The sequence below is a fragment of the Sinohyriopsis cumingii genome, chromosome 9 (genome assembly GCF_028554795.1).
Source record: "Sinohyriopsis cumingii isolate HCF-2022 chromosome 9, ASM2855479v2, whole genome shotgun sequence".
In the NCBI taxonomy this organism is placed as follows: domain Eukaryota; kingdom Metazoa; phylum Mollusca; class Bivalvia; order Unionida; family Unionidae; genus Sinohyriopsis; species Sinohyriopsis cumingii.
This window is the reverse complement of record NC_142969.1, coordinates 112,882,647-113,026,825: the sequence shown is the minus strand read 5'-3', so window position 1 is coordinate 113,026,825 and position 144,179 is coordinate 112,882,647. Positions and strand designations below refer to the sequence as shown.

The following is a 144,179-nucleotide window of genomic DNA, read 5'->3' as shown; positions in this document are numbered from 1 at the left end:
TCGGAATGCACGAACATCAAATTCAGTCCTTGGTTCAGTTCTACCGGGGCACGAAATAACTTGCTAAAAGACTCGTTGTCGTAAACGATGGGTAATTCGTTTTTCTTGATCATGGTCTTTCTCATGTCCATGTCTCCGCCCAACATGTCATACAATTCAGGACAAAATAAAATGGACAGGATTTTACTCCGTTCAAATTTCATCAAGAAGCGACGAGCTGCTTTGTGGTACTCCATCGTGACATTTTTGTTGACATGCTCCAAAGCTTTCAGAAACACGACATTAAACCTGGAGGTTATGGTGCTGACCAAATGTTGACCACTAAAATAATATCCTGGGGGAATGAACAAGTGATAGGTGGTGTACTTTTGTGTACGGGTTTTCTTGTCATATTTGACATTGCTATCCATCCACTGTTGCATTTGCTCGTCATGAACTTCCACATCAAAAAAATTTTGATTGGGAAGGACATTGAGGACTTGGGTCGGGTGAATCATTTCTACTAAAGCCACTTCCCAATGGGCTTCGTGATCTAACTTGATGGCCTGAGGTAATTTGGCCGTGTAACAGCACAACGTGTTCTTGGGAAACACCTCCATTGAACTGTCACTGGGTAAAGTTAAGTAAAATTGGTTTTGGTGACTCATAATTCCAGAGTTCTGTGGCTGTCCGAGGGGTTACTGGACGTCAGAGGCGTGTCTCCGTCTAAAATGGAGTTCTGGTTGTGATTGAAGTGATGACTGGCACTGGCACTGGACACAAGGTTCCCGGGGTTCCCGTTCGAGGTGAATTTCAGGGAGGGATTAGGAAGCAGGTAACCGATGCAACTGCTCAATAAAATGGTCCACAATTGTTTGTCTCCTTGTTGCAAACTCAAATTGGCGATGGCTGCCCCGATGACACAATACACCACGAAGATTTGGCAGAAAAAGACGATTTGCGCTTTAGGCACACGTTCTCCACACCACACCCACAAGGGTTGTTTTTGTAAATCTTGCACAGAAGAACTAGGTGAAGGAGGAGTGGTCGACGTAGCTGCGTCTGCTGTGTGAAAGGGCATGATGGTCACTTCTTTTTATAGTCGATGACTTGCGAAGCGTCGATCCAAGAATCAAAACTGGGTGGATATCCTTTCCAACGTACTTTCACTTCTTTGACGCGTCGTTTCCCCACTTTACGGGTTCTGCGTTCGAGAATGCTTTCGATGTCGTACACGTCGTCTTCTTTTTTGGTGACACGTTGTAACTCGGGCAAATAAAACGTTCCTTTGAGCACTTCTCCGTTCATGTCTTCCAATTTATAGATGGCAGGATGACGGCCATGCACTCGTCCAGTGACGCGAAACAATTCGGTCGTCCAGTTAGGTAAGTAACCTTTGTCGAAAGTGCGTTTGGTTTTGCCAATGCGCACCCAATCTCCTACGGCCAACTCTCCACTTTTCTTGGGGACAGCCCTCGTCGGGGACGTACCAAACAGGCGCTCAAACACCAACACTTCGTTGTCGGGAGTCACGTCTTGCGGGGCACGTCCGATGCTTCGATGGTAAGATTGGTTGTACGCTTGCACCAGGTGCGGTAAGATGTCGATGTACTTCAGAGTGTGGTGATGCGTAAAATATTTCCACATGCGTTCTTTCAAAGTGCGTTGAAAACGTTCCACGATGCTGGCTTTGGTTTCGGGATTCTCGGTGGTAAAAAAATGAATGTCACGTTTCTTTAATTCTTTTTGGAAAGCTTGGTTCAGAAATTCGGTGCCTTTGTCCGTTTGCCATCGAAGAGGGTGACGACCGCTTTGTTTCAACACCCGTTGCAGGGCTCGCACTAACTCGCTGCTCGATTTGGAAGTCAAGGGCACGACCCAGGCAAATTTGGAAAAGACGTCGATGACAGAAAACAAATATTTGTAGCCACGATTGTAGCTGGCCAAATGAGAGACATCGGCTAAATCGGCTTGCCATTGATGATCGATGCCTTCCACTCGGGTGCGACTTCTGGCAAACTTGCGTCGAATGGGTTTGTGTAAAGTGTAGGTAGCTTGTTCTTGTAACCATCGTTGCACTTGAGGTAAACGGAGACTTTTCAGTCGCGTTTTGGCAGCACGATACAATTTTTGAACTCCTACGTAACCTGCAGGATGGGAGGGATCGTAGTAAATGCTGGCTAAGACTTTTTCCATTTTTTTATGTTGGTTGGTGTGTTAATAAGACACCCACTCTTGGAGGATGCTACTCTTTTTCTCTTGGGGTATTTTCTTGGATTGCAATGCTTTGCGTGTGCGGCCAGCAATAGGTGTCGAAGAGGAGAAGGATGTCTGAGCGGGGGATATCGGTTCTTGTTTCACTTCTGTCTTCACTTTCTTTTTCTCTTGTGAGGAAGAAGGGGTGGCCATCATCTTTTTAATCCATCCAATTCTGGAGGTAGGTGGTGTTGTTAACTTCTGTACTTTTTCTGGTGGAGTTTGAAACCCTTCCTCTTCTTCTCCTTTTTCTGTCTTGGTCACGGGTACTGGTGGTACTGGTACTGGTACTGGTGATGGTGCTGGACTTTTCATCAAGGTCTTAAAATCTTTCAGAGTGGGTAGAGCTATTTCGTCTAAAGCTGTCTGGTGAAAGAGTTGCAGTCGTTGCAAGAGTTGACCGTACTTTTGCGATTTTTCTGTTTCGGACAAATCTTGGCGATCCATCAAGGACTGCAATTCGTGTTGTAACTGGGACATCTCGCTCAAATGGGGATTGGGAGGTAAATGCGGGGTGTGTTGTTCTTGCCACCGATGGTATTCCATCCATCGTTTGTAAGGCACTAAAGCTAGTTTTCGTCCTTCCATGGGGTTGTCAGGGGTCGATTCTGAGATCTTGGAACTTCCGAGGCCTTTTTATCTTGCTCCCACCAGTCCTCCCAACATGGTTCCCAAGACTCCTTTCAGTATGGGGCCTAACAAGAGAGGTAAAATACCTCCACGTTGCACTAACATCTTCTTTTTTTGACGAATGGGAATTTTCTTTTGAACCATTTGGCGAAGAACGTGATGATGTTTGCCTAAGCATTGTTTCTGGTGTTTGGACAAAGGGATCGTGCCTTTCAAAACATTCAAACAACATTCGCACACGGTATCGATGACCTCTTTGGAGGCTGTTTGAATGAGTTTTTTTCGTAGGGGTGGAGAAGCTTTGGACAGGACAGATAACATGTCCCCATGTTTGGCTAAACGTGGTGGCAGTCCTTTCCTTTTCTTTCCTTGGGGTTTTCTGGAGGGTGACATCTTTGACTCTTCAGGAGCACCAAAAAACACTGATACCCGACTTGGTCACAGGCCTTTTTTATACTGGAACGCGTCGCCACTGATTGTCTTTACGTCGTATTAGTTTGAGGACAGGCATGACACGTCGTGCAGGGGTACGTAACGGACTAAATCGAGCCAGTTCTTGCTTGGACAAATCCAGTAAACTTTGTAACATGCCCGATCTTTCTTGAACTTTGATTTTGGGAGAAGGTACTTTGTGAGCAGCAGCCACTGCCACTAAATTGGAAGGTCCTGCCACTGGGGAAGTTCTTTTGGGGGTCATCAACGGAGAAGTTCTTGGTGTGATCAACGTCTCCAAGTACTCTTCAGTTCTGGGTGTCATTAACGGAGAAGTGGACAAACGTGAAGCTGCCGGAGACGCAGTCACCGCCGTGGCAGGTCGTGGTTTGCAGTGTAAGGTTGCGTCCTGGCCGAAGTGCCTCTCTTGCGACTAGTTTTCTGTGGACTTTTCTTTTTCTGGGGGCTTCTTTTCTTTTTCCGGGGTGGTGGTGGTGTCTGGTCAGAGGAGGGTCCTGCCACTGGAGAAGTTCTCCTTGGGGACCTGGTCTTTTTCTTCTTGGGGCTTCGTTGGACTTTTGTCTTGGGTATAACTTTGGGGGCATTAGGATCCCATCTTAAGAGTGAGCGAATGATGACCCCTCCTAGAGTACCGCTCCCTCCAGGTTTCAAAATGATTTGTTTTTTGGTTTGAGTGTCGATGCGGGGATCGGCCAGTTGGACCAAAGTGACTTTGTTTCGATCAAAAAAGCGTTTGGTTTGATGAGGAATCTGAATGATTCCTTGGAGTAATTGACGTGCCGTCACCGTGAACCATCGTAAGACTTCTTTGAGACTAGCTTCTAAGACACGAGCTCGTGTTTGTGGATTTTTTTCTCGACTGATGCCATACAAGGCACGAATCAATTTGACGGGAAGATGCAAATGAAGGGACGTCATGTTCGCACTGTGTTAGACAGACGAAAAAGGGTCTGAGGTTTTTATAGATTTTTTTATGGGGAGTGAAATGAAGTCGAGGACGGAGACGTGTACAGGACAGGCCCTCCGTCTTGGCACCAGTGGTGAAACAAGTGGGTACGAAATCGCAAATCCTCGGGAGTCGTAGGTTTCAAATCGACGAGTAAATAGGCGTGTGGCGTTTGAGTGGCATCGTCGTACGCCTGAGTCAGCCAAGGCGTTCCTAACTGTTTGGCTAAGACTTGCACTTGCGATTTATCTCGAGGGCTTTTAAACAAGACCACATAATGCGCATTGAGACTGATGGTGCGATGGGCTTTACTTTGTTGAAACAAATTTTGGGTGATGTAAACGACACTGGCATTACGGTGATGCTCTTTGCGCGTGAACCACAGTTTAATTTCTTCTTCGTCTTCTCCTAACATGTCGTCGAAAATGACCAAATGGGTTTGACGGGAGTCAGAGACGATGCCGTCGTCTTCTTTAGGAATGCCTTCCACAAACACGATGGAATCGCCTTGACTTTCTCGCAAGAGGCTGTACGCCGATTGCCACTCTTTGTAACACCACACGATCCGTTGAGGGGGTCGATCGATCAAATGATGTTTATGTTCGATCAAACGTTTGACGAATTCGGTTTTGCCAGAACCGCTAGGTCCAGCAATGAGCATGTTAAAGGGATGGCGAAGATACAAAGCCTCCCAACTGGCACGATCTAAGTGTTCGTCGATGACTTTGACAGTAGAGGAAGAGGGAGCAGAGACAGTAGAGGTAGCCATGGTGTGAGAAATGTCACTTGTGACACGAAAAAACAAACAAGACAAGAGTTTATATACTTTTTCAGAACACGTTTATTGAATGTTTTTTTCAAACATGAATACGAAAGACAAAAATACATAAAAGCCAAAGGCTTAAATACAAGAATAAAAGGCACATGAACGTGGAATAAAAAACAAGTGTCTGTACAACAACCACATGTTTTGGGTAAAGTTCTAACCAGTTCTAGTGTAGGGGGTAAGGTCAGACAAGTGTCCTCCCGAAAGGGTCTTTCAGGCCTGTCCACGACAGTCCTGTCCTGGGTGACGGGTTCTTCTGGCACCGTCACTAACACAGGTTGAAAAGTAACTTTTTTCCTTGAATAACTCTCGTGCATACTGGGCCACCTCTTGTGTCCAAGCCTCAAAACCCTGGTCTCGGTGATGTCCAACATTTGACTCCTAACCAATCTGGCATCTTCTTCGTCAACGACATGGTAAGTTACTTCAATGAACAATGAACTATTGGTCTTGGACGTTGTCCCTTTTTATATGCTGACCAATATCGATGTGACCGTTCGGCAACGTAAAGTGATTGGGAAGTCTCACTCGCTTCTGGTACACGATTTGATAGATTTTTTCCAGGGGCCGACTGACGATGTGGTGAGTGGGTAAACGTACAATCTTGTTCGGTTGATAAGTGGTCACTTTAAAGTTTCCATCCTCTCCCGATTGCAAGGCTTCTTTCAATACCCCAAAGTTGACCACTCGACTGGTACGATGATTCAGAGTCAGTCCTTTCACTTTGCACGTCGTGTGCACTTCTCCTTGTTTGTCCCGGTATTCGTAGCCGTAATTTTTGGGACCACCACTGACGAAACTTAGAATCTTGTCGTCGGGATGCTCGTCTGTCCAGGCTCCTAAACGGTCTCCTTCGATGTCAGGGTGCTGTTGAATCGGGTGATGGATGTAAATGCAACTGTCCGTGTCAAAGTACAGGACGCGTTCTTCTAACAGTTCTAAAGCTTCGTACAATTTTAAGCGAGCATGAGCTGTCACGTAAGCCGCAATGATGACATTTCCAAAAGGGTCGTCTTGTACAAAGTCCAGATCTTCTTCGTAATTGACCAAGATCAAATCCTCTCGAACGACGTCCACGTGTTTCATGTATTTGGTTTTGTCGTGAATCATCTGGAAGTAGCGGAAAGGTTCTGTCAAATATTCCGTCTTGGGTAAACACGGTCGTTGTGCCATTTTACCCCACAAGCAATTTAACATCACTTTGGCAAACGATCGCCTGCCTTCGTTTTTTTCGATGTGGTCTAAAGAGATGCCTTCTTGTGCGTAGTATTTCTCTTTGAATTGTATTTGGTCTTCGGGAGTGTGACACCAGGAAGGATAGCCGCTGGCTTCTTGTTTCAGTTTCAAAAAGGCATCCACGTAGTCGGCGAAAATGCCTTTCTGAGTAGGGTCACCCTTGTGGTACTGTTGTGTCTTGGGAAAGTGGCAAATTTCGTACACTTCTAACAGTTGGTATCCTATGTCCAGAGCTTTGAACAATTCCACGCTAACCCAGGTTCCCGTCAAGGCACGTTCTTCCTGGCTGTGATGGCAAGGTTGGTCCTGGTTGCACGTTTCGGCACAAGTACGGCACAAGGGAAACATCAGTTTGCCTTGACAATGGTGAGGTAAGACGGGATGGTATAGGTTCGTGGGAGGCAAAACTTTACACTTGATCAAGCCTTCGTATTGTCGAATGTTTTTCAGGTCGATGTGTTCCGTGAACAATTGCGGGTGCCCTACAGGAAAGCGACAATATTTGCACACGTAGGGATACAGCGAACACACGTCCAAGTATTTGATTTCTTCTCCTTTCTCTTCGTCGGCTTGGTACAGCAAACAGGTGGCATTGGTCCTTCCTCCGTACAAACTATCCCTCGGGTTCAGCGGGTCCATGAACTGGTAACTTTCCACGAGGCGTTTAAACTCGGGATCGGTTTTCAAACGGTGATCGTACTCGTGTTCCCACATTTCCACCACTTGGTATCCTTGCTGTTCTAACTTTAGGCGTCGCTGACAAGTGTCCTGGTACAAGTCTTCCATGGTTCGTTGCAAAAACTGATTTTTAGTGTCACGGTCAGGGTAACAGATGGGACATCCGTGAAATAAGCAACCGTTAAACTCGTACACGATCTTGGGGTTTTCTAAGTCCCAGCCATCGACCGAATACGTTCCGATGGTCTTTTCGCCTCCTCCGTTGCGGGCATGCTGAATCCATTTGTCTTCCTTGTCGCACAAGTAATGTAACCAACGTAGGGCTTTGACCGAGTATTGACGTTTGACATAGTGGGTCGTTTGAGGACTGATGACAGCCACGGTGTTTTCAGGCATGAATCGTTGGCGGTACACTAAGGAACACGCTTTGGCAATGGTGCAAGCTTCTTTCAAAGGATCGACCCCTCCGTGTTCCATGAACAGTTCTCGAAATTTTCCACAGCAACGCCGTAAAATGTCCACGTCGGAACGACAATACTTTAACATTTCTTCCTGAAAGTCGAAGGGGTCAGAGGCATGAGCCTGGTACCAAGCGTAGAAAGCTTCTCGTTGTTCGGTACGCATGTTGTCGGGGTCGTAATAGTGAGCCTCAGGTAAATGGGGTAGAACGGCATGTTGATTGGCTTCCGTATTGAAAAAGTGTGGAAAGTACCCTTTAGCCATTTCTGTCATTCCAAACGTTTTAGGCATTCGACTCAAAGGTATGGCCAAGTAACTCATCGAATCTTTAAACTGTACTTGTCCCACTTGCATGAAAATGATTTTGGCTCCGTTCAAAGTGACTTTAGGACGTTCGGTGCCTTGTTCCGTATAGTATCTGAGAAGAAACTGTCCATCGTATCCGGAGAAATTGTGAGCCATCACCGTGGCATGACGATGACAATCTCCGTAACGTTCGATGTCCTCTTTGCTCCATGTCTTGTCGATGGGGTCTAAGACCCATTGGGCAAAATCGGCTAACGTGTTTGGTCCTCGAAAGATTTCTTCACGTCCTCCAGGAATCTTGCTGCAGTGAGGGCAATGACTGAAGATAGGTTCTTGAATGCACTTCTCGCACGCTCGATGAGCCACGCAGAAATTAGGAATGTGAATGCCGGTCTCTTGCATGCATTCGAAATCGAAAAAGATGAAATTGCCTTTCTTCTTGTGACCGTCCTCTTCCTCTGGTGGGGGTTGGTATTTTTGCACGTAACATTCGTGTTCCAAGTCCACGATGTGGTGACAAATGTGACATTTTTTCTTTCCTCGACATACGTGTGCCTTGGTACTATTGGTACGTATGCCTTGTCCACACGTAGGGCACAATCTCAGGAGTTGACAAGCACATTTCTTCTGTGAACCTTGTGTTTTCAAATGTTGCTGGTAACAGGTAGGGCTGACAAACGTGCGCAGACAAGTTGAACAAGGCACTGGTTCTTCGCTCAGACAGGGTGGACAGGCCAAACATCCTGGGCATTTCCATCCACAAGACTTGTGTTGCTCTCGATTGTTATAACCATAATCACATTTCTCACAATAATAACTGTATCCCAGGAATCCAGTGATACTGGTAATGGTATCGAAATGTTCATCGTGATAATAGACATGAATGTATTTTCCGTCCTTAAAATCTTGGCCTCGAAACAACAGAGGTCCACGCATTTCTTGAGGGTGCACTTTCAAGGTGTAGCGTGGAGCTAGGGTATCTTGCAATTTTTGCATCTCAGGAATGCCACAGGGTGTGTCTTTGGACAGTCTGGCTTGTTGTAACAGGAGTTCTGCTTCTTTTCGTTGTTTGGCTCGATCGGATCGTTGAATAGTTTTCCAGGTTCTTTTCCATTCTACCGTGTCGTTCTTGTTGGCATAGGTTCGTCCCACCACGATGGCACGGGCTAAACACATCTGGTCTTGAGGGTTGTGAATTCGGACGAGACTTGTTTTGGTGTTGCGAAGGTTGTCCACCAATAACATCTTTTTGCGTCCTGTCCCTTGAGGAAGAGAGACGTGGGCCATTTTCAGTGTGGCTTTACCATCGGTGATGTCAAACTGGTCATTAGATTGTTGTACGTGTTGAATCTTGTCCATGATTTTGGAAGGGGTTAGTTCTGCGGGTCTGCTAAACTCGATCCAAACAGGGGATTTCAAACCGTCGTGATCTATGGATAGTGTCAAGCGATCGTCTTCTTTGGGTTGACATTGTCGCTTGAGTGCGGTGAGCAAAGAATCCCACATCTCGGTGATAAACCCTTCTGCTTTCTCCAAGGGTACGTCGGCCTTGAAATCTTTAAACTTCACCGCCCAAAAAAGAAACAAGAGGAGTCAGAAGAAAAGAAGGATTCTTCAGAAGAAGAGATGGATTCTTCGGAAGAAGAGAGGGATTCTTCGAAAGAAGAGAGGGATTCTTCAGAGGAAGAAAGAAGACAATTCTATTTAAAAGAAGCAAAGAAACAGGAGAAGAAAAGAAGAAGGGAAGAAAATGAGGAAAAAACGGTGAAGAAATTCAAAAAACAGAGAAACTAAACAAGGAGAAAGAAGAAGTCAATGAACTTTTAATTAAAATGTTGTGCTGTGAATTGGATTGTAAAAAATGGATAAAAGAATACATGAATGATATAAGGTAAGTGTCTTTGAGTTTTGATTTTAAAATAAGAAGCTACACTGACGCACTCATACACAGACACGTACTATAAGGGTAAAATGGGTGGGGTTTATTTTTGAGTTATTGGCAAATTGAAATTGTATTTCTTTTCGAGAAATGTGGGTGGCCCTGAAAAGGGCCTTTTTATTTTGGTGTAGGGGTGAGTTTAACCAATCAACTTTAACTGCCTTAAGCCTTTGCCACGGCCAAGGCCTACTTCTGATGATTGGGTTGAAATCACTAAGGGTGGTACGACAGGCTTAGTCACAGGGTTGGCGTGTTTAGCTCGGGAAGGTCGTATTCTCTTCGGTCGTGATAAAGAAGTCTGATACATTTGTTTCAGACTTCTTAACTCAGCTAAAATGTCCAACAGTACCGTAGCCGTTTGATTTTCACCCTCTTGTTTCTTTGCTGCTACTTCTTCTTGCTGTTGTTGCTGTTGTTTTTTTCTTACCTCTTCTTGTTGCTGTTGCTGTAGGAGAAAAGCTTGCTCCGCTTCCTTTTGTCGTTGCATAAATTTCTCCAATTCTTCTTTCTGTCTCTGTCTAAAATTCTCCACTTGCGGTAATGAAGAAGGTAACGAAGGTTCCGGAACAAATTCTTGCGAGATAAGAAAATCCACAAAATCCCAATGTACCTCTTCTGAAAGTAAGTCCGGGTTCCCTTGGGCGGTCTCCCCTGCTGGTGCACCCCAATGGATCGTTTTCTGAGTTTCCGTCATGTTGAATCACTGTCGCATAGATTGACTGCACACAAGCGCTAACGAATCTATATAGACCACGTGAAGTCACAGACTGCTCTCTTCGGATTGGATGCGAGCTGACTGAATTTTGTAACGCGTGTTCGGATTGGTGAATGAATTCAATCCGTTTCAATCCTTCCTGTACCTATAAATAAGCGCAGTTCACTGCATTGATTCACCTATTCTCGTCGCTTCAAGATGTGGACCACAGTTGAGTCATCCACCCTTGTGTCTTCCATGATGTTTAGGACGGACATGCTCATGTATGTCAGGTCCAAGTGGACTGTTGTTGATAGGACAGATACTAGTCAATGGATGAGGAGAGTTTACATAGAAAGACAAGGATGTCTCAAGAGGGTACTTGTGTATGGACCGGCAGTTAGAAGGAGTTTAAGAAGAAGAAGAAGAAGATGTGACAGATGCCATCTATGTTAATATTAATATTAACATAAACCCAAAGGCCCTTTTCAGGGCCAGCCATATTTCTCGAAAAGAGATAGCCTTTCCATTGCCTACCCCTTTTTTTAAATTTAAATTTAAATTTAAATTTAAAAAAAAAATCCCATATTCAATTCCCCTTGTCCCTAGACAAACCCAAACTCTATTCCCATGTTAATTTCCCCTTGTCGCTAGACAGACCCACACTATAGTTCCATGTTAAATTCCCCTTGTCGCTAGAGTGACCCACGATTTTTCTCCATGTTAATTTCCCTTGTCGCCAGATTGTCCCACGATTTTTCTCCATGTTAATTTTCCATTGTCGCTAGAGTTGCCCAAGGGGTCTTGTAATGCTAATTCCCATTGTCGCTAGGGTGCCCCCATTTACTACTGTTCTATCACAAGTCCAATGTATAGAATGTTCCGAATGAATTCGAATAGTCTTGAATGCCCTGATATACCAAAATGATATAATCCATAATGTCTTTGAATAAGTTCTCAATAATCCCCACGTAGTGTTTTAGTCCCAAATCTCAATGAACACTTTGTAATTCTAATGAAGATTTCAAATAAATAATTCGTCTTGAATTAGTTTTAAATACAACAATAAACTCTTATCACATATTCCCAAGAGAATTATATGAAATATGAATGAATGTTTTTTACCAATTCCCTAATTATATAGACTGTTACCTAACATTCTTTAAGACTGGCTATTTTTAATGGAAACAAATCACTAACTCGCAAGCAAGATCGGGTCTTGAACTTAAACATCTTGTGTACGTCTTAGAAACATAACACAAATCAGGTATGCACAACCACCATTCATAACAAAAGTCAGATACATAACATATCTATATATATGAAAATTGATATACGTAAAAATAATTCATGTTACTCTGTAAATGCCGTAAAAATATAACTAATAAGAAGATATTTATATTAGTTATTTACATCCGTGTGTAATTACTTGTACATGTAGGGTTTTTTTTTTCTCTCCTTTGATAAGCATTAAATGTTTAAAATCCAATGAAAACGGTTTCCATTCATCCAAAACCCGTATTATAGGAAATACATGTCTTGCTCTAAATTCCATTAGGCTGTTTTCGCTGTGGAATTACGAGTAATTGACAGCCTTCTTTCTATTTAAATGGGCCGTTTTGTAGCCAGATTGGAAATCAATTGGTAAGCGAGGAGCATCTATTGTATTTAAAGAGGCAAGCAAATCGAATCAAAATGTTTTCATCAGCCGCTGCGCACTGCACCAGAATTGACTTGATGAACAGTGATATTAAATCTTGGTCTTGAGTAAGCTAAAAACAACGTTTCCATTGATTAGTCTAAAAACCTTCGATAACCCATATTACGTTAGGAAACAAAATCTTTCAAATACGTTGGCCCTTTCTAGTATGTTATTATCTGTTTACTAGAAAGCAATCAGTTGCTGTTATTAAATCACTGTAAATAAATCAACTGACAATCAATCTGCCAGTGCTTCTTATTTGACGATGGATTTTTCTGCAAAGGTATTTAACTTTGAATCGAATCTGATCACTGTTGATAAAAAAAAAAATTATAATAAAACAACAACAAAAAACAAACGTGGAAGATGATGACACTGAAACTCAGAAGTATGGGAGAGCAGATGAATTTATAAGTCTTTATTTCGAAGCTATGACAGTAAATACCAACACAGTAAACACCAACACAGTAAACACCAACACAGCAAACATTACAGTCAAGCACCAAATTTGTACAGGAATTTAAACTTCCGATTTAAGAGATATGTTAACATTTCACTGGAACAATCGGTTAAAATGTGTGTGTTTTTTTTAAAAAGCAAATGATTTAAGCACTCAGACAAAAAAATAACATTCGTGACAAATAACACCATATTTATTGTCTTTCGAGCTCTACAGCATTGTCACGAAATGGTTTTGTACCAAAACCAGAGGCATGAGGTAAACAAAAATCTACGTAAATATAGTGTATTATGTATAGTATAAACATGGTAATTTCTTAATTTTTTAAAACAAACACAAGATACCACAGGCTAGGTCTGTTTCTACATGGTCAAACAGTGACAGCATCATTTTTGTTTATATTGTAGCATTTTATATACCCGTATGTCTCTGTTAGGAAGTGTCGTTTCAATGTATATCAATATAGTGTATGTATGTATGTATGTATGTATGTATGTGTTCATGTTTCTAAATATCTACCTATCTATGTTTCTACCTATCTATGTATCTTTCCTTGATCATTTTCTATAATAGGTCTGTAATAAGATCATATTCTTCGTATGAAAACCCCGAGCAAAATTTTATTACTGAAAGGTTTGACAAATAAACTATTGTGACATTTAAATAGCATTTAGCACCACTGTGAAGTTGAAACACTAACGAATGAAAATAATATTTCACGAATAAAGAAATTCATACAGCCTGCGACGAAGCACTTCAAGACAATTATGAATCTATATATCACTAAAAGTTTAGATGACAGAAAAAGCAACTTCAATACCTGACTTAGGTATAAATTAGTACCAGACTGATTGTATTTAGATGAATCAAAGACAGAGTAGGCTCACTAATTGTGAAATCTCAAGGGAATTGTGTATTCATATGACCATAAAATGCTTACATGACTCGTAATATAGTTGTGTAGTTCACCTACTTTCAGAACGAAAGTATTAGAAATAAAGTGCAGGTAAATTTAAACAAGTGTTTATAGATTCTAGAAGGTAGGGTTCAACGACTTAGCTTGTTTGTTGAAGATACGTTCATCGCAATATGGAGATACCTTCATGGATTTGATATATATGTCAACGTCTACGTCTATGGATAATCCTCGTAAAATCATATGTGTTAGGCTTGTGGGTCATGCGTAATAAAGTATGGGAATCGATGCGCTTCTGTCATTTTGGTTTCCATTTTAGAGAGAGACACGTCAAGGGCAGATGTGAGACGGAGGAGTTACGGATTTTCTTTTAGTGGCTCATTGTTGTCATTATTGTACTTTGCCTTGTACAGGTGTATTATTATTTATGGCCGAAAAATGAAAATATGGATATATGTAGTGGAACTAAAAAGCATACCATCTATCGTTGGGTATAGTGTGTTACTTTTACAAAACATTGTTTTTCGTGTAGGTTGTGTATTAGAGTACGCTCCTGATTTTTAAAAATGTGAAAAAGGCTGAAAGAGAAAAAATGACTTTTCGGAAGAAAAAAATTAAAATTTATTTATTTCATTATGCATGACGTGTATTCCTTAACTGTCTAAGTATGCGAGCAATTTGTAACCTTTTTATATTCTTCATAACTGTTTTAAAAAGTTGAATCGTTTAATTTCAATTGCCTGCTTTTAAAGAAAACTAAAGATGCCAATTAAGGCAGTGTTTGCTGGAACTAAAGATTCCAATTAAGGCAGTGTTTGCTGGAACTAAAGATGCCAATTAAGGCAGTGTTTGCTGGAACTAAAGATTCCAATGAAGGCAGTGTTTGCTGGAACTAAAGATGCCAATTAAGGCAGTGTTTGCTGGAACTAAAGATGCCAATTAAGGCAGTGTTTGCTGGAACTAAAGATTCCAATTAAGGCAACGTTTGCTGGAACTAAAGATTTCAATTAAGGCTGTGTTTGCTGGAACTAAAGATGCCAATTAAGGCAGTGTTTGCTGGAACTAAAGATACCAATTAAGGCAGTGTTTGCTGGAACTAAATTAAAATGAGAGCAAGAACAAGACAACAAAATATGTCACTAACCGAAAATCAAACTTTCATGACATTCTGTCTTAGCGTATCTACCATTTGAAACTGTTATTTAATGTTTGTGGTATTACATACCATCCAGTACTCCTTTGAAATTATTTTGAATTACATACGAAATGAATACCATTTAATTAGTTATACACAGTTCTTTCACTGCTACAAGCATAAGTGTTGGGGTAAAGGTAGTTGTATAGACTTTACGTTGTCATTATGTGTTCTTATTAATCTTTTCATTAGTACACGAAGTGCTGAATGTGGCGTACAAGGGGAGGTCACTTGTGTCATAAAATGAAAAAAGACGAATATTCTGCTCCACTTATATTAATTATCTTCAGTTTGTAAATCCTTCTAAGAAATTGTCAGTTTTGAGTTACTTCCCTTACACCGTTTTCTCGATTGCGTGCTTTTTACATGCAGTTTCATCTACATTTGCTTCAGTCACAAGTTCGCGTTATGTTGTAGCAATTTCATTTCATGGGCAAGCATGGAATCCTGAAATGAAAATAAATTTTCTGGCATAACAAAATGACGTTCATATTACATTACGTCACATATATTTTGGTGACACAGTGATGTAACGCAAACTAATCATCTTTAAGGTTGTGTATGTTAGGTGCTCGTATGCAGGTTGAGATGAATTATGTCGGACAAAAGAGGATGAACTCAACCACACGTTTTATGAATTTATTTATAATCAGAAAGACAGTTCCATAAAATGGTGTATGACACTTAGGCATATACTCAGATAATTTGGGAATGTAGCATTTATTCATTATTAATATTCGTAATAAAACAACGATTGTAAGTATTGTGCAAACTAAAGTGAAAGGTCACACAAAAAGAGCAAATAAATTATGGGATAATATGGGGAAAATATTCAATACTTAGCAAAGTTTTATTTTAACTTTGTGGACACACGACTAAATAAAGCTCTATGTACAGAACGTGGGGGGGGGGGAGGCGAAACTTATCTCCAGAGTGGAGTTAAACAGGATGAATTACCTATTCTCTATAAGGCTTGTATTCTATTGGTCAATTACACTTTGAAAATCCGTCCATACACTTTTATGTCAACAAATAATACAATTCACCATATCAATTACGTGAACTTTAGGCGCGAAAGATAGGCTGCTTCTCTCACTTGACTTACTTACCAAGAACACAAATGAAATAGTTATGCATCCTATGGTACTTCACTTTAAAACAATTAAGCAGTTAACATCCAGTTTAAACATGTTTTCGAACCTTTTCAACTGACACGCAGCCATTCGCCACGTTACGTTTTGAAAAAAGAAACACTCGACGACCCCTGTCCTATCATCCAAATATTTATTTGCAACCAGAGCTTACTGCCCTTAACGATTGAAGGAAAAAACCTAGACATTTGTCCTTCACCTATTCAAATTGCTTTCAACATGATATGAAATCTCTAGAGCACTGACCTTTATACAAGGTCACTTGTCTTCAAACATAAATTTTACCCCGACATCCTCTCTATTTTATCGAAACCATCTTATAACATTTCTTATAACTTTCTTTACCTAAGTTATGTAAATAATTATCCTATTTGTAGGTATAGTAACAGAACAGAAACAATATAGTTTGTGCCAAAATGATCCAAATTTATCTGGGAAATTTTGTAAAACTTTAAGACTTTCTTAATTTAATGCCATACAGTGACAATACTGCTGCTCCTGAACGGTCGGATGTATCGACATAAGATTACCACTAAAAGACTTTAGCAGTTTACAACTCGTTAAAATGCGAAGCATGCTTATCTGACCTTCAACATGGCACCACAGTGGCCATTTTGAGGGGAATGATATCACAATTCACCCAATCCCTACACTGTTAAAGCCTTCAAGGCTAAATTTGTTGGCACTGTTAAGGCTCTCAGCCGTTGACAACGTATGCTTTTTATTCTATACGGTATACGTTACATGCCTTTAAGGCTTAACATTGTTAACTGCCACTTGGACCGTTCTTACGAATCAACGACTCTTTGTAGGCTACGATGACCTAGTTTGTTCAGAATCACAGTCAATGAAGATGATAGTTATAGTTCAATGAGCAAATACTTCGTACGCATTTGGCATTCATTATACATGCTTTTTAAGGATTCCATTTTTTCAAAACATTGTGTCCAATTTTAACGAGATTCACTGCTCTTTACTTCATTAGACCACAACATTGCACACATGATGGTCGGAGCATATTATGGAAGCAAAAATGGAATAATTTATGAGCATAGATTTGTTCCTACAGCCTGTCGTCTGCTTTGTTGCCTGCAGTGGTAGGTACTGGAGCAGTGGAAGAACTATGGGATTGCAGCTTGAATTACTAATCGGGGATGTATCTGGGGTTGCAAACATTGTATCTGAAGTCGTGGTTGAGGCTTCGGGTGGGGTGGGTGTTATTGTGATTGTTATGGAACTGATAGGAAGATTGATCTTAGTCCTCTGCAAGAAGTCCCCGAGAATTTATGAAAGATTCCATAGCAGTATAACATGAACGTTTACAGCCAATCGCATGGCAGAAAAGCAGTCAATGAGCTACTGTGACATAGAGGTTTTTAGATTTATTAAAGGAATGAAATTAGTCATATCCGTCATTACAAAAACTAAAAATACTTTTCAATAACTTTCAAAGACGCAGAAATACATCCGACAAAATTTTGACAGAAAGCATTCTAGCGTGCAAGACTGTTTAACTCATGCAAATAAATGTCATTAGGCCACCCTAATAAATACGAAGACTATAATTGTTCTAAATATAACTTGTTTAGAAAGTTTATTGCATGTAAATATGGAGCTCTATCGCAAGAGTCTCATTCAGATTTCATAATTATGTTGATGATCTTACTACAGATCAGAGTGCAATTCTAGATACAACACTGCTATTTAGAGTATGTTTCTGTTATTGCGAGTTGGACACTAATTCATGATCAAGTTAGCTATGTTTTGTGACGAACAACATTGGTGTGAGGCCTTTAAACTGGTGGATTGTAGAAACCCCAAATCCACAAAACTGATACCGTATGAAAATAAGCTCCCGTTTAAAAAATAGTGACTTATTAGTATTTTAAAATGATCCAGGAGTTCAGTGATAACTAATTACTTCATAGCTGGAGAACGGAAACCACTGATTTCAGACTTCTATTATATATATATATATATATATATATATATATATATATATATATATATATATATATATATATATACCGCTCCTGTGATCTAGTTGTAAGAGCGTCCGCCTAATATGCGGAAGGTGGAGGTTTCGGACCCTGGCCGAGTTATACCAAAGAATTACAAACATGGTACTAACCGCTGCCTCGCTTGGCGCTTAGCATTAACAGGTTAGTGTTAGGACTGATCGGTCTAGTGTCAGGATGTGACTGGGTGGGACGTCATGCTACATTTCTGAGACATAATATTCCAGTGCTAGACATCACTATAAACTGCCACAAGGTAGACATCGTAGCGATATGACTGAACAGTTGTTAAAGCTACTTAAAAATTCAAAATCACACACACACACACACACACGTCTATGTTGTACAACAGTATGCACCAAATTTTCCATTCTTGATAGATGCCATTTGACTAGGCTATTGATTCCACATTGTCATTAATTTCAGTACCCTGCACTCTGTGAAGCTGCATATCATCAGAGGCACCAGCTAATATGTGGTTATGTCGCCAAGTCACAGAGGTAATCAGACCAAGTGCACTGTGCAATGATATATGGAAATACCCTACACTTAGAACGGAAGTTACAATGCATCAAGGCTGGCTTAGCAAGGATTATATATTTGTAGTTTTTTGACGGTGCAGTTAAAATAAATGGTCTTTGTTGATAACCTAAACTCAACCAAAATTATTTTTCTTTATATTATTTACAGGTATAATTACGAATATCTTTCATTTATAGAAAAGGAAACAATCAAAATAAAAATTAATAGATAATAAAGATAAATCAATATATTTAGCGTTGTCAGTGGAAATATTGTTACTGCATTAGTCCACGCATGTGCATTATGATCAAGAATTTCAATCGAAGCTCCTTTCGATTTATACTTTGAGTCATATAAAAACCTCTCCGGTTATTGTTCTTACTATTATTGGGAATCTTAATTTCTTTCCTATCTCAGCGACGTTTTTGACAGATGTTCCGCTATCTTTAACTATTTCTCCCCACTCGTTTATTATTTTACGCCTTTTAAACTATTTCCACGTATCATAGTTGTAAAATGTTCCGTTTCTCGTTCTTCTACACAATTTATTTTTTAAAATTTCATCGGTTTTAGATCATTGACGCTATGTTTATCATTTATCGGATAAATTCCATAAATAACCGCGGTTACATAATACTGTTTGTCAATACCAGTCATCATTCCTGGTTTGGAATTTTTACTTAATAAGTCAATTTTTTCATTATGAAGGACAAGGTCACGTTTGTCACTGATAATCCAAGTATTATTGTTTTTTTCTGCTAATACAATAAACTTTACTCTGAAAAAAATATCTTCGATTGTCGAGGTAAATAATAATCGTTGCCGCTCGTTTATCGATCATTGTAGCATCGATGACGTTGTCGACACCATCGGCGATGACTTCGTCATTGCGTATGAATTTGACGTCGAGCAAACATGAGATGCACCATCTTCGTTAAATTCTCTCTTGGTGTCATAAATAGTATTAATCAAACTTGTATTCGTCGGATCAACCAGAGCTCGCATCGGTAAGTTGGGGGACATTCTGTCAAGATTAAATTTATCTCTAGAAGGCTTATGTTTAATCTGTGTCAATTCATCCATACTATAATTAAGACAAGTATATATTTAAATTTATATATATATATATATATATATATATATATATATATATATATATACACACAGACACACACACACACACACACACACACACACAATTCAGACAAAGAACAAATGCAAGTAGCTAATGATAGGCTCTACAACTTCATGTAACAAAGCCTGCGTAAACAAATTCTACGGATACCATTCACAAAGCGTACAGAGAGGGACTTTAGGACCTAAACCGTGTCTGAAGTGTGGTGTTGGAGTTATGTGTGCAATGTGGTGATAAAGAATACGGAGAGCTCAAAAGATATTATCATAAAATTAACACTGATAATAATGACAAAGTTACAAGAAATGCAAAAGACTGTCTAGCTAGATTTTTAAAAAAATATAATTTAGACAAATAATCATTTAAGCAAATGATATTATTATATAAATGGAGAAAAAAGAATTTGTGAGACATTCTAGCATCAAGAATTATGAAACATCTTGTGATAGTGTAATCAGAAGCTGTCTACAAAAATACCCAGTCGGAAATGTCCTTAATGCTGAGTATCGCATGTTCAATACAGGGAAAAATAAAATGTAACTTTGTCATAGGTTCATATCTGAATGTTTCAATGGATTAATCGACAAAGGTCTTGTGACCGATCATATCAATGGCATAAAAAATGATAATAATTTGAGTAATTTAAAAATTGTTACATGTAGTCAAAATAACAAATTCGGAAATGTCGGTTATAATGATAAGAGCGCAAAATCAGAAATAATATTTCAATCGATGCATGCAGCTGGAAAATATTATGATATTTGCAGGTGTTCCATACATTTAGTCACAAATAATGTAACCAGATCAGCATTTAAAAATATATAAACAAAAAGTAATTTTCCATTATTGTTAAGAGAGATAACTGTCAAGCTAAGCTATCTCTGGTAGAGTAATTAAGTAGTTATATCGATTATATATTCAATTATTTAATTTTTTGTCATCATTCGGTAATTCAAGGAAGTTTTCTATTATTGAAGTGGGGTAACTCTGTCTCTCTCCGGCAGAGTAATTTAATAATTAATTCGCTTGTTGCTACGTATTGATCACAAGAAGGGAGATAGCTATGTAGTTTTCGTTCTCCGGTAGAATAATTCAGTAGTTATTTTGCATGTTACTACGCAATATTTATGTCTAATTAATTTGTGTATCAACGTAACTAATTTTAACCATCTGTGTGATAATTACACAACATAATTCAAGAAAATATTTCACTTACCTTATCAACTGCCAGTGTACTCCAGACTGACAAAAACACAATGAGTCAAGCCGTCTTTTATAGTCAAATAAACCCACGCGCAGAATTACGGAATTTCCAGAATTATTCACTCACGTGGTCTTCCAGAACATTCACTCACGTGATCTCCTAGAACATTTACTCACGCAGAATGACGGAATTTCCAACGTATTTTCTAGAAAACTTGCGTGGCTTTTTTTGACTATAAAAGACGGCTAGACTTATTCAATATTTATTTAGTAATTTAGAGGTTCTGTTTGCGCTGTATTACACCGTCTTGGCTGAGAAATATATATATATATATATATATATATATATATATATATATATATATATATATATATATATATATATATATATATATACTAAATAATGAATTACGAAAATATTATTGATCAATAAACTGAAAGAAAGAAATTTAGAAAAGACGGCATAAAAATTCAACTTGTTCCAGAAAAATTATTTCTGATTTTGAATCACTGCAAGCGCGTAAATTTGAAGATAGATATAAACTACCAGCAGAATTAAGATTCAGAAAGATTACAAAAAAGATGTCCTGCTGCTTTCTGTAATGCCATTCCAGCGGCGGTTCCAACAGCACCAAGTGCAGCTGCTTTTGCTACAGCTGGAGCTGCAGCAGCTGTTAACGCTGGTATAGCCGCAAGAAGTGAAAATATACCGCCTGTTTTAATTGAATCATTAATGGAACTAGGAGAAAGATGAAGAAGTTAAACTCCGGTTTTTGATTCTAAAGCCTTATTAAAATGTTTGAGTTGAGTCTTGGTTAATGATAATTTGTTTGGACCGCCAGTAGAAATTTGATCCTTTTTTAGTGTTATCTTTGATCCGCTTTTAATTGCAAGTTTTGATTGTAATTTTTGCACCTGACCGGAAGTCAGAGTGAAATTAACGTGACTATATGACATTTTTATAATATGATGAGTTATTTAATTACATATTTTCTACTGGAGCGTCAACAACTCTAATTCGCCCACCAACACCTTCAAGTAACATTGCTTTGTCGCTGAGTATAACAACAATTGCTCTGTAACCCTCAGCGGGCAGTCGAGCTACACGACCTCGGAAGTGTATATCAACGACAGGTTGCCTGAATAAATCTAAATGTACCAACGAAAAGTAATAAATTGGATATAATGTTGTGCAATCCCGCTGAAATATCTTCAAACCAGTGTCAACATTTTGATCACGCCCCATAAATGTCATCAACCGATGATAAATAAGCACATGCTACAAGATTTAATTCAAAATTTAACAAAACTTCTTCAGATGGTTCTTAAAGTCCGTTTATCCTCAAAGCAACTTCAGAAACTCCAAGTGTGTCAAATACCATTGGATTTCTTTCCTGAGAATTTACTCTGGCATTTTCCTGAAATGCGATGAATATATGTCGTGGTGCAGAAACTCCTTGCTATGATGCTATCTGCCATGTAAATAAACCAGCCGCATTACTTATAACGCTATCTGTAGTCATTGTCAACCATGATAACAATGATTTACCACCTGAATTCATAAAATCAAGAGGTTTTTCTTCTTCAGCAAGTGATGGAGTCATTACCGGCATCCACAGTGACAGTTTTGTTAGTATTACTTTACCAAAATCAACTGAGTTCGGTCGCCAGATTGCATCATTCTCAGTGGTTTTTCTTACATGTACCACAGTGTGTTTAGCTCCAAATATAACTTTTTAAAGATTTCTACAAAATCCAATGATATGAGACAGTGGAATCACACATGAAAAATTTTCGTCAGTTAACATTGATCTACTTGTGGCAAATTCAAAGTTGAAAATTTCGTTCATCGACGCAACTTCACTTCCAGCTGCATTTAGTAAAACGTTTCTACTCTCATGCTGACCAGTGCAAACATCATTGACGGATCAGCTGACCTTGAATAATCATTTGAATATCTTCCAAGACCAAGTATCATCGTAGCAATATCAAGATTTTCGAGACACGATTCATTTTTTCCTTCAATAATGTATGTAATAACAGTTAAATAATGCCATGACACCATTATTAATAAAACCAACCTGATCACCAATTCTGTACGCTGTATCATCTGCTTTCAAAAGTCTACCTTATACTTCAATACATGTTTCAGCAGGTAAAAAAATATCGACTTGTATCTTGAATTTGTAATTCAACTCGTCCATGCTGATCTGGTACATGTGCGTCATAATAATAATACTGATAATCGCGTATAGATTCATCTTTAATAACCGGTGCATCGATATCGAACGCTGGATCAGATATACGCTTGAACATTTTATTATAATTGTTATCGTCTAACACGAAGACCACTTCCTGCTATTAAATTTATCGTTATATGTTTTTCTTTTTCTGACTGGGATATATTAGCCAGCTCTGTTAGTTTTTGATTTGCAGCTTGAATATTATTTTACTGACATTTGCAGGCATAACTTCAGTACTGGGTAATTTTACTGGCTGTGGTTTTCGACGAATTAATCGTGCTAGTCCGTCCTTGATTGCCGAGAATGCTTTACCAGCAACATCACCAATATCTTTATTGCGAATAGTTTCAATAGCTTTCATCCCTAATTGTTTTACAATCGGTATTGCTTTTGGAGCCATCCTTTTCAATAAACCCTTAACAACATCACCGAGTCCACCTCCGTAAATCTGCTTGTAAGTTGGTAATCGTGAGTTTACTACCCTAACTATTACAGGCCCACTTTGAACAGTGTGTATAATTATTTTTAAATTACATGCTGATTAATTTTTTTTATTTTTATTCGCTGTGATAATCATCAACAATTTCATTAATGAGAGAATGATAAATATTATGATCCATAACACTTCTTGTAAATAATCTTCAACAAATATCAGATATTTCATTAATAATTTCTGGAGAATTATTTCCTGCACGTTTTCCTCCAATTAGAATTTCTAGTTGGTCAACATCGGTAAGAACACTCAGACAAGTAATAAGGCCGCTTCCTGTTTTTGGACCAAAATATTTATCATAAGCTTCATCAATTACTTCTTCTGATGTAGGCTCTCGTTCTTCCTCACTTGTTATTTGTACTGGCTGCTTTGATTGTTGTTTTTTTTTTTGTTGTTGTGGGTTTTGTAATTGTTGTCTTTTTATCCATCAATAAATTAATTATATTTTGGATCATCAGTTTTGACATTATCAGTTTCATGGTATACTTTATAAATCCACTTGTACCAGGTTTCATGACTTACATATTTATTAGCACATTCATGTTTCAGAAACACTTTTTTATTATCATAACTGTGCCCGGCAAGTCCAGGTAATCTTACCTCTTCAATACTTTTTATGTAGGAAATATCCCTCTCTGAAAATTTATCATTTATTCCTGCTTGTTTTTTGGGGGGGTTCTGGTTCTTTTACAACAGTACCTTCAAGTTCTTCACCTTCAAGTTCTACTTCAAGTTGAGGGGGAGGTGGAGGTTGAGCAGCAGCTATTTCAGTTGGAAGATCTCGTAAAATCTATTTTGTTTGTTTAGTTCTTCTTGCGATCTTTCCAGTTTGTTCAGCAGTTTGTTTTACTTCTGGAAGAATACCTTCAGTAGTTTATACAACTTTTTCAGTAACCTTTGTAATGGGTTTAAACAACTGTTTTGTACCTTCTGCATATTCAACTTGTGATTCTTGATGTACTGACCCATTATCTCTAAATCTAGAAATCATTAAACTGTTCTGAATGGCAATTACAAAAGGAATATTTACCACGTCTTAGTTATTCATAAATAATTGTAAATATAAAATTAAAATTCAGATGGTCTTTATTGTCAAAATGAAAGATAAGATGAAATTATCTAAATGCAAATATAAAATTAGCAGAGATTACTGATACAAAATGGTGTAAAAATGTTTCATTGTTGCTTAGATATGCTGGTTACAGGTTTTTAAGGACAGACAGATGGATATACAGACAGACAGAAAGATGAAGGTAAAATGAATATTACTATAAGAACTGTGGAACTTAATGTACAATCCTTAGAATCACATACAAAGCATGCAGCAAAGAAACAACCAATTAGTTAGCAGAGGTATATCTTTATTTTCATCAGCAGAGGACATGACAACACAAAAGGAATGATAAATTCTAAAGTATCAAAAAATGTAAATGAAATCTAGAAAATAAAAAAATGAAAAAAATAAAATAAGGACGGACTGTACTGAAATCACTATTAAATAAAACAAAAATATACTCATGAAAAATCTTCAGATAATATGACCAATTTAGGATTCCTTTGGAATCATTGGTAAAATGTTGAAATAACAATGAAATAAAAAATGCCATATCCCAATGTTGGATGCCCATGAAACTCACATGAAATGAAAGCAAATCTAACCAAGAACATTTGACACAGTGCTAAAGTTAGTAAGGAGAACAAAAATCAGATAATGTATTCAATAATTTGTCTGTAGAAATCCCATGTAAAATTGTACCCACACTAAGCATTTCTAAGTGACCACTAACCCAACGTATGCTGACTCGAAGAGCAAACATGGAGCAAAAAATGATCTCGTCAAGTGTATAATTATGGTCTGTGTAGACTTTTATAGGTGTTTTCTGAATCCCTTGAAACTTTTGTTTGTGATGTAATGAAATAACTTATTTTAATTCCATTATAAACAAGACAAGAACAATCAATATAAATAACTTTATGGACACACAGATGATTGCCACAGATCAATATATAAATAACTTTATGGACACAAAGATGATTGCCACAGATCAATAAGATTTTGGTTGGACTAAGATATCAACATTTGGGTTAGGTGTGCATTCAGATAGTCATGTTTTTTAACTGCAAGTCATGTAATGTCACATGTTGCTGTATGATAAGTGATTCAATAGACAAATGTGAAAATGTGTTTACCATCCTGTCCACTACAATGTGCTACTGTATACTTAGAGCTTATGGTGAGTACATAGGACAACTGTTGTGGGTCAACAAAAGTGGGTTAATACAATTTACTAATAATCTGCTGTGCTCATATATACAGGACAATCTCTATATGACATACATATTTTTAGTTTACCTCTCTCTCTCTCTCTCTCTCTCTCTCTCTCTCTCATGCAGTTTGTTTGGGATGTATGTATGGAATTATTATTATAATTACTATTACTATTGTTATTAATTCTTAAATCTTAAATATTCATGTCTGGTAAATTGATGACAAATTGTTAAAGTCGTTGGTCCTTTCCTTTCCCTTCTCTCAATCTGCTGGCTACAAATCCAGTGGGGCCATAAAATTTGAAATGGAAAACCACCCACATAATTTTGAAATACTATTTCCAAAATTTTCATCTTTACAGGTCCAGTGAAATCTGAGCAAGATATCCTTTTGTCCCTCTATCCACTTATCACTGTGACTGAAACAAATACAATATCTGATTTAATTTGTTCGCATGTTAACAGTATAACAGGTCAACTTGCATGCTTTACTTCTTGGAATCAATATTTCCTGGAAGTTGGTTTGACTGGCTCCTCGGATATAAAAAGAATGCTGCCATAATTTTCACAATGAACTATACCGCATACAAACTGCCCAAACAAACTATGTCACTGTTACCTATATTTTTTGTCCCTATGATATGGGTTGATTTTTATTTGATCCCCATTTCTTAGATATATTTACATGGAAAGTCATAGAACTTGATATGTAGACGTGGCATGAGAATCACAACACTTCTCAGGCAAAATTAGATCAGTGTGAGCTATCTGTTTGCTGCTGTTTATGTAAAGTTTTGTTTTTAGCAAAGTTTATCAGACTAAGGTTTGCCATTCTGACATAGCATTGCTGGTGACTTTCTCATAGTTCGACATTCTCAGCAAATATTTTCCAAAGCATCCTATTTTTTTTTTCAACGAGATGAGACAGTTTTGGGAAGATCATTCAAATCATCCCAATTATAACAAATCCTGCAAACTCTCATGAGTACTGACTTTAAGACTCAGTCAATAACATTTACGGCAACTTAGTGGTTCAAAAAGTACAGTAAAAGTATCAATTCATTAAACATGTATTTTTCTGTATCAAGAAATGGACAGAGTTAATTTTCTCAAATAATAAGACATGTTATATGGGTATGATAAATACATGTGTATGGTCCCCAAATGATTAAAATTCCATGTGACTTATATACAGAAGATGTGCACAATTACTTTATTATAGATAAAATGGGGACACACATGTAATTTTATTATCATCACAAATAGTTTTCTTACAATCATAATTCCCTGTATAAATGATAAACGAAAACACTCTGCTGTGTGTTTATACAGACTGATTGTGTTTCATGTCATCTGAAGTCTTTAAACAAAGAAAAATCAAATTGCCTTTGCACACTGTTGAACAGAAAACTGAAACATATTCTCAAAAGAAACCCCCACACCTTTTTCCTTTATCCCTTAACATCTGGCTATGTATTTCTAATATATGCAAGAAATATGATGCTGATTGTAAACAGGATTATGTCTCCAATAAGTTAAAAAGGAAAATATTTTCTTTATGCGAGCAAAAAAATGTCAAGAGTATAGAAAATGCAACAGCCAGAGGCACATACATACCCACATGATGCACATACAGTATATAAACTTATAACATACAAATAGTTATCACAGATGACTGCTATCTATGCTTGTATTAACCTCAAAACAGTTTGAATTTCACATGCTACATGTAATATCTACACTGGAAAACAAATACAAATACTGCAGATATACACATATGTTTACCTAGACTGGTGCATCATGTACAACTAACAACAAAGTACTTCTACATGGTTTTAAAACATTCAAAAATTCTAACTGATATTTTAATGTGCATGATAATATACAATTAACATGTGTAAAGTAGTCATTGATTGACAAGTGCAATGAGTCATTTTATTACAAAGAAAGCACTATACAGTTTATTTAGATTTCAACTCAGTCACAACCATTCAGTAAATGAAAGAACAGATCAGACCCTATTTTCATGTTCTAAAATTTAACTCTAGATTCATGAAATTTGACAGGTCAAACTTAACTCAGACTTAAATTTAATCCAATCAGATGATCTGATGCTAGACTTTATTTTAAGTTTAAGTTCTGTTGGAAAAATCCTAGTAAAGTGTGCATTCACCAACATAACTTTATTCCCATCTTAAATTTGGTCAGTATCCCAGCAATATGACTGGATGAAATTTAAGTATGACTAAAATTGAGAAATAAATTTTTTTTCTTCTCTAGATTTAACTTTAAGATTTATATTGGTGAAACTGGGGCCAGATCCTTATGGCTGAAGCTGCTCCAAAAACTAACAATGTCAGCATATTTATCTCCCTTTGTCAGCTGAAGACAACAGGTTGTCTAATCTTGGCAGCCACAAGCATAGGAGTTGGAGATCTCATTTCCGAACTAAGCCTCGTGATGATGGAAATAACTGAGAACTGTCAACACTCTTCCTGGCAGATGATTTTGGTCTGAAACATAAGAGCTTGTATAATATGCTATGAATACTTGCAGGTCAGGATCTTCGTGTCAGGACTGCTGAAAAGCTTTAACCACAATACTTGACACCACTACTGTCAGCAGAACAGTGACTCTATGTCTTTAATCCCACTGAAGTGGACTTCAAAAAATAGTTATATAAAACTATAGACTCTTTTGGTAAAAGCCCCATATCAATATGACTTTCATTTGTGAAGAAGAATTGATAGCAAGATTTCAAGATGGCTGCAATGGATGTCATATCATACAATTTTCATTTAGGAGCAGCAAGACATCATACATGACATAATACGTTTTTCAGTGAAAACTGCATTTTCATATGACTTTCTATTCAGGAACTGCTGCAATAGGATTTTCAAGATGGCTGCTGTGGTAGCCATACTGGATGTCCGAGATGCACAATTTTCATTTTGGACAAATTTAACCTTCGTATATATATGTGTGTGTAAAGTTACATGGCAATCCTCCAATTAGTTTAGGATTAGTAGTAGTGATAACAAACATGTGCTAATGGATGGATGGACAACAAACCATTCCATAAACTCTTCTGGCGTAGGACTAAATCTAATAAAATAGACGGGTTTATTTTGTATTAGTGAATATATGTGTGTGAGAGAGATGGATGAAACAATAATGTGCAAGTTTGTACAGTCTTGTGTAATCAGGTCATATTTCTTTGTAGCTTTATGGTGTTTTATGTTAGCAATGTGTTTAAGATGGCTATAGGGGTTCATATCAACAATTTACTTATACTACATCATTTATACTGCAGGTATATTTACTATTTATAAATAAATTGTAAGTAATAATATGATCCTTTGTTATCAAAGTTATGTGACTTTTATTGCAGCAGCATTTTTATTATTAAATTATAATTAGAAAAAAGAGAACTCATAGAGACTTGTTCTTTTTAGCCACACTGTATGAGAAATATATAGGTAGATGAATGGAACAACACTGAATCATTGTGCAAGAATGTATTCAAAGTAGTATTTATCTGTATATTTTGTTTTTAAAACAAAAAGACTTCTTGATCAATAGGCTATGGTCTTCACTTTGACATGTAGATATAATTTTTACTGGATTAGAACAACTCAAATGGTTTCTAAACTCATTTTCAAAAATGCTCAAGATGCTAGGTTACAGTGACCGATTTAAAAAAAGGAATTCGTTAATGATATTGTTAAAGTACAGTGTCACCCCATCATAGAACCTGACCTTGTCATATTAATAATAATAAATAATAATGACGACTTTGTATAGCGCCTAATCTCTAGAAGCTCTAAGCACTTTACAACATTAGACATCACCTATAACATAAAAAACACATATAATGATAAGATTACAAAAAACAAACACCATGAAATTAGAAAACATTAAAAAAAAAATCCTGAAAGTATTTAAGGTAGGAAATATTATTAGGTCTTTAAGTTTGTTCTTGCAGTCAAACTGTGTTACAACTAAGTTTTTGCTGGAACTTAAAAGAAAAATTGATTGTCTTTGAAGCACCATTTTTTTCATTAGTATTTATATAGAAGGATTGGTGCTTCAAAGACAAGCAGTTATTTTTAAGTTCCAGAAAAACTATTTTTTTCTGGGTACATTTAAAAACAAAATAACAAATTAGCCGCTGTTTGGTCAATTTATATATAATTTGTATAACAACAGAATGACAGATTGAAATATAATAGTAGATTCACAATTAACAAAACAATGACTCTTTCAAACTAAAATAAACAAAGGCTTATATGCACGATGAAAATTAGTAAATCGTTTCTTATATTTATTAATTTTCTATTTCATTATTCAATGCCTCAGTTGAAAACTGACCCTGTTTTAAAATACATTTATGTATTTCATATCAGATTTTATCAAACATGTACTTAGCATCAGTACATTGGTCATTTCTCATCTAACTTGAACTTCTGTATTTTTTTCACAAGGAGAAATTCTCTACTTTATACAAATTGTGATTATTTTATATTTTAATCACCTGCTTCAATTGATGTAGTACTTAGAAACTAACCACATCTTAACAAATATTCATGCATTCTCATGTATGATTATATGAAAGATATAATTAGCTAGCAATACATTTATCATTTGTCTAAATCATACATAGTTATGTTTTCAATGCCTCTCTTCTTGATTCAATTGAGGATTTTTTCATTTATTAATTTTCTGTTTCATTACTTGATGCCTCAATAAAACGTACCCAAGTTAATCACCATTTATTTTAACACATACTTAGCACACAAGAGGTTGGTCACTGGACATTGAAATCACACATCAGTATATTTTCAAATTAGATTCAAACATGAATTTCTCTTGATTCAATTATATCACATCAAAAATCAGTTTGAAATAAAATCCAAACATTAGAAAGAACAACAAAACAATGCTTAATTGTATTTAATTTAATCTATTTTTCTTTCTCATAAAATATTTGGTAATATTTTCTATTATTTTGGCCAATGTTTATCTTTTAGTTAAACTCTTTTGGAATTAAAATGTAACAAATTTAATGGCCCCCCCCACCGTATTAAAAAATTATACATTGAAATAATTATGATTTTTATGAATAGATGGTGTATAAAAAATTAGATGGTAAAAAAAAATACAAGAATTATGGAACTGCATATCAGCCGATATGCAGTATTTGTTTCTCTTAATTGTATCTATCATTGCCATAACAGAAAACCCCATTCATTCATAGCACAACTTGAATACATTCCTCACTGTTGTGGATGATTCTTATAGCTGCTGATACATGCCAACTACTAATCATAATAAACAAAAAAGATAAGCTCAGAATTCCACTGCAAGGTTTTATCATAAGAAAAAAATAGTCAAATGCACATAGAATAGAATCTCCAATTACAGTGGAAGTTGTCTGTTGATATGTGAAACTGATGAGAGTTAAATTTACTGAATATTTCAAACTCTGCTATATTGTTCATTCTGATGAAACTAAAATTAAAATTATTACCTTTGATCCTTCTTCCTCAGTTTTGGCTTGTTACTAAAAATTGCAGGGCTAAAACAACAAGAAACAAAAAGAACTTGATATTGCTCTAGTCTTCAATCCAACAATTAAAATAATTTAGTGGAAAGAGGGTCTTTTTACTAAACTTAGACCCAGTTTAATTAATAATTTTCTAGTAACAGTGCAATAATAAGGCACAAAGCCCATTGCTTATATACACCTATTGAGAAGAAAAAAAATGTCTATTGTCAATCAAAGTGAATCAAGACCAAAATAAACTCTTTTCTTTAGCTGACATCATGTAAAACAAAAGTGCACAAATTTGGATTAACCAATACGTGAATAGAAATGTGGCAAAATGGGTGGTAAAATGTTAACAATTAAATAATCACAAAAATTCGAGGGTAATATTTAACTGACAAGTATCCTGTCCAACTAATTGTCCACCAACTGTCAATCAATGTATTACGGACGAATCTCAATGTGAATTGTGATAGAACTCAATCAGAACCATGATAGATCTCAATGTGAATCATGATAGAACTCAATGTGAATCATGATAGAACTCAATGTGAATCATGATAGATCTCAATGTGAATCATGACAGAACTCAATGTGAATCATGATAGAATTCAATGTGAATCATGATAGAACTCAATGTGAATCATGATAGATCTCAATGTGAATCATCATAGATCTCAATGTGAATCATGACAGATCTCAATGAGAATCATCACAGATGTCAATGTGCATCATCATAGATCTCAATTTGAATCATCATGGAACCTCACCTGGAAAGCTAAATCTGTCATAGGTGATGTATCAAGATGCAGAACCCCGAGACAGTTTTAACGGAGTTGCATGGACAGAAATGAACTGTTCTAATTTCACTATCTTCCATTTAAATTTTGTGAAATGTCACTTCAATAAAACATTTTTCACATAATGCTGCATTGTTTAAAACAAAATTTGATCTCACAGCCAACTGGATGCTTTTAAGTGTGGTTATCTCAGTTGCAAGAATATAAAAGTTTTTAATTGCATATAAATTGCTTCAAGTTGTCATTTACCTTCCATCAATATCAATATCTGCTTCATCCTGTAATGCGGCATCTAGTGCTGCCTGTATTCTGGGGGCCACGGTTGGGCCATCATAGTCCCGTGTAGTTCTGTTGGGCATGTCCAGCTCAACCATCAGGATATTCTCTCCCTGGTATGGAATAAGAATGTCTATGGCATGAGTAAATGCAATGGATTCAAAATATCATGCTGTTAACTGCATAACCCTCTTCATCCAACAGTATTTACCCAAATCCCAAGACACAGACACAGAATGACAATGCAAAATTCCATCACATATATAATGACTTACAGCTATGACTACATATGTAATGTTTGGTCAGAAAATATTTGAACACATCATCAGAGCTGTTCCATTAAACATACATGGGATCCTGGGAAGGCACTTTTAAATTGGGTTACTCACCCAAAGATGCAATTTAGAAATTTCTTATTATTTCAATATGAACTCTGTGAAATCAAAGTACCCTGGCATATATTATTTTTAAAAAAACTACCTTCCCTGGGTACCATGTATGTTTAAATGGAACAGCCCTCATAATGTAAAGATTTTTTTGCATCTGAATTTTGGCCCTGGGACACAAGGGATGGAGCAAAGTATAAGATCCTGCCTGGAAATGGTCACTTCAAAGCAACATACAACAAAAAGTTTTGTGAATTTCCAGTCAGCAGTTTATGAGATATGGTAAGTGACAGCTGAAATTACAACTAGATGAACACAATAAAGAAATCACAATATCCTTGAAAAACTTACATATAAAATACAAAGATAAAATATATGTATTATAAAATATATATAATAAATAGTGATCAAGGTTGGGCCATCTAAATTAGAAAGAAAAGTTCAAGGCTGATGTAATCTTTAACTCAGGGCAAGTGGCTTTTAAATATATACTTGCCCAAAGTAACAGTTCTGTCTGTTCAAAAGGGTCTTATTGTTGTGTGAATATCTACAGTCACATAAACATTTCAAAAATGTTCTCTTGATGTACAAGTTATTTATTAAAATATATGATGTCAGTGAGAGTCATGGTTCATAGATAGTTTCTTATTTCTATCAGTACTAATTTCATCTTATGAAAGCATTTCTATCAGTACTAATTTCATCTTATGAAAGCAGTAACTTCAAGTTTTGTAATTAGTTTATGTTGCCATACAAATTAGAGAAACCAATGCTTGTGTCAATGGATGGAATCAGTGGCAGGCAACTCTATGAATAGATCAAATATATTGATCACTATTTTTTAAACTGTGCAACAATTTCATGGTACCCTGATAAGTCACAAATCCCTATAATTGTCTTAACTGTCACACAGTCATAAAGGGACTGGTTGATAGTTGAAGTATTACAATGAAATACCCCAACAGCATATTGTTATTCATGAAGGACAAATGTTGGCTAATTGCTGGTATTACTAACCTATCAGGACTTGAAATTAGGATTTTATTTTTCAGCAAATTAAATTTTTACTGACCCTGCATAAACTTCCCAGATCCTGCTAAAAATCAAACAGATGACTTGTGAAAAGTTCATCTTCATTTGATGTATTGGAATCAACATCAGATCTAGCTTCATAAGGCACTGTCTCTGACATTCTTTTCCTTGGTCCAGCAACATGCCACAGTTTGGTGGCATCTACTCCATTATAAACCTTGATGTCTGGCTAGTCAATGAGGACTGTCATTAGATCTCATAATGCAAATAGTCCTAGTGAACTCTTCCAATATATTTTCACCATTTTCATTTCACTGAATCCTCATTTAGCATAAGCAGCATGTGCAAGTCAGAATGAGGTCCATTAAATCCAAAATATATAAAAGTCACTGGCTACGCTTCTGGTGGATTGTCTCCCACATCAAGTTATGAACATCTCCATACAAGCTTCTTCAGGGTGTTCCTGCTCAAAAATGCCACAATTTGCTTTGCTTCTGAGGAAGCAACTTTCCATGTTGATTTCACATATCCTTCTGTCATAATTTGTAGGGAGCTTGCAAAACATGATTCTAGGGATGATTTATGAATTTTTTATATGCATCAATGAAGTACCCTGCACACTTTCATATTTCTCTGAATACTCAGTGCAGAAAGTGCACAACATCACAGCCTTTATTGGGTCACACATCAACCATTTGTGTTCATTTTTCCAGTATATCTGGTACTTTCCTAGTGTCTTCCCCTGATCATCTTTGTGATCACAATCACTCTTGTCATTTCTGCTGATTTGGTAGCAGCTGTGCACTTTGCAAAATACTTACATGTTTAAAGTTGTCACTGCACAATTTATTCAATGCTTATCAGCAACAGCATCAATATTACAACACTGTTCAGTATAATTCTTCATTATTTGTTGAGTTGATGAAAGTGGCTTTTTCTGATCAGTCAATACTAGCCCAAGATCATACACCTTTTGTTATCGTAATGAAATCTTTGCTTGGCACCAGTACAACAGGCTATTTCCATGTGCATGAAGCCTGTCTTGAAAATTATCAGACTAATTTAAGAGTGGATGAGTGGCTTAATATCTGTCCATTTACGCTATGAGCATTTACTGTACCATGTCAATCACAGGATGCTGGTGGAACTCAGTAATACACAATAAACACATCAGTTAACAAGTATCTGAACTGCCCACTCATGACTACCTCTTAACGTTTTTGAAGGTAACCAGTGAACATATTCAACGAATTTGTGACTGCTGTGTTTTACTGACTGACTGGCAAAATCATTAATCAAGTGGCTCCAGTTCAAATCAAAGAAAGTGCAAATTATTATTGTTTTGTTTGGAAACTAATCATAAGTTAATACTTGGTCTGCTTTTTGCTGTTTGGAGTTCATTTTTAGGCATACCCTGAAAGCAACTCACTGAATGCATAAATATACACAAGATTCTACAACTGACAAATTTTGAGATCTGTACATCATGACCTGGAGGGAGAGAGAAAGGAAGGGAGAGACAAATGGAACAGTAGAAGAAAAATGAAATAGGCTTCTTAAATTGGAAATAAGTGTTTGAATAATATAATACAGGCAGATATATTTCCTAAATGTTAAAACAGGTACTTCCAAATGTGATCTCACCAATGTGGCAATAAAAGTGGAACTACCATGGTAGAAATATCTTTTTTCTCCCAGTGATATTAGTATTATTATTACTATTATTATCATTATTATTATTATTATCCACCTAATAGCCAAATGGAAGACCAGTTGGTCAAGAAATATGGGTCAGTAGTTTGCATTCTAGTACAATATCTTCAAATGATGTTGATCTGACATGTTGCTTCAAGGTTTCTATGCTTTCTCTGTTGCTGACTGCACGATGCTTCAAGATTTCTATGCTTTCTCTGTTGCTGCCTGCACAATGCTTCAGGTTTCTATGCTTTCTCTGTTTCTGACTGCACACTGCTTCAAGGTTTCTATGCTTTCTCTGTTGCTGACTGCACGATGCTTCAAGGTTTCTATGCTTTCTCTGTTGCTGCCTGCACAATGCTTCAGGTGTCTATGCTTTCTCTGTTGCTGACTGCACGATGCTTCAAGGTTTCTATGCTTTCTCTGTTGCTGCCTGCATGATGCTTCAAGGTTTCTATGCTCCCTCTGGTACTGACTGCACATCAGCATTATTTATCCAACACTGAAATGATGCTATGCCAGGACACTTGTGGCAGTCGGTCTTAATCTGTTTTTTCAACTTTTAGTGCTACATTGACAACATTTGTATAAATTGTAAATCCATGCCAAGATGTTCATTTTCACATTTGCTTTTTTTCAAATAACAGTTTTAAAACGTTGTTTAAATGTTTTCTATTTTTAGAAATGGTTACATATTTGATGATGGGTCAGCACCATTTGTACAAAATCAGGATGCTATCAAGACTGGTCAAATTCTATGCAGCAATTTTGGTGGAAAAGTCATTGAAACCGTTAGTTATTTTTGGTAATACACTGGATCAGCCTGACTTGAAAGGGTTTCACAATATGATGCTCAAGTTCTATTCAACAGTTGTTTTTGAGAAGTCAAAATTCTATATTTCATAATGGTGACCATATGTGATGGCAACTGATTATCAGTTACACATATTTGGAATCTCTCTATGCCAAGATTCTTTCCATCATCATTAAACAAAGCCCTGTATGCCATAAAGCTTTCTGTCATCAGTTATACAAAGCCGTGTATGCCAGGATGCTTTCTGTCATCAGTTATGCAAAGCCCTGTATGCCAGGATGCTTTCTGTCATCAGTTATAAAAAGCCGTGTATGCCAGGATGCTTTCTGTCATCAGTTATACAAAGCCCTGTATGCCAGGATGCTTTCTGTCATCAGTTATACAAAGCCCTGTATGCCAGGATGCTTTCTGTCATCAGTTATACAAAGCCTTGTATGCCAGGATGCTTTGTGTCATCAGCTATACAAAGCCGTGTATGCCAGGATGCTTTCTGTCATCAGTTATACAAAGCCCTGTATGCCAGGATGCTTTCTGTCATCAGTTATACAAAGCCTTGTATGCCAGGATGCTTTCTGTCATCAGTTATACAAAGCCTTGTATGCCAGGATGCTTTCTGTCATCAGTTATACAAAGCCCTGTATGCTAGGATGATTTCTGTCATCAGTTATAAAAAGCCCTGTATGCCAGGATGATTTCTGTCAAATTTGTTCAAATTCTGTTGAGCAATTTAGAGAAGACAAAAGTTTTTCTAATTTTAGTACTGGTCGTCACACTGATGGCAAATTAGAATCATGTATAAACCTGAAAGCTCTTCATTCCTGGATGCTTTCTATCAGGTTTCATCAAAATCTATTCATTTAAATGGAGAAGTCATTTTAAAAAATTCTGCTTTTCTACTTTTAGTAATGGCGACCATATCTGTGGCAGTTCACCACGGGTTGTTCTTGAGCATTTATGAAAGCCGTTGCTAGCGTCAAGTTAAAAAACAATGTCTACTCATTTGAAAAATCATGCCATAACTAGACATTAAGTAGAAAGTTAAAATAGTTTCATGAAAACATGATTATGCAGACACTGTTTGTTTACCAGTGGCACACAATGACACCCTATATCCTATTTGTTTGCCAGTGGCACACAATGACACCCCATATCCTATTTGTATACCAGTGGCACACAATGACACCCCATATCCTGTTTGTTTACCAGCGGCACACAATGACACCCCATATCCATTAAAGCATCAACAATGGACTATTCTACAACTCCAGGACCAACAAGGCAGATTATATCTAAAAAGACCACTAATTTCCAGCATGTATTAAATGAGATGTGTTGCTCTTTATGTTGATACGAATAATGCTGAAATTAATGTGTGCAAAACAAAGAATGTAATTTTACCAAGTTCTCAAGACATTGCATGTCAATTCACTGAGATAGATGTGGACATTGTTTGATGCTGAGCTAGATTATCTCAATACCTTAAAGTAATACCCGGTGCGCCTGACAAATTATTATTTTGGTAAATTCAATGATCAACATGATATGCATACATCTATGACAAGTGCCCATCACATGTATATACCTAACTCCTTTTGTCTATGTTGGAAATTCTTATGCAGAAGAGTTGACCATCTATCTTAATATGCATATTAAAACAACTGCAAGACAGTTTTTAGAGGGGCCAAGCCTGCAAACTTTAGCCATAAAAATACCACAAGCATGCACGATGCTAGGGTATGAGAGAAAAATCTTAATGTTTTCAGTCAATTTTATCAGGCAACTCCCCACTACAAGACATGTTCAGACCGAGACCCTAGTGCTTTGAAGTGGTTATTTGTATCCAATTTTTATCCCAAAGAGAGTGGTGTGCATTTATAAGGCATGCAAAAGGTATTACATTTGAGCACAGGAATTAGAAATTTTAAGAGATGATTAATTAATGTTATAATAATTAGAGTTTAAGCAGATGTTGGAGTTGTGTACCTTAAATCGAGGATTGCCTCCCATGGCAGCAGCTACCCGAGCATACTCTGACACTGGTCTTCTATTTCCAAGAGCTGATAGCGGTCTCTTTGCCATTGTCTGTGTGCTACAATTAAAACTCATTCATGATTCACGTTGCTGTCTATAAAGGTTCAAGTTATTCATTTATCTGCCATAAATGGCATTATTTTGGCCACTCAATAAATGTACAAAACAGAACCTTAACATTAGTTCTGATAACAGATAAAACCTTGTCTTGCCCAATTTCAGGTCTTTTTCTCTTGTAAAAAGTAATTTTCAAAATATTTGCCAATTGTAAAGTCTTGAAAGGAATGTGCATGGTTTTCCCCAAAACTAAAAATAGAAAGCAATGCCTAGTGTGTATCATGTGGCACGACATGGACTATCATCATTTATAACAATGGTGAATTCATTGATATCAACTTGACCCAATCTTGCATCCATTTGATTTACCATCTTAAGTATTAGCATGTCTACTGCTTAAAATCATAAGAACAGGAACATCAATAAGTAGCATTCTTCATAGGAAACTTGGCTGCCAAGTATATAAGCACACCCATTTCTGTCAAACTAGGCTGCCAAGTAAATAAGCACACCCATTTCTGCCAAACTAGGATGCCAAGTAAAAAAGCACATCCATTTCTGTCAAGCTAGCCTGCCAAGTAAATAAGCACACCAATTTCTGTCAAACTAGGCTGCCAAGTAAATAAGCACATCCATTTCTGCCAAACTAGGCTGCCAAGTAGATAAGCACATCCATTTCTGTCAAACTTGGCTACCAAGTAAATAAGCACACCCATTTCTGTCAAACTAGGCTGCCAAGTAAATAAGCACACCCATTTCTGTCAAACTAGGCTGCCAAGTAAATAAGCACACCCATTTCTGTCAAACTAGGCTGCCAAGTAAATAAGCACACCAATTTCTGTCAAACATGGCTGACAAGTAAATAAGCACACCCATTTCTGTCAAATGTGGCTGCCAAGTAATTTAGAACACCCATTTCTGCCAAACTAGGCTGCCAAGTAAATAAGCACCCCCATCACTGTCAATGTGGCTGCCAAGTAAATAAGCACACCCATTTCTGTCAAATGTGGCTGCCAAGTAAATAAGCACACCCATTTCTGTCAAATGTGGCTGCCAAGTAAATAAGCACACCCATTTCTGTGAAACATGGCTGCCAAGTAAATAAGCACATCCATTTGTCAAACGTGGTTACCAAGTAAATAAGCACATTCATTTCTGTCAAACGTGGCTGCCAAGTAAATAAGTACACCCATTTCTGTTAAACGCATCTGCCAAGTAAATAAGTGCACCCATTTCTGTCAAACTAGGCTCCCAAGTAAATAAGCACATCCATATCTGTCAAATGTGGCTGCCAAGTAAATAAGCACACCCATTTCTGTCAAATGTGGCTGCCAAGTAAAAAAGCACATCCATTTCTGTCAAACTAGGCTGCCAAGAAAAAGCACATCCATTTCTGTTAAACATGGCTGCCAAGTAAATAAGCACATCCATTTCTGTCAAGCCAACTAACTATGGTAGGTAAATAAGCACACCCATTTCTGTCAAACGTGGCTGCCAATTAAATAAGCACACACATTTCTGTCAAACATGGCTGCCAAGTAAATAAGCACACACATTTCTGTCAAATGTGGATGCCAAGTAAATAAGCACACATTTCTGTCAAAATGAGGCTGCGAGTAAAACAGAACACACATTTCTGTCAAACGAGGCTGCCAAGTAAATAAGCACACCCATTTCTGTCAAACCGACTCACTCCGATAGGTGAACACTTCTGTACCATAATACACCTGATTTTCATACCATTTAATTCTTCATACCATTTAATTCTTCATACAGTAAAGGCATAAGCAAATTAGCTTTTTGAAAATGCATACATTTCTTTTTACAAATGAAGTCTAAAATCTAAAGAGAATTATTCATAAATATTGGGAATATTGAAACAAATTTGATATCTTTGAAACTTAAGGAATATTGTATGTATTTTGCAATTTATGTTATGCAAAATGAACTGAAAGGTACGAAGAACTATATACATCTATTTCTAACTATTTATCAGTTCTCAATATAACTTTTCAATTTTTCTACTTTGCATAACTTTACTTCAATCAAAATTGTATCTCATGATACTGCTTAAGTATATTCAACAGAAATCAAATAATATTTTGAAAAGGAACTCAAATATACTAAATATACAAAGGCACATGAAGAAAAGCATATAAAATTATGATCATAAAATTTTAGGAAAAAGATATTACAGGTACACTTTTAAAAATCACATAAAAGGAATATATAAAATATATGCTGCTTGTATTATACTTATTTTCATTTATTTGCAAAAAAATTCTGAAACAGAAACAATGTGTATATTGCCCCAAATAGGGAATGTTTGCAATGGAAAATTCAAACAGATTCTTTTTTTTATGTCCAGTTGTTAAAATACTTAGCATTTTTTACCTCATTCAACTACTTTAAGTCAACTTTATCAGCATTACTGAACATGACCACAACGTTTAATATATAAAATATCAAAGCAAGTTATGATATGGAGTGTCTTCTACATGTTTAATGTGGAAAAACAGTTTGCTGTGACAATATCACAAGTTTAACAGCTTATACTTCCAGATTGAGACCACCCCATGCCATCCTCACAGAATGTTTATGTGTGTGTTTATAATCTAATTTTAATTATGTAATACTTCTCTGCAACTATTGCATTGCTTTTCTTTTTGGGGATTCTAGTTCCCAGACCAAACAAATTAATCCCTCCTCCCATTAGCATTAGCGGGCCAGAATTGTAAAGAACATGATACCAGCCTGACTCCTTAGTCACAGCCAACATCATCTTTTGACTTGGGTATAGAGTACAGAACACCACATAGGAAGAAGGGAATCTTTACAATAGTAGCAGGTAAGTATTATATAATTAAAATAAGTGCTACCCCACAAAAAACTATATTTTCACAGTAACAATACATTACCTGCTATTACTGCAGCTAGAAGGGAGGTTGATGGTTTCAAAAACATGGTGTAAGAAACTAACACACTTACCCTTACAATAAGAGTGTTTACTAATGTAAGCTGGTAAACAGTAGGGCCATGTGATGTGTCACTATAGGGCTCAATGAAAGGAAATGCTTTTGCTGTGATGTACAAAGGACTGAATGTGAAAGGAGAAGGTAGTGTGAGATTGTCAGAAGACTGTTCTTATAACATTCTTCAAACAGGCCCATGTTGAAGCAACATCCCTAACTTCATAAACTTTAATTCTCAGGAAATGTCCTCACAAGGAGGGACTAAAAAGCTCTCTTGATAGTGACAACAATGCACCTGGAAACAGTGGCCACCAAAATATCAGAGGATACACTCCTCCCTCAATATCTCGTGCACAATGGGATCGAAAGACAGCACTACCAGTGAGGGCATGAATTACAGAGGGACCTAAAAAAATTAGCCTTGAACATAAAATTTATTGTCCCCTGTATTTTAAGGTTTATCAAAGTGAATTAAACAAAAACTAAACATTTTATCAACCAGAAACCCCACTTTCTATAGTAATTGACTGGGCTATCTGAATTCAACAAATGGAAATAAAGATTTAGGATTCTGGTAGCCCATTAACATTACTTTCTATTAGCCAGAAGCCTCAGTTTATAGGTCTCTTCCTCTTCATCAAAGTAAGCACGATTCTGAATCTTTTGTTTTTCCTCTGGAGGGATGAAGTTTTCAATAATCAGCATTCTGAAAGAATGGAAAAAAGTTAAAATGTTGGATAGTAAAACAACAAATCCATCAGTTTCCATCAATATCTACTAAATGATAATGTATAAGATGCTATTATTAATGCCATAGCAATACGAGATACTCATTAAATGAACATGAAATTTTTCCTAGTAAAACGTTTTTTCAAGAATACTTACCCAATCATAATACCTCAGGAGAACTACTACTACCTCGCAAATCCAGCTCTCCCAGATATTACATTTAGCAAAAGAAAAGTTTGGTGGTCGGGCAGAGTGATCTCCCCTTAGGTATAACACTTGATGGCAAAGCCTAAGAATATATCAGTTACTACTGGAGTGGAAGGCATGCTTCCTACAGATGTAACTGCAGGGAGGCAGAGTGGGTGTATGTATATTATGATTGGGTAAGTATTCTCAAAGAAACATATTTTGCTAGGAGTAATTGGTTTCTTCTTTAAATACATGACCCAATCATAATGCCTTAAGAGAATAAATAATAGTTGGATGGAGGTACATCCCCTTACCCTGGAGATACAATCTCTGGTCCCCTAAGGCATGTGAGACAGCTTCTAGGTAACCCCACAGGAGGGGACTCTTATCTATCAGGGCAAGGCTTCAAATACAGAAAAATCCACACACCCAATCTAACATAATTCATGAAGCCATGTCTTAAGAAGCTGTAGATCAACCTGGAAGGGTGATCTGTGTAGCTGTGGATATAGGTCCTACCAGACTGAAATGGGCCCTTTGGGATGACAGATCTTGGAGATAAAAGCAAGAGAATCTGGGCTCATCTCCATCCCCAAATGATATTGGTTAGCAAACAGTTCTGGTCGAATGAATGCTAGGCTGTTGGCAACTACTCTAACCTTGTGAGCCAAAATGCGTTAATTCATTTGAGCTGGGGTTATTTTTTAATATGCCAAGTGAATGACCCACTTAATCCAGGATGAGAGTTTGTTTTGATATATCCTACTGTTCTTTATGAGAAGTAGAAAGAGGTGTGATCTCCCTCAATGCAAAGGCTCTGATTCATTAACGTACCACTTGAAAGCTGGGTCTTGTAGGTGGCCTACAGCTGATGTGTCCTGACTAGACAGGTTTTATGATGAAAGTCTGGTTACCTGTGGAAGGATGCTGGTTCTTGGTGATGAAAAAAAATGCCGTCATGAGTAAGACTAACATGTCTTGTCGGAATTGTACATAATTTGGGTCTGCTGATCGTGTATTTCGTAAATTCTGCCTGCCGTCACTAATGCCATGAGGAAGCAGGTCTGGTATGAAAAGTGCCCCTGAGATGAGCTTGAAAGTAGTTAAAATATGTCTTGTTCAGCCAGTTAATACCCAAGACAGGTTCCACACTGAGCATAAAACTAATGTTTATGGTCATGTACCCAACCTTCCATACTTTCATTGGTACAGACTGTAATCTTGGTCACTTGTACTTGTAGATATATATAAAGAGTTTCTTAAGGGCATAAAGACATGCACACATATAAACACTGTAGCCTGAACCTATCTTGTGGAAGTAGAAATGGCTACCCATGCAACTGACTAAGTTCTCTTTAAATATGATGGAATGTTAATGTAGATAAGCATGACTCAAGTGTTGCCTACAAAAACATGCATTAGCGAGATGCAACTAAGTAAACCATGTATAGAAAATATTACACACAAAAAACTTCACATAAAAGGAACTGAGACACGGTTATAGATACTTATAAAGTGGATGCAGCAATATCCAGAATGAGGCAATTACCTGTAGGGGAAAAAAAAGCCCATAGACCATCTGTACAAGTAAAAACACTAAAGTTGGCATCCAGATCCTACAAATGCCTTGGAATAGAAACTTGCCAATATGTACTCGTTAGGAATGGTATTAGACATATATTAGGAGTTCAATAAGCACTAGAGACTTCAACGTACATGAAATAATTATAGCCTGCACTTAATGTGAAGTCACTTAGGTTCCCTTTGCAAGTACCTAAATGTGACGATGACAAAGTTTTAGCAAAATTGTAAAAGCAGAACTTTGTAAGGATAGGAAGAGAAAAAGTTCTAAATATAGATGGAGTAGATTTTTCTTAGCAGTGTGAAAAACTCCTCTAATGTTATATCTTCTGGCTTTTGTGAAGTCTCTTGTGATGAGAATGTGCTTCTTGGCACGAGTTGAAGTAATAACTGATGTAGTCTTAGGCTTTGCTGCCAAGTCTTATACATAAGGGGACATAACTCTGCCATACTGCCACATAGATCGCCAGACAACTAGCTCCTTTTAGCTAAAAGTAGTATCTGGGAGGGCTAGATTTGAGAGGTAGTAGTAGTTCTCCTAAAGTATTATGATTGAGTAACATATTTAAAGAAAAAAGGGTCTGATGCTCTACTGTCCAAAAAGAATTCTCAGAAATTGAAAAGACCATTCTTATTTTTAACTTCCGAGTGTTGAAACCATCTCTGATATATCTCAACAATTGGATTTCAATGTGGCAGCAATATCTAATGACAAATTGGCACCTTTTTAATTTACAATAAACTAGATACCATTAGCATGAATTTCTGTGAAAACCCCATACTGATATGACCATCTATCAGTGACACGGTTTTCAATATGTTCAATGTGGCAGCTATTATATATTTTCAGATTGACACCAATTTCATTCAGGACTAAAAAGATAATATAATTAGTCTTTTGGAAAAAACTCCATGTTGATATAACCATCCAATGAGAAGTGATAACAAGTCTTTCAAGATGGCAGCTGTCACAGTTATACTGGATGTCTGAGCAGCACCATTTTCATTTAGGACTAACTAAAAAAAGGGATGAATGGTGTGGAAAATTGATCTGCAATTCTCCAAGTAGTTTTGGACAGGTTGCGGTATCATACTTGTGCTAACAAATGGATCAAGGTCAGATGATAGAAAAATGGACTTCCCAAAAGCTCTTCTGGTCTATGGCCAGTAAAACGATGTAGAAAATTCATGCTCTCGCCATGGCAAAACATAAAGTATCCAACATATGGTGAACAGAGCTTTCTCTTGGGACAAATATCTACGACAATAACAAATGTAATTCTCTGAACATCTCTGAAAAATGCTAACAATCAAACTGTACTTGCATATTATATGTATAAATCTGCAGAATGGATGAAATTTAATGTCAATCCATCCACTGGCAGTCAGTCTAAAGACTAGGTGTCTAATATACACACATTTACGCAAAGAAGAGATAACAATATCAAGCATTTCCAGAAAAAGTTTAAACACAAAAGCGAGAGTTTTTGTTTTAGAGAAATCCATGAACAAGTGTCCCTCATAAGGACCGATCCTCTATTGGCCAAAAAAACAAACCTTCCTGGAATTCAAGATAAGACCATATCATCCTTTTAACAGCTGAGTTTTGAAACTAGTATGACGTTCCTCAGTTCAAACAAGAATTTCAAATTAGCTGCTGTGGACATATTATCTTTCCGAATGGCACCATTTTCATTTAAGACCAAGTAGGCATTATCAGAAATCTTTTGGTGAAAGTCAGTATGATCATCCAGTCCAGTGGTACTGTGACAACAAGATTTTCAAGATGGCCATCATGGCTACCACACTGTGTGTCCAAGGCATTTTCATTAAGGAACAACAAGGTATTGTAAGGTCTCATGGTGAAAATCCAATGCTGATATGGCTATCTGTTTGGGACGAGTAGAGATAATATTTTCAAGATGGCCACCATTTGGCAATATTAATTGTCAGTTTTAACTTAGGACTTTTGATTTAAAAGGAATAGTGATTACAATATTTTCAAGATGGTCATCTAGGTCGCCATCGTGGAGTTCAGATTAGCACCATTACAATTTAGGACCAACAAAACATCATAAACAGTCTTTCCATTCTGGAGGAGTACTGAGATGGCTGCCATGGTAGCCATATTGGATATCAAATTGGCACCATTTTCATTATGGAATAATTAGACATCCTAAGACATATTTCAATGAAAACTTCATGTTGAAATGACTATTTATTCAGCAGAAGTAGTGATAACAAGATTTTCATGATGGGCACTGAGGTAGACATTTTTTTATGTCCATGTGGACCTTTCTTTTTAGGATCAACTAGACATTAGAGGAAGTCTTTCAGTAAAGAAAGCACATGTTTATATGACCATAAATTCAGGAGGAATAGTGAAAATAAGACTTTCAAAATGGCTACCATAGTGGCCATACTGGATGTCAAATCAGCACCATTTTTGGACCAAGTTGACATTATCAAAAGTCTTCTGGTGAAAACCCAATGTCAATATGACTCTCTATTCAGGAAAAGTAGCAAATGATGTTCAAGATGCGTCATAAGGTGGCCATTTTGGACATCAAAATAGGCACAAATTTCGTCTAGGACCAATTAAACATCATAAGAAATCATTCGGTGAAAAGCCCATGATGATATGTTGTTGTTGTTGTGGGGTTTAACGCCATTTTTCAGCACGATAGGCTATACATGGCGGCCAGTATTAATGGTGGAGGAAGAACCCGGAAAACCCCGGAAAGAACCACCGACCCACGAGAAGCTACTGGCAGGCTTTCTCACATGCCCACATTGGCTGAATCTTAGACTCGAACCGCCGCAGACAGAGGTGAGATGGCAGTGATCCGTAACGAAGAGCGCTTTAGACCACTCGGCCACTCGGGGCCCCCCCATGATGATATGACTATCCATTCAGGAACAGTAGGCATAACAAGATTTTGATCATGGCCATTGTTATGGTCATATTGGATGTTTGACCAACACAATTTCACTTAGAACCAACTAGATAATGGGATAAATGTGTGTAAAGTTTCATAGCAATTGTCCTAGTATTGTATAAGCAGCAGTAGTGATAATAAAGTGTGTTAGTAGAAGAAACTGCAACATATCATCTTATAAGCTCTCGTGGTCTATGACCAGTTAAGCTAACAGCACTTTTGTTTTGGCTTAGTACTGAGGTACCTGAAGTAAAATCACTTGCCCAAAGGACACAAGCTGATCCAGGTTGATCTGACAACAGGATTCAAACCTAAACCCATGTGGTTGTGTGTCTTGCATGCTAACCACTGAGTCACTCTAGCTCCTTCCTCCATTATTTGCCCCATATGACAGGCAGTACATTACATCAAGCCTATTTTAGATCCCATGACATGCCGGACATTACATTAGGCCTATTTTACATCCCTTATGACATGCCAGACGTTACATCTGGCCTGTAATACATCCCTTGTGACATGCCAGACGTTACATCTGGCCTGTAATACATCCCTTGTGACATGCCAGACGTTACATCTGGCCTGTAATACATCCCTTGTGACATGCCAGATGTTACATCTGGCCTGTAATACATCCCTTGTGACATGCCAGACGTTACATCTGGCCTGTAATACATCCCTTGTGACATGCCAGACGTTACATCTGGCCTGTAATACATCCCTTGTGACATGCCAGACATTACATCTGGCCTGTAATACATCCCTTGTGACATGCAGGACATTACATCTGGCCTGTAATACATCCCTTGTGACATGCAGGACATTACATCAGGTCTATTTTACATCTCTTATGAAATGCAGGAGATTACATCTGGCCTATAATACATCCCTTAGGACATGGAGGATATTACATCAGGCCTATTGTACATCCTTTTGGACATGCAGGAGATTACATCAGGCCTATTTTACATCCCTTAGGACATGGAGGATATTACATCAGGCCTATTGTACATCCTTTTGGACATGCAGGACATTACATCAGGCCTATTTTACATCCCTTAGGCCATGGAGGATATTACATCAGGCCTATTGTACATCCTTTTGGACATGCAGGATATTACATCAGGCCTATTTTACATCCCTTAGGACATGCAGGACATTACATCAGGCCTATTTTACATCTCTTATGACATGCAGGATATTACATCAGGCCTATTTTACATCCCTTAGGACATGCAGGACATTACAACAGGCCTATTTTACATCTCTTATGACATGCAGGACATTACATCAGGCCTATTTTACATCCCTTTGGACATGCATGACATTACATCAGGTCTATTTTTCATCTGTTTGGACATGCAGGACATTACATCAGGTCTATTTTTCATCTGTTTGGACATGCAGGACATTACATCAGGCCTATTTTACATCTCTTATGACATGCAGGACATTACATCAGGCCTATTTTACATCCCTTTGGACATGCATGACATTACATCAGGTCTATTTTACATCTGTTTGGACATGCATGACATTACATCAGGCCTATTTTACATCCCTTTGGACATGCAGGATATTACATCAGGCCTCTTTTACATCCCTTATGACATGCAGGACATTATATCAGGTCTATTTTACATCCCTTATGACATGCAGGCAATTACTTCATGCCTATTTAACATCCTTAGTGCTATAAAGAAAACAGGCCTGTCTCCATCAATCGGACTGAATGAGGATGAGGTTTACCAACTACATTTCATGGTAAATAAGTCCATGAAAATTGATGTTTCATTTGGAAACCAGTACTTGTAAAGACAGGGAAGTTCACCGACAAGTTGAAAACAACAATGCCAATACAAACATGACCACTATCACATTTTAAAAAAAAGGTGATGACTCAAATAAGTTAAGAGTTCAAATGCTGAAGATGAATTACTTGTAAAATATAATAACTGTGGTAAGAGTAGGTACATGTACATATAATCTACAATTTTTAATACGCTCTTAAGTTTTCAATCTTTAATAAAAGTCCCTTGAAGGGACTGAAGCTCTGCTGCCTGAAAAGAATTTTGAGGAATCTAAGATGAGATGAGTTTTTCATTTTAACTTCTAAGTACTGAAAAGATCCCCGACACTCTCTTGAGTGATAACAAACTTTTCAAAATGGCCACTGAGGGAACCATTTTAGGACTAGACAATCATGGTTGGGTATATATTAATGTGTAAATTTGACCTAAACACTTACAAGGTAAATAAAGACTGAAGAGTAACTCAGGAAGACTAATATTAGCAAGATTTTCAATGTTGCCATCATGGAGGCCATATATGATGCAAGATTGCCACCATTTTCATTATGGACCATCTAGACATCAGATGAAGTCTTTTGGTGAGAATGCGATATCAATTAGGTCATCTATTATGAAGGTGTAGCAATAACACAAATTTCAAGATGGCCACTATGTTGGCCATAATGGATGTCAGACTGACCTGGTTTTCATTTATGACCTTACAAAGATTATAAGAACTCTTCGGGTTGAAATGACTTTCCATTCAGGAAAAGCACCAATAAACAATATTTTCAAACAGATGCCATGGTGGCCATATTGAAATGTCCGATCAGCATAATTTTCATTTAGGATCAACATCTTAAAAAGTCTTTGGCAAAAACGGTATATCAATATGACCATCCGAGTTGCAATAATAAGATATACAAGATGAATGCCATGACAAAACCAGTTTAATTTAGGATCAACAAAACATCATAAAAAGTCTTCTGGTGAAAATCTCATGTTGACATGACTCTCCATTTTGGAGGCACAACAATAAAAGCTGGCCATATTAGTCAATAGATTGGTACAATTGCCATTTATGACAAATCAGACATCATAAGGTGTCCTTCAGTAAAAAAACCCATGTTAATAAGACCATTAATTCAGAAGTAGGGAGAACAAGATTTTCAAGATGGTCACTGTATCAGACATGCTGGATGTCTAAGCAGCACCCTTTTCATCTAGGATCAACTGGACACGACAAGAGGTCTTTCAGTAACACCACTTGTTGATATAAACATCTGTCAGAAGGAGTAGCTAAACCAAGACTGTCAAAATGTCCACTGTGGTAGCCATACTGGATTTCTAAGTGCCACCATTTTCATTCAGGTCCAACTAGACCTTGTGATGAATGCATGTGTGCAAACTTTCATGGCAATCCTAAATGTACTTTAGGTGGAGTTGCCATAACTTGTGCTAATGGATGGATGGATTGACAACAACAGGCCATCCCATAAGCTCTTCCAAAACATCATTTTGCCTCCCCTCAATGGAATTGGATAATTATAAATATTAAAAAAAGGTATTCAAACTATGATGTGTGAGTAATAGTGCATTAACAACTCACTTAAGTTTTAGTTCACGCATCAACTCCATCTGAGTTTGCTCCAGTTCCTGTCGTTCTTTAACATGTTCCTCTTGTATATCTTGAATCTCCTGTTTTGTGGCCTGTAGCTTTGAGAACAGCTGAAAAACAGGGTTATACACATTATGATAAGCACTTTTATAGTAAGAAAATTTGTTTCTTTGGTGATAAAGTAAAGCCTGTCAATTATGAACACCCCTGAGAATAGATACGCTTTTGAAATAGACAGTAAGAAAACTTGTTTAATTAGCTGGGACTACAATGTTTGTTCAGATTTTACTAAATTTGAGAGAAACGAGGGTTTGAATATATAGGATTTTTTTCAAATGTACTGACCTTGAATATTATTTATCTAGTTCAATTACCTGAATGGAAATTACATTTAAAAACTGTCTTTTTAATAATTTTTAGCATCTGATTAAACAAAGCAGTAATAAGCATGTAAAAACATAAGACTCTCTGCTAAAAGAATTGCTGCAGTGAATACATTATAACCTTTTTTCAACCGTCTAATTTTCCATACATCTTCAATCCATACAAGATTAATAGTTTTTCCTCCAAAACTTGGAACAGAATTTTTTTTATTGACATGCTGTTTAAGAAAATGATCATTTTTTTACCCTGTGATTATCCGTATACCATAAAATAATTAAGAGCAAGGTATACACTTGCAAACATGGATCCTCTTGCCAACAGAAACCTCTGGAGTACAAAATAGAGACAGGTATGGAAGACTGATGCGGAGGTAATGTAAGCTATGAGTGCTACAAAGAGATTTGCCATCACAGATGACCCTGACTGTAAGTTATGAGTGCTGCAAAGAGATATGCCACTTACAGCTGATGCTGATAGCAAGTTATGAGTGCTGCAAAGAGATATGCCACTTACAGCTGATGCTGATAGTAAGTTATGAGTGCTGCAAAGAGATAAGCCATTTACAGCTGACTCAAATTTTAAGTTATTAAGAGGCATTTCATAACAGCTGACCCTAACTGGTCTTGACAAGGTTCAAATATATTACCCACTGATTACAAGTCTAAGCTAATGCATGAAACTTGGGTCAAAGTGACCTATTATGGTAATGTAAAGTTTCTTTTCATGAGATACATCTACATAATAATTTTCATAAATGTTGGCTAAAAAGGGTCCAAGATTTTGATGGCATAAACAATGGCTAATACTACAAATGTCACTCAAGTGAAAATGAGGTCACAGTGACCTAGCTTTAATGTGATTTGGTTACTAAGTATGTACACCTTCTTGCATAAGTGAAAATAAAATAGGGTCTAAAACATTAAGTGTAACAAGGTCACAAAGGCCTTGTTTGGTATGATTGGGTTACACACTTTACGATGCATTGATATACCAATATTTATGAGCATAGAACAAACAGGGTCTAAGATACTGAGAATGTAATTAATGGATAGCTGAACAATAAAAGGTCATTTAAAATATTAAAATTTTGGTTCCTTTGACTTAACTGTGGTATGAATGAGAGATGCTTCCTCTGATGCAGATAACCTACAGATATCTTTTCAGAAAGATTATGAATTTTTCACCAACTAAGACCAATTTTAAGCAAGGTGTAATTCAGTGTCATTTACTATTGTTGTCGACGGTGAAAATATACATTTGGAGAGTTACGCAATGTGGTCCAATGCTGCGAAGACAACATTATGTTCAAACAAAAGTTTTAAAGTACAGTTTGGCCTTTACGACCTACATTTCAGTTTCTGAAACTGAAGTTCCAAAACCCATGGAGGTCAATTAATTCTTACACAATCTCTCAACCTGATATAATCTTTGTTTACTTTTCATTCTCATGATGGAGACAATCATATCTTCTGACACAAGCATACTTAAATCAAATATTACATAATGTCCAATACATGCAAGTGACAATTTCCTGCTTTCATCTAATTATCCAATTATTGTTTTCTACACTTCCATGCCAACTGCTTGAATGTTTTAAAAATATGATTGTCCCCTCTGCCTTCAACCATACTTGTCTGCTGGACAATATTTCCAGACTATTATATAGCCTAAAAGCAAAAGCTTGATCATACAGGTGTTTTGCATAAACATAAGTAAATTAAAGTGTCTGAGGTACCTCCCACAGTTAGTCTGGTCTCCTGACCAAGTCCACCAAGTCTAATGTGAAAACCTGGATTTGAACTAAGACTGACGTGCCAATATCCTGATTTGGCCAAAAGGATTTTATTTTCATAATTTTTGCTATTGTTCCATAAATCCATAATTTATGAGTTGTCCTAGGAAACCTTATGGTGAAAATGTAAAGGTTGGTGGGCCTGAAGATTCATCCACATACCAGTGTTCATGAGTTCAAGTGAAACAGGGTCCAAGAGAGCAAAACTGTAATGAAGAAATTGCTGAAAATACAAGTCATTCAAGTATGCTTATTAGGTCACAGTGACCAAGCTTTGGTATGGTTTAGTTAATATCCCTATATATTAATCTTCCAATTATAGATGAAATGGAATCAAGGATATTGAGGATATAATTAATGAAAGCTGGTTTAATTCATTATGGTGTGAAAATTAGGTCACAGTGACCAAGTTATGATATGACTGACCTTGTTTCTGATAAAGATAGAGGTTGCAACAAATTACAAAAGAGAACAAATACATAAGCAAATAAACCAACAAACTAAAGTGCTATTCCCCACCCACCCCCAACTTCATCAACAATGAGATAAAATGTGCATGATAAATAACTGTCAATACATATGCTGATTTCTGCCCAAGTACTGCTCAAAAGTTTAAACCTAGCATCCTCTGTTTTACACCTGTAAAGTGTTTAAGTTCTTAAACTACACAACAAATTATTTCATCCTCCTCCCATTCAGCACTTCATTTGGTTCCTCGAAAATTCTAGTTCATTTTTATAAACCTTTTTGAGTTTTTTTGTTTTGATATCCACTTCTTGTTGTAGTGAGACATATGTCTCCTGCATTTCAACTGCCGACTCTTCTTTCTGTTCCAATTTTTGCTGCATTTCACGCTCTCGTCTCTGAAATATATAATAAAAAGTGAACTTTATAAATGTACTGTATATGATTTTCCTACTAACATACAGGGGTGACAAGATATAGTTTTATTTTCATCAACTTCTAAAAAAAGGGTTATATAATGTCTTTTTCTTACATAACTGTTTACAGCAATAAGCAAGACTTTGTTATTTAACAGTAAACTATTTCCAAGTCTAAATAACACTATACATGTCTGTGGTTAGAAAATAATCCGATTCAACAGTAAAACAAAACCCAATTATAGTAATAAAATGGCACTAAGTTTTGCTTATCAAAAAATAATTTTCAATGTGGAATTTACAAACTCAAGGACAATCACATGGATTAAACCTCGACTGTAGGGTAATCAGCGCCATCTGGATCACTTTGGCTATTTGTGAAATGAGAACTGGCTGAGAAGTTATGAATGAATGAACTAGTGTTTTCATTTGTAACCTCTCGGTCAACAAAACAGTCAATCCAATCCCAGAAAAAGCTGTGATGATCCAAACTGAGTGGGTTTCTTTTCTTGGCTGACAAATTTCCAGGAAATAAAATGTATGATTGTTCTGTAAAATACTGTGGTGAAAGAAATCCAATGGATAATTTTGTCTGGCAGAAATAGCAGCGATAGTTCCGAATGGCCAATGCGTATCACTGCTATGGAAAAATGATATGATCAAAATAATTTCTAGATATTAATAAGAAATATTTCCCTGCATAATTTGTATTTACCTTTTGCTCAGCTATTTCTATCCTTCGTTGTTCTAGTGCTCTTTGCTGCTCGTTGGTGTGGTCCATAATATTCTTGCCTCCCATCAACAGCTTACTCTCCATGGCCTGTCATCAATACAGTAATTATGTTATAACATGTCATATATACACATTGCCTCCCATCAACAGCTTACTCTCCATGGCCTGTCATCAATACAGTAATTATGTTATAACATGTCATATATACATAAAACATTGCCTCCCATTAACAGCTTACTCTCCATGGCCTGTCATCGATACAGTAATTATGTTATAGCATGTCATATATACATAAAACATTGCCTCCCATCAACAGCTTACTCTCCATGGCCTGTCATCAATACAGTAATTATGTTATAACATGTCATATATACATAAAACATTGCCTCCCATCAACAACTTACTCTCCATGGCCTGTCATCAATACAGTAATTATGTTATAGCATGTCATATATACATAAAACATTGCCTCCCATCAACAACTTACTCTCCATGGTCTGTCATCAATACATTAATTATGTTATAGCATGTCATATATACATAAAACATTGCCTCCCATTAACAACTTACTCTGCATGGCCTGTCATCAATACAGTAATTATGTTATAATATGTCATATATACATAAAACATTGACAAATGGATGGAATGAGACAAATGAAGTAAAAAACAAAACATAAACTAAACAAGACAGATTTAATTGATCCAGCTGATGGTACTGCTCAGCGGTAACCATGAAACCTTCCATGCAGCACAAAATTACTTTTGATGAGCAGTGTTGATAAGTTTAATGGAAGGAATGAGATAAATAAAAATACAAGTTGGAAAAAGAAACTAAGACATATAGATTTAATCCATCCAGCTGATGGTACTGCTCAGTGGTAACCATGAAACCTTCATGTGGCACAATATTACTTTTTATGAGCAGTGTTGATAATAAGCTTAAGAAATCCTGCTGGATACTGGGCTAGCAACTATTGAAACAAGTAGCATTTGTCCTTAATATGCTCTGAATATGCTGTTTTCAATCTTCCAGATAGGCAACAATTCCAAAGAGTTCCAGGAGACTATTAAACCAGTATGATCCCCTATCATAATAAAAAAGGGTTTATCATATGAAAGAGGAAAAAAAACCTCACAACTTTTTAATGGAATGTAAACAATACAGTCCACTGCAAATAGTAATACAAATAAGGGTATATATTCTAACACACATATAAGATGGCAATGAAGTGATCTTGATTTCCATAAATTCAGATGGATAAAAATAACTTGGCTGAGATAATGCTATTTGAATACTATTTGTAAACAGATTGGTCTAAATCTTTATATTATTCTAAATTTTCTTTTCATTAAACATCACAAAAGAATTTATATTAACATCTGAAATGTATCTGAGGACTTACTTTCCTATTAAAAGCATTTTCTATCATCATTACCCTAAACCTGAGTTGCCTCCCATAACATATAAAACTGACCTTAAAGGCCAAAAGTACTATGATTTATTTGACTAATTTTCCTAAAACCATACAGTTTGTTTCTGCTACTGGTAAGACTGAGTATATTAAGTAGCCAAAGAACAGTACTGCTGTGGAATGATCAGTAGACAAAGACAGTCCAAGTAGGAGGTAAACTGATTTTACAAACACAATGATCAGTGGATAAAGACAGTCCAAGTAGGAGGTAAACTGATTTTACAAACACAATGATCAGTGGATAAAGACAGTCCAAGTAGGAGGTAAACTGATTTTACAAACACAATGATCAGTGGACAAAGACAGTCCAAGTAGGAGGTAAACTGATTTTACAAACACAATGATCAGTGGACAAAGACAGTCCAAGTAGGAGGTAAACTGATTTTACAAACACAATGATTAGTGGACAAAGACAGTCCAAGTAGGAGGTAAACTATTTTACAAACACAATGATCAGTGGACAAAGACAGTCCAAGTAGGAGGTAAACTGATTTTACAAACACAATGATCAGTGGATAAAGACAGTCCAAGCAGAAGGTAAACTGATTTTACAAACACAATGATCAGTGGATAAAGACAGTCCAAGTAGGAGGCAAACTTATTTTACAAACAAAATCTTAATGTTAGCTCTTCCAAAGATAAATGATCATCTGGACCTTTCCAATATATCTTCAGAAATCTAGATTAAAATCTGTTTGGTCTGTAAAAAATACTGAAAATAACGAAAAATGTTGTTATAAAAGTGGTCATTTTCATCAATTTGGCATTCTGTAGTTACAAAAAAAAACTGCTCATGGATTACCTTTATTTTTGATGCTAGTGAATCCCTGGCCTCCTTTTCCTTTAGCAGTCTGGATTCTTTATCTTGAAGTTCAGACAACATCTTTTCTTTTTCCTAAAACAAGCCACATACTTTATTAGATTAACAAGAGTTATGTACAAGGCAGTGTTTTACCTGAAAACCATACAAGTGTAACAACTGATAACAAGGGGCTACCCACTGTAACCATGTGCTGAATGTAGGTGAACTGGTGCAATGATTAAAGCCTGCACACCAGTCTCATGCCCATCTTGGCCTTGTGTTGTTAAATCTACCGAGAATCTACATTTGCTAATCCCTCCAAAGTGCATATTTTTGAACTACTGCAGTAATACCCAAAACTTTGAATAAAACCTTAAAAAAATTCAGAACAAATTCGTCCAAGAATAACTTAATGAGTTGACTCACAATCATGTGGAAAGTAAAATAAAAAAGAAATTTTATGGTGAGTTAAAGGACACTGAACTGACCATAACTGACTTGCAACAATATTAGAGGTCACATTCGTCATCAGATTGGCATTATATTAGCATTAGAGATTAGAGTATAATCAACAATTACATATCTTGTTATTATAGTGTAATCAACAATTACATATCTTGTTCTAAAGCTTTTCTAGTTTCCAGTAGCCACTGTAATCAATAATTATCATGCAGCAAATAAATTCAGACCAAAAAAATGTAAAAGGCAGAATGGAACCTAAGTCCATGAAGCAACAAACATGGGTCACAGTGACTTGTCTTTGTGATGAGGGTGTAGTGCTCATCACTATGAATCCCCTCATGACCTAAATACAACAGTTGCATGCAGCTGCAAAAAACCCACAAAGCCTTGTGGCAATGAGTTAAATGCAAAATCCTAATTCAAGTCAGTAAGATGTGAAATGTAGGTCACAGTGACCTTTTCCTACACGGATGTGGTACAAACAAATATGCATATAATCATCTAGTTTGATGATTCTGTCACCAACAATGTTTTTTTTAGAAAAAAAGGTAAAACATAAAACTGAAAAAAATCAGTGAAGCATCAAATATGGATCATAGTGGCCTGTCTTTACTGTTAAATGTAGGTCATATTGATCTTTTTTTGTAATGTGGTTGTCGGCGAATCCGACATTTTGTCCAATCGTTATTTTGCTTAATTATTACCTTCTGCACTCAGCGGATCCAGTGTAGTCAGCGCTGGTAAAAAAAAAACGACGACGTCGTTGAGGGATCGTCGCGTCGTCATTTGGTTTAATTAACACCTTCTGCGCGTCGATCCCCAGCGTCGTCAGCGTCCGGTAAGCACATCGACGACCGCGTCGATGTCATCGCCCCCTCTGCTGCTAAATGGTTATTTACAATGAAAATTATTTACAACTAACCGAATATTTGGTCAAGTCCGATACGATATCGTGTCCGAGGATCATGTAAATTTATCGTTACAAATCCATGTGGGGTTGACTGAGCATGACTAAAAAAGTTTCGAAAAACATTGAAGTCCATGTCACCGCCGCACCATGTCTGCCAAATATTTCGTAGCGTGTGTGTATCAACGCCGTTGAATACAGCAAGAATATTACAGTTGTCTCTGATTACTTTTGGAATCTGAGTGTATCGTTGAGTGACATATATCACGTCGGTGTTTTTATGCCTGCCTCTGGAAAATATCCAAGCTGGGTTTTTTTGATTGTCTAACATAACATCATCGTACACGACTAGATTGTTAACGTCGCCATCAATATCATCAATACCTGGTGCATCATTGATATCTGTAATAAACTCGATGACATTTTTTTTAGCGATCGCTGATGCATTCTCGTTGAAATCTTTCAACACCTCGTAGCATCGTTGATCATCTACGCTAGGGGCGATTAAATACAACTTATCCCACTTCATCCATCTCATTATTAAATTGAGTAACAATTGCGTCTTGCCGGATCCAGATGGTCCGATGATAATCATCCGGATCGAGTTTGGTAACGCTGCAACATGCTTAACTGGTTCTCTCGTTTTAGTCGCCGAAAAATCAATTATATTCATATCTCTATACATAAATTATGGATCTATATTGTGTGAAGTGTAGAGTGCGTACTGGCACAAATGATATGACAACCGTTACAACAAGAAATAACAGATCGGCGCTTACTGGCAAGTGTGCACAATGCGGTACAAAGAAATTTAGATTTATTTCTATTAAACCCGGGGATGTTTTAAAAAAAAGCGAGGAGGTGACATCGCAGCCAAATTGGCAAAACTCCCCGGAACACCGTGGGCAAAGTATCCAGGAGAAAAACACCTCCCAGGATATAACTACTGTGGCCCCGGAACACGATTAGATATTAGACTCGATGATCAAAATCAGCCCAAACCCGGTGAGTATCCAATAAACGCTATCGATAAGGCGTGTCATGCTCATGATGTTGCTTACAAAAGTAGCGATCTGCAACAGCGTCATATCGCGGATGTAAAATTAATTCACGCATTAAATGCTATTCCTGATAAATCCGTCAAAGAAAAATTGGCCTCATGGTTGGTAAAATCGGCTATGAAAGGTAAATTAATGATTGGAAGCGGAGCTTCTCGCGCTGGTAATTGAAAACGCTAGCGTTTATAATAACAACATGGAATCCATCTATTATTCTCCGAGAGGATACTGGAAGGGGAAGGCCGCAATTGGTAAGCTTGCAAGCGCTGCAAAAGTAACGAGGGCCACTGCGGCTAATTGGTTATCCAAACAGGCTATATGGCAAATCTATCTACCACCGCCTAAACAAATCAACTTCTCGCGCTTTGATGTCAGCGTACCTAATGAAGTTCATCAGGCTGATATACTATTTCTGCCGCATGACAACGGTTACAAATACGCGCTAACCGTAGTTGATGTTGCGAGTCGATACAAACAAGCGGAGCCGTTAAAAACAAAGTCAGCAACTGAAGTAGCCGATGCGTTTGAAAGAATTTATCGAAGAGGTCCTCTGCGCTGGCCAAATCTATTACAAGTTGATCCCGGTAGTGAATTTCGCGGCGCTGTTCTATCAACGCTGAAACATCATAGCGTCGCGATACGACGAGGTCATACTGCGCTACATCGTGATCAGGCAATTGTTGAACGATTCAATCGGACTGTTGCTGAACGGTTATTTGGATATCAATACGCGAAGGAATTCATCCAAGAAAAACGATCTCGTGAATGGGTCAAAAGGTTGCCAGGCGTAATTGCCGCGTTAAATAACGAGATTACCCGAGCAATCAACATGAAGCCCAGCGACGCGATTAAATACGAGTACATACCCAGAGGATCAAAAATAGATAGCGTTTCCAAGCCGATTCTCGGCGATGTCACTGTTAGATATCTGTATGAACCAGGAGAGCTTGAAGGCGGTAAAAAAAGAGCTACTGATCCTATTTGGAGTGTTACCACGCATAACATATCAACGATAACACGATCAACTGGTAGACCACCGATCTATAGACTGGATTCAACTGCTCCTCAGCGCGGATTTACACGCGAGCAACTACAAGTGATACCTGACGATACTCAATTACCCCCGCGTGGTCTTAACTAGCGCCGTTGCGTCTATTGCACTCAAGACATGTCAACCTCACATTGTTTTTAACATGACCGAGACTGTTATCGATCCTGTCCACGGTAAATTGGCGAGCGTCTTTATCCGAATAGCGCCAACTCATTATACAATTGCAACTCGCGCAGTGATTATTCTGTTGTTGTCGTAACGCAATTATTAATTCGGCATCAATATCAAAACGCCGCTGTTTTTTTTTATCCTGTTGGCGGTAACCCGAGAGTTTTCTATCAATGACGCTAGCATCAATAATGTCATCGTTGTCACTGGCTTCGTCAATAACAATTCTTCGAAGCTGATTCATTCTCCGTACTCTGGACACTGCAAGATAGACTAGATTTGACCATTCGATGCGATTATCAACTATCCAAACAATTGTATCCGTGATGGTTAATCCCTGCGAGGAGTGTATTGTTGTTGCGTATCCTAGCGTCCACGGGGATTTATCAGCACGTAGCGCGTCCTCGACGACGCTGATATCAACGAGCACGATATCATTCAGCACGAGAATTTGTTTTTCTGTCCCCGACGCTGTCGGGGCCGGGATTTCAACTTCAATGTTCTGCCGCTGTGTGTCCGCGGGTCTATAGCATAACGGCACTGGACGCGTTGGAAACCTTTCCTTATGCAACGTAAACAACCTCCGCTGAAGTGTGTCCCTGACTATCTTTCTACTCGCTACAATCAAATCGTTTGGTCTCCATGTTTCCCAGAATTCATTTAACGGCGTTTCCGGAATCACCTCGCGGATTATTTCACACTGAATTCTATCCGGCTGTAATCTGATTAATTTTTTAACCCCGCGCAGTTGTTCATCAAGTGCTCGGTAATCAGTATCGGTTTCTTCATAATAGTCCACAAAACCCTTTAACCAATCATGTGGGCCCTTGCCGACAAATGGTGGTGGTTGACCATGGTCGCCACACATGATCACCGCTGTATTCGCGAGCACCAACCAATCAAGAAACATTTGTAAAGTATCTAACGAAACAGTACATATCTCATCCCAAATGATAACCCCAGGAATAAATTTTTCACCCATTCGATCAGGAGTCCACTCACCGCCGCTGTATCGAAAAAAGCTGTGATAAGTAACGGCGTCAACATTTCGTTGTTTTATCTCTCGCGCTAGTCTATGGGTCGGTGTAAGCACGATTATACTTGCCCGCGTTCGAAATAATTCAATTGCCCGATTCGTCTTTCCTGACCCGCCACAGCCGCTTAAATAAACTGTTTTGTGTCTAAAAATTGGATCAGAACACGGTGGTGCATTAGACCATTCTGACAATTTATCACCGCGTAAGTAGTTGTTCTCAACGGTGACATCTGCTGACAGGGAATAATCGCGTCGTATTTCATTTTTAATTCTCCATGTACCCCAACTCTCGTCCGGACTAGTAAACTCGGCTACGTTTTCCTTATACGCTACGTCAACATAAAACGAATCAACGGCTACTCTAACCGCGGTATCGGGGAATCTATTTATCATCGAGAATAAATTGATAGCGGCATAACCCAGCATAGACGCCCTCAAATGTGGATACGCCGGGCTGTCTCCGTCGCTGTAGGTAACAACTGTACCCAACCTTGTTCCATTGGACAAGAAAGCTGTTTTGCAGTTCACGTATCTATTTTTTGCCACTGCGTCCTTGATTACGAAATCATATTCTGCGTCATCTATAATCAGCCGTGAGCAATATCGTTTGTAGTCGTGGTTTTTTCCACCTTGTGTAAACTTACCAATTATTCTTCTACCGAGATCTTTTGCCTCTCTGTTTCGTTGGTTAAATATCCTCCTGGACCATTCGATGATATATTCCTCGTCGGCATCAATGTTTTTTCTGGACTCGTCAATTATGCTATCTAGACGCTCCGGTTCTGGTAACCAGACTTCAGTCTGCGCCCGGTATGATATAATCGCGTCACTGACAATCAACGAAACTAGCATGCTACAATCAATCATATACCGTAGCAGCGCTATTGGCAACCACTTCTTTTCAGCCATGTGTCTACCGATCCAAATATAGCAACAGCGATGAAGTCCTGCCGCGAACTCAAATGATACTATGCGAGCGAATCCGGTTAAATCAAAATCAGGCAGTGGTCCATTAATAGCAACACGAGTCATTTCATGTCTGGGGTGTCCAAATCGTTTGAAATACTCAGCGGCGGATCCATACCCGAGAAAACTCGCTGGATAACAGGCAACCATATCAACCGAAATCATAGCGTCGCGGTTGTATTCAGTGTTCCATAGTCCACCGTGATAGTATTCCAAACAACTGGATTGTACATCCGGTAGAAATTCCTTGCGCGTTGGTCTCCACGCATTTTTCCTTGCTGCAACATGAGCTACAACCGATGGAATCGTAAAACAATTTGTTAGCAGTTGTTCATCATGCTCTTCAAATTCCATGGCGGTTTTTTTCATCCTGTTGTGAAATGCTTCAGTGCGATATAATTCGCCGTTTGGTCTTACAAACTGATCAAAGGTATCCATGTCGTTTTCAGCGCTGCGAAGTAACCACACTGATACAGGGTCATTTTTACACAAGCAAGCAATAGCATCAAATAGTTTCCTCTCCGCGAGAAAACCGTCCTCTCCTAAAAATTCCCCCGGGATATACTTTACTGTTCTATCCCGTGGAAATATTGTGATCGCGGGCGTCCATGCGTGTTCGTTATGATCAATAATTTTGATTGGGGCCCCATTTGATTTGTACTTTGATTCGTATAATACTTCACCGGTTATCGTTGTAACGGTTATTGGAAATCTCAACGACGTTTCTAATCTCGCTATGTCGCTGATGGTCGCTCCACGCTCTTTTACGGTTAGTTCCCACTGGTTGATTTTGCTACGTCGTAAATCAGTCAATTTGTTTCCTCGACATGCATTTGTAAAATGTTCTATTATTCGTTCTGCTACACAATTTATCCCCGTTGACTGTTTCATCGGTTTCAGTTTTCCGATATCAGGTTTCTTATTTAACGGGTATATTCCATAAACAACTGATGTTTCAGGATACGCTCGTTCATAGTATGGTCTGTCAATTCCGGTTAACAACCCCGGCTTGGAGTCGCGGCTGACAATGACTGTTTTCTTGTCACTGAGAACTGGTTCAAATTTATCACGTATGATCCAATCGCCTGATTTCACCCGGACAATGAATTTTACTCTGAAGAAATATCTTTTACCGTCAAGTTGTGATATTATCGTTGCTGCGCGGTTGTCGTTCATGGTAGCATCAACAACGCCATCAATTCGAAATGTTGACCAACTATGAGATGCACCATCACGTTTGAATTCATTGATACAATCGCGTATTTTATTTAACAGGGTTCTATCGTTTATTAACGCTTTTGGTGTGTCCTTGAGGACTCTATCGAGATTGAACTTAATATTTTTCCGGGGCTTAATTGCTGCTAATCTCTCGAACTCATCCATATAATTAAAACAAGTATTTAAATGAAAGAATATAGTATAATGAATAAATGCAAATGGTTGATGATTGGGTCGACAACCCCGTGCAATAAATCATGTAGAGGTGAATTCTGCGGATATCATTTACAAAGCGTTCATAATGGCTCTCTTGGCCCCCTACCGTGCTTGGTTTGCCACGTCGGTGTAAGAGGAAAATCCCAGTTGTGTATCAATTGTGGCGGAAAGCGATACAGGGAACTAAAACGCTATTATGACAAGCGAATTAAAAACGCCGTCATTGACCCCACCGCCGATTTCGTCATTAAAACCCCCCAAGACTACGTTGAAAGATTCATAATTAAACCAAATAATAAATTAGACAAGTAGTATTATTATACAAATGGACCAAGAATTTCAGCCGCACCCCCTGCTCGTCAATTACGAGGCATCTCGCGACGGTATTGTTAGAAACCGCAGACTGAAGAAGCCGGTTGGTACCGTAAATAATCACGGATACTTGCGATTTAATGCTGGGAAAAAAATCTGTCTTATTCACAGGATGGTGTATGAAGCGTTTAACGGACTGATCAACGACGGTCTCGTTATTGATCACATTGATGGATGTCCTCAAAATAACAGACTGTGTAATCTAAGAGCTGTTACACCGAGTCAAAATTCCAAATTTGGAAAAACAGGAGGGATGAGAAAGGCAAAACCCGTAAAGTCATTTGATACAACAACTCACGAGGAAAAAATATTTCGCTCTATGAATGCGGCTGGTAAATACTTCGATATTTGTAGTAAATCAGTTCGAGATGTTGCGGAGAATATAACTAAAACAGCGATCTCAAAAAAGACGGGTCACAGAATTCGATTTTCATATATAACATCAAAGGGAGATAACTCGTTTTGTGATAGCGTCTCATGACAAGAGTTATGTCCCTTGAAGTCCAATTAATGTTGCGATTAATTAATCATTTTACGATGAAAACTAATGAAATACACGCTATTATCTAACAGCTGTATTCTTTTTTTTAATGTTTTATTCAAATATTTGGTTTCATTTAAATGCCGTGAAACACCATTAATAAGTATTTAAGGGTTTAACGATTCAAGGGGATTCAAATTAACACACACCTTGTGACTGACGCCGCTGTATTAGTCACTTTATATACAAGATGACTCGTTATAAGCCTGGGGCTTTCGAAAGCCAATTCAACTAATCAAAACTAACCCACGCTCTTGACCCGGGCGTGTGGTTGTCTTTTGTTCACAATCATGCAACCGGGTTAATTTAATTGGGTTGCTTTTGATTGGTTGAATTGGCCATAGAGTTCCGCCCCGCCGTTTTATGTTTGTGCTGTCTTGTGCCGTCCCATCATCCATCAATCATTTCATCCTTAATTAAGTACATGTAGTGATGTCCCCCAAGCATATCTTCTGGGCGGTCTACGATGACGTTTGTCACCCTAGGCCTCCCTCCCGGAGATGTATGCTTTGGGGTTCCAAGATGTGAATGTCCTTAATTAAGTATATGTATATGCCTGTAATCTGCCACAACACTCGAGTGGAGATTTACGGCATTGTACTGTCCATGTATGCCTGTAATCTGCCACAACACTCGAGTGGAGATTTACGGCATTGTACTGTCCATGTATGCCTGTAATCTGCCACAACACTCGAGTGGAGATTTACGGCATTGTACTGTCCATACAAAAAACGGGGTCAAAAATGACCCCCAATAATTTTATTAAATTTTATTAAAATTTTTGATATTAGAAATAAGATGTTTTATAAGAATAATGAATATCGAAGACATCAATAATATATTAACTGAGATTTCAAAATTAAAAAATCAAGGAATTGAATTATCTGATGGTCTCGACAGTGAAAAAATATTATCCGATTATGAGATTATTAACGAACAGTCGAAACGGGAGCGTTTTACCCTGGCCCGCGAGTACTTTTTTATAAAACGATTACAACATACGATTAATGAGAACCTGTACCACAATGACGCAAATGCATTCATTGGACTATTCACTGCCGTTGAAATAATACGAAAAAAACTCGGACGTGTTTATGAACGACGCCGGGAGATTTCTAGTAAGATCAAAAACATTAGAAGGATTATAGACGAAAACTCCGGCGAGAAATTAGAAATTGCTTCGCAATTGCAATAATGGTAGGCGAATCACTTACTACTCGGCTAGCCAGAGAGCGGCTAGCAGCGCTTAAAAAGTTCATACCGTTACGAGACAGGGTCCGAGAACAACTTCAAACGCGGCAGCAACTACAAACCGATTTTACTGTTGGAAGCGAACAACTCTTTGCCCCGGTAACTAAAGCGACCAAAGATGTTACGGCGGCAACTGTACCCATCCTCGATGCGCTTGAAAAGATAGCGGCTCAGACCGAACAAACTAAAAGGTCTCTGGAAACACTTCCTGCAAAAATAGCGGCTGCTACAACACGGAGGTCACCACCACTCGCTATAACCGAACCACAAGAACCCTATGTTACAATGGCCGATGAAGAAGAACTAGGCGCCACCGCAAGAGAACCAGAAGAAGAAATACCAGAAGAAATACCAGAAGAAGAAATACCGGAGGAAAAAGAAGGGAATATACCCCGTATTGTACTCAAGAAGAGCACAATAGATCAAATTAGAGGCTTCAGCAACAGGGAAGAATTAATTAATTTTGCTGCCAACAATTTTGCTAAGAGCATACGAGATAAGAAGCATATCAATAGCGGTTACGAGAAAAATATAAAGTCGTTAAAGGACTGGGCAAGAATAGTGTATTTAGCGAGTAAACATAAAGAAGCATTACCACATCGTGGTGATCCCGATTACGATGAATTCCACAAGGAAGTTAAGAGTATAACACCAAAAAAAGGAAAAGGATACTCTGTTGGTAAAGAATCCTACGGCGTTACCTGTCCTGGCAGTGTCCTCAGTGATATATCACGGCTAGAGGTACTAATTGGAGGAAAACGAGCCGGAAATAACTCTCCGGAAATAATCAATGAGGCCGCTGATATTTGCAAGCGGTTATTTGCAGGCGGTATTATGGACATTAATGCATATCGAACGCTCATAGACGAACTCGTGGATGATTAATTGGAAAACTGGTGTTTTTAATAAGGATGATCATACACTACAACCATGATAAACCAGTACTCGTCTACGTGGTAAACTCGCGATTGCCTGTTTACCGCGCGTACTATGGAGATGGTCTCGGTAGCACCATTGCGGGGTTATTTACAAGAATGGCTCCAAAAGTAGCGCCGTTAGCCAAACAATTAGGAATGAAGGCTATTGATGTTATTCGTGATAAGGGTATTAGTGCCATTGGAGATGTTGCCGGAAAGACGCTTTCTGCAGCAAAGGACAAACTAATGTCACTGGTGAAATCTAAGAGAAAAAAACAGAAACCACCGGTAATGCCATCAACGACAGTGATGCCTGCAAATGTCAGTAAAGTAATAAATAACGCCGTGGAAGAAAAACTAGCGTCGTTGGTAAACAATAATCAAGATGACATCGCAAACATAATAGCGGGAAGTGGTTTAAAACCACGACGATGATTTAGATGCATCAGCGTATTATTAAATAAAATGTTTAAACGAACAGCTGACCCGGCGTTTGATATGGACGCACCAGTGCACAAGGATGATTCTGTCCGTAATTATCAATTTTATTCCTATCATGCAGTACAACCCGACATACGATCGCGAATTGAACTTCAAGTCCATGATACCAGTAAATATTTTTTACCGTGTGAAGCGTTTATTGAAATCGAAGGAGAACTTGTAACAGAGGCCGATACTCCTGCTGTACCAGCACCGTATCCAGATGATACCAAAGTTGGCTTAGTCAATAACGGCGTAATGGCGTTATTTGAGAGCGCAAAATATCTCATTGACGGGCGAGAGATCGAGTCTATAGAACGCGATGTTGATGTTGCTACAACAATAATCGGGCTAGCAAGATATTCCGACGATTATACAAGATCAGCGGGTCCATCTATGATGTTTGCAAAGGATACTAGAAACACTGCTGGAAACTCGCAATTTGTGGTAAGACGACCAAGAAATAATGCTAATAACAATGATGCTGATGTTGAGAATATGATTATAAACAGCGATCCTAATTTTAACATCGGAGCTGCAACACGCATATCAATGTTAACAGGACCGCGTAGATCCTTCTCATGCGCGATTCCACTGCATCATATATTTGGATTTTGTAGGAACGTGCGAAAAGTTATCTACGGAGCAAAGCATACCGTGGTGCTTGTGCGAAAAGGTGATGATAGAAATGCAATTTGGAGGATTCCAGCGAATCTTGCGAATCCAAATAATGACCCTGGTAAAGTCGTTTTAACTAAAATGTCATTGTGGATGCCAGTAATGACTCCATCCATTACCACAGAGGCACGATTGCTATCCTTTATGGAGCAAGGAGGAAAATCATTACTAAGTTGGCTAACAACAACAACAGATACTAAGCAATCAAATATCAATGGTATATTCACATGGAACCTGGCATCACAACAAGGCATTTCGGCTCCGCGTCATATATTTGTTGCGTTGCAGGATATGACGAGAGTTGATAATCAACTATCCAGCCATATGATATTTGATCGATTAGGCGTTACTGACGTCTCGCTGAGAATAAACGGCCAGCAGGAACCATCTGAGGATATACAACTTAATTACGGTCAAAACCATATCGCACGTGTGTACCATCGGTTGCTGTCATATATGAGTCGTGATCAAAACGTCGACACTGGTTTGCAAATATCACAACATGATTTCAAAGAACTATATCCGATCTATTACTTTTCGCTGGAACATCTTGATTTAACAAGACAATCCGTCGTTGATATACACTTCCGAGCTAATGTAACTCGCGGCGTTATTGCCGATTATAGATCTATTGCTGTCATTCTCAGCGATAAATCAATGCTGTTGGAAGGCGTTGGTGGACGAATGAGAATCGTTGATGCGCCAGTGGAAAACATGTAATTGAAAGCACAAAACGCGTTTACAATAAAATGTCGTATAGTGTCGTCAGTGTAGAGTTGACTGATGGTCAAGTCAAGAAATTACGATCAAAGTCGGCTAAACAATGCGGGACCACAATAACGCTGAAGCCGTCACAGATGGCAGGTGGTAATCATAAGATATCGTTGACGGCGCGTCAAATAAAACATTTCAATGATGCGATGAAGAATAAAAAGGGTGTTCAAATAGATTTTTCCGCCGCAGCGATTAAAAACATGGAAAAGACCGGTGGGATATTTCCGCTGTTAGCTGCGATTCCAGCGTTGATTGCCGCGGCCGCACCAGCAGTGGCTAAGGCGGCGGCGTTGGGAGCCGTTGGTACCGCGGCGGGAATGGCATTAAAGAAGGCAACCGGGAAAGGCTACAAAAAAAAACGACCCGTGGCCGGAAAGGGTCTAAGACTACCGGGAACCCCGTATTCATGGTACTCGGGAAAGGGTCTAAGACTACCGGGAACCGTTTATTGACTCGGGAGTCTATGACTCCTGAGTCTATGACTCCAATGTCTAATTTTGATTTAATAGACGCCGCAAACGCGCTAGCGATAAAAAACTTCAGAGGTGTTTTTATGAGGGATCAATTACCGACAAAACCAAGGAATATTGAAACCGGTATAATTAACCTCGATGGGTCCTCTGGAGCGGGAACTCATTGGGTTGCATACGCAATTGATCCGCGTGCGATCGTCTATTTTGATTCATACGGGTTAGCTCCGCCGAAAGAGTTCATGCGGTATATCCGGGCGTGTTCAGCCCGGGGGTTTTATTCCACGCTGCCAACACAGCAATTAAGTGACCCACCGATATGTGGCCGCGAGGTATTGAACGTACTCGCGGCGATTTCATCATCGCGAAAACCACCTCATGTGGTTGTAAACGAATACACTAGTGGGGTCGTAGAAGCTCAACGGATTTTAGAGAATAACATTTACAATAATAATGACTGATATTTGGGGACGACCGGTTTTGGCACTGAAAGAATCCACGGAAACGGCCGCCGCCGACATAAAAAAACTAATCGAGGATGAAATCGCTGATACGTTGAATTTAACAAGTGTTGACCCAGGCGAAATAGTTGTATTTCAAGACCGCCAGGGTAAATTGAAATCCAGTAATGTGTCGCTGGATGACGTTTTAATACGACAGCGTGATGCCACCGAGAACACTATCGCGCTGTATACCAGCGACGGACGACTCAGACCGGGTCGACATATAGTGGAGATAGAGAGAATGATAGAATTAATCCGAGACGATACTATAAGGTTGAATGAATCCGTGATCGAACTTGACGCGCAGGTGAAAAAATCTATCACCGATATACAGCTCACTACCGCTAGTTTTTTCGGGACCCCGACGGTAACCGAACCGAATCTTGAAACAATAAAAAATGCTATTTTGGAGTTTACGATACTGTCGGCCAATTTACCCTCGTTACGAAAAAATGTTAACAGGATTGATAGCGCCGTTGATAAATTCTTTGGTAAAAAAAATATCAAACCGGATGAAATCACAATAACTATAAATGATATCACTGCGTATGGACAGGAAATAGGAATAATCAAATTTATTGTTGAAGCGATTAGAGAAGGACTATCGAGAACAGAGCAACTCGAAAAAATAAAAACCCCTCATAAGAACATCATCAACACAGTATACACAATTCAGCATGGATCATTCGATTGGACTCCTACACAGAATACAGTAGATATCACCGCAACTGTTAAGGGCATTTATCGATTGACATTGATTTCGGCGATGCAGTTTAGTATATCATCGTCGAGTTCATCCGGGTTTAACAATACAGTGTCAACAATCATTGACAAGGACACAATTGAACGGTTTGTGATTAAGGCCGTTGATAGCAGTCTATTTAGGACAAACATTACATGGTATGTGGAATTTGTAGCGAATCTAAGTAATTAAAAACACTAGCTCTTTTAAAATAAAAATGACCACCAAGGAAATTGAATCAGAGGTATCACCGACGTCACATCAATATCGATTCGATACCGCAAAAGAATTTTCCGCGAACTTGAAAACGCTTTCCGAACAATACCGTGCAAAAATAAAAAAATACCGCCGAAAAATAACTGCCATCGACGCGGTCGTGTACTCGGTGTCGGGTATAGTAGCTGGCGCCGGTGTTATTTTATCCACGGTAACCACGATAGCCCCGATCGCTGTTCCAATCGCTGTCTCCGCGATGACAACAATTGCTGGAGTCGCCAACGCAATCACTAGGAAGATATCATCGTGTTTTCAGAAAAAACTCGACGAGTACACAGTAAAACATCAAATAGTATCCGACGCGTACTCGAAATTATCCGGGTTGATCTCGTTGTCAATTGATAATTTGTTCGTATCCGATGTTGAATTCTCCACGATGGTCCAGTTGTATAGCTCCGCGATGTCAAAAATCGAGGATTTTCAACTGGAAGCCGGAACCACTTCAATGGGCTCTGGTTATTAATATTAAACACTAAAGACAACAAATAATAATAATGTCGCTGAACCCCGAAGGGTCTCAATTACTTCAGCGGATCGCGGAGAATACCACTCCGGTACAAACAAATATGATATCGATAACGTCAACGAAACCCGAATTCAGTGTGAACTTCCCATCGCCGGTTCCAGTAAAGGAAATAGCACTGGCAAAATTGCGAGTATATCACAGTTGGCCTAATATCCGAGCGGACGCATTTAACGGACAACAACCTAATAACTCGCTGGTTTTTGCATGGACAAATAAGCCCGATGGGACCCCAGACTGGAATGAGGTTACAATACCAACTGGGTCATACCAAATAGAACAAATCAATAAGGAATTTCAACGCAGGATAAAATCGATCACAGGAAAGGAATCAAAAATCGCTATTACGGTTCATGAACCGACGTTATCGTCGACGATTGAAATAAGCACACCGGGGTATATGGTTGATATTTATAACAGTTCAATAAGAACCATACTAGGATGGCCTAAGAATCCACCCGAGGACTTGCACACGAATGCGAAATCGTATCATGAAATTACCCCCCGGTATCTAAATAATTTATCTACTATAAAAAGCACGTTATCACCGAGTTGGTTTTTATTTCAAGACAGGAATATCATGCAGTGGTATTTTCAGCATAAGGAAACTACTGAATCGGTCGCCATATTAACATTTATTTTAAGTGATATCACTGATATGTTTGCTGAGATTAATCGTATTTACCAATCACAACTAGAACAGCTACGGGAAACAAAAGAACGAAAACACGTTGAGGTGTTAAATCAACTTATATCAAACATGGAATATATCAATGAACGAGTCGTTAAAATAATATCCGATAACAGCGATGGTAGTAAACAAAAATTCCTAACCGAGTATAATATCACAGAAGCCGATTTACCCGATTTCAAGTTTCCAGGATACAACGCGCCAGAACTAAGAAAGTCTCTTAATGATTTTCTCGGTCCATCAACTTATATCCTCAAACACGATAACGGAGATGGTGGTAGGCATATTGCTCCATACAACGTAAATATCGCATCGGTGATAGCAATCAATCTAGTGTGTGATGTTATCGAAGGGAGTTACCAGGTGGATACCAAGCAATCAAATCAAGCTCAACAGGGGTATATCCTTTATTCGTTTTCACCAACAGCCCCTCCGGGATTTTTAATCGTTGAGAGTCCAATTAATCCGGTCTATATGCGATGCCATAATCGGCTTTTAACGAGAATTAATTTTAGAATTACCGATCAGTCAAATAACCTAATTGATTTACAAGAGGAGGAGTTAGTGATCACTCTGTTTGTAAGATCATAGCAGCAGAGGGGGCGATGACATCGACGCGGTCGTCGATGTGCTTACCGGACACTGACGACGCTGGGGATCGACGCGCAGGTGTTAATTAAACCAAATGACGACGCGACGATCCCCCAACGACGTCGTCGTTTTTTTTTTACCAGCGCCGACTACACTGGATCCGCTGAGTGCAGAAGGTAATAATTAAGCAAAATAACGATTGGACAAAATGTCGGATTCGCCCCCTCTGCTGCTAAGGCTGATAATGATTACAGATGCATGGGTCAAGGATTTATTAATTATACAGCAAATATTCACTTTTTTAGCATTATATATCTAATTACCTGGTTCACTAAAAAAAAACCTACTGAATTTGAGTGCTTGTGTGTTTTAATTTTTTTAATAAACAGGTAAGATATATGCAACATGTTTTTTTTCTTTCTTTTCTAAATGACCCCTCATTTGATTTGGTATATGGGCTATTGGGTACCACTTTTCCAATTACCTGAATGAACACTGCTTTCATACTTTTGAAAGTTGTATGGTTAATAGTGGATGAATTTAAATATTACCTCAGCAATAAGTGACTTGTTACTAAGGATAGCTTTCTTATCCTCTTCCAGTTTGGCTTGCTGTTCCTTCATGAATGCATCAGCATCTTCTTCATTATTGCCACCTTCTTCATCTGACTCATCCTCTTCATCAGACTCACTGACCACCTCCCCTGAAATGAAATTTAAATTGTAAACATGACTGCATCCAGTAAAATGTACTTAAAAATAAACATCTAGAATTGTGTTTTGCTGCCAAAGTAAACCTTAAAAATAGAGATGTGTGGTATTATTGGTATACTGGTTTCCTGCCGTATTTGTTCTGGTGGTATATACTATAGTACTTTTTCACTGAATCGATTGGTACTCTGGTAGTTTCTATCTGAAAGGAATGTACAGAAATTGTAGATAATCATGATGATATTAAAAGCATGATTTCATTTTCATGACAAAACAGGTGTAAAAGTAATTTATTTTTCATAAGTTTTATTTGTCACAAATTAATTTTTAGTACCACAAATAAATTATATTATGAACCTTGATAACATGTTTGACACAAGTCATGTATGCCAACGTTGCAGCTGAGTGGAAAGTTTTGAGCAGATATTTGGACCAAATCAAATTTTGTAAAGCTTTTGGATTTTAAAAAAAGCTGGGAATATGTCTGATCTGGATGCTGATGTTGCGTTGTGTGCATCAACAGCGGAATGCTCAGACCAGAATTTTGGGTTGGGGTGATTTAGTATCACCCTGTTTGAGGAGGTAAGTCATCACTGCTGACTTGTCTGACATGATGAGCATCATCCTGTTCTGAACATAGCTGCTTCAGACATGAAAGGGTTTGATGATAGCTTTCATCTCCAAGAGGTTGAAATGGAGACCTATGTCCTCCAGACACCACTGGTTGTTGACAGTGTTGAAGTCCAGTAACAGATGAATTTCTCAACCATAGCTGCTAGAGTTTGTACACATGGCCACATCCAAGTGTGGCTGTTCAAGAGGTATTACTGTTGAAAGCCAACCCTGGTTGTGCCACTGGCCCAGGAATGACACCATCTTATTCATTACACTGATCCTATAATCGAGTGGCATGGAAGAGGGATGTCCTTCAGATAGCAAAATTATCAGCAACATTATCAGCAAACGGCATGTATAGAAGCAACTCAACGAGATAAGATCTGCAGCTGCATAAAAAATTAGAAGTTGCAGACACTCCCTGGTGGTAATCCATTTTGTGCTGGAAATGGATTCTGTGAGGATGGCTATTCAAACCACCCAAGGTGGGGAAGACATACCAGTGTAGGTGAGAAAATCCATACCTAGATGGGCAAACTGATGAGATGGACAAAGATGGGACTTCCCATTTCATCAGAAAAACTAGATGACATATAAGGGAAATGAGAACGTTCTTTGCTTTGACTAAAATGGAACTGATCTGGAGGATGTTGTCCTGTGGAAATAGATGAAAATTGTATGGAACAGGGATAAGAGTAGTTTCAAAAAGGTCCATGGACTTATTTTCGCTCCATGAGAGAGTGAAACATAAAGAAAATTCTCTTGTAAACTGCAGGAATTTCCATAAGGATGGATGGACAGAAATGTGAAAATATGCGCCCATCAGATCAAGACAGATGGTAAATTAATAAAGACGGATAGGTGGACTGATCTAGCCATCTCCATCTTGAATGACATTGGCCGTCCTAACCAAAATGGCATGAAGGAAAACTCTGGAGATTGTGGATTTTTAACAATCCAATTGAACATCCATATCTTTTGCTGCAAAAGAGTCCAACAGTACTTCCATCAAGAATGAAGTTGACAAAAGAGGAAAAGGTTAGAAAACAAGAACAGAAGCCCCTCAGATGCAATTTGGATTGCCCAACTGCTTTGCAGAAAGAGAACAATCCAATGCAGTTTGAAAAAATAAGAGTCGGGCTCATAGTGTTTGTGAGCTGTTGGAGACTCAAGTCATTGGTAAGAGAGTGGAGCCGTAGGGGTAGAGAAACTTTATTTCTTATCCTCTTGATATGACTGCTTCTGAAACTGATTAAGTGGTTGTCTTCATGTTGAGGATTGGAACTGCAGCTGGCTTTTGGTGTCTGCAGCGATCAATCCCAAATCTCATTGTCTCTTGTCATCTCCTCATCTCCTATCCTCACATTGTTGAAGGTGAATCAAAGATGACATACAAGGCAATGGTTGTTGCACTGAGATAGAGGGTCAGTTCTTGGGTTGCCTTCAGCTGCCTGCCTCTGCAATTCCCCTATCTTGCGACCGAACAGCAGAGGTGATCTAAAGGGAGGTTCACAGGGTCAGGGCAGGATGTGCATTGTCAGCTTTGTCCACAAGCTTGCAAAAACACCATAGCTGTCAAGTCCAACAATGAAGACACGTCAACTATATTGTGAATGAGCTTTAAAGTGGTGTGTAGAATGTCTTTATCCACCCAGTAGAAGCAGGTAAAGTCAGACTGACAGCACCATAGTGTTTTTCATATGCTGGAAGATCTATGAAGAAGGCATCAAAATGGGTTTTATACCAGTGAGATTGCAAAAAATGCTGGAAACTGACTCTTGGAAAAAAAAAGATTTGAATCATTTGGGTCATTGGTCTTGGTGGATAGACTCTTGGCAATATTCTTGATTTTTCACAACTGTCGGTGAAGATGGAAGAAAAGGCTGATTCACCATAAAAAACAACTGAGGCCCTGAACCTGCATGCCCCTGTAAAAGGGTGGTGACAGACAGTCTGATTTTGGTAACACCCCATAAATTTCTCTTTTGCTGCCTTAAAGCTGTATGCAGTTCGCTCTATGGTGGAATCTGAGTAGGAACCTTCATCGGGTTTATCACCACATTCACTGTACGGTCATCCTTGTCCAGATGATACTCAATATCTGTATAATACATTCCCAGAGAGATAGATGAGGCATGGCCATTGTCTCTAAGACTGTCATGGTACCATCCATGCTGTATCAAACATCACACCTGTAACTCCAGACAGAGTAGATGGTTGACAGATTTCTCCATTCCGCCAGATGTAACATATCCTCCAACAGGCTGGCCGAAGTCTCAGTAATAAGGTGAATGTCCAATACTCTCAGTTCTTTGATTTTTTTTATATGTTCAACACATCAGTACTCTCTGTCCTTTGATTTCCCATGTCACTTCATGTTTCTTGCAGTTTTTCTTAGAAATGTTGACCATGTATTCTCCAACCAACTGGTGGACATTCTTTGTACATGTGAGACACGAGCCACAAAATTTCTTGCTGGCTTCACATTCTTACATTTAGCTTAAATAGTCATCATAGTTAATTCTGAAATGACAAAGTACGAAAAGAAAAAAAAATAATTCACAGTTAACTTCATTAAGAACACCAGAGACACCTGCTAGACCAGGGGTGACAAATTGACAGGGTACATGAACATTAACATGTTCTATTACAATGTAGCCTTATTAAGCCATGTGGTCAGAGAACACAGAAACTAAGTTCACATAGGTGAAAAACTTCACACAATTATGGTCCAAATAAAAATAATGTATACCACTTGTAAAATATCCTAAATACATCAGAAATATCAAAATCCTCAATGGCTGGGATGAAAATTATCACAAAACTCCAATGAATTTTGTTAGGCAAAGTGAACTATGTTATCATTTCATTAGCAAAATTTGAAAACATCAACACCTGTAAGTGGCAAGAGGAAGTAAAATGCAAGAGTTATCCCCCTTTATACTATATATGCAACAAAGACAAATTTTTGTCTTCGTAGGGCAGGATTCAGAAGGTAGTAGCCTCACTAGTAAGGCTTATATCCCTAATGTTAATGTGATCAGGGATACATATTTGGAGGAGAAAGTAGAACCTCTAAGTCTCTGAGTGAGAATATTATGGACTCTAATCTGCCACTAATGACTAACAGAAAGGAATAATTACTTCCTTCAGACAAACATGTAATGGCAAATGTAAGTATCAGATTTTTCCAGACAGAGCCAACATTGACTAGCCAAGCTCAAGAATAAAAAAACATGTAGTGTGTGTGTGTGTTTGTGTATATATATATATATATATATATATATATATATATATATATATATATATATATATATATCACATAGTCGATACAGTTTTCCTATAGTATGTGCAGTTTCATATTTTTTATATTACCACACATTAAAATATCACTTTTTGTGATTCTGATTGGTCCAAATAAGGCCAAGAAATTATTGTGCAGTATCCTCTTTAATGACTGGCTGCAATCGTGGGAGAACTTTTTTTAACTCCGCCTTCTGAATTTTTTGTTTTGTAAGAACATTTTTTGCTGCCATTTTTTTTATTCAACTCGCAAAAGGGAATTGGGGTAAAATGGTATTGCCTGTTTTAATATTACTAATTTACCTCTACAGGGGTTTGTTATGTCAAGTATAACATGTCATAACATGAAAAATGGCTAAAAACCCCCAAGACAAGAACAATAACAACAATCTATGGGTATTGCTCAGTTGATAGCAGGGGTGGGGGTGGAGGGGGCAGTATATCTGTAGCATGAAATCTATCCTATATATATATGGCTTGGTTTAAATGTGAACTTACTGAAGTAAATAAACTCACCTTTGTTCACAGAAAAATGTAGACATAAAATGGTCTCCCCAACTGGCAGAACTTTATCCAACTACTGAGATTTGTTTACGTTTTCTGTACAGTCTAATGTTCTAAATCAAATACTGCAAATATCTGGTCAAAAATAAATTACAGTAAATATGCTTATTTCTGCATCCAGTAATCTTCTTTTCACAAAAATATTGCAACAATGTAATGTTTAGTTGTCATGTGGAATTTAAACATCAACACTGGTACTGTGTTGTGTATGCCAACTCAAACCAGTACTGTGCATTATATCAAACAATGTGACATCACACACATTGGGCATTTTGTGTTGACAAATGATTTTGTCTTTGTAAAATGTTCTGTTTACTTGGATGGACACTTACTCTTTGATTTATAATTAGCAAAAATGTGTAATCCACTTTTACTATTTCAACTCTGTTTGGGACTATTTTTTACGCACAACAAATGAAAGGTGCACCATCTGTCAGAATGAAAGAAATTATTAATTCTTCTATCTAAATAATTTCCACTGAAACAAAAACTATGTAATAAAAAGAATCTCAAATGAGACGCGATTGAATATTAAATTTATGAAACTCGTTGAACAATGTCCAGCTTTTGCTTGCCAAGGCTAGCAAAAGCTGGACATTATTCAACTCATTTAATAAATTCAATATTAAATCATTACCCATCGGAGATCCTCTATATATTACAAATTCTCATGGAAACTTAACACTTCATGTTCATTTGATATCAAATGTGCCCTACATGTTGTCATAAAGAAATTTTTTTGTTCATCTTTCATGGAATGCTGTATTTTAAGGTGGGATGTAGCACAAGTTATTTCCCAATTTTAATGTTAATGTTGTCAAGTAAAGGATTTGATCTGCACACATGCAAGCACACTAATGAAATGGGGTTCACAAATGTCCTTTAGAGACGTGTGTTGTTCAAGACAAGTTTCATGTGATGATTTATACCAAATATTTTCCAGAACAGAATAAAAAGCCAGCTGAATGCTGGTATAGTATAAATGTGGAACAGTCATAAAACGAATATAATATAATCATGACAAATTAATTTATTGAGATAGGATGAAGCAAGAGATAAGTAAATTACCATTTTCCATTCTCCTGCTTCTCCTCTTCTTTTTCTTTGGCCCTCCTTTTTGTGTAAGAGCTGCTTTAAGTCTGCAAAATATATTCATCAAGGAAGCATTGCAACTTGAACAGAACACGAATGCTGTCTAGACCTTTTTCAAGACTCATCATAGTAAATCTCAATGTTTTTTGCCATGTTCCCCCACCCACCTCAAATCTACCCCACCACAGAGGGGATGCCACCTCAAATTCATTTGAAAGTGCTGATCAAATTTTGTTTTCACCCACTTGTCCAAAACAAGTGGTTGTCCCACCGTAGTTTTCTTTATTAAAAGAATTTATTTTTTCAAAAATATTGGTTGATTCTACGCATTTGGTTACATCAGGTATAAATGTTTTAGCTCCTGGATTGGAAAAATGTTTGTGTACATGTCTGCCACCCAGACTATCACTAAACCAACAGCTGTTTCTCCGCTGAAGTTCTCAAGCTCTGGTTCATTTGCTTAAATCTTCATTAGAATTTGTGAAGTCTCTTGGTTTAAAGAATTCCTTAATGAAGTCTTGACCAAGTTCATTGAACTAAATCCTCATTCACATTCATCAGTGGACGGCCTTATAACAAACATGATTTCTAACAGTTTGCATAACAGACTGAGAGAAGGCGAAGTGTTGAGTGTACCAAGAATTTCAACAGATGGATCTTGAGTGAGTGTCTATATAGATAATTTGCAAAACTGGTAGCTATTCAAATAACAGGTGTACAACCACTTGGGTGAAAGGTATGAACTTTGTGGTGAAATACAGGATCAAGGAGTGAACATTATTATTCAATATTGTATCAAAGATCCAAAATCAAATGGGAATTTAAAAAGATATGTGGAAAAACAAGTCTGAATCTGGCCATAAGACTACATAAAATTCTCGAATTGAAACTGTTAAACAACAAGGAATTCTGATGCCTAATTGGTTAGCGATCAGTAGTACATCACAGTCTGAGTGTAAGAATTGTGTGTAATCTATAAGTATAATCTTTCTATTATTCCTTGAGACAGTTTTATATCTTTGATTTAAGCAATGTGTATTCATCCTAAATAAAGTCAAGGTCAATTTGATACAGTCCATGGACCCTAAATAAAGTCAAGGTCAATTTAATAAAGTCTATGGACTGGTTAAGACTACTCACAATGACACATAAGTTCGACATAGTTTTCCTATTTATTAAACAGATTCATTTTTCAACTAAGTATAAAGAAAACCCTCATATTAAAGAAATTCTCCAATTTATCATACCTAGCAATTTCTTCCTGGAATTCCCTCAGCAGAGCATCTTTTGGATCCTCATTGATTTTAGGCTTGTTCTTGATATCCTTAGCTCTATTAGCATACCTAAATAAAGAATTTAAATGTTAATTGGCAAAAATATTGAACGTTTTGTTTTCTACGTTTATTTCACCACCATTTTTAAAAAAATTATATTATGTAACCCTGCCACAAGCAGTTACCTCATTCAGCCCCAATCCTGCCTGTAGGTGTGATCAGGTTGTACCCTACCTCTAAGCTCTGCAGCATCAAGGTCATTACAGATACACCAAAGTGGGTGGTATTACAAAAAAGCAGACAGATATAGCTCTACAATGATACCAAATAATCTGGACATTCTAGTCGCACTACAAAATATAGAGGGAAAAGCCTAATTTTTTGGACCCGTTTTTATTCTCAAAATTCGCTCATGGTCTGAATCCGATTGTTTCCGGATTTTAGACCTTTTGGCCTCAGATCTAAGGCAGAGTGGTCTGAACTGCACACAGACAGGTGAACCTTTGCAAAAACTAGAATAAGGTCAGCATTTGGAATAAAGAGTGGTCTCCATACGAAAATGAAGGGTCCATTAAGGGTCCCTTCTGCTCATGCGCAAGCAAAATAACCAATGGAAAATGATGTTTCTAATACAACTAGGCATTAGGCTAATGGAAAATTTGTTGAAAGTCAAAGTATTAGGAAGTATTCAGAAACAGCCCCCAAAATGTCTTTCCTACTCGCATTTCAGACGAAAACGACAAAAACCTCCAGGGCCAAATGAGTTAAGGCAGGTAGAGCTGAAGAACCCAGAAAATCAACTACTATAGATTTAAAACCCCTGCATGCCAACCACCCTAAGAGGTATAAGCATAATTATTCCGACTCTAAGTCATAAAAATGCATAAGTTTTGGCGTAAAAGTGTAATCTATATATTACATGCCTGAATTAAAGAACATATGAAACAGATAAATTTATTTTTGCTACTAACTTGGTTCTGCAGCTGGTCCATATTGATTAGAACCAGAACACAAACACAAAATCTTCTTTAAAATTATTTATATTCAGCACTCACTTTAACTAGTCCACAAGTGTAACTTTCACTGAATGATTGTGAACTGGAATTCTGTAATGCATGATCATGTTCTCCAAGTGCTGTATTACTCTCACATTCCCCATTTAAAGTTTGTAAAGCGGTGTTGATTTGTCTGATCTGACATGTTCTGAAGTTTGAAAAGATCCATCTGCTCTAACATTTTCTGTCATATAACATCCACAAGTCACATCATAAAGCGTTTCACTTAACATCTGGCTCCATTTTCTTTATAAATATAGACTGGTTCACCACAAAACTAGCTTATCAATAAAAGGAATCTGTTAGGCAAAGCTCACTTTTGAAGAAACCTATTTTCTTGTTGTTGTTGTTGCTGTTGTTGTGGGGTTTAACGCCATTTTTTAGCACACAATAGGCTATGCATGGCGGCCAGTATTAATGGTGGAGGAAGAACCAAGGAAAACCCCGGGAAGAACCACCGACCCACGAGAAGCTACTGGCAAGCTTTCTCACATACCCACACTGGCCTAATCCTAGACTCTAACCCACGCAGACAGAGGTGAGATTGTAGTGATCCATAACGGAGAGCACTTTAGACCACTCAGCCACTCAGAGCCCCTTGTCTGTTTTCTTGAAAATGGGTTATGTACAGTCGCTTTAAATAGCAAATAAGGAAAGTACTTTTATGCTATTCTTATACAGCAGTCACTTCTTTATGAATATTCTCAAATTTATACGAGTGGAATTAATGATAATAAAAAAGACAAAAACAAAATTTTATTGCAATGAGTGGCCGAATGGTCTGCCATCTCACCTCTCTCTGCATGGGTTCAATTCTCGGGTCATGTGGTCATGTGAGAAGCTTGCCAGTAGCATCTCGTGGGTTGGTGGTTCTTTCTGGGGTTTTCCCAGGTTCTTCCTCCATCATTTTTACTGGCCGCCATGTATGGCCTATCTTGTGCTGAAAAATGGCGTTAAACCCTAAAACAACAACATATTACTGTTTTAATTTTTAATTTACCAAAAAAGTGGAATACATATACAGGCAAGCATAAAACATAATTTGGTGAGAAAAAGCATAATGGTTGGCATATATAATGCATGTGCTGCTAAAAACTCCATACAAATTTAAGGTTCATTTAATGATTAATAATAATCTAACTGTCCATTATATATTTTAATCTATTAAACCTAATGAATTTAAGACTCTTAAATGATGGTTCCTAAAATTAGATTTTAATCTAACTCAGGAAGTCAAAATTCCGTTCCAATGAGAAATCTCTGGCAAATCCAGTTACCTGTTCTAACTTGAAAAACACCAATAGGTATTACCTGAGAGTACCCAATGATTCATCATAGTTGTAACTGGCAGGTCCAATATTAGCTACCATTACAGTTCTTGCATTTCCACCTAAGGAGTCTGAAATAAATACACAAAAAAAGGAGAAAAAGTTCCATTACTTAAAGCATGCAATAAGGTAGAAACTAATTAGATACTTGTGAAATACCTAGCTTAAATATTTAAATCATCGCATCTCTTCCATTCTGTAAAGATCTCAGATTGAAAATTATTACAAGAGAAGTTCCAAGGAAATATCTCTTGCCTGCTCTCCTAGGCATGCATAAGTAATGAATGGCAAACTTCCAAATTCTATAGTCCAAGTATGCTAGTTGTCTCTTCCTGGCGTGTATGACCATTTAGAAGTACTTCAACCAAAACAGCACCACACCTTTCAAATGACCTTCATCTTGCATGCAGGTCTGATGGTGGGTAGGGTGCATCGATATGAAAGTACAGAGCTTACTAATTCTACAGTCCAGTTTGATAACTATCCTTGTATGGCTTTGGGACCTAAGACCAAACAGAACAAACTTTAATATAAAATCTTTACTAACTTTTTCAAATGACCATGACCTTGCATGAATATCAGAAGGAACTGTAAATGGTGCATGGATATTAAAGGATACAGCATCTGGAGTTACAGTCTGAATATGATATCTACCCAATCCAAGGTTTTGGAACCTTTTGTTATAAAGAAATACTTTAAATGAAAACTTATCAACACTTTTTCGATGACCTTGACCTTGCAAGAGAGTCTGAGGGAGGGGTGGAGTACATAAATATTAAATATAGAGCTCTCCAATTCTATAATCCAAGTTTGATTGTTATTCCATCCAAAGTTTGGGACCTATGACCATACAGCAAAACTTTAACCCAAAACTTATCCAAGATTATCAAATAACCTTGACCTTGTTTTGGAGATAAAAAGGGTGCATGGGGTTGAAAGGCTTTTTGGCTTTAATGTCCAAGTCACCCCCCATGGCCCCCCTTCCTGCACAAAAATTCAATGAGAGAAACATCCTTCAGAAAGGCATGTCTGAGGATGTTGTGCATCAACAAGTTGCTTAAGTAATGGAGGAAGATGGAACCCATAAAGGGTTATATATGAGCTGCTATCCTACCTAGCACCCTAGGGCAGAAGATAGGCCATAAGGGAGGTGCAGACTGCACCACATGACACCAAAATGACTGTCTTGAGTTTTTGTGCAGGAAGGAGGTCCATGGGTGTGACACTGTGAGTTACTGCACACAACTGTCTATAAAATGTTTGAATTTTTGTGCAGGAAGGGGGTCCATGGGGGTGACACCACAAGTTACTGCACATGACTGTCTATAAAATGTTTGAATTTTTGTGCAGCAAGGAGGTCCATGGGGGTAACACCATGAGTTACTGCACTGGGTGACACCAACCTTAGTGACACCACTGGTCTAAGCCACATACATTTTCTTGTGGCTAGTGTAACAACTCTATGGTCTTTAAGTATGTAACAGATAAGAAGCGAAACAAACAATTTTAGTAAAATCAACAAATAATTTATTTCCAGAAAAATACAAAGTGAAAATTCAAAAGACACTTATAGTATTGGTATTGTGAATTAAATCCCAAATAATCATCAATGTTCCATCACAAGTCCAAAAGTATAGAATGTTCTGAATGAATCTTACAATCAGTACCCTCGATCACAGGAAAAAATTAAGCACACAATATTGACATAACATTATAAATATGTGAATGTCAATATAAGCATCCTTAAGATCTATGGAGACAACCCAGTCATTAGCATGATGGCATCCATGACTGAGGAAGTTATCTCCATCCTCTTCCAGAAGGAATTTGTTGAAAGAGGAAAGACTGATTAGTCAAATCTTTCCTCCTCTAATAGAAGTTCACCCTCTCAACTGTGGCCTTCCAAAAGAAAGGTGTACATCTGATGCCCCTGAGATAACAAATGGGACCGGTGGAACAAAATGTGAATCCCTGAAAGAGGTAGGGGGTCGGGCATCATCTTTAAGGTCCAACTAAGCCTCTGCAAAACAACCTAATCAGGCATTTACTGGGATTTTGGGAAGAGAGGATATAACTCCCAGGGAGCAATTGCCTCCTTCTAGGGAAAATGACAAGGTGGAAATGTCTTTTAAACTGGGACTGATTATGATTCTATTTGTTAAAAAGGATCCAGTGAGATGGGTTCCTCCAGGAGCTCATCTGCATCCACAACTATCAACAGCTCACCATCTTATCTTTTCATTAGAAGGGTGAGGATAGAATATTTTGTCATCTCCATCATGAGAGAGGGAAACCAGGGGTTCATTGTCTCTCTTGTGAAAGGGACTGCTAAGGAAGGAATTGGCACTTCCTCTTCATTTCCCACAATAATGAAACCTGAAGATGCTGGGAAGATCTAAAGCATTATCAGTCTACTGATCCTAGAAGTCACAGAAAAGTGATTCATGCTGATGTTCCCAATAGGGACTGAACTGAAACATACAGAAAGGGGGGATACTGAATTGTGCACATGGCCATCAGTGGTATGCATTGGTCCGCTGTGTTTGGCAACCAGCTTTCAGTGCTCTGTGATCAGTAACCCAAGAAAGAAAATGGAAGATTTTCACCATTTACCATACCTGGTGATGGGCATCTAGTGCCAGTCTTTGGTAACTGCTACTACATAATAAGGAACCTGATAGCAAAAATGGCAGATCATTACAATATGCCATACTTAGTGATCGGTGTCTGGTATCAAGTGATTAATGTTGGTGCCTGGTGATCAGCACCCAGTACTTGGTGACTTGGTGATTGTTGCCAGGTGCCTGGTGACACACTCAATGAATATCACCTGGGATATCAGTCAGATACCAGCACCTGCTATCCGATGGCCAGTACATGGTACCTAGTGAACAGTCACCGCTCTAGGACTGTTACAAAACACACTTCCCACTAACTGGTGCCCAGTTCCCAGCGCCTGGTCACAGATCCTTCAAGCCACATAAAAGTCATCCATAGTGGTGTGATCAGAGAAAAAGCCATTGACTCAGCTCACCAATGGATGCTGGGAGCCCCTAAGCTCCAAAGGGTTGAACTTATCAAACTGAGGGAGGTTATCAAACTGAAAAAATGGGGGCATGATCTCCACAGGGATTTAATAGAAACATACAGAAAGGGAGGTTATCAAACTGATCCTTTCAGCAAGACTGGTGGTTAGAACTCTGTACCAGGTCCAAAAACCAACATCCAGTGCTCAACATATATGGTGATCAGTATTCAGTGACTGGCACTCTGTGTTTGGCAGCCAGTGCTTAGTGACCCGAGACCCCCCCAAAAATGGACATATGGCATCTTACACCATATACAGTACTCATGTGTCTGTCTTTGGCAACTGCTGCTAGGTGATCATTGGCCTGAGATAAAAAACATGGAAGATCACTACTATACACCAAACCAGTGATCAAAACCGTGTGCCAGGTACTCAGTGACTTGGTGAATATCATTGGGGACATAACCCTGTGACTAATGCCTGGTGTCCAAAACCTGATGCACCAGTGCCCGATATATGCTGATCACTGACAGATCTTCTATGTCATTAGACACATTTCCCAGTCCTCAGTTTCTGGTCCCCCTGTACCCAGTGACTGGCGATAGATCTTTGGTGACTGTCAATGAACAGATTACATGCTGACTGATGCCTAGTACCAGGTACTTGGGCAATAACTGGTGAGATGACTGCCTCATTGGAAAGTCTCTACTCTGGAAACTCGACTAAGATGAATGAGTTTTTCCTTTCATTAAAGGTCTTGAAGTGTGATATGGTGACTGCGTTCCCCTTGTGTCAGGAAGGATGAAAGTCATTATTTTGGGGGTCTGGCCACTTCCCTCTGCCTTATGCCTGGAAGTGCTGATTATTACTTTCTATGAGATTCCACCCAACTTCCATTCCCAAATGGAATGCAATTTCTTAACTCCAGACACATCTCTCACTGGTTGGTGATTTCCCTACATCAGGATGTGCTGTAATCCTCTCCTAGGAATGGTGGAAGTCTCCAAAGTAGATGAAGAAAAGTTGTAAAAAATATGAGCAGATAATGTTTTACTACTATTCAAACTTTAACCAAAACCAAGGTTGATGGAATGAGTGAAGCCTATACTAAAGTAGGTGAGACAACAATTAGACATGTTGAGGATACATTATGACCCTGCCAATATCATATAATTAATTTAGGAAGATGCAATGGCAAACTTCTAACTAAAAAAAAATGTCATATGGGAAATTGAGCTAAACATTGAACTGAATTCTATCAGACAGACAAGGGTAACAGTATATGCCTCCAAATGTGATTACAAAACAACAGAACATAACCCACAGGGTAAATTAAATACCTTGAAGAAGCCTAGTCAATTTGGAATCTCTGTAAGGAATGTGTGTACTCTTTCCATCAACCAGAGCTGATATTACATTGCCAAGGGCTGATAATGATAAATTGATCTTGGTGGCTTCTTTCAAGCGGTCTCCCTGAAAATGATAACAAGTATTTTACAACATGCAGTATCACACCTGTCACATTTAAGGCAAAGGGTAAAACTGTACCAAAACTTCAACTGAAAACAGCAAATGATGCAGAAGATATGACTTTCCAAAACAGAATCATAACATTAAAGATAAAGTCAACTACAAAAATCAGGAATACATCTCTCTTTGATATGGTTTTACCAGTTAATGATATTAATCAAAATTACGTATTTTACACAGTTTAATACAGTTTAATACTTCTCAACATGCAATATGGCACAAAAATTTAATCAGGTCAAAACTTCTTTGACAAACTATTATTGTTCTCCACCTAAATCTATAGTGGCATCTGCCCTACAATAGCCTTCACTTTATAGTGCCCTTTTAGCCCATCTCCTCTGCCCTACAATAGCCTTCACTTTATAGTGCCCTTCTAGCCCCTCACCTCTGCCCTACAATAGCCTTCACTTTATAGTGCCCTTCTAGCCCCTCACCTCTGCCCTACAATAGCCTTCACTTTATAGTGCCCTTTTAGCCCCTCTCCTCTGCCCTACAATAGCCTTCACTTTATAGTGCCCTTCTAGCCCCTCACCTCTGCCCTACAATAGCCTTCACTTTATAGTGCCCTTTTAGCCCATCTCCTCTGCCCTACAATAGCCTTCACTTTATAGTGCCCTTCTAGCCCCTCACCTCTGCCCTACAATAGCCTTCACTTTATAGTGCCCTTCTAGCCCCTCACCTCTGCCCTACAATAGCCTTCACTTTATAGTGCCCTTCTAGCCCCTCACCTCTGCCCTACAATAGCCTTCACTTTGCCTCTTTCTATATCATTAAAATACCTATTTAAAACTGTAAAAAAAATTATTCTTCATAATATTCAGTTCTATATCCCTTGTAACTGGACCAGTCCATGAAACATGATATGGACTGCCTAAAATGCTTCTGCATACAAGTCACACGCAGCATGCAGGGTGATATAGGATGCTAAATTACTTCTCTGTACTTGCTTACTTGTGCACATTCTATACAGAGCTGCCAACCCTCCAGAGCCGCAATTAGTGAATAAAGGGATATAAATTAGCTAGCTCCATTAACTTTGATGGCCAGTACCACATTATATGAAAATCCCCAAATAAAACTAAATCATATTATTTACACTGATTACATCTACAAATTTATTGCAGACAAATTTACTGATATACACAAACTGTCTGTCATAATATGATGCTGGTCAGACTTCCTTAACTGGGCCGTGGTAAATTTGTTTTCTAAACAGTTCAGGCTTCTTGACTACTGTTTAATCTTGGTGACTAAAATTGTTGCAAATTTTCAGCACCTAAGTAGGCACTAAAGTTTGTCTTATTTATCCAAACAGTAGGAAATACTCATTCACTTGTCACTGTTGCTGATCTCCAACTGAGAAAGGCAGGTTATATTCAACAAGAAAACTCACAAACAATGCTTCAGCATTGGTAGCTTGCAGAACTTTAGTAGTTGGCTTAAAATACGCCAGAGCTGAAATTTTCTGTGGGTGCTCTTAATTTTCCCTATATCTATATGATTTTTTCTAGCAGTGTGCTTGCTTTTTCACATCATTCTGCCACATACCCACATATATTTTACTATATAGTACATGTACGATAGGTAAACTGTAAGCAATGATACAAACACCTGTGTACATTCCCAATTCTAAAATTCGTGGCACACTACTGTGTGAAAAGTATAATGTCCATCAATGTTTCAAAGGCCAATTTTTGGTGTACTCCAATCATTTGCCTTGGAGGTGAAAACATTTCAAATGTAGTGTAGCTTAATGATGAAACGATATTAATCCAGAAGATGAAACGTCAAATGATAAACGATTAGTAGTGTTGGCACATGCATGGCAAAATATGAAGACTAGCAAATTATGATATATGCTAATCTTTCAATATTTAAAAGAAATTACAGTCGCTAATAGTATGTATATGTGCCATTTACAAAAATCAGCTGGGCCCCAGTTTTGTTCACAAGCATTTGCAAAACTTCTGTTCTGGATATAGATTATAAACTTTACAATGCTTGCTAGAGGGCAAACTGTAACAATTGGATACAGCTCTAATACTATTAGAAATATGGGACTGTTATTGGCATCAGTGACCACTGCCGCTATTTTGACCAGCACTTAATGGGATAAAGTTATTTTATTACCGATTTAAGCAGATTGAGATTTTGGGAATTCATGATTTTTTTGTATGCGGCATGAATCCGTGAATTGCTATCTCGAGTCGTGAAATTCATGCCAAACTTGTGAAGGTTGGCAGGTCTGTCTATATAATATAAAATTCATTTCAAGGTAGCTCACATCTAAATTGTATGATTTATATGTGCAATCTCTGAAGCCTCATGTCGAAAGTCACGTAACGGATAAAGTAAGGCTTAACCATGAGGCCAAAGTAGGCTAAAACCATGTGATCTTCAATTTTACATTTTTAAAGGTAATGACTACATTTGATGGCAGATTAAAATAATCTGTATAAAACTGAAAGGATAATTGAAAATTTTTATACATTTTGAAAGGGAAAATATTTTACAGAATTTAAAACATACTGTTGCCCCAGTCTTTGCCTGCCTTTCGCTTCCTGCCAAGTCAACAAGATTGAGTCGTCCCACACGAATATGGTTCTCTCCATCCTCCTGCAACTATTAAGTACAAATGTAATGAATGACAAATACTCAAAGTGCAAAGAAGAATATTGATATATGGTATATGTTGGTGATCATGTCACTTTAAACACTTAATCTCACAATTCATACATCATCAAAGCAGCAATATTTCTAACTTAAAAGTTCATTCTAATTTTTTGAACAAAAAACAAAACAAAACAAAAGAACAATTAATTGGCAGCTGGCTGTAGATAGAGGAAGATTGGTGGTCAATAAACAATATTACCCCCAGCAAATAAATGTTTTTTCTGATCTCAGCTTGTCTTTCAAACCCAAACATATGTCATGGAATTGACATAAGTACCTTTCCCAATGATACACTGAAACAGCAGACCTTGGCTGGCTTGGGCAGGAATCAAACCCACAAACCTTGGTTTACAAGTCCAATGTGCTACCAATTGAGCTACCCATTGCTATTTATATCTATAAGGTGTTTTTAACTTTTGTCCATGATTGTAGATTGTAAGGGTCATTTGTAACGAACATATTACATAACTAACTTTTGTTCATTATTGTAGATTATGCTTCAAGATAATGATCATTTGTAAACAACATGTTTACTTGGACTGAAGTTCCTTGGAAAAACCTTAGTCTACCTGATCTTTGTCAGGTAGTTTGACCTGACCTTGTTTATGAATTTGATGGTACAATGCATTTTTGTTGTGTTATACATCAGGTGATAGTCTATATATAAGTTTGAAGTAAAAAAAGATTATTTCATTCTTACTTAAAGCTCAGCTTTAAAATCCTTGTTAGCTGTGTTTAGTTATAATTTGAGAGGAATCACTTATTTAAAAATTATTCACTGGAATTACAAAGTGATCCAAATATTTTGGACTAAATCATTATTTTGGGATTATTGTGAATTCACTGAAAGACATTCTGGATTTTATCACATTGATACATTAAAATTATTAGCACACCAGCTCATTCAAGGCTACTGGAAAATCGGCACATTCAATACTGGAATTCATTCAGAACACTATCATTTCATAATTGTGATAGAAATTTTTAAGATTATCTGAGAATTTATTCATAATAATGTAAGTTAATTTTAAATTTTCACATTGTGTTCTAGGGAAATAAATTATTTGTTGAATGTTACTAAACTTCTTGGTTTTGCTTTTTAACTGTTACTTAGTTTAAGATCGTAATACCCATACGGACAAATTAGCAAGAATACATTACAAGTATTGCAATATAGACAATAATTAGACAAATAAAAAGAAATTTGCTTACCTCACAACACTCTATTGTTATGATAAAGATGGCATGAGACCTTGAGCTATGTTCATTCATATTGGTGGCTCTGAAAATAAAAAGATACCACTTTTTAAAACCACATGCACATATACCTTCATGTTGGTAAGAGGTCTGCACATCAGTGTCTACCAATCCACCACTATCACTGTCCAATTCCCTCTTAAGACGCAATTTCTCCTCTTGTGTATTTTTTTTGTTGTTCCCGATTAAGTTGTAAAGAACCAAAAGGCTTTCAAACCAGGATTTTTTATGTCCAATTTGGTGAAATTTCGTCGTTTGGTTCTTAAGAAGAAGTCAATAGATCTTACTCCACTTTTACTCAATCAGACATATTTCATACTCAATTGGAATCACATATATCAATTCTTTATACAGAAGGCTTCGATAAAATTTGGTCAAATTCTGTTCAGATGTTTGAGAAATCCTTTAAAGGTTCCTGTTGATACTTCTGATGGAGATTGGTATTACCAGAATTAGAAACACAAACTACATTTTGTGAAAGAGAATGTACAGCTTTAAGCATGGAGGAATTCAAAATCCCCTATGTCAAATATTCTAACACAAAATCTTAATATCAACACCTCCTTCTTGCTGCCATTGAAAAAAAACTTGTACATGCATGCTTCCATTATTAAATGCGGGCTCTCTGCATACACAGATGGAAGGTGAGCAGAAAGAAAGGGTACCTGTTGTTACAAAGATCACCCATGTACATATGGATCTCAGAATGATACAATCTGTAAAACAGTCCACTTATGTCAATGCATATTTGTTTACATATATATTCAGTGATATTTGACCCCGCTGATAAGGAAAAACAAAACGTAAAAAAAAAATCTTTGTGCTCTGCTAAGTAGGCCCCAAAGACTTCAAGACACAGTACTTAAGTACTAGTAACAAACACACGATTTATCAAAAAATGCAGTTAAATCATCTCCTTAACTAGAGAAGATGTGTAAGAGCAACAAAAAATAGGCTATTTTACGTTAAGATGAATCTTCCTGGCATCCGTAAACACTGTTCAAGTGTATTTTAAAAATAATTAATATTAATTTGCATGCACATGAATTTGTAATATATTGGGTTAACCATCAAGAACTGACACCTTTTTGGGAAGGATGAGCTCACATACCTTTGTCAGATGGTGGACTTTAAACTCATAGTAGGGTCAAATTAAGACAGGAAAAAAATAATATTAATGTCAGGTAGGTATTGTATACAAATAGAGATCTTTATATTCTGATCAACATTGTGCAAACACTTAATTTAGGAAGAACCTTCCTTTAAAAAGTTCTAAGAATAAACAGATTTATTATGTAGGTATACGTCCATATAAGTTTTGCAAAGTCTGAATTTGTCTGAATGTGTAAAAATTTTATAACCTATAGTACCACAAGAAGCTTACCCCACTGATCTGTTTTGATACCTCAAGTGCCACAAGAAGCTTACACAACTGATCTGTTTTGATACCTCAAGTGCCACAAGAAGCTTACTCCACTGATCTGTTTTGATACCTCAAGTGCCACAAGAAGCTTACCCCAATGATCTGTTTTGATACCTCAAGTGCCACAAGAAGCTTACCCCAATGATCTGTTTTGATACCTCAAGTGCCACAAGAAGCTTACCCCAATGATCTGTTTTGATACCTCAAGTGCCACAAGAAGCTTACTCCACTGATCTGTTTTGATACCTCAAGTGCCACAAGAAGCTTACTCCACTGATCTGTTTTGATACCTCAAGTGCCACAAGAAGCTTACTCCACTGATCTGTTTTGATACCTCAAGTGCCACAAGAAGCTTACCCCAATGATCTGTTTTGATACCTCAAGTGCCACAAGAAGCTTACCCCACTGATCTGTTTTGATACCTCAAGTGCCACAAGAAGCTTACTCCACTGATCTGTTTTGATACCTCAAGTGCCACAAGAAGCTTACCCCAATGATCTGTTTTGATACCTCAAGTGCCACAAGAAGCTTACTCCACTGATCTGTTTTGATACCTCAAGTGCCACAAGAAGCTTACTCCACTGATCTGTTTTGATACCTCAAGTGCCACAAGAAGCTTACCCCAATGATCTGTTTTGATACCTCAAGTGCCACAAGAAGCTTACCCCAATGACCTGTTTTGATACCTCAAGTGCCACAAGAAGCTTACTCCACTGATCTGTTTTGATACCTCAAGTGCCACAAGAAGCTTACTCCACTGATCTGTTTTGATACCTCAAGTGCCACAAGAAGCTTACTCCACTGATCTGTTTTGATACCTCAAGTGCCACAAGAAGCATACCCCAATGATCTGTTTTGATACCTCAAGTGCCACAAGAAGCTTACTCCACTGATCTGTTTTGATACCTCAAGTGCCACAAGAAGCTTACTCCACTGATCTGTTTTGATACCTCAAGTGCCACAAGAAGCTTACCCCAATGATCTGTTTTGATACCTCAAGTGCCACAAGAAGCTTACTCCACTGATCTGTTTTGATACCTCAAGTGCCACAAGAAGCTTACCCCAATGATCTGTTTTGATACCTCAAGTGCCACAAGAAGCTTACTCCACTGATCTGTTTTGATATCTCAAGTGCCACAAGAAGCTTACTCCACTGATCTGTTTTGATACCTCAAGTGCCACAAGAAGCTTACCCCAATGATCTGTTTTGATACCTCAAGTGCCACAAGAAGCTTACCCCACTGATCTGTTTTGATACCTCAAGTGCCACAAGAAGCTTACTCCACTGATCTGTTTTGATACCTCAAGTGCCACAAGAAGCTTACTCCACTGATCTGTTTTGATACCTCAAGTGCCACAAGAAGCTTACCCCACTGATCTGTTTTGATACCTCAAGTGCCACAAGAAGCTTACTCCACTGATCTGTTTTGATACCTCAAGTGCCACAAGAAGCTTACCCCAATGATCTGTTTTGATACCTCAAGTGCCACAAGAAGCTTACCCCAATGATCTGTTTTGATACCTCAAGTGCCACAAGAAGCTTACCCCAATGATCTGTTTTGATACCTCAAGTGCCACAAGAAGCTTACCCCAATGATCTGTTTTGATACCTCAAGTGCCACAAGAAGCTTACCCCAATGATCTGTTTTGATACCTCAAGTGCCACAAGAAGCTTACCCCAATGATCTGTTTTGATACCTCAAGTGCCACAAGAAGCTTACTCCACTGATCTGTTTTGATACCTCAAGTGCCACAAGAAGCTTACTCCACTGATCTGTTTTGATACCTCAAGTGCCACAAGAAGCTTACCCCAATGATCTGTTTTGATACCTCAAGTGCCACAAGAAGCTTACCCCACTGATCTGTTTTGATACCTCAAGTGCCACAAGAAGCTTACTCCACTGATCTGTTTTGATACCTCAAGTGCCACAAGAAGCTTACCCCAATGATCTGTTTTGATACCTCAAGTGCCACAAGAAGCTTACTCCACTGATCTGTTTTGATACCTCAAGTGCCACAAGAAGCTTACTCCACTGATCTGTTTTGATACCTCAAGTGCCACAAGAAGCTTACCCCAATGATCTGTTTTGATACCTCAAGTGCCACAAGAAGCTTACCCCAATGACCTGTTTTGATACCTCAAGTGCCACAAGAAGCTTACTCCACTGATCTGTTTTGATACCTCAAGTGCCACAAGAAGCTTACTCCACTGATCTGTTTTGATACCTCAAGTGCCACAAGAAGCTTACCCCAATGATCTGTTTTGATACCTCAAGTGCCACAAGAAGCTTACTCCACTGATCTGTTTTGATACCTCAAGTGCCACAAGAAGCTTACCCCAATGATCTGTTTTGATACCTCAAGTGCCACAAGAAGCTTACCCCAATGATCTGTTTTGATACCTCAAGTGCCACAAGAAGCTTACTCCACTGATCTGTTTTGATATCTCAAGTGCCACAAGAAGCTTACTCCACTGATCTGTTTTGATACCTCAAGTGCCACAAGAAGCTTACCCCAATGATCTGTTTTGATACCTCAAGTGCCACAAGAAGCTTACCCCACTGATCTGTTTTGATACCTCAAGTGCCACAAGAAGCTTACTCCACTGATCTGTTTTGATACCTCAAGTGCCACAAGAAGCTTACTCCACTGATCTGTTTTGATACCTCAAGTGCCACAAGAAGCTTACCCCACTGATCTGTTTTGATACCTCAAGTGCCACAAGAAGCTTACTCCACTGATCTGTTTTGATACCTCAAGTGCCACAAGAAGCTTACTCCACTGATCTGTTTTGATACCTCAAGTGCCACAAGAAGCTTACACAACTGATCTGTTTTGATACCTCAAGTGGTACAAGAAGCTTACACAACTGATCTATTTTGATACCTCAAATTCCACAAGAAGCTTACCTCACTGATCGGTGTTGATACCTCAAGTGTCACAAGAAGCTTATCCCATTGATCTGTTTTGATACCTCAAGTGTCAAAAGAAGCTTACCCCACTGATCTGTTTTGATACCTCGTGTCACAAGAAGCTTATTCCACTGATCTGTTTTGGTACCTCAAGTGCCACAAGAAGCTTACCCCACTGATCTGTTTTGATGCCTCAAATACCACAAGAAGCTTATCTCACTGATTTGTTTTGATACTTCAAGTGTCACAAGAAGCTTACCCCACTGATCTGTTTTTATAACCATAGTGCCACAGGAAGCTTACCCCACTGATCTGTTTTTATAACCATAGTGCCACAGGAAGCTTACCCCACTGATCTGTTTTGATTACCAACATTCATCACATGTTCAATCTCCTTCACACTCTTTGTTACAAATGAGGACAGGTCCTGTGGAAGAAGAATCCAAATAAAAATAAAAATTAAATGGCAAGATAAATTTATATGTATGTTAATTGGTTTGAATTTGAACAAAAGATGAGAAAAAATCTGTAAAACAGTAAACACTAGGAAACTGGAAATTAACTACGATGATTAGGACTTATTCTGTTGACATGTATAATACATGCCCATATCAGTAGAATATTGTGCAAAAACATGACTAGAGACATTTATTTTAATAATCAATAGTTCCATGGAACATACAGCTCTACATTATTATAATGTCATAGCTGGGGTAACTGCTAACTATCTCACATACAGAACCATTGGCCAAAGTTCACACTGTCGCTATTGGACCCAACATGTAAATGCCTGCACTCTGGTAAATGGCTTGGCCAAATTCACATTGTCGCTATTGGATCCAACAAGTAAATTTCTTCATTCTGGTGCACCAAAGTTCAAACGCAAAAGTATGAAAAGGTAATGCGAAACTGCTCTCATGATGTCATCAAAAGAGACTAAGATGTAGCAATAGCCCAAACTTCACGGAACAATTCATATGGAAAAAATGATGTGTGCCAAATATCAGAGACACCCTTGTGATGCTGAAAGAGAAGATTCTGATAGACCCTTCTCTGTTTAGAAGAAGCAAAATTAAACTGTAATACCCTAACTGGTCAAATGAGATTATCTTGATCATCCCTAGTACAGATAAGACTGTGACAGGAAATCTCAAAAGGAATTAGAGCTAATGAAGGTAGCTGATTGCCAAAATTCATGGTTAACAAAGTAGAGAAGCAGAATCACAGTTACCACTGAACTGCAAACGACTCTTTTCTATTTAAAAAGCATAAAGCTCACTCCTTTCCCAGGCAATGTCAAAGGAGAGGAGAAAGACTGTTTTAAGATTCTTGAAGGAAGCTTTGCTCAAAGGTTCATAAAGTGGCAGTTCAGATAATGCCCAAAGAACAAATGAGTGAGATAGTTGTCTCTCAAACTCAAATGACGATATCAGAAATGTGAAGGTCCTATCCAATGCCAGAAACAGTTGAGAACTTGAGTGTTAGTTACCTATGCCCTACATCCCTTACTAGACGAAACAGTAACATTCTCTTTCCTTGAAAAAGATAAGAAAGTCTGCAACTGCATTTAAAGTTGGACAGCTAGGATCAATGCATTTACTGAAGCACAGAATACAGAAGAGATCCACTCTCCATGGTAAATTTTGTAAGTAGGTTGCCACCTAGCCTGGGTGATACAGTTGGCAATATTGCTTGAAATTTGATCTTGGAAGACTGATCATTTGAGATAAGCCAAACATAAAGATGCATAATCTGGTTGTGTAGGATATGCTCTGTGCTGCAACAGCAGGTTCCTCCACTCAGGTAGGTTCATCTAACTACAGATTGAGTAGGTTTTTTAAACCCTAACTGAGCTCAGGAGGTTCTGACTTGGTGCAGAATCTTCTGAATTATTTTGAAAGGTGGGAAGAGGTACAGACAATTCCACTTAGCTAAACCATTTACCACCTAGACTCTCTCATCTAGTACTTTAAAAAAGGAACTTGCTGTTCACTCTCATAGTGAACAAGTTCATTACTAGTTTATATCACAAAACAAAAAGGGGTGCAAGACCATCCCATGAGGATCACATTGCCCTGTCTGGACAAGCTGTTGGCCAAAATATTCTTTTTTGCCCAGTTAAGGATTTCAGAGGAAGAAGTGAGGTCAAATGGAAAAAGCCCAAAATTGAAATAACTCTTGGACAAGATAAAACTAGAGCTATTTTCTGTGAGTTGAGAAGATGGGGATGTGAAGGTATGCATCCTGCAGATCTATGGAGACTGCCTTAGACCTAAGGAATTATGGCATTCCTGACTAAGGCTGTACTATCCTTCCTGAAGAAAAAATTCCGGAAGAAATTTGTTAAAGGCAGAAAGATTTATGATGAGTTGAAAATTTCTGCTGTTTCCAACACCAAAAAGATCCAGGAGTCGAACCCAGAGTTTGGTCAACATTTGACTTCTCCCTTCTGCAGTGTGTACCTCTGCCAGAGAATGTTCCAAGAAGCAAAGATGGTATCCCTCCTTTACAGTAAATCTGACCCATACATCATCCATGACATCCAATTAAACTTATGGGAAACTGGGAATAGGAAGATGCTGCAGAGAGCTTGCAGCTCCCTAAAGCTAACAACCTTCCCCCTTAGGGAATGGGAAGGAATCAGAAGACTTCCTTCCTTGGCTTCAGCAGCAGGGAGGGCGAATCCTACAAGCTACTTTTCCGAGACACCCCTTCCACGGAAACTTTTCCCGATAGAAGCGTTATTTCGACGAAATAACACTTTTATTCAGAAAACGAGACAAAAAAAAAATGTCCTTGAAAATGTTTTGTATTTCCGCTGATATAACGCGAGTTACTTCAATAAATCCGACTCGTATCCGACATAATTTCCACGGTGAGGTATCATCGAAAAATCAGGTGTAGTTTGCGCCCTCCCTGCTGCTCTACGAAGACGAAGATTTCCAAGGAAACATTTTTATGTTAGCGGAATTAAATCATTGACAAATAAATAATGGCAAATATCGGAGAAGCACTTACTACTAGATTAGCTCGAGAACGTCTCGAAGCAATTCAGAAATTTCTTCCTGTCCGTGATAGTGTCAGACAAAAATTACAACTAAGACAGCAAGCACGGGAAGGCTTTGCAGAATCCGCGGAGGAATTATTTAAACCCGTGACCAAAGCTACTGAAAAATCCGCAGCTGTTACCAAAGAGGCTTTAATAGAGCAAAGGAAAATTTTACAGGATATTTCAGCTGGACTTAAACCCGGGCCTCCACCCGATGAAGTTGTTGTGTCAGTACCTACTGGTAAGCGAGTAACAGGGAGAATTACTGACCCCGCCAAAAGATTTACGCCGAATTATATTGAACTTCTTAAAAATGTACCAGAAGAGAAATTGCCTGAGACAATACTGTTAGGATTGATTAAAAGAGATGTGTCTTTAAACCCAGAACACGGTTCTATGACAGATGATAATTTTATCAAATATTCGTATCGTATACGTGAAAATAAAAAACAAATCAGCAGGGACGATACAAAATACGATAGACTTGTAGATGCTATACGTAAACTTGAAATTCCACCATCGCAACCTCAAGAAGAAAAATCACCGTTGCAACACACACAACGACAACAATATCCTTCACGGCGAAGAGCAATAGATCCTGACCTAACTCCGTTAAGTGAATACGAGGCTGCATCTGAAGGAAGTCCGCGGGGCCAAAAATTCAAACAAACTAGGTCGCCGATAATTAGCTTAACAACATCTTCTGAAAGTTTGCCTCAGGACATTTTATCCCCAAGAATTGTACCATCAACAGGGGAGGGTTTAGGATCCGGTTTTATTGCCTGCCCTAATAATATCATCGATGATGTATCACGGTTGGAAGTTCTCATCGGAGGAAGACGTGCCGGAAACAACTCTCCGGAAATTATAAATGAAGCCGCAGATATCTGTCAGAGACTATTTCAGCGTGGCATTATGGATATCGGCGTTTACCGGGGGCTCATTGATGAACTCGCAGACGGTTACCACAGCGACTAATAATTAAATTTGCTAGCAAATTCAGTTAGATAAACAATAATTAAATAAAATGATACTACACGATTCTTTTCGCAGACCAAGAAGTGTCAGAGTAGTAAACTCACGATTACCAGTATACGAGGTTGTTTACGGAGATGGAGTCGGTGATGTTGTTAGGGATTTAGTCACAAGAATCGCTCCGAAAGCTGGACCGTTAGCAAAACAATTCGCGATGAAAGCCGCTGATGTTGTCAAGGATAAAGCCATTGGCACTGTTGGTAGTCTTGCCGGGAAAGCATTTCAATCAATTAAGGATCGACTAGCACAGCTGATACGAAAAAAAAACCCAGTCGAGAGGTTGGTGCCAGTAAAACTACCATCCACTGAAGCTATGCCGGCAAATGTTAGTAGCGTAGTAAATAAGGCCGTAAATCAGAAATTAGCTGAGATCGCAACGACAGGAATTACCTCCAAAGCGTTGCAAGATAGTGTAACTGCTAATTTGATAGCTGGTAGTGGTTTCCGGCAACGATAACATTTTAATTAGACCATCACAAATAATAATAATGTTTGTGCGAAAATCCAATAACGCGTTTGATATGTCCAAACCAGTACTTAAAGATGATTCTGTACGTGATTTTCAATATTATTCTTATGAAGCACGTAATCCTAACCAACGCGGAAGAATTGAACTACAGGTCCAGGATACAAGTAGATACTTCTTGCCCGCTGAGGCCTTCATCGAAGTTGAAGGTAGGCTTTTAAAGAATGATAACACTAACTACGGAATCGGCGACCGAGTTGGATTTGTTAACAACGGCATCATGGCGTTATTTAAATCCGCTATTTATATGATAGATGGAAAAGAAATTGAAACAATTCATGATAACGTCGACGTTGCCACAACAATTCTCGGGTTGGCGAGATACTCGGATGATTACACCAGATCAGCCGGACCATCAATGATGTTTGCAAAGGATATAACCGACAGCCCCGAGAACAGGAATGTAACAATGAATGCTGGTGGTACCGCAGTTGCATCGATGAACGAAAATTTTAATTTGGGTTTTGCAACACGTAGATCGATGTTAAGTGGAGATAAAGAGTTCTCAGGTGTGATTCCATTGTCTCACATCTTTGGATTCTGCAGAGATGTCCACAAGGTCATATTCGGTACCAAACACACAGTTGTACTTGTGCGAAAACCTGATGATAATGACGCTATCTGGCGAGATGCTGCTGTTGCCGCTGGTCAAATAATACTAACTAAACTGTGGTTGTGGATGCCAGTGTTGTCTCCGTCAATCGCCGAAGAACAACGACTGTTGTCTTTCATGAACACGGACGGTAAATCACTGCTATCCTGGAAAACAACAACCACAGACGTTATTCAAGGTGATCACGGCGGGTTGTTTACATGGCATATATCATCGCAACAAGGAGTATCAGCACCACGACATATTTTCATTGCATTTCAACTCCGTGCTAGAATAGGTAGCCAGGAAAGAAATCCAATGGTATTTGATACACTTGGAGTTTCTGAAGTTTCGTTGAGAATAAATGGGCATCAGGAGCCATCTGAGGATATATTAATAGATTTCGAACATCATCGTGTCGCACGCGCGTATCATCGTCTGATGTCATTTATGGGGCGCGACCTTAATGTAGACACTGGCCTGCAAATATCACAGCGAGACTTTATGAGTTTATATCCGATTTATTACTTTTCGCTGGAACATCTTGATCTGGTTAAACAATCTGTTGTCGACCTACATTTCCGAGCTCGTGTAGGTGCTCCTGCTGGTGGTTACAGAGCGATTGCTGTCATACTCTCCGATAAAGCAATGCTGCTTGAAGGTGTTGGCGGACGAATGAGGGTCATCGACGCTCCAATCGAGAATATGTAACGCAATTAAAATCAAACTTAGGATATAATGTCATACAGTCACGTTAATGTCACCTTGACTTCCGGTCAAACGAAGAAATTGCAATCAAAGAACGCAAGCACGTGCGGGACATCAATAACACTAAAACGAGATCAACTTGTTGGTGGTCCAGATAAGCTGTCGTTGACTAATACTCAGCTTAAACATTTTAATAAGGCACTAACAGCAAAAACCGGTGTCCGACTTGATTTCTCTGCTGCAGCTATCAAGGACATGACTAAAACCGGTGGAATATTTCCTCTTCTCGCAGCAATACCAGCGTTGATTGCCGCGGCAGCACCAGCCGTAGCAAAGGCAGCAGCACTTGGTGCAGTTGGAACCGCAGCTGGAATGGCACTAAAGAAAGCAACCGGACACGGGTATAAGAAAAAAAAGGGGAGATCCGCTCGCGGATCAGGGCTAAGACTACCGGGAACTCCCGCATCATGGTATCCAAAAAAATTCTAACGCCGAAACACAAAGTGTCCCCGATGTTGAAGCTTCCAGCTTCTAATTTTGATTTACTCGATGCTGTTAAAAAATTGCGCATAAAACATTTCAGAGGAGTATTTATGCGAGATCAATTACCGCAACAACCGAATAATCCAGAAACTGGCATTATCAATCTCGACAACAAAGATGGTCCGGGAACTCACTGGGTTGCTTACGCGATCGATCCACGTGGAATTATCTATTTCGATTCGTACGGTTTAGCACCGCCAACTGAGTTTCTCAAGTATGTTTCCAGATTTTCTAAGAAATCCGAAGGATTCTCAATTCCAGTGTGGCAGTCGACGTTACCAACACAAACATTAATTGATCCGCCCATTTGTGGAAACGAGGTTTTAAATGTTCTTGATGCAATCTCAAGAAATCCAGCAACTCCTCCGCATCGAGTAGTGTATGAATATACCGCATCGAGAAATGCTAGCGTTTCCAATGCTAGGCATTTTCATGCTCGCATTTGAAAAACAGCAATAAGAATAATGGTGGATATTTACGGAAGACCTTTCACAAGAAAAGTCAAACCAAGCACAGATGCTGATCTCTTAAAATATGCGACCCGAGATGAAGTCGATAATCTTTTGAATATAGCTGGAGTTGACCCAGATGAAGTTGCTATTTTTCAGGACAAGCAGGGAAAACTAAGAACGAGCAACATTAAGTGGAATGATATAATTCGCAGAGTTCTTGGAGCTATCAAGGATAACTTCGTTGCATTTAGTGATGGCGGCCGGATCAAGGACTCGAACATATCAATCGCAAGCATCAAAGACAGTATTGATAAAGGTGTTGATAAATGTGTGAAAAAAACCGGCGACGTAATGACCGGAGAACTCAGCATGAATGGAAACAAAATAACCATTCTAAAAAATCCGGAAGGTCTCGAAGATGCCGCAAACAAACAATACGTCGACGCGCAGCACAAACTCGTTGTTGGCCTAGTCAGCGACAAAGTAACAAAATCCGGCGACGTAATGACCGGCGGACTTGACATGAGCGGCAACAAAATAACCGCGTTAGCGAATCCCGAATCCGACCAGGATGCGTCAAACAAACAATACGTGGACATCGTCAACGGTAAACTAAATACGATGCGGTCAGAGTATGATGTTCACGTGAACGGGTTTAAAAGACTCCAAAGAAACCTTCAAAAAACCAGTGAAACCGTGGATAAGTTCTTTGGGACTCCTCCAGTCGTCGATGTGAAACTCGCTGATGTAAAGAACGACATCAGCACGATCAAACAAACACAGCAGAATATAGTATCGGGTATTCCTGAGATCGTTAACAAAACCAGTCTGATTAAAGTCCCCACTGGAGTTACTCCGGGGCATATCACCAACATCGTATTCACGGTATCATCGGGATTCGCAACATGGTCACGACAAAATAACACTATCAAATATACAGCAACAGCCACCGGTGTTTACAGGTTGTCTGTGTTTTCAGCCGCTAAATTTGAAATCTTCACAACATATCCTTGGAGACATTCCACCGATAAGTATTCCGGGGTTTGCACTGTAATACTAAACAGCGGAACCGAGGAAACATTTATGCTTGAAGCCGAAGACGAGACATTAACAGCAACATCTTACTGGTGGTGTTTGGAATTCGTCGCTGCAACGCCTCAATTGGTTACCGCGTAATTGAAAATCGGCAGCGATTTTTAAATAAATGTCAACGACGCCAGATGCTCAACAATATCGATACAATCAAGTCCGTGAGTGGCAATCTGAGTTAAAAACTGTCATCGAAGTAACCAGTCAAAAAGTAAAAAAATACAAGCGCCGCATAACAGTGCTAGACATCGCGGTTTATTCAGTATCTGCCGTTGTTGCATCCGCGGGAGTAATACTATCAGCGGTCACTCCGGTAACAGCAGTAGTCGCTGCCACGATCTCTGTTTGTGCGACCACAACCACGGCAGGAGTTTTCGGCATCATAGCAAAAAAAATATCCTCGTGTGCTAACACAAAATTACACGATTACACGACAAAATTAAATACAGCCACGACCGCATATCAGAAATTATCATCGCTGATATCATCATCGTTAGACGTGCAAAGTAGCGATGCTGCGTTGATATCAGATTCTGAATTTAAACTAATGTCAGATGCGTACAATGACTATTTGAAAACTAAACAAATAAATAATGTCACTGATGGCAACGCCACAGGAACTGCTTCAACAAATAGTCACAAACACAACACCGGTAAGGACCACAATGATCTCAGTGTCCTCGACGACACCAGAATTCAGCATTAATTTTCCAACTCCAATTCGGGTGAACGAAATCGCGTTGTCGAAGCTCAGTGCGTATCACAGCTGGCCTAATGTCAGAGCGGCATCATTTGGTGATCTGCAGCCAAATAATTCGTTTGTGTTTTCGTGGAAAACCAAAGCCGACTCTGACGAATTCGACTGGGATACAATTACGCTACCCACTGGGAGTTATCAGATCGAAGAAATCAACAATGAGATACAACGCCAAATAAAACGAATCACCGGCAAGGAAGCCAAAATATCTGTGACCGCGCACGAACCAACGCTGTCTGCGGTCATTGAAATCTCAACACCGGGATACGCCGTGGATATTTATAGCAGCTCAATCAGGTCTGTATTAGGATGGCCACGATCCCGACCCGAGGTCGGACCGGATCTACCAAAACCTAAAAAATCGGATTTTATGACCACCAAGGAAGAAATACACGACCTCGCGTACAGCAATTATTTTTCCCTTGCAGATAGATTACTAACAAAAGAAAAGAAAAGGGGGGGAAATCTTAGGGCACCAAATGATATATTCAATTTTTGGAGTGTCGAGGTTCCACGTGATGATGGAACCAACATTGCAGATATTTACAAATTTGATGATATAGAATCTAAATTTTTTATTCCGATCAAGACCGAACATCAACAACAGCTACAATTGTTGCGGGGATATTTTCAAGATTATATTTCCGATACGACAAGACCACGCGGTGACATTATCACAACCATAGAAAAACTAAACAAACTCGCATCCGCGATGGAAATCATAAATCTAAAAATAATTCAGTTGTTGTTGGATCTCGGGGATCCGGATGCGTTTAAGGAGGATCCTCGGAATGTCTTTGGGGAATATGGACAGCAAACTAGATTAGAATTTGCAACCCGATATGGTATTCCCGTGAAGGATATTCCAGATTTTAAATTTCCTGGATATAACGCACCTGCGCTACGAAAATCAGTCCAGGATCTCATCGAGGAATCTTTCGAAGATATTTCTGCCACGTACACGCGAACAAAACCACAACCTGTTATTTTAAGACACGACAACAGTACAGCATCCGATGGCAGACACATCTCACCCGGGATCGTAAATATCACAGATGTTATCGCGGTCAATCTTGTATGTGACGTCATCGATGGCAGTTACAGCGCATCAGATAATACTACGGCGACGCAGGGGTTTATTCTGTATACGTTCACACCAAAAGACCCCCCTGGTTTTCTGATTGTGCAAGAACCAATCAATGTGGTCTATCTGCGGTGTAATAATCCGTGGTTGTCAACGATAAATTTTAAACTCACCAACCAACGGGGGGATTTGTTGGACCTGCGTGGCGAGACTGTCTCCGTGAACTTACTGGTGAAGTCCTAAAATGCTCTGCATGAGAAACTCTTCTTCGACAAGGACAAGTCAACGGATCCATAATAATAGTTTTTTTTCTGCAGTGGTCCACTTTCGTCATCGCGTGCAAATACCCCATCAAAACCAGCATCGTTGGAAACTCGAAGAGTTTCTCGTGCGAGTGCTTAGCACGCAGGCGCGCATTTAAAAAAAACGGTTGTGTATAATGTGTGAATACATTCACGCACGAGTTCATATTCATGATAAGCAAATTCTTTACGAGGCAATAAAAACCGCATTTGGAAACGCTAGCGTTTCTGGAAACTCAAGGAGTTTCTCGGGACAGTATTTCCCCGTTAAAATAATCGTTGACGTGTATGGTGACGAAGACTTCTTGTTAACGTCGTCACAATTAACAGAGCTACAGCAAAATCATATGATCACAGCTTGGTGTCAACGAGAACAGATTATGAACTATTCTCATTGTTGTATTGATGTTGAAACGCTCGAGCAAATCCTGGAAGTCTAAGGACTTCTCATGTAAAACATTTCGAAAACTCTTTGAGTTTCACACTCTGAAAACGCCCTTGAGAAGTCCTTTGGACTTCCAGAGAAATGCTTTGAGTTTCTGGCGATGCTAGCATCGCTCGGGCAAAAAAAATAATACACTTTTTTTTTTACCCGTGGAAATGTGCTTTACATTCCAAGCGGGGGGGGGGGCTAGCGTTCTCAGGTTCTACTTTCACTTTGTGCTGTGAGTCACACGCTATGCGGTTTATACTTCCTTGTCGGCCTCGTAGTCACAAATACTAGTATTTTCGTCAGAAATGCAAGGCATTTCCGTGTCTAGATTCTTTATATAACCTTTTAACCGTCTCACCCTGGTGCTAATTAATTTTCGAGTCTCATACTCGCTTGACAATACAAGACGAATCTTCTCAACTGCACGGCACAGTGGAATAAATTCAGATACCTGATTTTCAGTTATCCCGGCAAGTGATCTGTAAATGCGATCTTGCAAACCCTTAATGAACCTATATCTGGCAGGGAGATTGTTCTTCCCCGATTGTGATAGCTCATTCAGGGATTCAAAATCTGACATAATTGTTTCAGTGTCTAGTAAAATATTAAAACCTCGCTGTTGTAATTCTTTAATTTCAACAAGTATGGTATTTATATTTTCGTGATTCATATTATTATATATTTTTATATTTTTAAATGCATGAAAAATGCTTTGCATGAGCGTGGAAACTCGAAGAGTTTCTCGTGCTAGCATCACCAAAAACAAAAATAAACAGATAGATGATGAGCGGTTATCACTTACTGGGTACTCTTCACCGGCCTACGGTTCTTTCATGAGTCCTTTGTTAGGATTTTTTTTTCTTGGTCTTATATTAGACCTTCGTGTTGTGATTTTTCCCTTAGGCACCTCATGTTACCGTTTATTTTTGGCCAACACTCTTTCTGAATGTTTCTATTGGTGGGCACCCAGGTGACGTAGAGCTTTATGCATCCATCTATCTGTTTATTTTTGGGGGTCACTCACCCCATGAGGAACTTCTAGATCGTCAAATAACGGTCTAGAAGCTCGGGAGGGACGATACAACACAGAACAACCTTTAACCTCTGATTCGAGTGTCATAGCAGGCAAAGGCACAATGAACATGTAATCTTATCCTAAGACCTTATCCTATGACGACACAAACATACACAGGTGGGTCATTTTCTACGGTCAGCAGCGCAAGCAAAACCATCCATTGAATCGACCATTGGATGGTGTAAAAACACCCGCCATTGGCGGATTTAATTTATGGTTTTGCTTGCGCTGCTGACTTTCGATCGACCCAAAGGTCTTAGGGAGCGATTTCGTATATAACCCAACTGTTACTTGCGAGTTGGAAATTCGCTCTAGCAGTGGGCGGGACTTGTTTAAAATATTTTAATTGTATGTTTTCTTAAGCGCGGTCATATAACAAGCACAGAAGAGCAAAACAGTCGGATATATTCAGTAAAACGAGGATATTGTTTGTAAAAAAATATATATTCTACGGTAAATAAATGATTACATGTTATGAACTCGATAAAATATTTTATCAAGGTGGCTTTCTCAAGGGAGCAAATCCTCTGACCAGCAACGACAACTCTGCAAAGCGTTACACACTCGTGGAGGAGTTATCGTCGTTTGTGTCAGCGATAAGAGTTATATAACAGAATGAAATCTTCTGTTTGAGCTTCTTTGAAAATGCTGTTTTGTAGATCCCGGTTGCGACACGCTGTACAACAGGTGAACAAATACCGAAATACCTACCGGCGGCGTTTATTGACTGGAATACAATTTCTTCACCTGTAATTGCGTTTATAGATTTAATAGCTCTTCTTGCAACTGTTTTACAACGCCCTGTGTTACCCAGTAGGCAGTTCTTGCTCTGAGTGACCACGCGAAGATTGTTTATAGAGTTATCAAGTATGTTACCGTTAATGTGATCAATGACAAAACCCTTAGGGATCACTCCAAAGAAACATTCGTAAATAAAACGATGACATAAATACCTCTTTGAGCACGTGGCAGTAAATCTTAAATAACCAGCATTATCAACTGTACCAACTTGTTTCCTCAGCCTGTAGTTTCTCACTATGCCATCTCGGTTTGCCTCATAATTTGGAATAGTTGGATGTGGAACAAATTTTTGTTCGGGGACGAATTCTTGATTCATTATACTATAAGCAAATCATTTGTCTAATTCATAATTTGTCTGAAAACTTATTTATGTAATCACGCTCCGAGAGAGTGTTCGAGTCTGGATTTTTTTTATCATAATACCGTTTTAGTTCTCGATAGCGTTTCCCCCCACACGCTGAACATAATTGCGTTTTTCCTCGTACTCCAATGCCGCATCTGATACACGGTATCGGTCCTAGACTCCCACCGCGGACCTGTTGAGCATGTTGTCCACAGTATTCGCCTCTGCAACGTCTGCTACACGGCGCTGATGAATTTAGTTTAATCCACTTGCATGAGAAATGCTTTGCATTTCCAGAGAAACTCTTTGAGTTTCCGTTCATTATATATAATATTTTTGTCTATTTAAATACTTGTCTTAATTATAATAATGAGTTTTGAAAGACTATCCAGAATAAAACCCGCAGGTTCTCGATTCGATCTTGACCGGTTAACCGCTGATCCACGACGAAGAGAGTTAAAGGAACTGCTTGGTGTTATCAAGAATGCCAAGGAAGAGTTTCGTCGTGATGGTGCCGCACATGTGTGGTCGACATATAAAATTATCCCCGACGCGAGCGTTATCATTGATGCTACCATGAACGATACAATCGCGCGTAACATAATTGGGTATCTCGACGATAGAAGATATTTCATACAGATAAAATTTATTGTCAAAGTGGTCAACGAAAACGACGATGACACGTGGATTATCCGTGATAAAAATGATCCTATCCTTGACATTAAAAGGAAAACTATTTTGTTGAGTAATAATTCTAGACCAGGAATGTTGACGGGGGTTGATATACCGTATTACGCCAGATCGTATCCAGTAACTGCAGTCGTTTACGGAATATATCCGATAAAGAAACCAAGTGTAGATAAACTCACGCCAATGAAAACATCAGTAATGTTAAATTGTGTAGCTGAGCGAGTAATGGAACATTTTAAAAACGCAGCACGTGGAAATGGTCTAACTGAGATCAGAAAAAATAAAATAACAACATGGGCTAATCGAGTCAAAGATACAGGGGCGTCAATTAAGGATGTTGCCGCGCTAGAAAAATTATTAAGATTTCCTATAACGGTATTATCGCTAACAGGCGAGGAATTGTATAAATCGAAATACAACCGTAGTGGAGCTTCAATAACAATTATTGATCATAACAGCCACGCCTGGACGGAATCAGTTAAAATATTTCCACGCGATCGTGTTATAAGGTATTATTCCGCGGGTATTTTTGATTGTATTTATCAAATGAGTAAAACCGATCCGGTATCGGTATGGTTGTTTAGAAGTTCTGAAGTTGGTGATTATGACCAGTTCGTGACCCCGAACGGAGAAATATATAGAACTGCGGAGTTACAAAATGAAATGAAAGCGCTCACAGAAAAATATTCAACTGAGCAAGTTGATCAATTACTAACTAATTGTTTTACTGTTCCAAGTGTTGCCGCACATATAGCACGACAAAAAAATAATTGGAAACCAACCATGAAGAGTTTTCTCGAGAATGTTCAGCAGAGTTGCATCGAATACGGACACGGCGGTTTATGGAATAGTGTATTTGTTAGTGATAATATGGTATCGGTGGATATGATTGCGTGCTATCCAGGAAGTTTTCTTGGCTATGGCGAATGCGCTGAATACTTTAAACGATTTGGACATCCCACAAATTTAATGACAAGAGTAGCTATTAACGGACCTTTACCTGATTTTGACCTGACTGGATTTGCTCGCGTGGAATCGTTCGAATTTGCAACACGGTTACATCCTATTAATTATGCTTGGTTTGGCAGACATTTCCACGAAAGGAAGTGGGTGCCGTTTCCGTTGTTGCGGTTTATGGTTGACAAAACAATACTAACATCTGTTGTTGTCAGTGAGGGGATTATTTGTTACTCAAAACAAACCTCAGTTTGGTTACCATCTCCAACTGATACTGCGTGTTATTCTGACTTAAAATTAAATTATCCTACAGCGTCTGAAGAAGAATTACGCACACTGGCGTATAAACATGATGAGCGCAACTGTAAAGATCTCGGCCGAAGATTGATAGGTAAATTTACTCAAGGTGGAGCATATGATCATAAACGACATCACAGTCGATTAATTATGGATGAAGAAGAATTAAATTTCATTATCGCTGATACTACTGCGAAAGATACATTTTGTAGCCGCGAGGATATAATAATATCATTGCCGGAGATGCCTGGAAAACGATTAGGAACAGTTGTTAGTTATATCGACGGTGATTCAGCTCAGTACACTCATTTGAGATCCTCTATGCTGGCTTATGTTTCTATAAATTTATTGTCGATGGTGAATAGAGTTCCCTTCGTGGTAAGGGTTGCAACAGATTCGTTTTATATTAACGAAGACGATTTAACAGCGTTAGATTTACCAACATCGGATGATCAATGGGGAACATGGCGAGTAAAAAAGGAAGAGTTGCACGCGTACTGTGAATCAGCTGATGTTGAAATTAAAGATGAATATCGTAAATCAACAACCTTGTCGTGGACAACTTTGTCGTTGCCTTCTGTGTACGATCCAATTGCTAGACACAGAACAGTTTATTTGAACGGACCTGGAGGCTGTGGTAAGACAACTCGTGCAATCGAACTATTTCGCGGTTCTGATTTGGTCGTACTAACACCAACACACAGACTTGCCAGAGAAATGATACAACGCGGAGTAAAGGCCTGCACTTATCACGGCTTTTTCAAATACAGCGGCGGTACATGGACTCCTGAGCGAATGGGAACGAAGTATATCCCGGAGAAAATCATCTGGGATGAAATAGACACTGTGCCGCTGGATACATTACAACGGTTCCTGACGTGGTTGTTAACGAAAAATACCGCAGTTGTGATGTGCGGCGATCATGGTCAACCACCACCATTTGTCGGCGAATCTCCCCACGAATGGTTGAGAGGGTTTGTTGATTATTACGAGGAAATGCGTGATGACATCAGAGCGCTTGATGACACATTAAAGGAGTTTAAAAAACTAATTAGGCTACAAACCAATAAAGTCCAATGTGAAATAATGCGTGAAATAATTCCAGAGACTTCATTTGATAACTTTTTAACGGCGTGGAAACCAGATGATTTAATTGTTGCAAGTAGAAAATCAGTCAGAGATACACTTCAGCGGCGACTATTTCAGTTACAGCGGCAGAAATTTCCAACGTTGGAAGTGCCGTTATGTTATAGACCAGATGATACACGATTGCAGAATATTGATGTTGATATTCCCGGAAAACCAGAGAAACAAAATTTAGTATTGAATGATATAGTAACAGTTAACGTCGATGCGGTCGAAGATGCATTAGCAATAAATAAATCACCGTGGACACTAGGATATGCTATGACGATTCATTCAGCACAAGGATTAACTATTTCTGATACAACTGTTTGGATCGTTGATGACCGCATCGAATGGTCAAATTTAGTTTATTTAGCCGTGTCCAGAGTAAGAAAGATGGCTCAGTTACGAAGAATTGTATTAGATACGTCAACGAAGTCAGCCGTTGTTGAGTTAACGCAAAAAGATCAAATAAGAAAAAAATTAGACAGTTACCGACAAAGCGATAAGAAAAATAATAGAGAGTTTAACCTGGATATCAACGCTGTGTTGTCGTTACGTGAGCGTCAGAATAATCACTGTGCGAGTTGTAATTGTTTATTATTATGGCAGTATCCGAAAAACGACCCAAGACAATTTACCGTGGATAGAATAGACAGCAATCTCGGTCATACGCGTGAAAATGTAATGCTGACCTGTCTTGAGTGTAATCGACGCAGAGGTGTTGCTGCAGTTATTTAAGTGATCGAGGTGGTAATTGTGTATCCGTGGGAATCACCTGAAGTTGCTCGCGTGTGAATCCACGCTGAGGAGCAGTTGAATCTAATCTGTAAATTGCGTTTCTCCCAGTTGATCTGGTTATGCTGGATATCTTGTGTGTGGTAACACTCCATGTGGGATCGGTTGCTCTTTTTTTTCCTCCTTCGAGTTCGCCGGGTTCGTATAAATACCTAACGGTGACATTACCCAGCAACGGGGACGCTAGCGTCGTTGGCTGCGTTGAAACACGTTCACTGACGCGGGGTATATATTTTTTTGTGATTGCATTTACAGGTCTCATGTTTGTTGTTCTGGTAATTTCATTATTCAGTGCGGCTATCACGTTTGGCAGTCTTGCAGCCCATTCACGAGATCTCGTATCGTAAATGAATTCCCTCGCGTACTGGTATCCGAATAATCTCTCAGCGAGTGTTCTATTAAATCGCTCAACAATTGCCTGATCCCGATGAATTTCAGTATGCCCTCGTCGTATAACAACGTTATGCTGCTTTGTCAGTGATGATACCGTGCCCTGAAATTCCTTGCCAGGATCAACTTGTAATAATCGGGGCCAGCTTAGAGGTCCTCGCTGATAAATTCGTTTAAACGCAGAGGCAACTTCAGCGGCTGTTTTAGTCGCTAACGGTTCTGCTTCTTTGTATCTACTAGCAACATCAACTACTGTTAGCGCGTATTTGTATGTTTTTCTACGGACAGTATCATGAGGCAGGAATAGTATGTCAGCCTGATGAACTTCATTGGGGGTACTAACATCAAAATGTGCAAAATTGATTTGTCGAGGTGGTGGTAAGTAGATTTGCCATATTGCTTGTTTTGATAGCCAATTTTTGGCAACCTCGCGTGTTACTGATGCCGCGTTGGCGAGTTTATTAATTGCTGAGTTACCTCTCCAGTATCCGATTGGGGAATAATAAATCGCTTGCATTTTTATTTAATTATCCAGCGCCTAATACTAATTTAGATTTCATCGCTGATCTTACTAACCAATTAGCGAGTGACTCCTTAAATGATTTATTTTTTATGGAGCTTAGTGCATGAATTAATTTCACATCCGCGATATGCCTGTCTTGTAGATCTTTACTTCGATAAGCAACATCATGTATGTGACACGCTGCGTCGATAGCGTTTATCGGATACTCTCCCGGTTTTGGTTTAGATTGTTCATCAAGTCTGATATCTAGTCGTGTCCCTGGACCGCAGTAATTGTATCCTGGGAGATGCTTTTCTCCGGGATATTTAGCCCAAGGGGTACCTGGAAGTCGTCCGAGGGTTGCTGCGATGTCACCTCCGCTGACTTTGTCAGGCTTTTTTTTTGAAATCTAAATTTTTTTGTGCCACATTGCGCACACTTACCAGAAAGTGCTTGTCTGTTATTTTTTGTTGTAATGGTTGTTATGTCGTTTGTAGGGGTTCGTGCCTTACACTTCACACAATATAGATCCATAATTATTATTCTTTATATACAAATGGAAATTACAGATTTTTCTGCGACGCGAAGAAAGGAGCCAGTTAAGCATAATTCAGTGCTACCAAACTCTATCCGCGCGATTATAATTGGGCCATCCGGTTCAGGTAAAACACAGCTGTTGCTGAACTTGATAATGAAGTGGATGAAATGGGACAAACTATACTTGATAGCTCCGTCTGTGGATGATCAACGTTGTTATGATGTTATAAAAGATTTTAATGAGAGTGCAAAAGCGCTGAGTGAAGACGGCGAGGATGTTGTTGAATTTATAACTGATATTGAAGAAGCTCCGTCCGTGGAAGACCTCGACGGGGAAATAAATAACCTAGTAGTGTATGATGATGTGATGCTGGACAAGCAAAAAAATCCTGCAAGAATATTTTCCCGGGGTCGTCATAAAAACACTGATGTGATTTATGTTACTCAACGTTATACACAAATACCAAAAGTAATCAGGGATAACTGTAATCTTCTTGCGGTGTTTAATGGAGTTGATGTTCACACGCTGAGAAATATTCATCAAACCTGGTGTAGCGGCGATATGGATATTAATAAGTTTAAGAATTTCTTTAGTCACGCTCAAAGAACCCCGCATGGATTTGTGACAATAAATTTACACGACCCGCGGACACGATACCGTATCGGACTTGATACACTGTATGGTTAACATAAAAATGTTTCCTTGGAAATCTTCGTCTTCGTAGAGCAGCAGGGAGGGCGCAAACTACACCTGATTTTTCGATGATACCTCACCGTGGAAATTATGTCGGATACGAGTCGGATTTATTGAAGTAACTCGCGTTATATCAGCGGAAATACAAAACATTTTCAAGGACATTTTTTTTTGTCTCGTTTTCTGAATAAAAGTGTTATTTCGTCGAAATAACGCTTCTATCGGGAAAAGTTTCCGTGGAAGGGGTGTCTCGGAAAAGTAGCTTGTAGGATTCGCCCTCCCTGCTGCTGCTTCATTGACTGCTCAACAAAATACGGGTGGGAGATCTGATCTGAAGGTGCTTGTTTGTTCAGGGTGACCCTGTTGAAGAACTTGCAAGAGCTTCTCCGACTGTCAGGGTGTGCATGCTGGTTTCGACAGACCTGGAGTTGCATCCAGGAAAACTGGTATTCCTGGTCCTTAAAGTCATTCAGTGCTACAGAGGGGATAAAACCTCCAAATAGTGTCTCCACTTCAAGTGGTTTAGCCCTCAAAAGGTTTTGTCCCGCAAAACCTTGGACATCTCCAAGGTGGTATCCCTGTGGAGGCAGAGAAGCTCAGCAGAAAGCACTATTGACATCGAGTTCATGCCTTGTTTTTGCCACAGCCTCCAACAAGTACTGAAGTGCCACTGGAAATGATTCCTCTTTGAACAGACTGAAGTGTGCAACCAAAAAGAAATCAATGAGACTCAAGCCCTAAGCTCCAAGGCCACAACTGGGAGAGGAGCTCAGGAATCCTAAAGACCAAGGGTTTTAAGAGGTCCAAATAGGGAAAGAGCCCAATATCTGGTGGCAGTGATGAGTAGCTGCTGTTGGGAGGGGAGCAAAACACCCAGTCTGTTGCCTGATAGATTCTTGGCCCCAGCACACATCTACACAAGTCATGAACCATAGCAAAGAACAGGAGCAGAAGAGGATCTGAATGAGAGAGGACCCTGAAAACCTCTCCAGACTGGAGAAAATCTTAGTGTCCTCTTCCCCTGAAGGCTTGGAGCAAAAGTCTGGGAGAATCTTTATTTATCACCTCATCAAACACCCATTCTTCCTCCTCAGATAACAAATGACCCAACATGTAGAATGGGGCAAAGCACCCAAATGGAAGGAGGGGCCTGCTGCAAACTGCTGTCCTGGGAGCTCATTTCAGTCAACAAAATGGCGATGACATTATCATCCTGAACCTGCTTCCAAGGTGAAAACAAGAATGTCCATCCTAGCATCCCTCTGTGTAGAGGACTCACTGAATGTTGGGTTTGTGTCATTCCATAACCACTTACATGGGTTAACTGGAATAACTCTGTTATCTGTCCTCATAAGCAAATGGGACTGAAGACACTTTCTTAACGGTCTTTGAAAAGAGTGGCAACCTGCTTGCTTTTTACTAGAGAAGGCCAGAGTTAACTGAGAAGATCCCCAGCCTGTCACATCTGCCACACCTTGAAACCGAGGCATGGCCACTGATGATATCCTGTGTGTGTGGGGGGGGGAGAAGACTCAATACCAGGTAAGGAGTAAGGTGTATGTATTCCTGAATCGTGTAGTTATTAAAGAGGAACATTATCAAGACGGATGCTGATCTGATCCCTTTCTCTAGATCAAAGAGCAAAACCAAACTCCCTACTTGCAAAGGGATTGGCTGGTAAAACAAGGGATGGAGGGAGGGGTATTGACCTGATCCCTGTCTCCAGTTTGATAATCTGACAATCAAAGTTTAATATCTAGTTGCTCAAAGACCATGGCCTGGTGACCAGTGCTATGAACATGCTGATCGTAGTTGACCAGCATCTGATACAGGCAGCCAGTGACTGGTGACAAAAGCATGAAAGATGAGCATGCCTCTAATCTATCTGAGCAAGATTGCAGCTCAATGCTGTTGTTAGGAAGGCACAATTCACTTATACTGGTCACTGGCACTAGGGTGTTGATCATTTCTGCCAGGGATGTGCAACTCACTCTCAAGCATTTTCCTTACTAGGGAGGGTTAAAGGATCTATCTATTCTTCACTGGCACTGACAGTATCAGACTAAACATCATAGATTCTTAGGCTTTTGGCTATTTCTGTGTCATGGAGATCACTCTTATGAAAGACATGAAATCTTGGATTTCCATCAATCATCATGACAATTAATGCATGATATCAAGATCTCTAAAAACTTGTATGAAATACGATATAACTAGAAATTCATGTCTTTAAAACACATTTCTCAGTACTTCCCTGTTTGATCTCTGGCTGGAATGGCAACCCTTTCTTAATTTTTTTTCAAAGATCTCTCAGTAACTTGCACCCTCGCTTATACTGTGGTCTGTTTTTGTACCCCACTGTCTGTAAGTTATCGAGGGGGAGGTGTAGGGACAACCAAATGTACACATAGGCAACAAAATCCCCCCCCCCACTTTCCAGAAGTGCTCTATAACATTATATTACGTACCTTTACATAGACTCCAGTGTCTGGTCTCTCTTTGAGTTCTAACCTCTTGCTTTGATCTTTAGAAAGCAAGTCTCTGATTTCCTCCTGCAAAATGACAGTAAATACCTGTACTATCACAGGTTCTAAAATTAAAACTATATTTTATGTCGATTATTCCCTTTCCTTTTTGGCTTGTTTACACATCTAGGCATCAAAAGTGAAGAATTCCATTATTAACTACGCTTTTGACTTTTCTATATACAACATATTATATTTGTTATGAGTTCTTCAAACACAGCCTGTCACCACCTAAAAATACAAAATAAAAAAGTTATAACTACTATAAGTCGGATCCAATTGCATAGATCTGTCACTGTGTAGTGAGCTGGCAGATCTGGATTTACGCAGTTTGTTCTACTGATTACTCCTGGAAAACTGCATATACTCTGATCTGCTGGAGCATTATAAACTAGCATCTCTGGGTCTGTACAGTTTACAGCTGGACTCAGCTTACAACCAAGTATACACTGTAAAAGGAGTAGAGCAGTACAGACTATCCTCATTCAATAAGACACAGGGTTTAAGAAAATCAAGGGTATCTTTTCTATGCCATGCAACTTGTTCTTTACCTCTGCAATCCTGGCTTTGTGACTGGTACCAGAACGTACCTCTACAATCCTAGTTTCAGTCATTGGCACCAGAACTTGCCTCTAAAATCCTGGCTTCAGTAGCTGGTGTAAAAAAAAAATCCTCTACGATACTGCCTTCTGTAACTGGCACCAGAACTTACCTCTGCAATCCTGAAATTTATCTCTACAATCTCTGGCTTCAGCCACTGGTGCCAGAACTTGCATTTGCTGATTCATCGTTGATGGCTGTCAGTCATCTTTCTTTCTCCCATTCTTCATCTCAAAAACCATTAACTGTGCCGTTGAAACTACCATATATACTCTTAAGTCGAGTGCAAATAACACAGACCCTCATCTGCTGTCGCATATACAGATAGATCAGGGTCTTTGCTCATTGTTCTCCCGATTACCTTGAACCAACTGCATAAATAAAGATTGGCTGGCTGTTTATGTGATATTATATCTGGGTCTGTGCAAATTGCATTTGGATTCAACTTTCATGTGGTTATATATGGTACCTTATTTGAGTCATTGAAACTGATTGCACAATCCGTGTCAAGTATTTACAACTGAAGAAAATTACATTTTGTAAGTTTGAATGTTATATCACTAATGTTGAACACAAACCTGGTAGATCTCAAGGTAGGATGCTCTAATGAGGTATTGCTGGTTTTCAGATCGTGATATATGTTGGAAGATATGTTCAAATGAGTTTGGAATGACACCCCGAAGATCTGGATCATTCTTGACACCTGCAAACAATCAGAGCTGTCCATCACTACACATGTTGCAATATGATATATATCACCATACAGAGGTCACAATACAGTCTGCATTATGATACATATCACCATACAAAAACCACAATGCACTATGCAATATAATACATATTACCATACAGAATTTGCAATACACTATGCAATATAATACATATTACCATACAGAATTTGCAATACACTATGCAATATAATACATATTACCATACAGAATTTGCAATACACTATGCAGTATAATACATATTATCATGCAGAATTCCCAATACAGTATGCATTATGTTAAGTGTATTATGTATATTTGTTTTAATCCAATTGTTTGTTTCTTAGTCTAAAATAATTTTTATTCCATTACAAGCTTATGTAATGTAATTTTATTTACTGGATTTGACATTTTCCAGAAATCAGTTTGACCTGTTTTTTTCCATAAATACTAATAACAGAAACTGTCTCTAATTACTGACCTAGTTCCTGACCTTGATTCAGAAATCAGTGAGTTGAAGTAAACAACTTTTCTTATAATTTTATTTAATTCTTTCTTAGTGTAGATTTATAAAGTGAAATCAAGGCCATACTGGGAGTACGTGATGTTAGGCATGTAAAGTTTCTATGTGATTCTAGAAACATGATCATATGACCCTCATATGGGAATCTCTTCCGCGTCTTCAATTAGTGATTAACTATTTTCTATAGAGAATTTAGCCAGTTGTGCTATAAACCATTAACATTTAAAGGTGTTTTGTTTTGACCAGTTTGAGCTGAAATTCTATTTTATGGAATTATTCTTTTCCCTGGGAATATTTAAGTGCTCATACAGAATTCTTGGACAAAGACATTTATGGAAATTTTATTTGGAATTCAAAAACTGGAATATTATTTTCTGTGGTTCAACAAGGAAATGTTGACACATCAAGACAACCCTGACCACAACATAGGTCATCATCCTCCATCTTGGATTTTTTATCAGGACTCCAACTCAGATTCATTTAGACTTTTTATTTCAAGGACTTCTATTTTTTTTAATTCTTGGATTATTCTTGGATTTTATTTATAGAACCATAAGTTCTTTGTCTCATTTCTACCTTGCTTTTCTAAGGAAATAAATTATTTGTTAAATTTTACAAAGCTTGTTGTCTTCACTCTTTTTTGTTGGTGATTTATTAAGAGCCTAAACGTAACAATTATGATAAATATCACCATACAGAATTCACAATACACTATGCAATATAATGCCTATTACTTAGCAGAATTCACAATATAGCATGCTTTGTGAAACATATCACCATGCAGAATTCACAATACACATTGCAATATAATACTTATTACCATACAAAATTCAAAATACAGTATGTACTGTGATACATATCCCCATATAGAGAGAACATTATGTCAGACCTCCATATCATACTCTGATGTAATGTAATGACCTTAAAAACTTGAAGTAAAACATTCACAAAATCTTAACTTTCTTGATGGACTGTTGTCATGGCTGGGAATCAGTTTTAATTTCAAAGTCAATTATTGCTTTATCATATCCAAACAAGCATCACATTTGATTCTTAAAAATGTCCTGATAGTTCACAAACTAAAACACAATTAAGGACAAATCTGTAAAATATGCAATATAGACATTACAGAATCACAAGAGATGTGCATCTGTGTTTGTGTGGGTGGGTGTGTCTGGATTAAAACACAAATACATTGTAGAACTTTATAAAAAGATCAATAAAGAAACGTTTTTTAAAGGAAGATAAATTAAAATTTTAGGGTATATCAAGGAAAACTGCATCACAGCTTGATTGATTGGTCTACCTACCAATTTCCTGTCACTTTTATTATTTCCCATGCCACTAGCCATTGCCAGCAGAAAGGTGACAAAGGTATCTTTTGATATCTGCTAACACAGTGTACAGATATTTCTGCCAAGCTAGTACAGCTCTGGCAGTGTGAAGTGTCACTTAGGTGTCAATACAGATATTACTATAATTTTTCCCTAGCGTGTGTTTTTTTATTATTTCTGTCAGATAGAAATATTTATTGAAATTGGAACATGTATCAACATAAATAAGATATAAAAATCTCAAATTAAAAGATAGACCCCAATCGCTACACTCCAACAAAGCTATACTGTATACATATTTTTATGTACAAAATCAACATTTATTAAGAAAAATATCAACAGATTCCATGCAACATACTACAAATTCAAATGTACAGTGCATGAAATCTCCAAGGTGTCATGCAAAATCAGTCAGCATATACAAGGCATTAAATGTAGAGACCACAGATGAAACATAAATTTCTGGCTTTACATATTTCATTTTATTCGAAAAGGGATGTTCAGAACAACATATTCTTCCTCTTACCTTGCATAGTAAACGTTTTTCCTGTACCAGTCTGTCCATAAGCAAAGATGGTGCCATTAAATCCTTCCAGCACACTCTGTACTAAATCCCTGAAGGTTTCCTCATATAAATCCCTCTGCTTGGAACTGATAAGAAGAATTCAGTATTATTAGAATTATTAATTTTCAAAACACAATTATATTTAAATATTACTGAAATCATTTCCATAATTATGACTTTTGGCAAAGAAAGCTGTAATTCTTCTGGTTTACTGAGGTCATATTTTTTCAGAACTTATTAATCCCGCACACACATAATCTCGAAACAGATGAATATCAAAACTGTGGTTTCTATTTAATAATATTTTCAATTTCTTTTTCTTACCTCTTTCCGATTGAAAAAGTACAATTGAACATGGACTTAAAACACTGGATAAATAAAATTCTAATACATTCAATGCACAAAAAATTGTTAAGCATTCTCAGGATAGCAGGCAGGCCTTTCAAATTCACAAATCCCATTTGCTGATGTAAGCTGATTTATGCACAGCTAGCCAGTATCCTAATGTAGAGGAACCATCATGCATGATGAAAATTGTTGCTGTTAGATAACCTCCCATTCCTGACATTTTACATCAAGAGTCATGAAAAACATGCAGTAATCTTATGTGGATAAAAACAATTTTTTTAGATGAAATAAATGCTGTAATATTTAATGGAAAAGTTAGGCAGCAAAAAGTTAACTCTTGAAATGGCAAATAAAAATCTGAAAATCAGTTTTGCCATTTGCAGGTAAACTTTCAAAAAAATATGCAAACCCTACAGGACATACAACCTACACCATATAAACATTGTAAACCAAACATGCTACCTATTAGCAGTGTATGTTATTTTAATGTCAAGAAATATACCTTTTCAATGAGCTACCAAACATCTTTAAGAGATATATATCAGAAGTTAAGAGAGAGAATTCCAAACGACAAGGTCTGATAAGGGCCAATTTTGGTCCCCCAAACTGGCAATAAATTAAAGTGTTCATTTGTTATGGTTATGCCATATCCAATATATATCAACTGCAACATCAACATATGTAGAGATGTAAAACAAGATTGTTCATAGGAGTATTTGGTATGGTTATGCCATATTCACTATATATGAACTGCAACATATGCAGAGATGCATAATTAAACAAAGTGAAATTAACAACCAATATTGTTCCTAAATAAGCCAGTGCTCAATCAAAACCTCAAATTTTGCCAGATTTCTGATTCTTTGAAGTCTTGAAAAATGAACAGAGCATTCAAGAACATGTTTGATTTTTTTGACACAAGATGCTTTTTGTAACCGATGCATATGCAAATTTTATACACGTTATCACTTTCAGTCATCACTTAATCAGCAGAAAAATAAAGGCAAAATGTGTAACTCTGACTAGTTGCCATTTCGTCACCGTACAATTTTAGGGTGTCACTTCACTGTAACACAAAATACCACTTTATGTTTCCATAAACAAAATTGAGGTCCAAATTTTGATTGCTGTTTGTTTGGGTGATTGTATTTTTTTTCTCTTTCTGCCGCTGGCTGCATTTTGAGGTGTTCTTTAGCATAAAGCAGAACATTTGGATGAGAGTGGCTAAATATTTTAAAAAAGTAGCAGCTGATGATGCTGTTTCCTACGAAAATGATCGTTAAAATCGAATAATAGCAAGAAATAAAAGTCCTGTGTATTTTTTCACCACCACATCATATTAACTTGCATTTATAATTTATATTCTATACTTTCTTTTCTGATTTCAAATATTTTGGCACTCAGGCAAACATGATCATAATATAATGTGAATCACAACCATACATTTAAGTTATGAAAATAGATATATTCAGTATGCCACTGGCACATTATAATACAAAATGATTTTTGCAGCAATTTTAAAAGAAATATTATTGAAGAAAAGGATTATTGAACAATGTTAACTTTTAGTGCATCAATGTTTCTTTAAAAAAATTTAAATTAAAAACAAAACTAGAACAAGAAAGATAATCAAAATTTTGAATATATATTTTACCCTAAGGAACTTCAACAGGTGATTTAGATGTTTATGTACAGAAATTGTCAACATTTCATGTATGGAGACTGATGGTGTAAAGGTAGAACAGTTTTGCTTTTAGTACTAATATATTGGACAACGTCTGTTCAAGCCCAATCATACCCTTTTTTCTTATTGTTTTTTTCTTTTGCCTTTATGTCAAATATAAAAAGCTTTCTTTTTATTTTGCCTTCTGTAATTCATGCATATTTTGTTCACGCCATTTCTTTACATCTGCCTTACTTTCCATTTGTTGTGTCTTTCTCATGAATAACTCAAACTGTTTACCTATCCAAAGCTTTGAATTATGAGTTTCAAAATAACTCTGGAAGTAATTTTTTTTTAAGTACTGCAATTTCAACTGGTTGCTTAAACATTAATGACATCAATAAAGCCAGGAGCAGTGGTTGGGATAGGTGGAGCTTTAGCAGCACTTTAAGGACAACGATGATTCTATCGTGCTAAGGAAGTGGAAGCTAAATGCCAATCCCAATGACGCACCAAGCTGACCTGGACTGAGTCTTGGGAAGGTATCTCACCCATGATCCTTAAATTACAAATCCAATGCTCTACCAACTGAGCAACTGCATCCAGACTCCCCTTCAAATGAAATGAGGGATGGTAGCCAGTTATCTTCCCTTTAAAATGATAGGTAGCAGCATGGAACAAAGTGGTCCAAGATTATTTCCAGTATAATACTTCCAGCTTAACAAACAAGCAATATAAAGATAGCATCTTCATCTTGCTTTACAAAATATCTCAATCGTATTGATCATAGATGTTATCGGCACTGAGAGGAGTTAAAAAAGAAGAGGAGCTAAGTTATTTCAGCAAAAATAAAGGAGTTAATCGATAGGCAAACAAATATTAGGCATATTCTGTTGTTGCATATGGAAAATCACATTTTCTCATTTCTGCATAAAAATGATATAGTTGTCATTTTCAAACAATTAACTTTGTGATTCTTTCCCAAAATTATTTTTCAACAGGTTCATATCCCTAACATTATATAATTCATGGACCAGTCAGGGATTTGTTATGAATAATTCTTTTGATAGTCACCTGGTGGGGTAATTTATTAAAATTTTTAGACCTTTGAAATGATTTTAGCTGTTTCATTTTGAAATATACAAGATTCTTGCTGAATACTTTTCACATTAAATATATATTTGATATATCATTAAGACAGCATCATATCTATATTATATTCAACTGTAACTTCTTTTCAATAAGTTGTCCAGCATGTTGTCCTAGACAAATATTTTTATAAGTCATAAATGAAAAAATGTTTGCAATGTTACCACTGCTCTCCTCCAGAAAATAATTTTCGGTTAAAACACTATTATTATCTTTATAATGACGACTGTTTCTTATTTAAAACAAATTTAATTTGATATTAAACCATACATGGCTGAGAGAGAGATTGAGAGAGAGAGAGAGACAGATGTACAGGGGCCATATAAGTCATATAATTTGTTACATTTTCTTTGCAAACAACATTCTTAGTACACCATAATTAAAGATATTCAAGGAAATTTGATCAATGAAAATGTCACGCCAAGTGTAGGCAGAACATTATTATTTAAATACCAATTAAATAATTTTTATCAAGTGAAATTTGTGTTTTTAGTTCTATCTTTTAGTTCCTATTAAGTGCAATCATCGAAAATGTAATGTGTATTTAAGCGTAAAATTTGTCAATCAATTGTAACAGCTATTTCAGTGAGCACTTCTCTGAGAACCTAATTAAGTGCCAACCGTGTTTTGATAACCGACTTGTAGAAGTATTTGTTGCACTGAATTAAAAGCTGGCCTCCTTTGTATTATCAGGTTAATTACTTTTTTTGAATCATATAAATGAGGTAGAATAAAAGAAAAGTTAAAAGGCATGTAAATCCTATATACTTAAAATCTAGCGGCCCCAGTCATATGTCAGGTGAACACACTTCAGTTGATCATTTGAACGCTGTTAAAAATATTACTGTGCATTCAATATAATTAAACTGCCTTAAAATAACCAACTCATTCTTAACTGTGATCAAAGATAGCAATGCAACCAAGTAAAATGAATCTCTGCTTTATAGATACAGACCATTGTTGGCAAACAAGTTTCTGAGAATTCCTGTACTGGCACTTGAGATATTCTCAAGGATGATACAAAGTTTCATTATTACTTCTAATGAAATCATGCCATCAATACTGTTCTAATTGAATGATACAAAAATTTTATTTTGATGCAGACAATTGATGCATGACATAAATGTCGCTTGCTTTTTGAAGAAAAAAAAATGGAATCTTTGTTTGGTGGTGTATCAACAGTTAGGCTAGTTCCTTGCTACAATGTCTCCCTACTTGGCACTATACTATTAAATACCAATCCTGAAACCAGACTATTCAACAAAACAAAAAGCAGTGACATAATACACATGTTTTCGTGTACACGTGATGGTTGTTGAAACCAGTTGGATCAATGTTAACAATCTTTCACATGTTGGACATTTTGAAAATAAATGTAACTGATTCAGAATCACAAACAACTTCACCAGAAAAAGGGTGTTATTAACAATTATTGTTGACTTACTGACATAACTGTAAAATGAGGATTCAGTCATCAAACACCCCAGTTCCCTACCCCCACCCCACGGTTTTCTCGATGTCTAGCAGACTTTTTGGAGGTCCCTTGGTAACTTGCATCATTGCTTAAAGTCCGGTCTATGTTTGTGGACCCCATTGTGCGCGAGCTATCGAGGGAGAGGTGTAGTAATGTTTATCCAGCTGTGTCTAGAGCGCTGTTTATATATAATGGTACCTGTAGCAGGGCTGTGATTAATTAAGACTTACTTCCAATCATACACAGAATCAAATGTAAAAGTCCTTGGAGCTTCCCCATTAGCTTTGGGATTCTTTATCTCTATTGTGCCCTTTTTTACATTCATTTCAATCACCCTGAAAAAAGGAGAATAAAAACATAGTCAAAATTAGAACATACCAACATTACTGAAACTCTGAATCTTTTTAAATACAATACAACCATAAGACTGGATCCAGTACAAATCCTATGCATTGAGTTTCTGGCCCTAAGGCCATGATCGGACATGCAGGGGGACTTATGCCCAATGGGCTGTCTAAAAAAGCGGGGGGGGCACTCCCACAATGAGTTAGAATTGCAAGTGACGAACTTCAGGCTGTCTTTGGATGTATATTGAGGACTTCAATGTTGTCTTCCTCAAATTATTCTGTCTTTCCATCCCTTTGATGGCTTATTGATCATTGCTTTGAACTTTGCATTTAATTTTCTGCATTTCTCCAAAAATGACACAAGAAGAGCAAAGTACCAATTAGAAATTCATTATGTTACTAACTCACTATTACTGTATCCCAGACTTCCCCTGACCATGCATTACATGCTGCATGTCATATATAATATACACTTCATATATAAAAAAAACAAGTCACAGTTGACTTCCTTGCTCTGAAACTTTGCATTGCCTGCATTTAGTTGACATTTCTACTGACACAAGAGAAAACAAAGCATAAATCAGCAATGCAGCACACTATAAACTTGCTAATTCCATCTCCATTAGTTACTAACTGAGCAAAATAGTGTCGTGCTAACTCATAAATGGCACAGTCTTAAATAGACTAAGTCCATAAAGGTGTCAAAGTCAATCAAATTTAGCAGAAATTGTAAAAATTATCTATACAACCTGCAGAAGATTGACTGTCCCACAAAAAAAGGTCAAAAATTAAAAATGGACGGTCCAATTTGAACATTAAATGTACAATGTCATCAGTATAGCAGGAAAGCTAAAATAAAATGGCAACATCTGGTGGTGGCAAGAGTTATTGTCCTTTGTCTAATTGCGACAGAAAAAGATCATTTTCATCTTTTAGTAGGGCTGGATTTGCAAAGTAGCAGACTAATATTCCTAATGATTGCAGAATGTATCTGAAGAAGAAGAGGACTTATAAGGCATAGTATAGCTTTAAATCACCGATGCATAACCTACTTTTTTATGTGATTAAGTAGTAATCAACATGACAGATCCATATATAAAGACATATGACTGTAAACTCAAAGTTGCATGGCACACTGACCAAATGCCCAGTGTAAAATAAATCATTGATGTACGAAATGTAGGTCATAGTGACCTACTTTTGACAGAATAGTTCATTTCCCGAGAAATCTGATCCACACACTTAACTAAGGTATGATGGAGAAAAGGACAGACAGTCCGATCGGCAGTTCATACATGGTCTATACCAAATGCCCCTGATTGTTAATCATACAAAAATAATGTCCACTGAAAGTAAAGTAAAACAATAGGGTCTATGGTAACAGAGAAAAGGATTTTATGACTGACCTGAACAAATAAATATAAAACAAAACTTTATTCTTATATTTTTCATTAAAACTGTTACAAAAATAAATAAAATATCTTAAAATGGAAAACAAAAAAAAATTAAATACTTTTAATTACACAGAAATAAGATTTAAATGCATGAAACCTGAATATATATATACAACCAGAATGTTATATATTAACTTTATCACAAAACTTTAACCTCAAACTTTTATCTATAAATTGTAAAAATACCAGAAAAAAAAGGGAAAAAAGGGAACAATTGGGACAGGGGCAGATACATACTATTAAACAGCAAGAAGTGAAATTTAAATGAACCCTTCCGTATTACAAGCAATCAACAAAACTTTAAACACAAAACTTTCTCACATTTTCCCCATAAATTACAAAATTAATCAGTAAACAGAGTTCAATATCAAACAAGTGCTTTTAACACACAGAAGTGAAATTTAAATACATAGTTCCTTCCAAAAAGCCAGATTCAAAACCTTAATGACAAGCTAACATGCTGCCTGCATCTATCAATGCTGACACCAGCAATTAGTCCCAATTGTTCCCATAGCATAAACAAACTAAAGTGTATTTCCTTTGCTCAAAATTACAATGTATTCTGTACAGTGTTAGAAGAGTTCCCTTGCTTCATGATGCTAAAACTTAAAAATTCAAAATTTTGTCATTTGATGAACACTACACTGTGCTCTAACCTGTCATATCCAGCGGCTACCTCCTTTTCATCCATTGGCCGGCACCTGACTACAACCTTCACACATTCTGCCTTTTGGGGCAAGGCAATCTTTACATCTGACTGAAAAAACGACATAAAAATGCTTTGCACACACACACACACACACACACACACACACATATATATATATATATACAGTGGAGCCTCGTTAATCTGGACACATCCGTTCCCAGTGAATAGGTCCGGATTAACGAGCTTTCTGGATAACTGAATCATGCACATTTTTATTTTACGATGTCATCACACCGTATACATGTACATGTACATGCTAGCTGTAATTGTACTGTACATTCAATAATGGTTGAAATAAATTAATGAATACTTCTACTGACGTGTGTTTATTTCATATTATTATAACATGCGATTGTACATACATGTACAGTAAATATAAGTTTAGACAATGAACACTTTGTTCATGTCAACACTCTCTGCTTCTCCCTCATACAATTTGCCTTTGATGCCCCACCGATTCTTGGAATTTTGTAGCCAACCACGAGAATAGGCAAAGTCAGTGATGCCGAGTTGGTCTCCGAGTATCTTTGCCTTGGCAATGAGCATTTCATCGGTGACGGCGGCGTGGTGGGTCCACATGTCTGAGAACCACAATAAGACTGGCATCATCGACCTGTTGATATTTGGCGTGGCGAGTGCAAGTTAGGTCTGCTGAGTCGGCAGGTATGGAAAATCATTTGCCCATGTTTTTTTTTTTTTATGATGTCCGCAACTGTCGACATGCCAATGACTAACGATGAATAAGCCATAATATGCTGGTGTATATCTTGAATGGTAGCTTTTGGGTGATCTTTGTGCTGGCAAATCTTTTTTATGCTGGCTGGTATCTCTACTCGTCTACGCTTGCTTGATGGTGTCGCCATAATATATGTAAAATGTACAACAAATACAAACTGATATCTCACGTTACGGTAAACTAATGAAATGCAGTCATTTCTATTAGTCATATTTTACAGCTGTTATTGTTGCTAATGAGCTGATAATTGACATCCACATTTTAGTCTGATATGAAGCCCTATACTGTCCACAGCTTAAATCAATTAACTGTATTTGTACAGCCATCAGTAAACTATGATTGTTACATACAATTGGTAAACAACAGAGGCTTAATAACACACTTAATTTATTTACCATATGTTATGTCAAAAAGCGTGGACAATTTGATCCCAGTGTGATTATTTAATTATTAACACCCCCATCGGCGACTAGCTAAAACAGACATTGTTTATACAATCGCTGGTTACAACATGGTCACGCTACCTAGTTTTTCCACACACATGATCACGTGATTAATGGATAACTTTAACATACCACTAGAATTTTAACAATCAGAGATTGATACATTGGCACACCTCCAAATTTGCGTAGGTGAATCTGTATTATCCGACTGACTGTATTTTCATATATGATTTTTCTATTTTTCTTATTTTTGGACAGATTATTTCTGGATTATCGATACAAGTTTTAAAGTAATTTTACACGTTGGTCCCCGATTTTGATTTCCAGATCTGGAACGCGGATTTCTTGATTAACGGAGCAAATTAACGTTTAGGAATTCCGTTCCCGTTGAATTATGTCCAGATAGCAAGGTTTCCGGATAAACGGAGTCTGGATTAACGAGGCTCCACTGTATATGTATATATATATATATATATATATATATATGCTAGATGCCTTTCAAAGAAAAGACACCATAAGCCAAACATTACAAAAGAATTATGTGTTGAGCTTTTGGCTATGTCTGTTTTATTAGCTATATATATACACGGACTGAAGGTTTTGCATTTAATGTTTGAACTACATGGCAATAAAGAAAGCATCATACATAATTGTGACAATAGATAGATCTTACTGGAAGATCTGGTTGCAGTATAAATATAGGTGCAAAGGTGGCAGGTTTACTTTTCATGGGATAATCTTGTGTGAAGACGAATTTGTCCAAACATATAAAACATATGACTCATATGATTCACTTGGGCAATTTTGTTTACATATATAAAATATATGTCACATGCTGCCATCAATGAGAACTTTTACATAGTGACAACAAAACCAAGATGCCACCACTCTTACTTTCATTACATGAAGCATTACAATAAAGAAGAAAAGTTAAAAAATATCTCCATGAATCAATTCTGGATGTGCAAAACTAAATATGACCATCCATTCAGGTGTGTAAGTGTCAAGATTTTCAATATGTTCATTGTGACAGCCATATTGGATGTCATCTGCAGGCTATCAATTTTCTTTCAAGGACAAACCTGACATCCTAAGAAGTCTTCTGAGAACTATGTCAATATGACCAACAGTAACAAGAGTTTCAAGATGGCAACCATGTTGGATATATTTGATTTCATACTGGTATCATTTTCAGTCAGGACAGACAACCACCAAAAGAAGTCTTCTGGTGAAAACTGCAAGTCTATCTGGCTTTCCATTCTGAAGGAATAGTGACAAGATTTTCGAGATGGCTGCAAGGTTTGAGGTCAGACTGATACCATTTTTATTCAGGACAAACTAGATGTCGTCACTAATCCTCTGGTGAATATCCCATGTCAATATGATCTTCCATCTAGGAGAAGCAACAACAAGATTTCAAGATGGCTGCCATGATGGCCATAATGGATGTCTGCTATCCACCATTTTCATTTCGAACCAACTAGGCATCAAAAGAAGACTTCTGGTGAAAACCCAATGCTGACATGATTTTCAGACTAGGAAATAAAGAGAAAAGGTTTTCAAGCTATTAGATTGACAAAGTATTTATCAGAACTAGAAACCAAAAGAAGTCTTCCTGTGAAAACACCATGCTCAAAAGACTTTCTGTTCAAAAGTAACAATAGGATTTTCAAGGTGACTTCTGTGTTAGCCATGTTGATTTTCAGATCAACAAAATTTTAATTTAAGACCAACTAGACATCATAAGAAGTCTTTCAGTGAAAATCCCATGCTGATATGACCTTCCATTCAAATGAAGTAGCACAAGAATTTCAACATGGCCATTGTGGAGTCATATTTTCATTTAGGATTATCTATACCTTGGGACAAATGTGAGTGAAAAGTATCATGGCAATCCTCCAAGTAGTTCAGTTTACAAGGAGTAGCAATAACAAATTAGTGCTAATAGACGTATGGGAGGCTAATGGCAGATAACAGACAACAGGCCATGCCATAAGTACTTCTAGTCTATTGACCTATAGAGCTAAAATATGCTGGAAAGTCAATGATATTGCTAATTTCACTGGATAACAATGTTATTTGATTAGATTTACACATTCCATCATTAGTAATAATTACTGGGCTTGTACACATGCTAAGTAAAAGGTTTCATAAGGGTCAGGTTTGCTTTTATGAAGTTTAATGCCATTTTATAGCAAATGGCAGCCAGTATAATTTAGGCAGGGTGTCTGTGATTTGGATTTTTAACGTAACTTTAACAATTTTTCAGTCATATCGCTATGACATCTGCAGTGTGACAGTTTATGGTGATGTCTAGCACTGGGGCATCATGCCGCAGGCATGTAGCATAATGTCCCACCCAGTCACATTATCCTGACACCAGGCTGACCACCCTAACCACTAGGCCACCGGAGCAGTTGTAGGCTGCTAAATTACTTCTCTGTACATGTTTACTTGTGCACATTCAAAAATTTGGTAGATTTAGAACCTGTAAGGACCCCAGGAAAAACCACCAACCCATGGCAAGCTACTGGCAAGTTTTCTTACATATCCATGGATGAAAGAGAACTTTAAATCACTTGGAAAGAGTTGAAATCTATGAGTGACCCATAATGGCACATGCCTCAGACCACTTGACCACCATGGACCCCTCTATATTGGCCATCAAAGACTGACAGAGATCATTTTGGTCTAGCAATATATATTTTGTCAGCTGTCCTACATAGATATTATTTGTCTAATTCACTGATATTGCACTTAAGTTGAAATAATGTAAAGAAAAGGTAAGCAAATATGAATATACAAAAAATTAACAAATCTGTTATTTTACCATCTTGCCTGTCGTTTCTTTGGCTATCTGCAAAGAAAAATAAAAGCTTAGGTAGAATCTGGAATTCTGCATTTATAAGATACAAACTTCCATGACTAATTTTAAAACAAATGATTAAACTATACATACAGTGATGACTGGTGAGGAAAGTTACGAGCAGTTCTTCTTGGTTAATGCTCAACTTTATTATTTGATTAAAATAATTTCTTCCTTCAACTAAAATTCATAATGTGCAAAATAGTTACTTTTTAAACTTTTTTTTTCTAAATATTTTCATGTCAGATACTTAATGTACACATTATTTACTTTAAACTTCTACTGTCAGTAATGTTCACATTAGACAAATAAAATACTGATGAAATACTGTGAAAGCCATTAAAACATTAACATTTTCTTCTTTTACTTCACAAAGTAGTTGTTGAAAATATTGTAAACAAGTGTCCTTCATAGGGATTGACATGCACTGTCTGAAAATAATTTCAATTAAATCAAGATAAAACCATGTCTTCTTTTAAACTATGTAGCACTGAAACAAACTCTGAAGTCTTAAAAGATAAGATTTTCAGATCAGCAAATCAAAACAATTTTCATTCAGGACCAGAAGTCTTTTAATGAAAACCCCATGTCAATAAGACATTCCATCCAGAAGGAGAAATATTAATGATTTTCAGGATAACTGCCATGGTGACTATAATGGATCCAGGATCAATTACACATCATGAGAAGATGATATGACCTGTTTAGGAGAAGTAGCAACGACACGATTTTCAACAAAGCTGCTGTGGTGGCAATATAGTAGGTCCAAGTGGAAACATTTTCATTATGACAATTAAACATTGGGAAAAATGGGCGTTTAAAGTTTCATGGTAATCCATAAAGTTTCTGAGGAGGTGCAGCAACAATTGACATGCTAAATGATGAATGAATGTAAGAGAGACAGACAATGGATGATGGACAAGCGATTTCATCTCTTCTGCTCACAGATCAGTAAAGCTATAAAACAGCAGCTTCAAAAATTAGTTACCAGGGATCGTCCTGGGCTTCGCCAATGTCGCAAATTGCGATTTTTTTTCCTTATTGGCGACAAAAATATCCCATCTGGCGATTTTTTTGGCGACAGACTTTTTTGGTTATTTAATATGTACATACAATCATGGATTTGGACTGGATAAATTAAAAAGGAGAACGAAAGGAAACCCCAAACTTCACTAAGCAATGCATTGGAATCAATCTGTTACACAAACGATCCTTTGTTCTTATTGACAACCCCATCTTTACAGTGCATTGTTACATCATAATCTGCTTATGCTGACATCTGGGCTGAGTACTGTATGCTGTGATACAGTCAATCATGCTACCGTACTATACCTACAACTGACCGACTTCTGAAGACGCAAACAGAACAGACACAATTAATTGTATGGCTAATCGTTCTGGTTTTTTTATTCCAATACAATAGTTTTGCTGAACCTTCATAGAAAACTGATAACCTTTGAAGTACCGACTACTGTGTATAAATACAAAGCAAATGGAAAAAATCTCAATCACAATTATATCTGTCGCCAGTGCAGCATTTTACTCATTGATCTTTTCCTTTTGCCATCAGTCCCATGTTACGGCTGCAGAGACTTAAACTCCGCAACAATAGCAAAAAAAAAAAAACAGTTTTGCATAATTATTAATAATTATTTATTTCTCAAAATACAGGAGTGAAAGAATCCCTAAATTGGGTGTGAATTTATGGTTATATATACGGTCCAATATTGCCAGGTGTTGACTCGTGTAAGTTTCATTCGTGGGAATGGAGATCCTATTTTGCTTGTCAAGAAAATTTATACCGCATTCAGTGATCATTCTTGGGATTTAGGAAGCAATTCACTACAAGCTTTGTGAAGCTAGCCATAAGGTGGGGGGGCTGCTGAGAGACTACTGGTGTCACCTGTCAGCACTGTAGACTGTGAACGTGGATTCGGTAAGATGAACCTCATAAAAACTGACATCAGAAATAAACTCTGCATCTCATCTCTCGAGAATTTAATGAGAATCAGCATATACAGATGTGAAAAATTAGACTTTAAAACTGCATTCAACAAGTGGGCAGCCCTAAAATCGCGACGGATCTTCATGCAACACTTTGTAACCTTTTGTTAATGCTTGTTGTAATTAGAGTATTAACTAACTCATCTTCTGTAATTTTCATTGCCTGTTACATCAGCAGACTAAATTAACACTTGAAAAAATGTACACTACTTGTTCTGGCGACACTTTTTGAAAACTGGCGACAAAATATTGAGGTTGGCGATTTTTTTGGCGACAGCTTTTTAAAAGCCAGGACCATCCCTGGTTACAGTGGAAATTTTGAACTGTTTCCACAAGTTTCCTTTTCATATGTTTAAAAGATGAAATACTGGACATAATGGAGCTGTGGAGCTGTACACTGCAATAAATTATAATTTTCTGCTTTTGTCAAGGATCACATTTGAATATGTGTTGGCAATTCCTTGGAAAGCAATGTAATTTCTGTAATTTATGATCATGAATTAGCATCCATATTGACTACAGAACATAAACATCTTTATCTCACTTTTAACACCGTTTTCTGATTTCTTCCACCAATATATTCTCATCATATGGTTAAATGTTGTCACATGCAGATTCCTAGGGTAATTTTAAAACATCTCTTCAATGTCTTAAAGTTACAAAAATACAGTATTATTTGTCAGAAGCCATTTATATTACAATCGTATTGTTGCCTTATGCCTGAAATTGTATTTTGTTATGTCTTCTGTCTTTAATTATATGAAACTGTATCTTTTGTTTATTTGAAATACAAGCTTTACATCTGGTTAAATTACATATTTACTTCATGTCTTACATATTATTATGTTTTGTGTTTAATTGATTCATGCAGTAATGGAGGTGTATGGATATGTGCGTGTGATTTGGATTTTTTATGCAGCTTTAACAATTTTTCAGTCATATCACTATGTCTGCAGTGTGGCAGTTTATAGTGATGACTAGCACATGAGCATCAGGCCGCAGACACGTATCATCATGTCCCACCCAGTCACATCATCATGATACCAGGCCAATCAGTCCTAACACTAATCTCTTAATGCTGAACACCAAGCGATAGAGCTGTTAGTACCATTTTTATAAGTCTTTGGTACAACTCTGCCGGGGATCAAACCCATGACCTTCCGCATCGGAGACAGATGCTCTAACCACTAGGCCACCAGAGCGATCAGTAATGGTTATACAGATCTAGTTGTGATTCAGAAAAATGTGGTTTTTAGATCTCTGGCATTTGAGGTATGATTTCCCCATAAATAAAATTTTTTGTTGATTTGTTTCATGCATATAAAGCTGAGTAATGGGAAGATATCTATCATAACACGTGTCCACAATTTCTTAAATAATTTTAACTAATTTTAGCAACCCTTGGTTAATTTCCATACACACAAGGATCTGAATGAAATTGGTTTGGGATTGAGTTTTAAACCAAAACTCTTGGATGCAGTTTACTCATGAATTCCATACGTTCACTGAATGTAAATGAAGTGTTCATGTTATCATGCAACTAGTTCATACATTTCACATTTTTTAATTTTAATTAGAATTCTACAATTTGTGAACAAACTAGAAGTTAAAGGTCAATAAAGTAGGCTTTTCTCCATCAAACTGTCTTGCAAGTATAATTTATATCAGCATGGGCATTTGCTTAACACATTTAATTTATTGGAACTTGCATCAACACTTCCCTACGACTAAATATTTTTCCCCCAAAATACAAACTGGATTAAGCGATTTCAGAAACTTCTATTGCACAGTCGAACAGTTAGATATGACGTATAACTTCTATATATTTTCTTCTATTTATTTTAAAAGCGTAATTAACAGGAGTGCGCTGATCGGAGCGTTGTTATCGAAATTAGGGTATAATTCCATCTGCCAGAATTATGACCGTATTCTGGTTTGTTGAGAGAAATCGGACAAGGTTTGAAAAGACTCTATTTATGTAAGAATATAATATGTAAATGTTTGTAACAATTCACCTCACAAACCCTAAAACTGTAAACTCTCTTCAACCGTGTAGAATATACATTTTGACATAAATGTTGCCGAAGATCGAACCAAACTATTTCTAACGCATGCGCTCTAACTCAAGTGGAAATGGAATATACTAATGTACAGGTGAGATAGAAAGGACACAGAAAAATAAATTAAGCAAAATTATTAAGTCTTTCTGCTATTATTAGGCAGAAAGTGTGTGTGTGTGTGTGTGTGTGTGTGATTTGGATTTTTAACGCAGCTTTAACAATTTCTCAGTCATACCGCTATGATGTCTGCAGTGTGGCAGTTTATAGTGATGCCTCGCACTGGGGCATCATGCCGCAGACATGTAGCATGATGTCCCACCCAGTCACATTATCCTGACACCAGGCCGACCAGTCCTAACACTAACCTCTTAATGCTGAGCGCCAAGCGAGGCAGCTGTTTGTACCATTTTTGTAAGTCTTTGGTATGACTCGGCCGGGGATCGAACCCACGACCTCCATCATCCGAGGCGGACGCTCTAACCACTAGGCCACCGGAGCGGTTGCCATAATTACGAATGATTTTGATGTCAGTTGATATCTAATGTGGTTTGCACTTATACCTTATAAAATTAAATTTGCATAGTGTCTTGTAATGATCTTTATTTTACCATTTTTGTTTAAAATCGTACATTATAATTACAAGAACAACACACCAAAAAGAGATTTCTTTCCCTGTTTATATATATCTTTCCGGATAATTAAAAATTTTCTGAACAATATGAACGGTTATGGTGATTGATCAAATGACTATGATAAATTATCTTTATTTAGTATTATACTTAACGCAATTTTGTTTGGTACAAACCCCTTAATGTGGGGATATGACAACATTAAAGTATATATAAAAAAATTACCAGCACACTAGCGCAACACGCGTTTTCTTGCGCCAACCAGACCGTGTTAATATATGAAAACGCGAAGAAGAATAAATACGAAAATTACCAGAGATCTAGCATGACCACCACTAAATAATAATTAGAAATTCTTTTTATACCTTAAGTGATAATGCTAGATTTCTTTATTTATACATGTAGCCATCTGCTCCGAATGCGCTACGCTAGTGTGCAACACAATTTGACAAAACTCGAATAGCACTGGTCAACAGTGAAATCATTACTGACTTGAAAAGGCCCTAATCTGTAGTATTTTGGTGTGCCGAACACGAATATAACCGTGAAAAATTTGTATTGGCTCTCGTTTTGAAGATATTCATATACCTCATTTTCTATGTTTCACTGTGTAAATTTCTCCAGTAGGACTGCAGCAACATCCGGAATAATGATGTAACATTGCATAATACCATCATGCTCACATCATCCACAGTTGATTGCATCATTTTCTGATGCAATGCAATACTAATGCCATGCGGCTGCTGAAGTAAGTTGACGTCAGCAGTGTACTATACATGTGTAGGCCTATTATACTAATGCCAGGCGGCTGCTGAAGCTGACGTAAGCAGTGTACTATATAAAGCCCAATCAGATAGGTTCAGCATTTAAAATATTTTAGACGTTGTGCGAGACAGTTCAAGCTACTGTTACATAAAACTTATTATTTTATCCATTTACGTACAATAAAGAACAGTAATGCCTCGAAAGTGTGTTAATACCGCGGACAATTTTTGCTATATTTGTGGGGAAGTGACATTTGCCAACCAGAAGAAAAGTATCAATTCTCAAGTGAAGAAGGCATATCATCTTTACTTCGGATGCAAGGTTGGTGACCAAGACAAGCCTTGGGCTCCGCATATATGCTGTGCTACATGTACAACACAGCTTTCACAGTGGTTGAATTGCAAAAGGTCATCAATACCGTTTGCAGTCCCAATGGTGTGCAGAGAGCCAAGCAACCACCTAAATGACTGTTACTTCTGCTTGGTTCCTCCTCTTTCCGGCGGAATAACGAAGCGAAAGAAGTCGAGAATAGTCTACCCAAACATTCCGTCTGCATTGAGACCAGTTCCACATGGTGAGGGACTTCCTATTCCAGAACCTCCAGCAGAATATTCTCTTGATTCATCTGACGAAGACAAAGGTGAGTCGACCTGTTCTTCTCCTGGTCCATCAGCATGCAGTGATCCAGATTTTCACTGTGGTGCATCATCAACCCCACACAGAATAACACAGGAAGAACTAAATGACCTGATTCGTGATTTGGACTTATCAAAGAACAAGGCAGAATTGCTAGGATCAAGACTCCAACAATGGAATCTTCTAGAAGAAGATGTCACAATTACTGCATATCGAAAGCGCCACCAGCGATTGGAGCCTTTCTTCAGAAAGGAAAGTAATCTGATATTCTGTTCCGATATTGAGGGCCTCATGAATGCTTTAAAAATCACTCATGACCCACAAGAATGGAGACTATTTGTGGACTCTTCGAAACTGAGTCTCAAGGCTGTGCTTTTGCACAATGGAAACATTCTTCCATCTATTCCAGTAGCGTATGCTGTCCACATGAAAGAGACATACGATAACTTAAGGCAGCTACTGAATTCCATTGAGTATAACAAGTACAGCTGGCACCTCTGTGGTGATTTGAAGGTAGTTGCCCTTTTAATGGGACTGCAGCAAGGATATACAAAATACATGTGTTTCTTATGCGAGTGGGATAGCCGAGCAAGGGAAATGCACTACATGAGGAAGGAATGGACTCACAGGCAGAATGTAGCCATTGGAGAGAAGAATATCCAACACCCAGCTCTGGTTGAGGCTCAGAAAATCTTGCTACCACCCCTTCACATCAAACTAGGTTTGATGAAGAACTTCGTGAAAGCCATTGACCGGACTTTGCCAGCATTCCGATACCTGCATGAAAAATTCCCTCGACTCAGCGAAGCAAAGATTAAAGAGGGAGATTTTGTGGGTCCTCAGATTCGAGAGCTTTTCAAAGATGACCGGTTCAACAACTTGCTGGAAGGTGACTTGAAACAAGCATGGAATGCTTTTCGCCTAGTTTCTACAAACTTCCTCGGAAATGTTAGGGCAGAAAACTATAAGGAACTAGTAGAAGACATGTTGATGAAGTATAAGAAACTTGGCTGCAATATGTCTCTAAAGATTCACTTCCTTCATTCCCATTTGGATTTCTTTCCTAGCAACTGTGGTATTGTTAGTGATGAACACGGCGAACGTTTTCATCAAGATATCGCAAAAATGGAACAAAGATACCATGGAAAATGGTCCACTACAATGCTGGCTGACTACTGCTGGACACTCCTCAGAGATGCTCCCGAACAGCTGTACAAGAGACAGGCGAAGAAATCTAAGATGTAGTCAATGACTTGATTTTTTATAGGTAGGCTATTACAGTTGACCTTTTACTATTGGAATGCATTTCGTTATGTAAACATTAATTTCTTGCAGATTACAAAAAAACTAGAGCCAATTTTGCAATTTGACTGTCATATTCGTGTTCAGCACATAAAAATTGATAAGAATTGACTAATTTTATTTCAGTAACATGACTTTTGTAAAAATTTGTTGTCCAGTGTAGTAGGCCTACTAATTTCTGGGACAGTGTCCATTTAAGAGTGAAAAGCTCCAGTCCCTCAATGGCAGCAGAGCCAAATCTCAAATATTAGACTTGCTTGAAGAGCAAATTTGAAATGCCACATTCAACAGTTAAAATGATATCTAAACAATACATCACTTTTCTTAAATAAATGACAGAAGAGACTTTAGCAAGACGACACGTGCAATCGCCCTCTTTTGTGACCACAACCCATTCGTGTTAACCCCGACCCATCGCAAAAGAGATGCGGTTTCAATACGACGGCGGAGATATCTGCTCACAAAACCTACCACAGTTTCTTTCAGTGTAATAGCCACACACACAAAAAAAAAACCAGACACTAAAACGTATGGGACGAGATTTGCACAGTCCCAGGCCACGTTTTCCAGACCTTTCTTGAGTGGCTATAATTGTCTGCTGTGGTGACCAAGTCCAAACCCCAACCATAGCCAGAGATTCGCCAAATGACTGCCAAACACCAAGACTGCTTCGAAGAAGTTGATGATTACTAACGTGTCAAGAACGATGCCATTACAAATCTAAGAACAAAGAAAATGTGACAATGCATCCACTGCCAGGAGATGCGTAAAGCCTTTCTCACCTGTTGCAGCTGGAACCTCTTTCAGGAACAGTGGAGCAGTGGAGACCCACTGATACGCTCGTGCTCTTTTGTATGGGTATGGGAGGGAGCCAACAGCTCTTTTCGAGCGTCACAAAAAGCACTTTCCAGACATGCTGGGCTCACTCCTGTATTACCCACAGGACAGCCAGCGCCAAAATAGTATTATTACAGTTCCAGGGACAAACGAGCAACGAGAGTTTGTGCTAAACAACTAGTACTAATATTAGTACACTTACTCGTACCTCGTGGACAAGTTGAGGCTACGACATCGTAGCTACTAAACAACATCATCGAGCTGACAATTTCAGCCACTGAGAGTACTGCCATGTTTACAAAGATCACATACTGACGTTTTCGCTATGTAAATAAGGTTCAGAGCTCCCACGGACCTAATAGCAAAACCCTCGTAAGGTGTGGATTGTCGATGACTAACTTTAATACTCCAATCTCGCGTATTTGACCATGTTACGCGCACCGCACTTGGTTGCGTAGCAGGTCTGGCTAAAAGTAAACATGAAAAACGTAAAAGCGGAATAACAGGGAAATCCTACACAAGCATATGGTCTTTATTGCTTACACCACAGACTGCTTTTCCACACACAACAATAAAGTTTTCCGCAGTACTTAACTATCGCTGCGAGTCAACGCAAAACGTTCGGAACGTTGGTGCGTTCGTACAAGCATGTCTGCAAGTACCTATGTGCACATGCGCAAGTTTCTAACGCGTTTTTCTTATATTTAGAGACATTCATATTTTGTCGGATTTGCTTTACATGATGTCGGTCGTAACAAGCTTTACTTTTCAATGTTTGTCTATCGTCAGAACACCGAATCATGTTTTGTCCTTCAGGAACACAAGATCCCGGGGCTAAAATGCCTCGATTCCCCTCTTCGCAATAAATATGTTGCTCCTGATTGTTGTATCCTTTATCACATTTGTCACAATAGTAAGTTTATCTGAAAAAAATCTTTTGATACAGGTAATGGCGTGGAAATAATGTTGGTGAAGATAGAAATGAATGTATTGTCCGTCTGGTAAATGAGGTCCTCGAAACACGAGATCTTCAGGAACGAAACACGAGATCTTCAGGAATGACTTTAGGGTAAAATTTCAAGATATGGCGGGGGCTAACAGTTCGTAAATTTTCTTCAGTTCAGGAGGTCGTCACGTGGTCACTTGTTCCAAAAAAGCCTCTTCTCGTTATTCTCCATGATACGATCAGACTGAGATTTGTCGGACACATCAAATGTATTGGTTTCAAAACATGATCTTGGCATCTTAGAAACAGGATCATTTGGAGAAGCTTTGTCATTATGCTGTTACTTATTTGTTAATGTAATGGAATCAGAAATAACGTGCCCTATTTTCTTGCAATAAGTGCTCGTAGTAAAAGATAAGGATTTCTGCTCAGGCTTATCAGAAACTTGATTCACATAAGTTGTGCCAGATTGAAGTTTTTAAGTATTTTCTTGCAATTCCGAAACATCTGTCGATATGCTTCAGGTACTAACTCATAATTCTTCAAGATACATTCCTTGACAAAACCACAATCAGCGGTTGCTTCTACTGACAGTGAAGTATAAACTTCACTAGCGTTGCCAACAAGTACACTCTGTAATAACAAAGCCCAGTGGTCTCTTGGCCATTTTAAATTCCTTGCTATTTTTTCAGAATGTTTGAAAAATAGATCTACATCTTTTTCTGTAAAAGGAGGTACTAATCTAATATTGCTGTTTATTAGCCAGTTCCAATTAATTTTAATTTTGCATTTCCATCTCTCTTTTTTGTATTTGCAATTTCATTTGCATCTTTCTTCCTTCTTTTTGCATTTGCAATATCATTTGCACCTCTTGTTTTCTGTGTGAACTTGTATCTCCTTTTTGCATCAAAATATTACTATTAGATCTTGCTACTGCGCAATTCCGGATAAAAAAGAATTTCAAAATAACAACGTAGAGGCTACTTACATGTCTAAAGCCACGTACTCCCAGTATAGCCTCGATTTTACTCTATAAATCCCACACTAAGAATGAATAAAAATAAAATAAAAAGAAGTTTACTTCAACGCTTACTGATTCTGAATCAAGGTCAGGAATTAGGTCAGCGTTTAACACAAAGCTCTATCATTATGTTTTCGAAAAGCTGAGCTGAATTCCTGGAAAATATCAAATCCAGAAAATAAACTTACATTACAATAGCATGTAATGGAATAAAAAATTAAAACTAACAAATACACAATTAAATTAAATTAAACATAAATTAAATCAAATATACATAACACTTCCCCTCATAATGATAAAGAAAGATTCATATGATAAAGCTTTCTTTTTACCATTGCTTAATTGTACATGAGGTTAAAACATAAGACGAATAATTCATTTATAAACACGGGAAAGTGTATCTGCTATTAACTTATCTTTCCTTAAATCTGCCTCTTGTCAATATTATATTCCTTTAACAACAAAATCCACCTTAGTATTTGATTTTTATTTTTCATCTTGCCGATGAAAGTAAGGGGCTTGTGATCACTAAATACAATAATGGAATAAAGAGCTGAATTAATGTAAACTTAAAAAAATGTTATAATGCCAATATCAAAGTCGAACATTCCTTCTCGATTTTTGAATAATTTCTTTGTTGCTTATTGAATTTCTTAGAAAATAAAGCACACTGGATGATCAACATCATTTTCGCCTTCTTGAATCAATACTGCTCCAACCCCAACATTACTTACATCAACATACAGTTTAAATGATTGGCTGAAATTTGGAGCTGTAAGAACTGGCGCGCTCTAAAGTATGACTTTTAACTTAAAATAATCCTTCTGACATTTTTCAGTCCAAAGAAACTTATTTTTTTTTTTTTGCTGAATAAATTTTTCAGGGGTTCAACAATTATGGAAAAATTGAAGCAAAAGTTCCGATTGTAAAAATATCATCAGATGCTTTTTACTAATAGGCACAGGGAATTCAGAGATTGCCTTGACCTTAGCATCTATAGGTTTAACTTGTCCATGTCCCGTGATGTGTCCTTGAAAAGTTATACTAGCACGGCAGAACTCACATTTAGATAAATTAATTGTCAAACTCGCATCAGTGAGTCTGTGAAAGAATTTTCGAGTTGTCGCTAAATGTTCTTTCCCGGTGTTGTTGTAGATGATGACATCATCAATGTGATCATCACAATTATCTAGACCAGATGTGATCATAATCATTAGACGTTGAAAAGTACTTGTTGACCCCTTCATCCGAAACGGCATAATTTTATATTGGTAAAGTCCATCTGGAGTCACGAATGCCGAAATTTCCTTTGCTCTTTCCGTCAGTGGAATTTGCCAAAAGCCTTTCAGAAGGTCAAATTTGGTGACATACTTGGCATTTCCGATCTTATCAATAGTCATCGATTTTTGGTAATGGAAATCAATCTGTTTTTGTCACACCGTTCACCTTCCTATAATCAGTGCACATACGGAAGGTTTTATCTGGTTTCGGAACAAAAATGCATGGTGAACACCAGTCACTTTTACTGGGCTCTATGAAATCATTCTCCAGAAAATACTTTATTTCTTTTTTTCAAGTATTCATGTTTGAGAGGTTTCATCCAGCACGGGTGTTTTTTCACAGGTTTGGAATTTACAATTTCAACGTCATGGAAAATTTTATTTGTTCTTCATCTGGAAATAAGTACTCATATTCAAATACCGATGCTAACTGTTTAAGTTCATTTCTTTCTTGCTGTTGCAAATGTGAAAGTTTCTGGTCTAGATCTTTCATAATTGCTGAATTCCGAAGATTCGTCACTCCAATGCCAGTAGAATCCGATACTGTTCCTTCACTTAAATCTTCAGATCTTCACTAAGTGGGACAGGTACAACTAAATGAATTGCATGTTTAACATGGCTATCTCTTTCAATATACTCATTTAACATGGTTATGTGGCAAAGCTGATTTTGTTTTCGCCTCCCAGGAGTATTTATGATGTAATTTACAAAATTTCCTTTTCTGTCAGCTGTGTAGGGACCATAACACTTGGCATGAAGAGAATTTTGTGGTATGGGAAAGAGAGCCGTAATTCCATCATCAGGCTGAAAACTCCTTTCCTCTGAGTTCTTATCATATCTTAATTTCATTTTTAATTGAGTAGAGTGCCGATTTGCTCTTGCAACTTCACAAGCCTTTGACAACTTATGCTTAAAATTGAAAACATAACCAAGAATATTAATTTCAGTATCTTCATTAGAAAGAAGTTTCTCTTTCAACAACGTCAATGGTCCACGTACAGCATGTCCAAAAATCAGTTCAGAGGGATTGAATCCTAGAGAATCTTGAACTGATTCCCCAACAGCAAACAATAGTAAACGAATACCTTTATCCCAATCTTTACCCGTATGAAAACAATATGATCTAATCATATTTTTAAAAGTCTGATGAAGTCTTTGCTCTCAGGGTGATAGGCAGAAGATCTGGACTGTTCGTACACAACATGCTGGAAAATTCCAGTCAGATCGGAGAGATTTGGGAAGGCCAAATTGAGTAACAAAGAACTTTATTAAAGATTTTACTGTTGTTTTTTATTTAATATTTCTCAAAACCTTGGTGACGCACACATTATGGTCACCAATTATTGGTTACCTTACTTGGTCTTAGGTAAGGGACCAAAACAATCTACCATAATTCTGCTAAATGGTTCATCGAATGCAGGAATAAGTTGCAGATGAGCCTTAGGTATCTTCTGACTGGGTTTTCCTACCATTTGACAAGTATGACCAAATCTGCAGTATTTACGACTCACAGTTTTGATTTTTGGCCTACATAAGTGAGTCAAGATGTTGTGATAGGTCTTATTAAGACCTAAATGACCAGTATTTCCTGTCT

General features: G+C 37.8%; 1 protein-coding gene across 1 annotated transcript; it reads right to left on the bottom strand.

Moving 5' to 3' along the window:
* Nucleotides 1–24,784: 24,784 nt before the first annotated feature.
* Nucleotides 24,785–135,219, bottom strand: LOC149792494 (kinesin-like protein KIF3B). The gene is made up of 24 exons (XM_089971082.1): nucleotides 135,125–135,219; nucleotides 131,070–131,096; nucleotides 127,008–127,108; nucleotides 124,781–124,885; nucleotides 119,878–120,002; nucleotides 117,366–117,490; nucleotides 116,131–116,214; nucleotides 95,231–95,310; nucleotides 90,504–90,573; nucleotides 89,148–89,240; nucleotides 86,429–86,561; nucleotides 82,044–82,131; nucleotides 79,651–79,746; nucleotides 78,380–78,450; nucleotides 72,671–72,822; nucleotides 56,229–56,321; nucleotides 53,935–54,039; nucleotides 53,082–53,201; nucleotides 50,154–50,272; nucleotides 41,912–42,025; nucleotides 38,243–38,348; nucleotides 32,306–32,445; nucleotides 31,239–31,286; nucleotides 24,785–28,221 (listed from the first exon to the last, which is right to left on the bottom strand). The coding sequence occupies exons 2-24, from the start codon at nucleotides 131,070–131,072 to the stop codon at nucleotides 28,146–28,148; spliced, it is 2,247 nt and encodes a 748-aa protein (XP_089827208.1). The 5' UTR covers nucleotides 131,073–131,096; nucleotides 135,125–135,219; the 3' UTR covers nucleotides 24,785–28,145.
* Between the last annotated feature and the right edge of the window lie 8,960 nt (nucleotides 135,220–144,179).

Coding starts and splice junctions, on each gene's coding strand:
- LOC149792494 (XM_089971082.1), bottom strand. Junction 124,886..127,007: donor GTAGCCGCTGGATATGACAG/GTTAGAGCACAG, acceptor TCCTTTTTTCAG/GGTGATTGAAATGAATGTAA. Junction 120,003..124,780: donor GATTCTGTGTATGATTGGAA/GTAAGTCTTAAT, acceptor TCTTCTTATCAG/TTCCAAGCAGAGGGATTTAT.